Genomic DNA, 117,157 nt, shown 5'->3' with positions numbered 1-117,157 from the left:
ACAAATAAAGCTGCTATGAACATCTGTGGGTGAGTGTGTGAGGAGATGTAAATTTTATTTCTCTGGGATGAGTGCCCGCCATTGCTGGGCCATGTGCCAAGTGTAGGCTGACAGATTCCTCGTGGGCCCGCTCGCCGTGGGACACCTGGGCCACCGCTGACAGATTCCTCGTGGGCCCGCTCGCCGTGGGGCACCTGGGCCACCGCTGACAGATTCCTCGTGGGCCCGCTCGCCGTGGGACACCTGGGCCACCGCTGACAGATTCCTCGTGGGCCCGCTCGCCGTGGGGCACCTGTGCCACCTCGTGACTCTGCAGAGCCCCAGCACCAAGAAGTTCTCACCGGGTGTGCCCCCTCGACCTTGAGCTTCCCAGCCTCCAGAACTGAAAACAAACACTTTCTTTTTCTTTATAAGTTACCCAGGCTTAGTCATTCATTTTGAGCTACAGAAAACAGACAATGACAGTCATAACATAAAATATTTTAATGCTGGCCAGATGCAGTGGCTCACACCTGTAATCTCAGCACTTCGGGAGCCTGAGGCCAGCGGATTACAAGGTCAGGAGTTCAAGACCAGCCTGGCCAACATAGTGAAACCCCGTCTCTACTAAAAATACAAAAAATTAGCTGGGCATGGTGGCGGGTGCCCACACTCCCAGCTACTCGGGAGGCTGAGGCAGGAGAATTGCTTGAACCCAGGAGGCAGAGGTTGCAGTGAGACGAGATCATGCCATTGCACTCCAGCTTGGACAACAGTGCAAGACTCTGTCTCAAAAAAAAAAAAAAAGTAATGCTAAAATCTTTGAAACTTAAAAAAAGGTTTTAGATGTGAGGTCTCACTATGCTGTCCAAGCCGAAGTGCAGTGTCTATTCACAGATGCTATCACAGCACGCTGCAGCCTTGAACTCCCTGACTCAGGAGATCTTTTCATCTCAGTCTCCTGAGCAGCCGGTATGACAGGTGCCTGCTGGCACACTTGGCAAACTTGTTTATTTATTTGAGACAGAGTCTCGCTCTGTTGCCCAGGCTGGAGTGCAGTCATGTGATCTTGGCTCACTGCAACTTCTGCCTCCTGGGTTCAAGCATTTTTTTGCCTCAGCCTCCCCAGTAGCTGGGATTACAGGTGCCTGCCACCATGTCCGGCTAATTTTTGTATTTTTTTGTAGAGACAAGATTTCACCACGTTGGCCAGGCTGGTCTCGAACTCCTGGCCTCCAATGATCCATCCATCTCAGCCTCCCAAAGTGCAGGGATTACAGGGCTAACATTATTTTAAAAGAATTTTGGGCTGGGTGTGGTGGCTCATGCCTGTAATCCCAGCACTTTGGGAGGCCAAGGCAGGCGGATCACAAGGTCAGGAGTTCAAGATCACCCTGGTCAATATGCTGAAACCCTGCCTCTACTAAAAATACAAAAATTGCCAGGCGCGGTGGCTCAAGCCTGTAATCCCAGCACTTTGGGAGGCCGAGACGGGCGGATCATGAGGTCAGGAGATCGAGAGCATCCTGGCTAACACGGTGAAACCCCGTCTCTACTAAAAAAATACAAAAAACTAGCCGGGCGAGGTGGCAAGCACCTGTAGTCCCAGCTACTCGGGAGGCTGAGGCAGGAGAATGGTGTGAACCCGGGAGGCGGAGCTTGCAGTGAGCTGAGATCTGGCCACGGCACTCCAGCCTGGGCAACAGAGTGAGACTCCGTCTCAAAAAAAAAAAAAAAAAAAAAAAAAAAATTAGCCGGGTGTGGTGGCGGGTGCCTGTAGTCGCAGCTACTCGGGAGGCTGAGGCAGGAGAATCGCTGGAACCAGGAAAAGGAGGTTGCAGTGTGCCAAGATCATGCCACTGAACTCCAGCTTGGGCGTGGTAGCTCACAACTGTAATCCCAACACTTTGGGAGGCTGAGGTGGAAGGATCGCTTGAGCCCAGGAATTTGAGATCAGACTGGGCAACATAGCAAGGCTCTTGTCTCTACAGAAAAATTTGTTTAATTGCCAGGTATTCTGACATGCCTGTGGTCCCAGCTACTGAGGAGGCTGAGGTGGGAGGATCGCCTGAGCCCATGAGATTGAGGCTGAGGTGAGCCACGATCACACCACTGCACTCTAGTCTGGGTGACACAGCAAGACCCTGTCTCTTGAAACATTTTTTTTTAAAGTAATAAATAAAAATAAAAATAACTTTTGCATCTTTGTTCCTGTCAGATATTGCTCTGTAGTTTTGTTTTGTCTGGTTTTGATATGAGTTATGTTTGTTTCATAGAATGCACTGGAAAGTACCCCTCATGTTCAGTTTCTGGGAAGAGTTTGGGTAGAATTGGTGTTACTGCTTCCTGAAACGTTTAGCAGGATTCACTCATGAACACATCTGTTAGGGGAGTTTTCTCTCTGAGAAGATCCTTAATTACCAATTCAATTTTATCAACAGATAGAGAGAAATCAAAGTTATCTATTTATTCTTGAGTGAGCTCTTGTAATTTATGTATTTTAAGGAATTTGCCCATTTTGTCTAAGTTGTTGATTTTATTGCCATAAAGTTGTTCATAACAGCCTCTTAATATATTTTCAATATTTACAGAAGCCTTTTTTCTTCATTTTATTTGTGAGACAGGGTCTCACTGTGTCACCTCGGCTGGAGTGCAGTGGCACGATCACAGCTCACTGCAGCTTCCGCCTCCCGGGCTCAGGTGATCTTCCCACCTCAGCCTCCCAAGTAGCTGGAACCACAGACATGCACCACCACTCCTGGCTAATTGTTGGTATTTTTTGTGGAGATGGAGTTTTGCCATGTTGCCCAGGCTGGTTTTAAACTTCTGAGCTTAAGTGACCTGTGCACCCTGGCCTCCCAAAGTGCTGGGAGCATAGGCATGAGCCACCACGCGTCCAATATATTTAGAATCTTTAGTGCTGTCACTGCCTATTCCTGGTTCTGGTCATTTGTTTTTCTCTTTTTTCCTGCTCTCAGTCTGGCCAGAGGTTGATAGATCTTATTGATTCTCTCAAAGAACCAGCCTTCGGCTTCTTTTTTTTCTTTTTTTTTCTTTGAGATGGAGTCTCGTTCTGTTGCCCAGGCTGGAGTGCAGTGGTGCGATATCCGCTCACTGCAACCTCTGCCTCCCAGGTTCAAGCGATTCTCCTGCCTCAGCCTCCCGAATAGTTGGGATTACAGAGACCCACCACCACGCCTGGCCAATTTTTGTATTTTTAGTAGAGACAGGGTTTCACCATGTTGGCCAGGCTGGTCTCGAACTCCTGACATCAAGTGATCCACCCGCCTCGGCCTCCCAAAGTGCTGGGATTACAGGAGTGAGCCACCGCGCCCGGCCCTGCTCCATGTATTTTTAAGCTTTCTAATTAGATGCATTTAATTAGGAAAATGTTCTGCCCCCTATTTCACTGTGAAATGACCAGTATCTCAGGCAAAATTCTTGGCTCTGAAATCTACTTCAGTATTTTTTTTTCTTTTTTTTTCAGACCTGCCTCCTTGAAATTGACTTTAGTATTTATATGCCTATTCCAGCTGCCTTTCGACAGTGCTAGGGAGGTATGCATTTTCCATCCTTTCACTATTTGTCTCTTTAAAATGAGTTTCTTACGGGCACTTCAAGGTCTGGCTGTTTGTTTGTTTTTTTTTTTTTTTTTGAGACGGAGTCTTGCTCTGTCACCCAGGCTGGAGTGCAGTGGTGTGATCTCGGCTCACTGCAAGCTCTGCCTCCTGGGTTCACACCATTCTCCTGCCTCAGCCTCCCAAGTAGCTGGGACTACAGGCACCCACCACCATGCCTGGCTAATTTTTTATATTTTTCAGTAGAGACAGGGTTTCACCATGTTAACCAGGATGGTCTCGACCTCCTGACCTCGTGATCCGCCCGCCTCAGCCTCTCAGACTGCTGAGATCACAGGCGTGAGCCGCCGCGCCCGGCCTCCAAGGTCTGACTTTTATCCATTCTGGTCTCTGCTTTCTCATTGACGTGTTTAAACCTTTTACATCTTATGTGATTTTTAAATTGGATTTAAATCTGCTATCTTGCTATTTATTCTCTATTTGTCCCATGTGCTCTTTGTTCTATTTTTCTTTTTCCTGTCTCTTGCATTTTAAAATTTTGTATCATGTATTTATTTACTTTAGAGGTGAAGTCTCTGTTGTTCCGGCTGGTGCGCAGTGGCACAGTCATATCTCACTTTCTGCCCCTTTGAGAGTCTGATTCCATTTTCTCTCCTTTATTGGCTTATTAGCCATCACTCTTTGTTGTTGTATTGCAGTGGTTGTGCTGAGGCTCATAATAAATAGCTTTAACTCGTCCAGTCTCTTCATTCTTTTGTGGAGACCGCGACTTCTATCCAGTCTCACCTTTCTTTTGTCTGAAGGACTTCCTGAACATGTCCTGTAGTGCAAGTCTGCTAGTGATGGATTATTTTGGCTTTTGTAAGTTCAAAAAAGTCTTTATTTTGCCTTTGTTTTTGAAAAATATCTTTGCTGGGTACAGAATTACAGTTATCCCTCAGTAGCCCTGGGGGATGGGTTCCAGTACCCCCCATGGATACCAAAATCCATGAATGTTCAAGCCCCTTATGTAAAATGTCATCGTGTTTCCATATAACCTATGCACATTCTTCCATACACTTTAAATCATCTGTAGGGGTGAGCATGATGACTCACACCTGTAATCTCCGTAATTTTGGTAGGCTGAGGTGGGAGGATCACTTGAGGCCAGGAGTTCAAGACCAGTCTGGGCAACATAGTAAGATCCCATGTCTACAAAAAATAAAATAAAATAAAAATTAGCAGGGTATGGCTGTGTGTGCCTGTGCTCCCAGCTACTCAGGAGAGTCATGCAGAAGGATTGGTTGAGCTCAGGAGGTCGAGGCTGCAGTGAGCTGTAACTGCACTACTGCGCTCCAGTCTGGGAGACAGAGTGAGACCCTGTTTCTAAAATATATACATACCGAGATTACTTATAATACCTGATGCAACATAGGTGCTAAATAAATACTCGTTATACCATATTGTTTCAGGAACAATGACAGGGAGGAGAAGTCTGCGCTTTTCAGTACAGAAGGAATTTTCTGTTCTGAGGATTTCGACCCTTGGTTGGATTCACAGACACAGAGCTTGTGAATGTAGATGCCTGACAGCGTCAGTGAACTTTCCCTTTCCCTCAGCACTTCAAAGCTGTGATTCCACCGTGTTCCGACTCACATTATTCCTGAAAAAATGTCTGCAATCATTCTTTTTTTTTTTTAGAAGGAGTCTTACTCTGTTGCAAGGCTGGAGTGCAGTGGTGTGATCTTGGCTCATGGCAACCTCCACCTCCCAGGTTCAAGCGATTCTCGTGCCTCAGCCTCCCGAGTTAGCTGGGATTACAGGCATGTGCCACCATGCCCAGCTAATTTTTTTTTAATTTTTAGTAGAGACGTGGTTTCACCATGTTTGTCAGGATGGTCTCCATCTCCTGACCTCATGATCCACTGGCCTCAGCCTCCCAAAGTGCTGGGATTACAGGCGTGAGTCACTGCGCCCGGCCTGCAATCATTCTCATCTTTGTTCCTTTGTACACAATGTCTCGTGTGTGTGTGTGTGTGTGTGTGTGTGTAGCTGCTTTTAAGGTTTTTCACTGATTTAAAGCAATTTGAGGCCAGACACAGTGGCTTATGCCTGTAATCCCAGCATTTGGGAGACCAAGGTGGGCAGATCACCTGAAGTCAGGAGTTCGAGACCAGTCTGACCAACATGGCAAAATCCTGTCTCTACTAAAAATACAAAAAATTGTCCAGGCATGGTGGCACATGCCTGTAATCCCAGCTGCGTGGGAGGCTGAGGCAGGAGAATCACCTGAACCCAGGAGGCAGAGGTTGTGCTGAGTTGAGATCATGCCATTGCACTCCAGCCTGGGAGACAGAGCAAGACTCCATCTCAAAAAATAAATAAATAAATAAATGCTTTCCGTCTTGGTGTAGTTCCTTCGTGTTTCTTGTGTTTGAGATATGTTAAACTTCTTGGGTCTGTAGGTTTGTAGTTTTAAAAAACTTTTCAATCATTAGGTTTTTTTTGTTTTTTTTTTGGTTTTTTTTGAGACAGAGTCTTGCTCTGTCTCCTAGGCTGGAGTGCAGCGGTGCAATCTCTACTCACTGAAACCTCCACCTCCCGGGTTCCAGCAATTCTTCTGCCTCAGCCTCCTGAGTAGCTGGGATTACAGGCACATGCCACCACAACCGGCTAATTTTTTATATTTTTAGTAGAGATGGGGTTTCACCATGTTGGCCAAGCTGATCTCGAACTCCTGACCTCAAGGGATCTGCCCGCTTCGGCCTCCCAAAGTGCTGGGATTACAGGTGTGAACCACCTCACCTGGCAATCATTACTTCTTAAAATGTCTTTCTCCACATCCTTCCACTGCCAGGGGACTTCAAATCACACTGCTTGAAACAGCCCCATAGCTCACTGATGCTCTGCTCACTCTCTTAGCCTTCCCTCTCTCTGTTTTACTTTAGACGACTTCTGTTGCCATGTCCCTGAGAGTTTTAAGTCCATGCTTTCCTCCTTGATATTGTTTTCTGAAACCTGATGTTTTGCCCAAAACTGATATATTATTTTCACGTATACATGTGTGAGTTTAGCTTTGCATGGTTGAACTTTCATAGCCCATCGCTGAATCATTGTAATATATTGACCTGTGTCTAAACTGTGATGAAATGAGCGAAAGATTAAAACCTGGCTTAGAAGACGATGTGCAAGTCACAGGCCTTTAAGTGTCCTAATGTCTAGACAGAGAACAGACAACTAACTACTGTGTGAGATGGGAATGTGGGTGAGAGGTTAAGTACAGGACTTATTTCAAGATTGCAAAAATAAATCTCTTAAAGACCACATATTGCATGGTTCCATTAAGAGGGAAGGCCCAGCCTAGGCAAACTCCTGGACACAGGAAGGAGATTAGTGGCTGCAGGTGGGGGAGGGGCAGTGTGTTGACTGCTACACAGGACCCGTGGTGACAGGGGCAGTGGAGGTGAGCCCAGCGCTGGGAATGCACCACTACCATCGCGCTGTGCTTTTTTCTTTTTTGAGATGGAGTCTCGCTCTGTCGCCCAGGTTGGAGTGCAGTGGCGCGATCTTGAGTCACTGCAACCTCCGCCTCCTGGGTTCAAGTGATTCTGCTGCCTCAGCCTCCTGAGTAGCTGGGATTACAGGCGCACACCACGACGCCCAGCTAATTTTTGTATTTTTAGTAGAGACAGGGTTTCACCATGTTGGCCAGGCTGGTCTCGATCTCCTGACCTCCTGATCCACCCGCCTCAGCCTCCCAAAGTACTGGGATTACAGGTATGAGCCACGGCGCCCGGCCATGCGCTGCGCATTTTACGCGGATAAAGCGGATGGCCTGGGCACTGTGGGTCCAGGTAGCTGTTTTGACAACGTCTTCATTCCTGCGGCTGTAATGGGGCGCACGTGCACACACGGATGTGGCTTCTCCCCAGGGTGTCACCGCGTAGGTTTCACGCTGACTCCAGCGCAGCTGCCCTCGCCGGGCCTCAGCGGGGCGTGGCCGGGCAGCAGGGGCGTGGCTGGGAACTGGGGGCGTGGCTGGGCCGTGGGGGCGGGCCCTTCGTGCAAGCAGCCGCAGACGTGAGGCGGGGGCGGGGCCGGGCGTGCGGGCGGTTGGGCGAGGGCGGGGCCGGCGGCGGCGGGTAACGGAGGGGGCGGGGCTAGCGCAGGGGTGGGGTTGCCGTTGCGGGGCGGGGCGGCGCAGGCGCAGTGCGAGGCACTCAGCGGTTTTCCCTCCCCCAACGGCGCGCCAGCTGTGGCCGGCGCAGCGTAGTGCTCGGGCCGGGGGTCGCCTCCCGCCTCCCGCCTCCCGCCTCCCGCCGCCCGCGTCGCCCTCGCCGCCGTTGGGCCGCGCCGCGCCGCCATGTCGGGCCCCGGGCCGCGGGAGCCGCCGCCGGAGGCCGGCGCGGCAGGCGGCGAGGCGGGCGTCGAGGGCGCGGGCGGCGGGGACGCGGCGCTGGGCGAGCAGGGACTGAGCTTCACGACCACCGACCTGAGCCTGGTGGAGATGACGGAGGTGGAGTACACGCAGCTGCAGCACATCCTCTACTCGCACATGGAGGCGGCGGCTGACGGCGAGCTCGAGACGCGCCTCAACTCGGCGCTGCTGGCGGCGGCGGGCCCGGGCGCGGGCGCGGGCGCGGGCGCGGGCGGCTTCGCGGCGGGCGGTCTTGGGGGCGCGGCGCCCGTGTACCCCGTGCTGTGCCCGTCCGCGCTGGCGGCCGACGCGCCCTGCCTGGGCCACATCGACTTCCAGGAGCTGCGCATGATGCTGCTGAGCGAGGCGGGCGCGGCGGAGAAGACGCCGGGCGGCGGGGATGGGGCGAGGGCCCGGGCCGAAGGCGCCGCCAAGGAGGGCGCGGGCGCGGCTGCGGCTGGACCCGAGGGCGCGCCCGAGGCCCGGGCCAAGCCGGCCGTGCGCGTCCGCCTGGAGGACCGCTTCAACAGCATCCCCGCCGAGCCGCCGCCCGCGCCGCGCGGCCCCGAGCCCCCCGAGCCGGGCGTGGCGCTCAACAAGTGCGTGCCCGGCGGCCGGGGGCTGGCAGGGCCCGGGTGGAGGCCAGGGCCGGGGCGGAGGCAAAGGGGGCCCTCGCTGTGCACTCCCCCAGCCTGCCCTCCCGGCGGCACAGGGCGCGGACCCCACCGGGTGTGGGGCCTCCCCGAAAGGCTGTGTGCGCTGTGCGGGCCCCGGGGAGCAGGTACTTCCTGGAACTAAACACCCCCCCCCCCAGTGGCCCCGCCTGGAGAGTGGGACCGAGCGCGCAGAATTCCTGGGAACCATGTGCTCCGGGTGGCACTCTTAGATGTCAGGGAAGCCTGGGAAGGCCCTACCGGGTTTGCAGGCTTTGAGCTCTAAAATGAGGCTCCAGCCTGCAGCCGCCCCCTTGGTGACCCTCAGGAATGGCTGTGGAAGGGGCTGAGTCCGCAGTTTTTTGCTCATCCCAACCTGTAGTTGCCCATCATGGTCAGACTGGAGGATGGCAGAAGTAAGATTGGTGTCAGGATGTGACGAGAGCAGGGAGGTGGCGCAGATTTGGGACTTCCCCAACAGCGCGAGTTGATAACTGTTGTGTAGAGATTTCCAGGATGAGAGTTGAGTTGCTGTCTGGAAAAAGTGGCCAGAGCCGTGAGAGTGGAATGGTGGATGCTTGTCTGCCACGTATTCCTGACACTTCTGGGCTTTCTTTTGTCTTGGCAGTTTGGTAACTCTCATTCGACATCCATCTGAATTAATGAATGTTCCTCTTCATCAACAACAAAACAAATGTACAACATTAGTGAAAAATAAAACTGCTGCTACAACTACTGCTTTGCAGTTTACATACCCACTGTTTACTACAAATGCTTGCTCTACTAGTGGAAATTCTAATCTTTCACAGACACAGGTAGGGAACATGATTTGTGAAGCTTTGCTCTTTTGGATTAAATGGGTAAATTTTAACTTATTTTGGTTAGGTCCCAAGTACTTTTTTTCCCCTTGAGTGAGCTTAATAACCTTTTAAGCGGGGCGCCGAGGCTCACACCTGTAATCCCAGCACTTTGGGAGGCTGAGGTGAGTGGGTCATTTGAGGTCAGGAGTTCAAGAACAGCCTGGCCAGCATGGTGAAACCCTGTGCGAAAATTAACTGGGGGGTAGTGGCAGACACCTGTAATCCCAGCTACTCAGGAGGCTGAGGCAGGAGAATCGCTTGAGCCTGGGAGGTGGAGGTTGTGGTGAGCTGACATCCCGACACTGCACTCCAGTCTGGGCGACAGAGTGAGACCCTGTCTCAAAAAAAAAAACAAAAAAACACCTGTGCAAATTGAGTATTTATGTGGTATGGGAATGTTTTAAAATCTTCAGTGCAACTAAAGTTCTCCAAATTATGTATTAGTAGCTTTGATGTTTGTTAAGTGCATTTTATTTGTGCAGTAAAGAGGACATTAAGTCACATATTGATAAAATTCCTGTTGCTTCATTTTTTTCCAGAGTTCTAGTAACTCATGTTCTGTCCTTGAAGCTGCCAAGCACCAGGATATTGGATTGCCTAGAGCATTTTCTTTCTGTTATCAGCAAGAAATTGAATCCACTAAACAGACATTAGGTAGTAGAAACAAAGCTTTGCCTGAGCAAGTTTGGATTAAAGTGGGAGGTAAGCGATGAAGCAGCAGGTAGTGGGACCTTTCTTGTGACCGAGCCCTGTGGCTGATGGTATTTTGGCCTTGGGCGGGGGGTAGGGGAGACAGATGGTTTGTACACATGGGAAACAGTCTTGGAGGTGTCCGTGTATCTCCGGATCCGTCCACCTGCTTCCCCGTGTTATCACTTTAAACATTATTCTGATTCACAAATATAATTAACCTTGATGTGGGAACATTGAGTTTGAGGGCTTTTTCATAACATTAAAGTGATAGACTTACATAAATTTTCCGTTATCTTCAAGTTACTGAAAGTACTTTATAGTTTTTTATTTTCCTTATTTTGTACTCCATGAGTGAGGCAGGCATCTAACATCTGCTGAAAGCCTTTGGATAGGTGGATGCTGATAGGAGGACCCTGGGCTGCCAGCAAGAGGCCGTAAGGTGATTCAGAAAGTTTGGAAATAAAGTCACTGCTGAAGGCACTGCTGTGCTCACCTGCCTAGCCCCTTCCTCCCTGGGAAACACCTGCATAGCCCCTTCCTCCCTGGGAAACTGATTTGTCAAGTGACCCGATGAAAAGAACACTCCTTACACTCAGCTTTCCAAGAGTTGGTGAAGACAGGACGGGGATGGAGAGCTACTGCCTTCTCCTGTGTCAGTCACTCCTTTTCCTCCTTGCAAAATTTTATGCCAAAGTGTATGTTCACGTTTGTAAGAGACAAAGATAAGTATTAAAGTAGCCTCTGTGCTGACTACTCAGGTTAAGGAATAAAATGTCACCAAAACAACTGAATGAAAGCTTCATCATCCTTCTGTAATGTGTGCTCTGTGTGGCGTACGCGTGCACAGGAGCACGCCTGCCAGTCACGTGCCTGCGGTTCTTTGATGGATACAGTTCCACATATGCACACGTGGCACAGCCTGTTAGGCAGCAGAAGAGCTCGGACGCTACTTACATAATGCTTTGGGGAGGAGAGCCACTTCTGAGGCGAGAGCATACACTTAATGCTGCTTCAGTTTTGTTCTGAGCATTGCAGTAAAAATACTGTCATATTAAAATAATTGGGTTTTTTTATTGTTCTTAGAATAATTGTATATAAAGAAAATATTTTTGGGAGGAAATACGTCCAAGTGGTTTTTTTTTTTTTTCGCATTCTGACCTTGAGAAAAAGTAAACAACTTCTTGTTTTCTGTATTCATAGGTAACACCTGTTGATTAAAGAGAGGGACTTTGGGCCGGGCATGGTGGCTCAAGCCTGTAATCCCAGTACTTCGGGAGGCCGAGGTGGGTGGATTACAAGATCAGGAGCTCGAGACCATCCTGCCTAACATGGTGAAACCCCGTCCCTGCTAAAAATACAAAAAAATTAGCCGGGCATGGTGGCGCATGCCTGTAGTCCCAGTTACTCAGGAAGCTGAGGCAGGAGAATGGTGTGAACCTGGAAGGCGGAGCTTGCAGTGAGCGGAGACCATGCCACTGCACTCCAGCCTGGGCAACAGAGTGAGACTCCATCTCAAAATAAAAAAAAAAAAGAGGGACTTTGGATGAGGTCATATTGGTTGCATAGCACTTGGAGGACGTATTTAATTTGATGATTGATTCTTGTTCAGTTTCATTGTTTTTTTTTTGTTTTTTTTTTTTTGAGATGGAGTCTCGCTCTGTTGCCCAGGCTGGAGTGCAGTGGCATGATCTCGGCTCACTGCAAGCTCCGCCTCCCGGGTTCATGCCATTCTCCTGCCTCAGCCTCCTGAGTATCTGGGACTAAAGGCGCCGCCACCATGCCCGGCTAATTTTTTTTTTTTTGTATTTTAGTAGAGATGGGGTTTCACCATGTTAGCCACGATGGTCTCGATCTCCTGACCTCGTGATCCGCCCGTCTCAGCCTCCCAAAGTGCTGGGATTACAGACATGAGCCACCGCACCCGGCTGTTCAGTTTCGTTATATAAAATAGGCTTGGACTTCTCTTCCCTGCTGACACTGAGTAACTGCATTAGTACATCTCTTTATGGTTCGGTTCTCTGTGCTGCTTACCCAATAATGTTTATATCTTGGATTGAAAAGGCCAAAACTGTTCAGCATTAATTGAGATAAGAATAAAAAATTAAAAACCACTTTTTTCTTCTTTTGCAAAGAAGAAGCGCTATGCAAACAAGCACTGAAGAGGAATCGGAGTAGAATGCGTCAGTTGGACACAAATGTAGAGCGAAGAGCCCTTGGAGAGATTCAGAATGTGGGCGAAGGTGCCACTGCCACACAGGGCGCTTGGCAGTCCTCGGAGTCCTCACAGTCAAACCTGGGGGAGCAGGCCCAGAGTGGGCCCCAGGGAGGAAGGTCTCAGCGTAGGGAGAGGCATAACCGAATGGAAAGAGATAGAAGGTAATACGTGTGACTGCTTGTCAAGCTGGCTCATAAATGATTCCCTTAGTCATACTACATGGTTATCACAGATAAAATGATCCTTAGCCATTTCTGCGTTCAGAGGGAAGAAAGGAGGTAGGAGCATCGTTAACTTTCCCAGATGGATCAGGGATCCCCCAGACTGCGCCCAGGCTCACTGGCTCATTAGGAGGACTCCCGGGACTCAGCATGTAGTCACTCAGGCTGTGACTTACTATGGAGAAAGGATGCCAGGTGAGGTCAGCAAAGGTGCATGGGAAGAAGGCAGGAGATGAGGTGCAAGCTTCTAAGAGCGTGCCCTGTGGAGTCAGGCAGGATGCCCCTCATGCCCCAGTCATGTGGTCTGAAAACGTGGGTGAGGTGTTACCAACCAGGAAAGCTTGCTAGAGACCAGGGGCGCGTCACGTAGGCACGCCCTCCCTGCATGCAGCCGCAGTCCAGTCTCCCAGAAGGAAAACAGGTGATCAGTGTCAACCATATTGTTTGCACATTGTAGGTCCTGGGAGCCACTCTTAACTCTACAAATCTAGGTTCGCAGACTCCACTAAGGGCTAGCGCTGACTGCAGGCCTTTCTGAGGAGAGTGATCAGGCTGTTATGGTAACTGCTGCTTAACCAGCCAACTGAATTCTGCACGATTTCCTGGTTCTTTTAAGATTGCTGGGAAGAAGGAGGTTAAAATTGTTATTTAAGTGGTTTTGTCTGTAGATTTTATTTGTGGTATCCTTTGTAGAATTAAGAGGTGGTTAGTTTTTTTCTATTATAATTGGGTTTTCTTTTTTTTTTTTTTTTTTTTTTTTTGGTGAGATGGAAATTTACTCTTGTTGCCCAGGCTGGAGTGCAATGGCACGATCTTGGCTCACTGCAACCTCCACCTCCCAGGTTCAAGTGATTCTCCTGCCTCAGCCTCCCTAGTAGCTGGGGTTACAGGCATGCGTCACCACGCCCGGCTAATTTTGTATTTTTAGTAGAGACGGAGTTTCTCCATGTTGGTCAGGTTGGTCTCAAACTCCTGACCTCAGATGGTCTGCGTGCCTCGGCCTCCCAAAGTGCTGGGATTACAGGAGTGAGCCCCCACGCCCAGCATGGCAATTTCTTTTAAAGGGATCTATTCAAACTAGCTAGGGCAGGGTGCAGTGGCTTATGGCTGTAATCTCAGTACTTTGGGAGACCGTGGTGGGAGGATTGCTTGAGCCCAGGGTTTGAAACCAGCCTGGGCAACATAGCAAGTCCCTGTCTCTAAAGAAAAACCAGCAATACTAGTGGTGGTGCACACCTGTCGTCCCAGCTACTTGGGAGGCTGAGGTGTGGGAGGATCGCTTGAGCCCAGGAGTCAACGCTATAGTCAGCTGTGATCCTGCCACTGCACTCCAGCCTGGGCCACAAAGTGAGACCCATGTCCCAAAGAAAGAAAATAAAAAAGCTAGCTATATATCTTTTTATGATACTTACATACACATAGACTAACTGAGGGCCTTCCTCAGCCTACTGTGAATTATGAAGGGCATTTTGCTTGCTCTGACATTTATTTAATAGACATTCATTGAGTAGCTGCTATGTAGAAAGCCTTACACCGTATGTTGACAGTTTGGAAATTTGACTCTAGCTCTACTCCATAGACTTGTGGTTAGAGTTGAATGAGCTGATGCGTAAAGAGTGTTTGGCTCAATGCCTAGAAGTCCAAAAGCACCTAGTAAATGCCAGCTGCTGTTTTACCAGCAGAGTCTCTAATTAAAATTCTAAATACACGGTGTGAAGACGAGTAACAAAGGCCATATTGAATAAGTTGCTGAGTATCTGCTTGTTTAGGACTTTGCATGGTACTGAATGTAATATGTAAAAGTTTAAAAAATAGTCTAATAACAAGACTCCAATTGTTTATCTCTACAAAGACTGAGTTTCAGAATATTAACAGAGTGTTGGGCCGTGATCCTTTCAGAATCAGGGCCCCTTGGAGAATCTGAAAGCTGTGCGTGAGTTCCTGGTAGGGTTTTTAGCCCGTAAAGGGCAAGTAATATCAGTCTTGAATGAAAGAGGAATCTGCCCAATTTGGACCCCTCAGTGGTCCAGACGGAAGAAGGTGTCAGACAAAAAATGTTGCTTCCAATTTCAGGGGCTTTGGAACCATCCCTAATCCAGAGACTTGAACCTGGCCCATGAGAAGTAAATAAGGAAAGCTCCAGGGAGCGTGTGGGTCATGGGGCTGCCGAGGGCACCCAAGGATGCTCTGGCCTCCCAAAGGCAGTAGCTGCCTCTGTAGACAAGGCCATGGCAAAGCTGTGGGACTTCCTGTGGTGATGGGCATTTCCGTGGCACTCAGTGGCCAGGCTTCATGGGCTCTGATTCCCTCAAGTACTACAGCGAGATGCTTCCTTTTACGTGTTTGTTTTGCTCCGGCCTCTCTTGGTGATGACTTTGGGTTTTGACTGTAGGCGCAGAATCCGCATTTGCTGTGATGAGTTGAATCTCTTAGTACCGTTCTGCAATGCCGAGACTGACAAGGCCACAACTCTGCAGTGGACCACAGCATTCCTGAAATATATCCAGGAAAGACACGGAGATTCTCTTAAAAAGGTTAGTGGTAGGCCAGGTAGATTTCCAGAATTTTATAAATTTTTCTTATCAATGTCCCTCTTTTTTCCTAAGGATAACTCAGACTATCCTTAGCTTCCTGGAATCTAACATCAGATACTAAGTCCATTATGAACAAAGCTCTGCTCATTAATGATATAACTTGTCATTTACTGAAGTGTTAGTCACAGCCTACGTGTGTTACACCGCAGTGTATAAATGACTGTGAAGAGTCAATTGTCAGATAGCAGATTGGGCCCCTGCTCTGTACGATATACTGTACTGGGGCTAACGGGTGTGTAGGACGTGATTTTTGCCCTCGGGAAAACTTGTGAAAGGGATAAAAGCAAGAATAGAAAAACAAAAACCGGCCAGGCACAGTGGTTCACGTCTGTAATCCCAGCACTTTGGGAGGCCGAAGTGGGAGGATCTCTTGAACCCAGGAGTTTGAGACCAGCCTGGGCAACATGGCAAGACCCCATCTCTACTAAAAATACAAAAATTAGCCTGATGTGGTAGCATACGCCTGTAGTCCCTGCTACTCGGTGGGGGGCTGAGGAGGGAGGATCGATTGAGCCAGGGAGGTGGAGGCTGCAGTGAGCTGAGATCATACCACTGCACTCCAGCCTGGGCAACAGGGCAAGACCCTGCCCCACCCCCACCCACCCTAAAAAAGAAAGAGAAACAAAAATGCAGGTACGTGACAAATAGTCTGATATGAACTTCAAATATGCCCAGCAGGTTAATAAGAAATATACTTCTGTGGACCGGGTGACTAAACCTCTGTGGACTGGGTGAATGTACTTCTGTGGACAGGGTGACTATACTTCTGCTGACTGGGTGACTATGCTTCTGTGGGCTGGGTGAATATACTTCTGTGGACCGGGTGAGTGTCTCTGTGGACTGGGTGAGTGTAGTTCTCTGGACCAGTTGACTATACTTCTGTGGACAGGGTGATTATACTTCTGTGGACTGGGTGACTGTGCTTCTGTGGACTGGGTGGCTATATTTCTGTGGACTGAGTGACTGTACTTCTGTGGACTGGGTGACTATATTTCTGTGGACTGAGTACTGTACTTCTGTGGACTGGGTGGCTATATTTCTGTGGACTGAGTGACTGTACTTCTGTGGACTGGGTGACTATATTTCTGTAGACTGAGTGACTGTACTTCTGTGGACTGGGTGACTATATTTCTGTGGACTGAGTGACTGTGCTTCTGTGGACTGGGTGACTATATTTCTGTGGACTGAGTGACTGTGCTTCTGTGGACTGGGTGGCTATATTTCTGTGGACTGAGTGACTGTGCTTCTGTGGACTGGGTGACTATATTTCTGTGGACTGAGTGACTGTACTTCTGTGGACTGGGTGACTATATTTCTGTGGACTGGGTGGCTATATTTCTGTGGACTGGGTGACTATATTTCTGTGGACTGAGTGACTGTGCTTCTGTGGACTGGGTGACTATATTTCTGTGGACTGGGTGGCTATATTTCTGTGGACTGGGTGACTATATTTCTGTGGACTGAGTGACTGTGCTTCTGTGGACTGGGTGACTATATTTCTGTGGACTGAGTGACTGTGCTTCTGTGGACTGGGTGGCTATATTTCTGTGGACTGAGTGACTGTACTTCTGTGGACTGGGTGACTATATTTCTGTGGACTGAGTGACTGTACTTCTGTGGACTGGGTGACTATATTTCTGTGGACTGAGTGACTGTGCTTCTGTGGACTGGGTGACTATATTTCTGTGGACTGAGTGACTGTACTTCTGTGGACTGGGTGACTATATTTCTGTAGACTGAGTGACTATACTTCTGTGGACTGGGTGACTAGGGAGGAACCGGCGTGTTAGCGCCAGCATATCCAGTCTCTCAGGACAGCCACCCTGCCGTGATCCTGTCTGCATGGTCATGGCAGTGGCCTGCAGGAAGCCATTGTGGTTGGCTGGAACTGGACGTGTGGTTTGAATGTGGGAGTTCGGTCAGCCCCTCAGTGGCCCAAAAGGAAGACGGTGTCAGTCACAGGGCTGGTTCTGGGCCCTGCCTTGGGGGGACCCGAGTTCCAGGGTTCTGGGCCCTGCCTTGGGGGGACCCGAGTTCCAGGGTTCTGGGCCCTGCCTTGGGGGGACCCGAGTTCCAGGTCCCGGCCTCAGCGTTGCAGTGGCCAGGGTGAGTGGCTGTTTGGCCCTCCAGGAGTGAGCAGATCTTAGTGAAATAGATCCACAGGGTCCTGACTTTGTACCTGGTCCAGGCTGTGGGGGAACTGCTGCTGTTGACCCAGGCAGGAGTCTGACTAGAGAACGAGCTAAGGTTGCTGCAACAAACAAGGACCCCTTTCAAGAAGGGCTCCCAGGCCTGGCGCAGTGACTCATGCTGTGATCCCAGCACTCTGGGAGGCTGAGGCAGGTGGATCATTTGAGGCCAGGAGTTCGAGACCAGCTTGGCCAACGTGATGAGACCCCATCTCTACTAAAAATACAAAAATTAGCTGGGCGTGGTGGCACGTGCCTGCAGTCCCAGCTACTCAGGAGGCTGAGGCAGGAGAATTGAACCCGGGAGGTGGAGGTTGCCGTGAGCCAAGATAGCGCCACTGCACTCCAGCCTGGGTGACAGAGCGAACTCCATCTCAAAAGAAGGGCTTCTGTGTCTTGTCGTGGTGGGGCTGGAGAGAGGCCCCCGCAGCTGGGCGGTGGTGAGTGAAGGCTCTTCCCTTCAGCACCAGGCAGAAGTTTGTCTTGTCTCTGTCCCTTTTCTATGTCCACATGACATTTACATCTTGTGAGTTGTATAATTTAGGTTCTTTATTTTCATTATGCATTTAATTGCATTCTATAGCGATACTATGTTAAATGTGTTCTAATTGGATCATTTTTGGTTATTTACAATGCAGTTACTCTTGAAGATTATTGTTAGAGGTAGACTGTTGATTTGTTTTGATAAAATAAAGCTTTTGTGTTTTAAAAATGCTTTAATGTTTTGGTTTTGTGTATCAGCAAATCATTATTGATCTAATTTACTCAAATAAGACAAAGGTATTTATAATTTTTGAAATTAAAAAATGTTAATTGTATGTACAGTCAGATTAAGTAGACCAGATATTTATGGATATATTTTACATACATTCTGTTTGCTGAATCTTTCTGAAATGTAATTACATTGAACCTGATTATTTCTGGGTCACATTATTAGACCCACCAAGAAATAGGCTGAGGTCAAGTCAATTCACAATTTTTTCGGGGAATTAGAACCTAAAAAGCCAAAACACATGGGTTCTTAATTATTTCCTTAGTGACTTCCCCCTTTTACTTGCGTGCGTATTTTTGTCCTTAAAGACATAACACATGAGAGTTTTAAGTGATTTATCTATATTATTTGGTATACATTTCACTCAGCAGGTCTTTTGCAGTGTGACCAGGCACTGCTGACGATGCTGGGGTACCCCGGGCAAGATAGAGGCATGTCTGGCATGGAGGGAGGCGGGGGACAAGTAAACGTGAAGACAGTGGGAGCAGGGCCTTGCGGATGGAGGATGCTGCTGTGAGCCAGCCTGACTGGGGGGCTGCTTTGGATTGGGTGGTTGAGGGAGGCGCCCAACCAAGGCCCAATGATGACAGGGAGCTGGCAGCCGGGACCTGGGAGCTGCAGGGTCTGAGGAGTGCCTGTCTGCTAGCCAGCGTTGCTGGGCAGGGCCCTGGGGCAGGCTGGGGCCTGGTGGACCGCAAGTCCTGAGGGTTGGGGGCCTTGGCAGTCTTTTGGCAGCGAGTGACATGACCTGACCCACGTCACCCCGCTGCTGGGGGCACCGGATGCTGGGAACTAGGAGTTGGACTGGGGTGAGAGTGGAAACCAGGAGTCTGCAGCAGCTGGGAGATGTGGCTGGCCTGGCAGTGGCTGCCAGGGGGCGGCGCTGGGCAGGAGGAAAGGCATGAGGCTTCTTGTGTTTGTGGCGGTACCAGTTGGGGGGTGTGATGGGAAAAAGGCGTCAGGATTTGGCTTCAGTGACTGGGTGGACGGGGCTGTTTACTGGGAGGGAAGACTCGGAGAAGCAGGATCTTGGCATCAGGTGGGGACATTGGGAGGCAGGGGATAGACAAGTATGGGGTGAGGGCAGGGCGGCGTCAACCATCAATGATTCACTTCCTGTTAGCTTTCTAGTGAACATAGGAAGTACAGTGATCATCTGTACACCTATCCTTCAATCTCTGCAATGAACATTTACCGTATTTACTTTGTACACACGCACAATTTCAAAGACAATTATAGACACGAACCTTCATCTCTAAATATTTGTACATAAATCTTTGAAAGACAGGCCTTCCATGGCACCCCAACACCACTATCATGCCTCATCAAGATGATGGCAAGTCATTTTCATATCCTCTCATGCACAGACTGTGTTCAGATCTGTCCAAAATATTCTTTTATTGCTACCATACCTGCCCAATTTTTTTCATTTTAATGTTTATTTTATTTTTTCGAGACAGTCTTGCTGTCTCCCAGACTGGAGTGCAGTAGCATGATTATGGCTCACTGCAGCCTCTGCCTCCTAGATTCAAGCAATCCTCCTGCCTCAGCCTCCTAAGTAGCTAGGACTACAGGTGTGTGCCATCATGCCCAGCTAATTGTATTTTTGTAGGGATGGGGTTTTGACATGTTTCACAGGCTGGTCTCATACTTCGGGGCCCAAGTGATCCTCCTGCCTCAGCCTCCCAAAGTGCTGGGATTACAAGCATGAGCCACCATGCCTGACCAATTTTTTAAATTTTTGTAACAATAGGGTCTTGCTATGTTGCCCAGGCTGGCCTCCCAAAGTGCTGGGATTATAGGCATGAGCCACCACACCCAGCCAAAATGTTCTAAAAATGACTTTCTTAGCTGTTTTTTTCCCACAGTCCAGCCACCCACCCATGGATTATACACTGCATTTGATGACGGTTTTCAAGCTCTTTGAGCTGTAAGAATCCCACCCACAGTTATTAACTATGGCATTGAGGTTTTGAAGAGATCAGGCCAGTTATCTAGAGAGTGCCCCACATTCTGGGTTTAGATGGCTCTATTTACTTTTGGTAGTTTTAAATTTTGGTGTAATTTCAAACTTACAGAAAAATCGCAAGAACGGTACAAAGAGCTCTTTGTAGGCCTGTCCAGGTTTGCTCCATTCTCCCTGCCAGTCCCAGTTTCTCTCCAGTATCTTTGGGATCCATTTGATAGTAAGTTGCAGACACCATGCTTCTTTATACTTAAGTACGTCCATGTTTTTTTGTTTTTTTTTGTTTTTTTTTTTTTTTTGAGACAGAGTCTTGCTCTGTTGCCCAGGCTGGAGTGTAGTGGTGCGATCTCAGCTCACTGCAACCTCTCCCTCCCAGGTTCAAGCAATTCTGCCTCAGCCTCTCGAGTAGCTAGGACTATAGGCGTGCGCCACCACCCCCGGCTAATTTTTGTATTTTTAGTAGAGATGAGGTTTCACCATGTTGGCCAGGCTGGTCTCAAACTCCTGACCTCAAGTGATCCCACCCACCTTAGCCTCCCAAAGTGCTGGGATTGCAGTTGAGTCACCATGCCCAGCTAATTTTTGTATTTAGTAGAGACGGGTTTTCATCATGTTGGCCAGGCTGGTCTCGAACTCCTGACCTCAGGTGATCTACCTGTCTCAGCCTCCCAAAGTGCTGGGATTACAGGCATGAACCACCACACTTGGCCAGTGTTTACTTTTTTTGTTTGAGATGGAGTCTCGCTCTTGTCACCCACTCTGGAGTGCAATGGCGTGATGTCGGCTCACTGCAACCTCCGCCTCCTGGGTTCAAGTGATTCTCCTGCCTCAGCCTCCCGAGTAGCTGGGATTACAAACGTGCGCTACCACACCCAGTTAATTTTTGTATTTTTAGTAGAGACAGGGTTTTGCCATGTTGGCAGGCTGATCTCGAACTCCTGACCTCGGGTGATCCACCTATCTCAGCCTCCCAAAGTGCTGGGATTACAGGCGTGAGCCACCACACCTGGCCGAGTTTTTAATTTTTTTTGTTTGAGATGGAGTCTCGCTCTTGCCACCCAGTCTGGAGTGCAATGGTGTGATCCTGGCTCACTGCAACCTCTGCTTCTTGGGTTCAAGCGATCCTCCTGCCTCAGCCTCCCGAGTAACTGGGATTACAAACGCGCGCCACCATGCCTTGCTAATTTTTGTATTTTTATTAGAGACAGGGTTTCGCCATGTTGACCAGGCTGGTCTCGAACTCCTGACTTCAGGTGATCCGCCCGCCTTGGCCTCCCAAAGTGCTGGGATTACAGGCTTAAGCCACCACGCCCAGCCCCCGTGTTTACTTTTTAATATCCATAACGATGAAAATGAGGACATTTAACCTTGGTGCAAGACTTACTCACATTTTGCCTGCTGTCGCGATAGTGCCCACTACAGCTTTTTCCGCAGTCGGGATGGCATCTGGGACGCTGGTTGTGTGTAGTTGTGAGACGCCCCTGCACACTGGGGGCCCTGAAGGCGCCGACCACACCTGGGGTCTCCCTTGTGGTGTCTGTCCCTCCCTTCTTCACACCAGCAGGTGGCTGAATCCCACTTCGTGTCTCCCTGCCGTCTGCATCAGGCCCTGGTGTCGCTGTCCCTCACATGCTGTCTGGCGTCAGGCCCTGCTGCAGACTCAGACTGGCCTGTCCCTTCTGTCCTCCTTTCCTGTGGACACACTGTGACTTCTCTCATGATCCTCCTGTGAGAACTCCCTGGACCTCGTGTCCTGTACTGGCAACCGCCCATTTCTCTGCTCTCCTTGGCTGCCCGGCGCTTGTCTGTACCTCTTGAGCTACTGCATCCTCGCTTGGATCCATTCCCAGCAGCCTGTGACCGTAGCCTCCCGTGCTGTTTAGTCACGCTACCATGCCCAGCTAATTTTTGTATTTTTAGTATAGACAGGGTTTTGCCATATTGACCAGGCTGGTCTCGAACTCCTGACCTCAGGTGATCCGCCCGCCTTGGCCTCCCACCGTGCTGGGATCGCCAGCGTGAGCCACCACGCCCGGCCCACATTCAGATTTTCATTCTGTTTTTGAACATGCCACTGGAGGGCCTCTCAGCTGCAGAGCAAGCCTTTGTCGCTTGTTCGTGGCAGAATGAGCCGAACGCTGTGTTGTGACCTGTTTTAAAAATAAAGCATGTTGAAAAAGAATAGCCATTGTCTTTGACCTAATGAGTTTATGCCTCCTTACCTCTGGCCACCTGAGCTCCTTGGTCCACTGTAACCCTCTGGCCCGGGCTGTGCTGGAGTCTTTCTGGGGCTCAGTCATTCACTTTTTTGGTTTTTCGTGTGGGGTCAGTGGTAGTGCTTTCTCCGTCATAATTTGCTTTTATCTTTATTATCCAAAAACCTTATTTCTCTTATTTCCTTCTTTAAGTTTAATTTTATTCTGGCATCTTGGGTTGAAAGTTTATTTCGTCTATCTTGTTTTCTAATCAATGCATTATAGTAAATTTGTCCTGGTGTGCTTTTGAAACATTTCACAGGTTAGGACGCAATGCTTTCATTGTTTCTCAGTTCTAAGTAGCTTGTAATTTTTCTTTTCTTTTTTCTTTTTTTTTTTTTTTTTTTTTGAGACAGAGTTTTGCTCTTGTTGCCCAGGATGCCGTGCAATGGCGCGATCTTGGCTCACTGCAGCCTCTGCCTCCCGGATTCAAGCAATTCTCCTGCTTCAGCCTCCCGAGTAGCTGGGATTATAGGCGTATGCCACCACGCCCAGCTAATTTTGTATTTTTATTAGAGACGGGGTTTCTCTATGTTGGTGAGGCTGTTCTCAAACTCCTGACCTCAGGTGATCCACCCGCCTCGGCCTCCCAAAGGCCCGGCAGCTTTCTTCCTGTTAATAACTTCCTGGTATATTTTCCTGACATGTAGTTAGAACTATTTCTTTTTTCCTACCAAGAATTTTTTTTTTTTTTTTTTTTTTGTTGAGACAGAGTCTCGCTCTGCCGCCCAGGCTGGAGTGCAGTGGCCGGATCTCAGCTCACTGCAAGCTCCGCCTCCCGGGTTCACGCCGTTCTCCTGCCTCAGCCTCCCGAGTAGCTGGGACTATAGGCGCCCGCCACCTCGCCCGGCTAGTTTTTTGTATTTTTTTAAAGTAGAGACGGGGTTTCACCATGTCAGCCAGGATGGTCTCGATCTCCTGACCTCGTGATCCGCCCGTCTCGGCCTCCCAAAGTGCTGGGATTACAGGCTTGAGCCACCGCGCCCGGCCCCAAGAATTTTTTTTTATTGTTGGTATTATTCTTTTTCTTATTTTTTTTTCTCTTTCTCTCTCTTTTTTTTTTTTTTAGCGAGGGGCTCTCATTCTGTCACCCAGGCTGGAGTGCGGTGCAACCACGGCTTATTGCAGCCTTGTCCTCTCGGGCTCAGGTGATCCTCCTGCCTCAACCTCCCGAGTAGCTAGGACTATAGGCACCCATCACCACCACGCCTGTCTTATTGTTATTCTTCTCATATTCACAAATCTAATATGAGTATCTACTTTGTTATGTTACCATCTCAATATGTTTTGATGCTATAAAAATTCCTTTAAAACTTGACTATTTCACATATGTTCTGTTGCAAATAGATGCTGACTGAGAGTGCAATGACATCAGTACCATGTCTTTGGCCTGGGCTCGGTTGAGGGGGACTAAAGGGATCTGTTCCTCTCTTTCACAGCTGCCCCAACTCCCAGGAGACGGGTTGTGGGCGGGCCCTGTAAGGGTCCAGATGGAACCACAGCTTAACCCTGCCTGTGCCCGACTGTCCACAGTGAAGGCAGACGCTGGGGCTAGCCTCATCACTGTGTGAAAATAGCTGAGAAGATCTCGCCAGTGCCTGGTTATGTCTGAGAATGATTATTTTCTTCTTCCTTTCTTTTTTTTTGAAACTATCTTCTTTTAAATTTAGATGGATAATTAAGAATGATTCCAATTTAAGGTTCTAAGCACAAAATCCAGATACGTCATGTTACGGACTTGCTTCCTGCAGATGAAATCAGCAGAGTTGATGGAAAGAATCCACGACACTCCTACAGAACAGCGGATCACAAATGGTTGTCTCCATGAAGCCAGAAGCTTTGCGTTTGAAATTTCTATCTGGGCTCATTTCCAGCTGTTCAGGATTCGGATTCCTGAAGGCTTCTTCAGGCCGGGCGCGGTGGCTCATGCCTGTAATCCCAGCACTTTGGGAGGCCGAGGCGGGCGGATCACAAGGTCAGGAGATCGAGACCACGGTGAAACCCCATCTCTACTAAAAATACAAAAAATTAGCCGGGCGCGGTGGCGGGCGCCTGTAGTCCCAGCTACTCAGGAGGCTGAGGCAGGAGAATGGCGTAAACCCAGGAGGCGGAGCTTGCAGTGAGCCGAGATCGCGCCACTGCACTGCAGCCTGGGCGACAGAGCGAGACTCCGTCTCAAAAAAACAAAAAAAAAAAACTGAAGGCTTCTTCAGCACTTAATTCTTTGTTGACTGAAGGGGCTGGGACCGTTTCTCCACACGCAGACTGATCTTTGTCATAAGTCACTTTTGTAAGGAGAGAGCAGGTAGGACACATTGCCACGCCTTCCCCATTCTCCAGATCTTCTTTGGTGATGGCGAAGTTATCTCCACATGGGCAGGGACAGAAATACGTCTCCGAGTCCTCGTCATATTGGAAGTCCTCGATTTCCACCTCGTCGCGAAACACTGCCACGGTCAGCGGGGGTCGCTGAAGGGATGACGCCCTGGCAGTCTGAGACCATCTCCGAGGGTCCAACTTTGGTGGAGCCGGCCTGGGCTCTGACTTTCATTTAATTATCCTAAAAGGTGCATTCTATCTTACCAAATATAGGCAATTTTTTTTTTTTTTTTTTTTTTTTTTTTTTGAGATGGAGTCTTGTTCTGTGGCCCAGGTTAGAGTGCAGTGGCGCGATCTCGGCTCACTGCCAGCTCCACCTCCCGGGTTCACGCCATTCTCCTGCCTCAGCCTCCCGAGTAGCTGGGACTACAGGCACCGCCACCTCGCCCAGCTAGTTTTTTGTATTTTTAGTAGAGACGGGGTTTCACCGTGTTAGCCGGGATGGTCTCGATCTCTTGACCTCGTGATCCACCTGCCTCGGCCTCCCAAAGTGCTGGGATTACAGGTGTGAGCCACCGCACCCTGCCAATGTTTTTCGTATGTAGGCTTTAGGTATCAGAATGTAGGAAATTATCAAAATGTGGGGTCATCTTAAATTGCATCCTAAAACCTTTTAAAATTTGGGAAGAAGCCAGGTGTGGTAGCTTACACCTGTAATCCCAGCACTTTGGGAGGCCGAGGTGGGTGGATCACCTGAGGTCAGGAGTTAGAGACGAGCCTGGCCAACATGTTAGAACCCCGTCTCTACTAAAAATACAAAAATTAGCCGGGCATGGTGGCAAATGCCTGTAATCCCAGCTACTCAGGAGGCTGAGGTGGGAGAATCACTTGAACCCAGGAGGCAAAGGTTGCAGTGAGCTGAGATTGTGCCATTGCACCCCAGTCTGGGTGACAAGAGCGAGACTCCATCTCAAAAAAAAAAAAAAAATTGGGAAGAAATGGGTATATTTATATGCAGGTGTAGATTCTGAGTGTACGCAGTAGTTGGAAATGGCAGCTTGCTTGGTTGGGAAGTTGCTTAAAAGTGGATAGGTGGAATGTTACAGCCACTCCAGATGATTTGGAAGTTAAATCCTTGGCAGCATGGCTCTTACGTCCTCTGGACTTGAATTCAGTACAAACTTACCATAACTCAGCAGCAAAGAGACTACACAGGCTGGGCACCGTGGCTCCTGCCTGTAATCCCAGCACTTTGGGAGGCTGAGGTGGGTGGATCACCTGAGGTCAGGAGTTCGAGACCAGACTGGCCAACATGGTGAAACCCTGTCTCTACTAAAAATACAAAAATTAGCCGGGCGTGGTGGCGGGTGCCTGTAATCCCAGCTACTCAGGAGGCTGAGGCAGGAGAATTACTTGAACCAGGGGAGGCGGAGGTTGTGGTGAGCCGAGATCATGGCATTGCACTCTAACCTGGGTATATCTCAAAAAAAAAAGAAGAAACAAAGAAATATTTTAAAAGCCGGACGTGGTAACACGCACCTGTAGTCCCAGCTACTCAGGAGGCTGAGCCTGCAGTGAGCCTTGGTTGTGCCACTGCATTCCAGCCTGAGAGACAGAGCAAGACCCTGTCCAAAATAAAGACAACTCAAAAATGGGCAAAGCACTTGAATAGACATTTCTCCAGAGAAGATACACAGATGGCCAATAAGCCCGTGAAAGATGCGCCAAGCTGTTAGTTGTTAGGGAAATACAAATCAAGACCCAATGAAATACTACTTCACACATATTAGTATGGCTATTAAAAAAAAAAAAACAAAACAGAAAATAACAAGTGTTGGCAAGGATGTGGGGAAATCGGAATCCCCATGCGTTGCCGATGGGGGTGTGAATGGTGCCACCGCTGTGGAAAACGGTATGACAGCTCCTCAGAAGGTAAACATAGAATCACCAGAGAAGCATAAACCCCAAAAAGGTGAAACAGGGACCCAAATGGATGCTTTTCTATGAATATTCATAGCAGCACCTTTCACAATGGCCAAAAGGCAGAAACAACTCAAGTGGGCTCCAACAGATGAATGAATAAACAGATGTTTACCCACAACAGAACCTTATTCAGCCATGACAAGGAATGACATTCTGACCCAGCCTCCCGCGTGGATGGCCCTTGAGGACATTATGCTGAGTGAAATAAGCCAGTCACAAGAGGGCAAACCCTGCAGAATTCCATCAACGAGGCACCTGGAGCCGTCAGATTCATAGAGACAGAAAGCGGAATGGTACGTGCCAGGGGCTGGGGGCCGGAGCGGGTGTGGAGTCAGTGTTCAGTGGGTATGGAGTTGCTGTTTGCGGTGATGAAACGGTGGTGGTGGCGGCTGCACAGCACTGTGAATGGACTTCACACTGCTCCACTGTTCACTTACATGTGCTTAAAAGGCAAATTTTGTTCTGTTTTAATACCGCAATAAACAATATATAAACCTGGATTTAATCGTGTAGAATGCTATGTTTTAAAACAACGGAAATTTTCAAATGTGCACAAAAATGGGGAGAATGATGAACTCCCAGGTCCCTCTAACTCAGTTTGAGGCATCAGCTTGTTTCACCTATACCCTCGCCCTCCCAACCCCACTGAATTATTTTAAAACAATTCCAAACATCATTTCATTCATAAATATATCTTTAGAAAGAAAAGGCCTGTTTAAAAACAACCGCACTATCAGTCTGCTTCCCGAATGCCTTCATTCCTTAATACCCACCTCTGAGTCTCCTTCCCGAGTCTGAGCAGACTCTCCCGTGAGCCAACAAGTGTCTCTACAGTCAGCTCGTTTGAATCAGGGTCCAGACATCGCATTTGGTTGACAGTTTTTAAATATATCTTATCCCGTAATAGTTCCCCCTTCCTGTCTTCCTCACTGTTCATTTGTTGAAAGGGAATGATTTGCCCTGTAGATGTTTCCACATTCTGCACTTGGCGTACCTGTGGTGGTGGGCGCCTGTCATCGGGCCGTCACCTGTGCCTCTCTCTGTGTCTCAGTCTCTCCTTTGGGAGGTTGGGACTGACCCTGCCATCATCACTGGGGCCTTTTGTAAAAGACAGGTGGTGTGACAGGAGCAAGCCCACCCCACCCCCACCCTGCTGGCAGGGTCTCCCCAAGGACAGAGCCATCTCAGCAAGCAGCACCTCCACCGTGCTGGCCTCAGAACCCTCCATGTGTGGCAGTGCAGAGGGCAAGGGAGTCGCCCTGGGATGGGGGTAGATGCCCCTGATTTGTTAATGGTTGAAACTTTTTAAAAATTTAAAAATTTGTTTTTTTGAGACGCAGTTTCACTCTTGTTGCCCAGGCTGGAGGGCAATGGCGCGATCTCGGTTCACCGCAGCCTCCGCCTCCCGGGTTCAAGCGATTCTCCTGCCTCAGCCTCCCGAGTAGCTGGGATTACAGGCATGTGCCTCCACACCCGGCTAATTTTGTATTTTTAGTAGAGACGGGGTTTCTCCATGCTGGTCAGACTGGCCGCAAACTCCCAACCTCAGGTGATCTGCCTGCCTCAGCCTCCCAAAGTGCTGGGATTACAGGCATGAGCCACCGCGTCCGGCCTAATGGTTGAAACTTTTTAAAAATTTATTTTTTTGAGACAGAGTTTCACTCTTGTTGCCCAGGCTGGAGTGTAATGGCATGATCTCGGCTCACTGCAACCTCCAACTCCCAGGCTCAAGAGGTTCTCCTACCTCCACCTCCCAAGTAGCTGGGATGACAGGTGCTTGCCACCACGCCCAGCTAATTTTTATATTTTTAGTAGAGACAGGGTTTCACCATGTTGGTCAGTCTGGTCTTGAACCAACTCCTGACCTCAGGTGATCCACCCACCTCAGCCTCCCAAAGTGCTGGGATTACAGGCATGAGCCACTGCACCCAGCCTGAAACGTTTAATATATACACTGTACCTTCTCTCAAATGCTGGGTTTACAGATTTATAGCTAGGGCCTGTTAATGGTTGGAACATTCATGTCATGTATATTTTACCACAATAATACAATGTGGCCAGACATTCTGAGTATTGGAAAAACTAAATAAAAGTATACGTACAGTATAACTGCTATTTGAAAAAAAATGCTCAAATCTGTTTATTACATAAACCCCATTGTGAGGTATGACCCAAGTTCGTGAATGACACCTTAAAACAGCGTATTTTAAAGTCATTTACATAGCTTTTAATTTCAACCTTTTGCACTTTGGAAGATAGCAGTTTTCATGTCTATTAATTCAGTACATTAACCATCACTTCTTAACTTTAGGAATTTGAGAGTGTATTTTGCGGTAAAACTGGCCGAAGGCTAAAGCTGACCAGACCAGACTCCTTGGTGGCCTGTCCTGCACAGCAGAGTCTACAGAGTAGCCCCTCGATGGAGATCAAGTGATTGGACTGAACAGGAATCCTTTGGGAGTGAACAGCCATTCCTTCGTGATCTATGCACATTTTCCGCAATCCTGGGACTGTGCTCAGATCGTCTGACTCGAAAAGGGCATGACTCAAGCTGACGGGACTCCAGTAGGGACTTTGAGAGCACGTTTTGTAAAAATATTTATCTAGAACCAAATACTTATCCATGAATGTCCTCTTAGACCATTTGGGGATGAAGCCATCTGAATAATTAGGAAGCATTTTTTCAATGCCCTGATTCCATCATGTTTTCTTAACATGATAAAAAATTAACATCTTTTACTTTCTTTAATCTTAAAAAGTACACTGCTTTTTACTTATTGTATTTACATTTTAAATACGCCCCTTTAGCAATTGGAACAGGTTAAATTGTTAACTCAAAACAGTTTGGAAATTTTATTTCATTTGTTATGTCACACCCCCTTGTAATGATTCCGAGTCACGTGGTGGTGTACTGCAACATGCAGGACCATTTTAAACCTTTGTGCTAAACATTTTCCAGATACTTGCTTTAAAGCTACTTTTGTCCGCAAATGAAATACTGTCACAGTAGATGCTTAAATGCCCACATTTTCATATCGAGAGTCATTACTTTATGTGTAATAAACTGTGGTGTTTGGAATTGAGTTTTTAAATGAGTGGCTTTATTTATCACAACAGGTAATAGCAATAGACGTTAGTGCAATACAAAGTCACCCTCAATAAATACTGTTAATTGGAGATGCAAGTTTGTACACAAAACATCAGACTACACCTTTGTATGGGAGAAAATTTACTGTACATTAAATTCTTTATTTTTTGTTACTCTGTAGCCAGTCATTAATCTGAAGATTTAATACATCATTTTATTGGGATGAGATCACAGTCTCTACACAAATGCTATGTAAACAAGTTACTGAATATTTTTCATCTCATGGAATTGTACACAACGTTTTATACAAACACCCTACCTTCTCTCAAATGCTGGGCTTACATGTTTATCAGCTAGGGCCTTTTGAGGTATGCGGTCAGGCGACAGCCCGATGAGGGTGCTCGCTGGCAGGGCCTGTGCGTCCAGTCGGCGGCCGAGGGGCAGCTGGGGCGCTCACTCTCCTGGACGTCGCCAGCCTGCCACACCCCTGCTCCTTCATGACCGCCCCACTGTGCTTCAGGCGTTTTTGTCACTTGCTTATTTCCTTATGTTGAATTTTATGAGCTTCTAGAGCCTGATTTTTCCCCGACCCCTCCTAACACGGCTCCTTGGCAGGCTGAGGTGTTGCAGATCCCCGGTGTCCCCTGGGCGCCAATGGCACCTGGAAGCCCAGGATCTCCGGGAGGCCCAGGCTCGCCGGGAGCACCGTCCTGGCCATCCTTGCTGGTGCCGGGCACGCCTTGGGGTCCTTGGGACAGAGCAGAAGGGTGAGTTCAGCTGCAGCCGGGACTGGAAGCAGGGGTACTTGACGTCCAGCTGCGAGCAAGCCCTGCTCTTTCATCAGCCGTGGGGGGTCGGGGAGGCCGAGGGAACAGGGCACACAAAGGCTCTCCGGGGGGCTGGCTGTTGGGAGTGCCCCGAGAAGGCCAGGCGTGGCTAGCCCCAGGCAAGGGTGCAGAGCCGTCCCGAGGACACCCGCACTCTGACTTACTCGGGTTTGGTGGGGGCTGTGTGAGTGAGGAGTGGATTTGTAGTGGGCAGGGGGCCCGGGGTGGCTTTGGTGAGTGATGACAGTGGAACCATGGGGGAAGGCCTGGGTGTGAGGGAAGAGGGAGTCAACTGCCTAAGTCGGGGTGTCAGAGCCATTCACTGAGATGAGGTGACAAAGTCCAGAATGCTGTGGTCATGGCACAGCTGGGAGGCTGCTGTCCACCAGCAAGCGCAACACAGATGCTGTTCAAAGCTACACAGGTGGAGAGATGTGGCTGGGGGCCCGGGACACCTGCGCATTGGGACACCAGGTAGAGGCAGAGCTAGGTCAGCAAAGGAGAAAGCCCAGGAGCGTGGGGCACCCAGAGAGCAGTGTGAGTGCATGGAGGGGAGGACAGGGCTCCAGGGCAACCAGGGAAAGGTGGGAGCGGGAGCCTTCTCACCTGGGCACACACATCCTTGGAGCCTAAGGCCTCCTGGTTTTGAGAAGGCACCAGGCTAAGGCAGGGGCAGGAAGGGGATGGCCTTTGCCAGGGATCCTGGCGCGCCTCCCTCCGTGACAAAGCATTTATTTTTGACATTAGAAATGGAAACATTCAATGGCTGCACAGGTCAATTAAGAGAAAATTCTGTCAGAATTTAACTGAAATAGATACTGAATAGCTTAAACAGAATCTAACCAAATCGACTTAGCTAAAATAGATCCAGGAGGATCTGCTTACTGATTACACTTTTTTTTTTTTTTTGAGACAGTCTCGCTCTGTCGCCAGGCTGGAGGGCAGTGGCGCGATCTCGGCTCACTGCAACCTGCAACCTCCGCCTCCTGGGTTCAAGTGATTCTCCTGTCTCAGCCTTCCAAGTATCTGGGATTACAGGCGCCCGTCACCATGCCCAGCTCATTTTTGTATTTTTAATAGAGATGGGGTTCCACTATGTTGGCCAGGCTGGTCTCAAACTTCTGACCTCAGGTTATCCGCCTGCCTCAGCCTCCGAAAGTGCTGGGATTACAGGTGTGAGCCACCGCGCCAGCCCCGATTAAACTTTTATGTATTACAGTGGTTACTGAGACAATTCCTAATCTTGCCTCTGAGATTGCTTTGCCAAGAGAAGAGGAAAAGAGACCCATTCGTAACCCAAGCACACCCCACATAAAGCTACAAGATGGCGGAAGAAATGCCACCCAGTGAGGCCGTGCTGGCCGTGCACTCGTACCTTGGGGCCCCTGGTCTCCGTCAGGCCCGTCCAGCCCTGCTCCTGCCACGCCTTTGTCTCCTCTGTCACCCTGGCTTCCTGTCACGAGGTGTGGACACGGACACATGGTTAGAGTATCTGTTGCAGCCACAGCACAGCGGTGTCTGATCGACTTTTGTAATAAACAGGGTTCCCGCTTTTTACCGAAGTACAGACGTCACACACACAGGGCTTGACGGGGTCCGACAAGAGGGGCCCACCTGTACACAGTCTTGCGCCGCAGGACGGCTGCAGGTCAACGACCCGCCGTATAGGTGATGGTGGTCCCATAAGATTATCATACCCAATTTTCACCATACCTCTCCCGTGTTTGGATGTGTTTAACACAGATACCCACCACTGTGTTAGAACCGCCCACAGGACCCAGCACAGTAACAGGCTGTGCAGGTCTCCAGCCATAAGCCCCAGCTCTGGCACACGGCCCAGGGGTGAGGGAGGCCGGGCTTGCGCAAGTGAACTCAGATGTTCCCACAGCGAAACCGCCCAGTGGCACAGCCGTCAGAACATATGCCTGCTGCTGAGCCCTGCATGGCTGAACGACCTCGCGGACCTCCGGCAGCCAATTTGAATGGGATTTTAGTTTTGTTCAAAATATTTATGCCTATTAAGCAGTTATTAATGTTTTATAATCCTATTTTAAATGATTTTCAACCCACGGGTCATCTAAGGGCATTTTCACGTCCCTCTAATTGCGTCATTCAAATCTTACATCTGTGTTTTGCTGGGTGAGGAGAGGGGTGTGTTACCATCTATTTTTTTTTTTTTTTGAGGCAGGATCTCTCTCTGTTGCCCAGGCTGGAGTGCAGTGTTGTGATCATAGCTCACTGCAGCCTCAACCTCCTGGACTCAAGGGATCCTCCTACCTCAGCCTCCTGAGTAGCTGGGATTACAGGCATGCCACCATGCCCGGCTAATTTTATAGAGATTGGGTCTCACTGTATTGCCTCAGCTGGTCTTGAACTTCTGGCCTCAAGACATCCTCTCGCCTTGGCCTCCCAAAGTGCTGGGATTCCAGGCCGAGCCACCACGCCCAGCCGTGTCAACCCTGGCTTTGTGCGCCCTGAAGCCACGAGGCTGGATGCATACAGGTCGCTCTAGGATTTGCTCCCGGTAAAGTGAGCCTTTGTCAGCGCAGGGATCCCGTAAGGCAGGCAGCATCACACAGCCGGTCTGTTTCGTCTGATGGTCATTGCAGCGGCACCAACTCTGTTTTGCTTGGTGTTTGTGTGTGTGTTTCAATCCTGCAATCCTGCTACCTTCTGAAATTGATGAGCACAGGTGCGATTGGCGGTGCCAACGTTGAGGCAGTCACTGCCCATCTGCACATCACGCACGGCCACGGGCGGGAGCGGTGCCCATGGCCTGGGAACTCGGGTGGGCCTCCCCAGCGGGGCAGCGGGCTTCAGTGGCCCCTGGTGCCCAGTGTGTCTGGCGTGACTGGCCCGACGCCGCAGGCTGACCTACTGTGCCCTGGGGCAGAAGGCGGTCCTGCTGGTGCTCCTTTTCCAGGGAGGGGGCTCGAGGCACAGCAGTAACAGAGGCTTCTGAGCGAGGACCTGCAGTGGGTCCAAGCGTGCATTTATATTCACATTCAGTTCCCATGGTCAGCTCTGGGCATCGTGCCAGCTTCACTGACCATGGCCCGAGGCACCAAGCACCTCTCCAGGGAGCGGCTCCTGCCGCAGACGTGCCCATCTTCACAGGGCACAAAAGTGCAGCCGTCCCAGAGGCCGGCCAGGACGGTCAGGACGGTCAGGACAGTCAGGCACACGGGTCAGTGTGGTCTCTGCTCACTAATTCCACCACACCACTCTCTGAGAATCGGTAATGGTCATTAATGTGCCTTTTGAATTTTCTTTTTTCTTTTGAGACGAAGTCTTGCTCTGTTGCCCAGGCTGGAGTGTAGTGGTGTGATCTCGGCTCACTGCAACCTCCACCTCCTGGGTTCAAGCGATTCTCCTGCCTCAGCCTCCTGAGTAGCTGGGATTACAGGCACGCGCCACCACGTCCAGCTAATTTTTGTATTTTTAGTAGAGATGCGGTTTCACCATATTGGTCAGGCTGGTCTCTAACTCCTGGCCTCAGGTGATCCACCCACCTCGGCCTCCCAAAGTGCTGGGATTACAGGCGTGAGCCACTGCACCTGGCCTGAATTTTATTTTCAAAGTCTTGAAGGAGTTCAGGTCCCTATCTGGAGAAAATCTTATGTGGTCTCTTTTTGAAGATTGCAGTCCCTCATGTGGCATAAGACTAGCCTAGATGGCCTGAGAAAGTCATAACTTAAAGAAGTTTCCAGGAAAACAGGAAGTTATTTGATAATTTGGACATATGGACAACAAAATGAATTTGACACTCAAGTGCTGAAAATCTTCAATCTCAGTATCTTTAAAATAAGTGAAATAATATCACTAACTATGGAACACGACCACCTTGCTAAATAGTTCAATTTCGTCTCAGAGATGAAGACAAACTCGCAGAGTTAAGTTTCCTTTAGAAACGTTTTTCTTAAGCTATTTTTGGGAAGCAGGACGTTATCTGGTCCGGAAGGTGGGATCCACTGGAATCGTGAGCTTTAAATCCTTTACTTGGGCTGAAGGGCAGCTGACCGGATGTTGCAGATGGAAGGCGTCTTGACATTTTAAAATTCTGGTAAGGGTTCGTGTCCAACAGTTAACACAATTGTGTGTCTTCCATGCCTCCAGACCTCCCCAGTTTACACCTGGGTACCTCAAAGCCTTTCTGGCAAGTCAATACTGCCAGCCATGCACACTGCACAGCCGCGTGGAGGATCAGCGAATGTCAGTGATTTTCGTCTTGTTTCTAAATTAAAGCTTTCTGTGTTCTTCATAGCCCTTAATATGGAGACAACTTTGAATTTCGTATGTTTGCCTTTTGCAACAGAAATTTTCACATGCTGCCAGTTTTCATGAAGGTGCATCTTGTCAATATAAATGCAACTCTTATTTATTCATTCCTCACATTTTATTTTTTTGAGACAGAGTTTCGCTCTTTTTGCCCATGCCAGAATGCAATGGCATGATCTAAGCTCACTGCAACCTCCGCCTTCCAGGTTCAAGTGATTCTCCTGCCTCAGCCTCCCGAGTAGCTGGGATTACAGGTGCATGCCACCACATCCGGCTAATTTTGTATTTTTAGTAGAGACGGGGTTTTACCACGTTGGCCAGGCTGGTCTTGAACTCCTGACTTCCAGTAATCCACCTGCCTTGGCCTCCCAAAGTGCTGGGATTACAGGCGTGAGCCACTGCACCTGGCCATTCCTCACTTTTTTTTTTCTTTTATGGAGATGGAGTCTCGCTCTGTTGCCCAAGCTGGAGTGCAATGGTACAAACTCAGCTCACTGCAACCCCTGCCTCCAGGGTTCAAGAGATTCTCCTACCTCAGCCTCCTGAGTAGCTGGGATTACAGGCGTGTGCCACCATGCCCGGCTAATTTTTGTATTTTTAGTAGAGATGGGGTTTCACCATGTTGGTCAGGCTGGTCTGGTCTGGAACTCCTGACCTTGTGATCTGCCCACCTTGGCCTCTGAAAGTGCTGGGATTCCAGGCGGGAGCCACTGCCCGGCCTTCGCCACAGTTTTAATCAACCTCTCCCTGCCAAATATTGTTCTAATGGTATTTGAGAAAAACATCACATTTTAAAAATGTTCCAGTTCCCACAGGATTACTAAGGCGTTAACTGCGCTAGGCCCCAAAATATGAGGGGCCCCTGCCTTCCAGGCATTACCACTGAAGGCGCTTGGCAGGCACCAGAAGCAGCGCCTACTAACAAGTTAGTCTCAGGGATTTTTACAGCAGGGTGACCATGTCGTGGGGTCGACCACTCACCTCTGGGCCCGGGGTCTCCCAGCTCCCCAGTGGGACCGCGGTATCCGGGGGGTCCTCGAGCGCCAGGGTGACCAATGGAGCCTGGGGGTCCTGGGGGTCCAGGGGGGCCAGCTGGACCGGGCCGGCCAATGGACCCCGGTGCCAAAGGCTTCCTCAGGTGCGTGGCTAACTGTGCAATTTGTTCTTTGGGAAAACAAGGGTGCAGGCGTTTACTTGAGAGAGGATCATCAAAAGTATCATTATGTGAAGCATGAAATATCTGCACAGAGCTGCCTTCCAGAAGGACGTTTTCCTTCCGATTGATGGAAAATGGTTTCACTGCTTCGGGGTGATGAAGGCCGGAGCTAGAAAGGACCCCCAACCCCTTGGAGCCTGAGAAGCCTGAGAATGGGAAGGTGAAGGAAGTGCCCTCGGGGGCGTTTGGGGACCTGCCCTGCCAGCCACAGGGGCACACTCCGCTATTCTTGTACCCATCGCATTCAGTAGACTTTAGGGCGTCTGCTGCGTGCCGGGCATCTGGTTGAATCCGGGGCTGGAGAGTGGGCCATCCTCTGGTGCAGAGGACGGGCAGACGCCAAGGCGGACGTGGACCCCCAAGGGCTAAGAGGCAGGGTGAGTGCTAGCGGCTCAGTCTGGCTGGAAAGTGGTGGCGCGAAGGCTGTGTGTAGCCCCAGGCACGGGAACCCCAGGTGGGGACAGGCCCTGCTGCAGCCGTGCGTGTATCTGACTTACCGCTGATCAGCCCCCCACACAGCTCCCTGATGCGCTGCTCGCTGGCCTCCTTCCCCTGGAATTCACCCCACACATTCGTCAGCATGGGGGTGGCAGCCTCTGTAAGGCATTCCCACCATCACCCCGCAAAGTAACTTCCTTCAGGAAAAAACACGATCTCAATCCTGTGAAAGCTGGAAAAGCGACGTACCGGAACGCCCGGCTTCCCCGTGATGCCAGGAACACCCTGGACGCCCTGGAGGCCCAGAGGACCGGGGGGCCCGGGGACACCCTGAACGCCGCTGGTGCCATTGGGACCCTGGATGCCTTTAGGGCCCAGCTCCCCTCGACTGCCAGACTGCAGAGAAACAGAGGAAGGCGGGTCAGGGGCGAGCCCAGGAGCCCAGAGCCACCCTGACATGCTCTTTTCCTGGCCGGCACTGAGCCATCTTGCCCAGCCTTGACCAGAGCAAGCTTTTTTACAATCTCGGATCTGGGCAGTGCCCTGCAGGGCCGCCTGGTTGCCCAGCAGTGGGCAGGAAGCCAGCAGGCACCCACGGATTGTGTCGTCGGAACAGTGGGCGGGCACTCACCTCTCCCTTGGGTCCGACCGGGCCGCTGGCACCCTGAGGAGAGAAGAGTTGTGTGTTTTAACTAAGTGTGTATTGTTGGGTGGGTGGGAAGTAGCCAGTCGAGGATAAAATAAATCAAGTCATCCACACACCTGCTATTAGACTACATCCAAATATTGACAGTGGTTCCTTCCTTCTGTTCTTCTATATACATTTTTTATATTGCTGTGATTGTGTTGATTGATTGAAGCTTTTTAAAAATTTACTTTCCCGGGAAGAGTGACTTTGGTAGCTGTGCGGTGCTGTCTCCTACACACGCTTACTTCATTTCCATTCCTTTTTCTTACTAACATGCGTAATGCTAGGCTGAACCTCTCTGCCCTAAAACCCTGGGACCCCCTCCAGCCGGGTCCTCAGAAATGACTGGCCGCAGGTGCGTCAACACACAGTCGGCTGGGCTAAGTGTCTCCTCCAAAACACATGCTGGAATTGAAGGGCCACTGCGATGCTGTTAAGAGGTGGGGCTTGGCCGGGCGCGGTGGCTCAAGCCTGTAATCCCAGCACTTTGGTAGGCCGAGATGGGCGGATCACAAGGTCAGGAGATCGAGACCATCCTGACTAACATGGTGAAACCCCGTCTCTACTAAAAAATACAAAAAAACTAGCCCGGCGAGGTGGCGGGCGCCTGTAGTCCCAGCTACTCAGGAGGCTGAGGCAGGAGAATGGCGTCAACCCGGAAGGCGGAGCTTGCAGTGAGCTAAGATCTGGCCACTGCACTCCAGCCTGGGTGACAGAGCGAGACTCCATTTCAAAAAAAATAAAAAGAGGTGGGGCCTTTAAGAGGTGATTAGGTTTAAGGGCTCTGCTCTCCGGAGTAGACTAACGCCATTGTCTCCACAGTGGGCTCCTCATGAAAAGGATGGGTTGGGCCCCTTCCCCCGCTCTGGCACCTCCTCTCGGCCCTTCTGCCTTCTACCATGGAATCACGCAGTGGGGAGGCCCTCGATGGATGTGCCCCTTGGTCTGGGGCTTCCCAGCCTCCAGAACTAGGAGCCACATGAATCTCTTTTCCTTGTAAATTACCCAAGCTGTGGTGTTCTGTTACAGCAGCAGAAAACGGACTGACACAGCCTAACCACACATCTGAGGGACCAACCGGGCCCGGGCACCATGCCCCACTGAGGCCAGGAGGGTAGGGGTCACCTCGTACAGCTCGACTGTGTGAGTAGCTGAGAGCAAAGCCTTAGGTTTCCCGAAACGCCTGCCAGGGGCTCTGCCCCTCACCCCACAAGCAACAGTAGCCAGGTAGGGCAGCTTCTGGGATTTCCAGGGTCCATTTGTCAGGGTTGTCTACGAATTCACGAAATGGGCCAGGCGCAGTGGCTCATGCCTGTAATCCCAGTACTTTGGGAGGCCAAGGCAGACGGATCACAAGGTCAGGAGTTTGAGACCAGCCTGACCACCACCATGGTGAAACCCCGTCTCTACTAAATACAAAAATTAGCTGGGTGTGGTGGTGGGCACCTGTAGTCCCAGCTACTCGGGAGGCTGAGGCAGGAGAATCGCTTGAACACAGGAGGCGGAGGTTGCAGTGAGCTGAGATCCCACCACTGCACTCCAGCCTGGGGACAGAGTAAGACTCCGTCTCAAAAAAAAATTAAAAAAAGAATTCACGACATGAAACACATACAACTAAGGTATTTTGGCCAGAGGCACAAAAAGTTTACACGGGGCTGTGGGGGTCTGCCAGAGACTGGGGTCCCTGAGGCTAGGCTGCTTCTATTTCACCCAATCACAAAGGAAAGACTTAATTACAGATTAAAAACCCTGGCCTCGGGAAAGCCAGAAAGGCCCTCCTTCCCTCGGACTCATGACTGCTCCATTTGTTACCTCCAGAAGGAGAAATCTGTCTATCAAGGGACTCAAACAAGAACCTAATTTTATGCTTCACCTGAGTTTCAGGTCTGTGGAAGTGGAGTTTTCTTCAGTTAAAAACCAGCTGTGGGCTGGCACGGCAGCTCGCGCCTGTAATACCAGCACTTTGGGAGGCCAAGGCGGGTAGATCACCTGAGGTCAGGAGTTTGAGACTAGCCTGGCCGACATGGTGAAACCCCATCTCTACTAAAAGTACAAAAATTAGGCCAGGCAGGGTGGCTCGCACCTGTATTCTCAGCACTTTGGAAGGCGGAGGTGGGCGGATTGCCTGAGGTCGGGAATTCGAGACCAGTCTGGCCAGCATGGTGAAACCCTGTCTCTACTAAAAATACAAAAACTAGCCGGGCGTGGTGGCAGGTACCTGTAATCCCAGCTATTCAGGAAGCTGAGGCAGGAGAATCCCTTGAAGTAGGGAGGTTGCAGTGAGCTGAGATCGCGTCACTGCATTCCAGCCTGGGCAAAAGAGCGAGACTCCGTCTCAAAAACAAACAGGCCGGGCGCGGTGGCTCAAGCCTGTAATCCCAGCACTTTGGGAGGCCGAGACGGGCGGATCATGAGGTCAGGAGATCGAGACCATCCTGGCTAACACGGTGAAAACCCATCTCTACTAAAAAAAAATACAAAAAACTAGCCGGGCGCGATGGCGGGCGCCTGTAGTCTCAGCTACTCGGGAGGCTGAGGCAGGAGAATGATGTGAACCTGGGAGGCGGAGCTTGCAGTGAGCCGAGATCACACCACTGCACTCCAGCCTGGGCGGCAGAGCAAGACTCCGTCTCAAAACAAACAAACAAACAAACAAAAACCCCCAGAAAACATAAACAATTAGTCGGCTGTGGGAGGGCCTGTAATCCTGGCTACTCGGGAGGCTGGGGCAGGAAAATCGCTTGAACCAAAGAGGCAGAGGCTGCAGTAAGCCACGATCGCACCACTGTGCTCCAGCCTGGGCAACAGAGCAAAACTTCGTCTCAAAAAAAAAACCCCCAAAAAAACAAAAACAAGAAAACAAAACAAAAACGCCGCTGTGACTGCTTCAGGCAGGTGCCACTCCACGGGGCAGAGTGTGGGAGCCCCACAGGTCTGACCTGGTCAGGTCAGGCTTCAGAGCCGCCTCGCTTTCCTGCCAGGCCCTGCCCACTTGCTAAGGGACGGCCAGTGGCCAGGGCCTCTGCCCGACCCTGCTCCATCCCCACGCTGCCCAGCAGAGCTGCAGCTCTTCCACCGAGAGCTGCAGATTTTGACCCTGTCCCCAGGACTGCTCCCCGGCCACAGTGACGACCTCGCTCCCAGCTATTGGTGACAGTGAGGTTACCTAATTACTCACCAGTTCTCCTTTATCCCCAGGAAGACCGTCGGAACCTGCAATGCCCTGAAAACAATACACCCCAAAGTTAAAAGAGCTGTTCATGCATCAGTAGAGACTTCATGCCTTAAACTCCCTGCTCTCAAGCCTCCGTGGGTGTAATGTTCATCCTGAGGTCCAGGCCAAAAGCCCAGGCCCCAGGGTCTCACTGCCTTTTAATCAGCTCCAAAGGCAGCCCAGGACCCTGCCTTGGGAGACCTGCAGGCAGAGGCGGGGCCAAAAAAGGGAAGACATTTGTTTGCATAATGAGGCTTTTCTGCCAAGCAGAACCGAGCGTGGGGGTTCGATTGCCGCAGGCCCTCCAGCTGTATGGAAAGGCCGTGTGCTCAGAAGTGAGAGCAGGCACTGCAGGGGAGCCACAAAAACCACGGCCCCACTCACCCAGAGCAGGCAGTGCAGGAGGGCAGGGCAGCCACGACCACGGCCCCAGCCACCCCGACACTTTTCCAGAGAGAGAAGTGCTTGGAAGAGCAGAAATGCATTTCGAATCTGCCTGCAAAACACACACGCAGAGCCTCGCCCCTTCCCTCTGTTCGTTCTCCAAAAGGACAGCAGGAAACACCTCCGTCCTTTTGAGGGTCCCTGTTGGTGCCTCCTGTACCAGAAGTAGCTTCTGTTGCACCCAGGGCCATGCAGGGACACTCTGGCCAGCCGTCTGCACCCAGGAAGGCAGCGGGGGACGCTGGGGCATGCCTGGGGGCTGGGTGCCCAGTGCTGTTGCCGCTGTCCTAAGCAGGAGTGGCAGGAGCCAGAAAGGGCGACCGACGGAGACAGCAAGAGGGGAAAGGAGGCTCAGCGTCCCGAAAACACAGCCAGGGCCAGAGCCAGGGCAGGCAGGGTCTGGGAGAAGCCGTGCAGCTTTGCCATCATTCCTTTTGCCCCGGCCTGCGCCCAGCTCACCTGGTCTCCCTTAGGGCCTGCGGTGCCTCCCGGACCCTGGGAGTGGAGAAAAGGCTCTGGATTAGAGGAATGACAAGAATCCCTAAAGTAAGCCTGCCCTGGGCCCAGGAATGGTAAACACCTCCCCACATCCCCATCTGTGCTGTACAAAGGGCTTCTGTGAACACAGCCTCCCAGACACAGGCCCATAGACCAAGCTCAGGTTCACAGCCTCTGGGCCCGACGGCTCTGTCCAGTCTCCCTTGTGGGTAGTGCAGTCCCGGTAGGTTTGGCATTGTTTGTAACACCCGTGAATTCGTGCGGGTATTTTTGCACAATCGCAGGATAATTCCATCACAGTGGAGTCAAAGATGCAAAAGCTCATCTAATCACCTTCCCCCGGGATTGTGAAATTAGGACATGTCCGGGAGTTGCTATGAACCCCTTTAAAAAACGTCCACGTGCTCACATGGCCGTGTAAGTGAGAACTTGCCCAAGGGGCAGAAAAGCAGGAGGCTTTCCTGTGAGTTTAAAGCAAAAGGGAAATTCAGCCACCAGGCCCCACCCACACCTGGGACAGGCGCAGTACCCGCAGGGCAAGTGCCAGCCCTGACATCTCTCGGAGGCCCTGAGGCTGCTGGCACGGCCCCCACCTGTAGAATGTCCTGCCTGGAGGCTAAAAAACAGCCCGCTATTCCCCATGGGGCAGTGGTGTCTACAGCCCTGGCCATCACCCTGGAATGACCATCACCCTGGAGGCACGGGCATCTGCAGCTGTGTCCTGGAGGCTTCTCGGGATTCACGTCTAAAAAGGGGTCTGTCTGCCGGGCAGAGGCGGCCACAGCAGGCACACGAGGTCCCCAGGGACCTGGCGGAGCGTGGCTGGGGCCTAGACCAGACCCATAGGCTCCTCCCAGTGAGCTGGGGCCCTGGGCAGGCCATGTCCCCCTTCTGCCCGGACCCCAAGGAGCCGACGCCGCAGCTGCTGCAAGCCCAGCAGGAAAAAGTCTTGACGAGGTAGAAACTGTGACTGTTGTGGTCACTTGGACTTGGTGTTCAAACCCATTTTATAGCAGCGCGATCCTCTGTCAATGGTGCCTCCGCAGACACCGCAGGCAGGTGCCGGCCTGGCTCTTGGAGCCTCAGCCTCCACACCAGTCCTGAGGAATGAGCACTGCCTGTGTGCGGGTCGCCCGCCAGGTCCCCTGCCAGGCCTCTACACAGGGCAGGAGGCAGAGCCCAGGCTCCTGCAGCCACCCACCCACAAAGAACACCACATGGAAGGTCAGAGGGGCCGAAGGCGCCACAGTTGGGGCCCTGATGCCACTGCCTCCACCATGCAGGGAGACACTGCCCATGGTCAGAATTGCCACTGGGAGCTATGAGGGCCTCTCCCTGTCTGTGTCCCGGGGCACTGTGGTAGGGGGTGGGGGACTGTGGTAGGGGGTTGGGGACTGTGGTAGGGGGTTGGGGACTGTGGTAGGGGGTGGGGGACTGTGGTAGGGGGTGGGGGACTGTGGCAGGGGTGGGGGACTGTGGTAGGGGGTTGGGGACTGTGGTAGGGGGTGGGGGACTGTGGCAGGGGTGGGGGACTGTGGTAGGGGGTTGGGGACTGTGGTAGGGGGTGGAGACTGTGGTAGGGGGTGGGGGACTGTGGTAGGGGGTGGGGGACTGTGGTAGGGGGTGGGGGACTGTGGTAGGGGGTGGAGACTGTGGTAGGTGGTGGAGACTGTGGTAGGGGGTGGGGGACTGTGGTAGGGGTGGGGGACTGTGGTAGGGTGTGGGGGACTGTGGTAGGGGTGGGGGACTGTGGTAGGGGGTGGAGACTGTGGTAGGGTGTGGGGGACTGTGGTAGGGGGTGGGGGACTGTGGTAGGGGGTGGGGGACTGTGGTAGGAGGTGGAGACTGTGGTAGGTGGTGGAGACTGTGGTAGGTGGTGGAGACTGTGGTAGGGGGTGGAGACTGTGGTAGGGTGTGGGGGACTGTGATAGGTGTGGGGGACTGTGGTAGGGGGTAGGGGACTGTGGTAGGGTGTGGGGGACTGTGGTAGGATGTGGGGGACTGTGGTAGGGGGTGGAGACTGTGGTAGGGGGTGGAGACTGTGGTAGGGGGTAGGGGACTGTGGTAGGGGTGGGGGACTGTGGTAGGGGGTTGGGGACTGTGGTAGGGGGTGGGGGATTGTGGTAGGGGGTGGAGACTGTGGTAGGGGGTGGGGGACTATGGTAGGGGGTGGAGACTGTGGTAGGGGGTGGGAGACTATGGTAGGGGATGGAGACTGTGGTAGGGGTGGGGGACTATGGTAGGGGTGGGGGACTATGGTAGGGGGTGGAGACTGTGGTAGGTGGTGGGGACTGTGGTAGGTGGTGGGGACTGTGGTAGGGGGTGGGGACTGTGGTAGGGGGTGGAGACTGTGGTAGGGGGTGGGGGACTGTGGTAGGGGGTGGAGACTGTGGTAGGGGTGGAGACTGTGGTAGGGGGTGGAGACTGTGGTAGGGGTGGAGACTGTGGTAGGGGTGGGGGACTATGGTAGGGGGTGGAGACTGTGATAGGGGTGGAGACTGTGGTAGGGGGTGGAGACTGTGGTAGGGGGTGGGGGACTCTGCTAGGGGGTGGGGGACTGTGGCAGGGGTGGAGACTGTGGCAGGGGGTAGGAGACTGTGATAGGGGTGGAGACTGTGGTAGGGGGTGGAGACTGTGGTAGGGGGTCGGGGACTGTGGTAGGGGGTGGAGACTGTGGTAGGGGGTGGGGGACTGTGGTAGGGGGTCGGGGACTGTGGCAGGGGTGGAGACTGTGGCAGGGGTTGGGGACTGTGGCAGGGGTTGGGGACTGTGGTAGGGGGTGGAGACTGTGGTAGGGGGTTGGGGACTGTGGTAGGGGTGGAGACTGTGGTAGGGGGTGGGGGACTGTGGTAGGGGGTGGAGACTGTGGTAGGGAGTAGGAGACTGTGATGGGGTGGAGACTGTGGTAGGGGGTGGAGACTGTGGTAGGGGTGGAGACTGTGGTAGGGGGTGGGGGACTGTGGTAGGGGGTGGAGACTGTGGTAGGGGGTAGGAGACTGTGATGGGGTGGAGACTGTGGTAGGGGGTGGAGACTGTGGTAGGGGGTAGGAGACTGTGATGGGGTGGAGACTGTGGTAGGGGGTTGGGGACTGTGGTAGGGGTGGAGACTGTGGTAGGGGGTGGGGGACTGTGGTAGGGGGTGGAGACTGTGGTAGGGGGTAGGAGACTGTGATGGGGTGGAGACTGTGGTAGGGGGTGGAGACTGTGGTAGGGGGTCGGGGACTGTGGTAGGGGTGGAGACTGTGGTAGGGGGTGTGAGACTGTGGTAGGGGGTGTGAGACTGTGGTAGGGGGTGGGGGACTGTGGCAGGGGTGGGGACTGTGGTAGGGGGTGGAGACTGGTAGGGGGTTGGGGAATGTGGTAGGGGGTGGAGACTGTGGTAGGGGGTGGAGACTGTGGTAGGGGTGGAGACTGTGGTAGGGGGTGTGAGACTGTGGTAGGGGGTGTGAGACTGTGGTAGGGGGTGGGGGACTGTGGCAGGGGTGGGGACTGTGGTAGGGGGTGGAGACTGGTAGGGGGTTGGGGAATGTGGTAGGGGGTGGAGACTGTGGTAGGGGGTGGAGACTGTGGTAGGGGTGGAGACTGTGGTAGGGGGTGTGAGACTGTGGTAGGGGGTGTGAGACTGTGGTAGGGGGTGGGGGACTGTGGCAGGGGTGGGGACTGTGGTAGGGGGTGGAGACTGGTAGGGGGTTGGGGAATGTGGTAGGGGGTGGAGACTGTGGTAGGGGGTGGGAGACTGTGGTGAGGGTGGAGACTGTGGTGAGGGTGGAGACTGTGGTAGGGGGTGGGGACTGTGGTAGGGGTGGGGGACTATGGTAGGGGGTGGAGACTGTGATAGGGGTGGAGACTGTGGTAGGGGGTGGAGACTGTGGTAGGGGGTGGGGGACTCTGCTAGGGGGTGGGGGACTGTGGCAGGGGTGGAGACTGTGGCAGGGGGTAGGAGACTGTGATAGGGGTGGAGACTGTGGTAGGGGGTGGAGACTGTGGTAGGGGGTCGGGGACTGTGGTAGGGGGTGGAGACTGTGGTAGGGGGTGGGGGACTGTGGTAGGGGGTCGGGGACTGTGGCAGGGGTGGAGACTGTGGCAGGGGTTGGGGACTGTGGCAGGGGTTGGGGACTGTGGTAGGGGGTGGAGACTGTGGTAGGGGGTTGGGGACTGTGGTAGGGGTGGAGACTGTGGTAGGGGGTGGGGGACTGTGGTAGGGGGTGGAGACTGTGGTAGGGGGTAGGAGACTGTGATGGGGTGGAGACTGTGGTAGGGGGTGGAGACTGTGGTAGGGGTGGAGACTGTGGTAGGGGGTGGGGGACTGTGGTAGGGGGTGGAGACTGTGGTAGGGGGTAGGAGACTGTGATGGGGTGGAGACTGTGGTAGGGGGTGGAGACTGTGGTAGGGGGTAGGAGACTGTGATGGGGTGGAGACTGTGGTAGGGGGTTGGGGACTGTGGTAGGGGTGGAGACTGTGGTAGGGGGTGGGGGACTGTGGTAGGGGGTGGAGACTGTGGTAGGGGGTAGGAGACTGTGATGGGGTGGAGACTGTGGTAGGGGGTGGAGACTGTGGTAGGGGGTCGGGGACTGTGGTAGGGGTGGAGACTGTGGTAGGGGGTGTGAGACTGTGGTAGGGGGTGTGAGACTGTGGTAGGGGGTGGGGGACTGTGGCAGGGGTGGGGACTGTGGTAGGGGGTGGAGACTGGTAGGGGGTTGGGGAATGTGGTAGGGGGTGGAGACTGTGGTAGGGGGTGGAGACTGTGGTAGGGGTGGAGACTGTGGTAGGGGGTGTGAGACTGTGGTAGGGGGTGTGAGACTGTGGTAGGGGGTGGGGGACTGTGGCAGGGGTGGGGACTGTGGTAGGGGGTGGAGACTGGTAGGGGGTTGGGGAATGTGGTAGGGGGTGGAGACTGTGGTAGGGGGTGGAGACTGTGGTAGGGGTGGAGACTGTGGTAGGGGGTGTGAGACTGTGGTAGGGGGTGTGAGACTGTGGTAGGGGGTGGGGGACTGTGGCAGGGGTGGGGACTGTGGTAGGGGGTGGAGACTGGTAGGGGGTTGGGGAATGTGGTAGGGGGTGGAGACTGTGGTAGGGGGTGGGAGACTGTGGTGAGGGTGGAGACTGTGGTGAGGGTGGAGACTGTGGTAGGGGGTGGGGACTGTGGTAGGGGTGGAGACTGTGGTAGGGGGTGGAGACTGTGGTAGGGGGTCGGGGACTGTGGTAGGGGTGGAGACTGTGGTAGGGGGTGGGGACTGTGGTAGGGGGTGGGGGACTGTGATAGGGGTGGAGATTGTGGTAGGGGGTGGAGACTGTGGTAGGGGGTGGGAGACTGTGGCAGGGGTGGGGACTGTGGTAGGGGGTGGAGACTGTGGTAGGGGGTGGGAGACTGTGGCAGGGGTGGGGACTGTGGTAGGGGGTGGAGACTGTGGTAGGGGGTCGGGGACTGTGGTAGGGGGTGGAGACTGTGGTAGGGGGTGGGAGACTGTGGCAGGGGTGGGGACTGTGGTAGGGGGTGGAGACTGTGGTAGGGGGTCGGGGACTGTGGTAGGGGGTGGAGACTGTGGTAGGGGGTGGGAGACTGTGGTGAGGGTGGAGACTGTGGTAAGGGTGGAGACTGTAGTGAGGGTGGAGACTGTGGTAGGGGGTGGGGACTGTGGTAGGGGTGGAGACTGTGGTAGGGGGTGGGGACTGTGGTAGGGGGTCAGGGACTGTGGTAGGGGGTGGGAGACTGTGGTAGGGGGTGGGGACTGTGGTAGGGGGTGGAGACTGTGGTGAGGGTGGAGACTGTGGTAGGTGGTGGGGACTGTAGTAAGGGTTGGGGACTGTGGCAGGGGGTTGGGGACTGTGGTAGGGGGTGGAGACTGTGGCGAGGGTGGAGACTGTGGCGGGGGTGGGGGACTGTGGCAGGGGTGGAGACTGTGGTAGGGGGTGGGGGACTGTGGTAGGGGGTGGGGGACTGTGATAGGGGTGGAGACTGTGGTAGGGGGTGGAGACTGTGGTAGGGGGTGGGAGACTGTGGCAGGGGTGGGGACTGTGGTAGGGCGTGGAGACTGTGGTAGGGGGTCGGGGACAGTGGTAGGGGGTGGAGACTGTGGTAGGGGGTGGGAGACTGTGGTGAGGGTGGAGACTGTGGTATGGGGTGGAGACTGTGTTAGGGGTGGAGACTGTGGTGAGGGTGGAGACTGTGGTAGGGGGTGGGGACTGTGGTAGGGGTTGGGGACTGTGGCAGGGGGTTGGGGACTGTGGTAGGGGGTGGAGACTGTGGTGAGGGTAGAGACTGTGGCGGGGGTGAGGGACTGTGGCAGGGGTGGAGACTGTGGTAGGGGGTGGGGGACTGTGGTAGGGGTGGAGACTGTGGTAGGGGGTGGAGACTGTGGTGGGGGTGGAGACTGTGGTAGGGGGTGGAGACTGTGGTGGGGGTGGAGACTGTGGTAGGGGATTGGGGACTGTGGTAGGGGGTAGAGACTGTGGTAGGGGGTGGAGACTGTGGCAGGGGTGGAGACTGTGGTGGGGGTGGGGACTGTGGTAGGGGTTGGGGACTGTGGTAGGGGGTTGGGGACTGTGGTAGGGGGTTGGGGACTGTGGTAGGGGGTGGGGACTGTGGTAGGGGTTTGGGGACTGTGGTAGGGGGTGGGGACTGTGGTAGGGGTGGGGACTGTGGTAGGGAGGTGGAGACTGTGGTAGGGGGTGGAGACTGTGGCAGGGGGTGGGGACTGTGGTAGGGTTTGGGGACTGTGGTAGGGGGTGGAGACTGTGGTAGGGGGTGGAGACTGTGGCAGGGGGTGGGGACTGTGGTAGGGGGTGGAGACTGGTGGGGGTGGAGACTGTGGTAGGGGGTGGAGACTGTGGTGGGGGTGGAGACTGTGGTAGGGGATTGGGGACTGTGGTAGGGGATTGGGGACTGTTGTAGGGGGTGGGGACTGTGGTAGTGGGTGGAGACTGTGGTAGGGGGTGGGGACTGTGGTAGTGGGTGGAGACTGTGGTAGGGGGTGGAGACTGTGGTAGGGGTGGGGACTGTGGTAGGGGTGGAGACTGTGGTAGGGGTGGAGACTGTGGTAGGGGGTGGGGGACCGTGGTAGGGGGTGGGGGACTGTGGTAGGGGTGGAGACTGTGGTAGGGGGTGGAGACTGTGGCGGGGGTGGAGACTGTGGTAGGGTTTGGGGACTGTGGTAGGGGGTGGAGACTGTGGTAGGGGTTGGGGACTCTGGTAGGGGGTGGAGACTGTGGTATGGGGTGGAGACTGTGTTAGGGGTGGAGACTGTGGTGAGGGTGGAGACTGTGGTAGGGGGTGGGGACTGTGGTAGGGGTTGGGGACTGTGGCAGGGGGTTGGGGACTGTGGTAGGGGGTGGAGACTGTGGCGAGGGTGGAGACTGTGGCGAGGGTGGAGACTGTGGCGGGGGTGAGGGACTGTGGCAGGGGTGGAGACTGTGGTAGGGGGTGGGGGACTGTGGTAGGGGGTGGGGGACTGTGGTAGGGGTGGAGACTGTGGTAGGGGGTGGAGACTGTGGTGGGGGTGGAGACTGTGGTAGGGGGTGGAGACTGTGGTGGGGGTGGAGACTGTGGTAGGGGGTGGAGACTGTGGTGGGGGTGGAGACTGTGGTAGGGGATTGGGGACTGTGGTAGGGGGTAGAGACTGTGGTAGGGGGTGGAGACTGTGGCAGGGGTGGAGACTGTGGTGGGGGTGGGGACTGTGGTAGGGGTTGGGGACTGTGGTAGGGGTTGGGGACTGTGGTAGGGGGTTGGGGACTGTGGTAGGGGGTGGGGACTGTGGTAGGGGTTGGGGACTGTGGTAGGGGGTTGGGGACTGTGGTAGGGGGTTGGGGACTGTGGTAGGGGTTTGGGGACTGTGGTAGGGGGTGGGGACTGTGGTAGGGGTGGGGACTGTGGTAGGGAGGTGGAGACTGTGGTAGGGGGTGGAGACTGTGGCAGGGGGTGGGGACTGTGGTAGGGGGTGGAGACTGTGGTGGGGGTGGAGACTGTGGTAGGGGGTGGAGACTGTGGTGGGGGTGGAGACTGTGGTAGGGGATTGGGGACTGTGGTAGGGGATTGGGGACTGTTGTAGGGGGTGGGGACTGTGGTAGTGGGTGGAGACTGTGGTAGGGGGTGGGGACTGTGGTAGTGGGTGGAGACTGTGGTAGGGGGTGGAGACTGTGGTAGGGGGTTGGGGACTGTGGTAGGGGGTGGAGACTGTGGTAGGGGTGGGGACTGTGGTAGGGGTGGAGACTGTGGTAGGGGTGGAGACTGTGGTAGGGGGTGGAGACTGTCGTAGGGGGTTGGGGACGGTGGTAGGGGGTGGGGGTGGGGGCGCAGGGGTGCTTCCTGCTGAGAGGGCCACTTACCCGGTCGCCCACATCACCTCGGAAGCCCTGGGGGCCTGGAAGGCCGGGTTCTCCCATGCTGCCCTTCTGGCCCTGGGGAAAGAGGTCCTGGCTCATCAGTGCCCATACCCTGTCGGGTCTCACCCGTCTGGGTATGCCGCCCCCTGTGCCAGGCCCTTGCCCCAACCTCACCCACCTGGAAGCCTCGGATGCCAGGGGCTCCGGGAGGGCCTTGTGGGCCGAGGGCCCCCTGGAAGACAAATATGAGGTGTGAGCGGATGTCTCAGGTTTCGAGGAGCCCCCAAGAGGTCCCAGGGAGCCTGGCTCGGCCTTCCCCCAGAGCTGGGTGGACACTGGAGCCAGTTCTAAGCCACCTGGCTGAATTGCTGGGGACAGAGGCAGGGCTACCTCCCAGGGCAGTTTAGGGGGTCTCAGAACGCAGGCATGCCCTGGACCCAATTTGTCAGGTCAGACTCGGGGCCAGACACCCATGCCCATGGCTCCCCTGACCAGGGTCCTGTGGCTCGTGCTGTCATCTCAGTCTACAGGGGCACAAGGCTAGGCTCAGCATAGAGGGCTTGAAAACAGGGCAGCTCCGGCCTGGCCTGGACCATCTCCCAGTGGGCGAGGGACAAGAAGGCAGGGCCCCACACCTCCCAGCATCCTCGGCTTTTGTGAGCCTGGCTCATCAAGGCAACCAAATGCCACCCCGGCCTGCTCAGAAACTGGGCCCACGTGCCAATGGCTCAGTGCTAACCCCTGACCCAAGACCACATCCCTGCACTCACCGCTGAGCCCCGGTGGCCAGCCTCACCACGCTCCCCAGGCATGCCAGCATCTCCCTACAGGGAAGGGAAGGAGGGTGTGAGGGCAGGGCCTGCACACATGCGAGATGGGGTGGGGTCTGGGGCGCCGCAGATACTCACAGGGACGCCTGGCTCTCCTGAGGGGCCAGCCTCACCCAGCTCCCCAGCTCTGCCCTGCAGAGAAAGGAAAGCTATGAGTGCCTGCCTACACCTGCATCTGGGCCGGGTCACTGGCCTCCCGGCCCCTCGCCTCCCGGCCTCTCGCCTCCCATCCCCTCGCCTCCTTTTGCAGAGAGAAAGCGGCTGCAGCCACATACCCTTTCTCCCTTCTCGCCTTTGGACCCTGCTCGTCCGGGGAGGCCCTGCCAGGAGAGAGCTTGAGGTCAGGGCTGCCGGTCACGGCAATGTGTACACAGGCAGGGTGCAGGGGCCAGAGTGAGTGCACCCAAAGGGCAGGGCTGACTTCTCCCAGCCTTGTCGACCTTACGTGCGGCTTTGAGAGCTTCCCTGGCCTTGGATGCAGGAGCCCCTACTCCGGGCCCCTGGGGGTGATGACCGCACGGCATCCAGGGATGGCCATACACGTGTTCACACATGTCCCACGTACATATGAATAAGCACACATATGCACACACACAGGCAACCCACCGGGCACAGCACCCACTGGGAGCCAGGGGTTGTGCCAGGCCCTGATGGACACAGGCCCCAGAACCCCTCACAGGGAGCCAGCCCTACAGCGACCAACCCACCCAGCCCGACAGGGGCCCCTGGGCAGGCAGAAGCTGTGGCGCCCCAGGCTGGCCCCACCCACCAGGCACTCACCGGCAGCCCGTTGGGGCCCTTCTCTCCCGGAGCACCGCTGCGACCAGCCTCTCCCTGTGAGGACAGAGATTGGGGTGGGGAAGGGGAGGCTGAGGCCTCAGAAGGCTGAACTCCCCTCCAGCCCCTCCCTCTCATCACACCCTGAGCCCCATGCCAACCTTCTGGCCATCGAGTCCTGGCACACCATTCTGGCCGTCCTTGCCCGGCATGCCCTGGGGACAAGGGATGCGTAAGGCCCGTTGGGCAGGCGGCCCCCGCTCCCTTCCTCTACAGTCCCGCCCTGGGGGCAGCCTCCTTCCCCATCAACCTAAAACTGTGTCTGCCCCCAAACTCTGGCAGTTGTCTGGTTTCATGATCGAGGTGGCCTGTGGCAACCAGTGCTGCCTCGGTGACCACACAGGCGAGGGGTGCGGTGGGTGGCAGAGGTGGTGCTGAAGCCGCGTGGACGCCCGAGGCCTTGTCCACGAGGCACATCATGGTGCCCTAAGGGAAGTTCGGTTCTGGCCCATTTTACGGGGGGAAAACTGAGGCTTGGGAGCCAGGACTCAGGCCAGGCCTGCCTCGTCCACCCTGGACTGGTTTTGGAATCAGGACACAGCCAAGTGCTGGGTGTCCCAAGAGAGGGCACCACTCCAGGGGCAGAGGCAACACGAGGGGCTGGACGGGAGCTCCAGTCTGGGCTGAGGGTGGGCACACAGCAGGAAGGAAGGTGCCTGCACGGGTGCCTGGGACCCCAGGAGTGGCCACCTCTGCCCAGCGGTGCTGCCCACCCACCCTTACTTCCCGTGTCCTCCATGCAGGCAAACCCAGCCTGAGGCCCCTACTCCTGCACACTCGTGAGGCTCTGGGCAAAAGAGAAATGTGCAGGGCAGTGGGGCTGTTCAACCGTTAACCCGGATTTCAAGATGGCCACAGCAGAGGGCACTGAGCTCCAGCTCTTCTGAATGTGGCCTCTGCCTGTACGTGGCCAGCACCCAGGGGAGGAGCATTCTCGGGGGAGTAGCCACGTGCACTCACCGGCTCCCCACTTGGCCCGGCCACTCCGGGGATTCCCTTGGGACCAGGTCTGCCCTAGAGGACACACAAGTGACAGAGGCAGTGGCAGTCTCTTCCCAGATGGCCTCACGCATTCCCCGGCCAGCTGCTCGGGGACACCAACGAGCTGTGGAGGGCAGTGGCAGGGGCCGCCCCCGACCACCACCCTGGGGCCTGTGGGTGCTCGGAGAAAACTGTGTTTGGATCCATGGGTGCTGCAGCACGGCACGGTGGCTCCCTGCTGCTCCGGCTTCGAGGGCTCGGTCGAGGGAGGTGTGGAGGCTGACCAGTCTGGGGACGGTCACTTCAGTTCCACTCCTGGAACGCTTGACTGTCTCTGGACTTTCCTTATGTTCACTTGCTCAACCCGAGAGCCGTTTCTCTGGGGCAGGATCCAAGCCCTGGAACCCGGTCCCTCTACCCGGCCCGCTGGCCGCTCTGCAGGGGCCACAGAGCTCCCATGTGGCTCTGGGAGAACAGCTGGGGCCAGGGAGAGAGCTGGGGCCCTCCAGGGCCAGGCTCACCCCCACGCACCCCCAGGCCCACCCAGGGTGGCCCCTCACAGTCTCACTCCCAAGTGTGTCCCCCTCCCCAGCACGAGTCAGGAGGGAAATTGGGTTCTTCCACATAAGGACCCAGGGAACCAAGTTCCCTCTCACTTACAAGGTCACCCTTGGGGCCACGGAACCCTTCTGGGCCCCTGTCGCCTCGGTCACCCTGGAAATAATAAGGTGGGACAGGGACAGAGTTAACACCACGGAGATGGTCAGAGAGTGGCAGGGGACAGCCCTCCAGGAGTGGTCAGAGATGGTCGGAGGTGCCACAGGGACAATGGTGACCTCTCGTTCCACGTCCAGAACCAGAAAGGAGGCGAATGTCCCACGAAGAATGGATTCCATTGGTAAGCACCCCCTACTCATGCCACAAGCCCTCCCAGGGTGTCCAGGGAACAGCTCAGCCACAGAAGGGGGGCCCCAGTGGGGCTGGGGGCATCTGAGAGGAGCAGAGGGAAAGGGGAGAGAGGCCACGAGGCACGGGACCCACCGTCCACTGACACACGTACCGCTTTCCCAGGTGCTCCTGGGATCCCAGGTGGCCCTCGGAACCCGATGGGACCCTGCAGAGAGAGGGGATCTGGGGTCCTATTGTCTGAGGCCTGGCTGGCATCCCCCCAGTGCTCCCTCAGGGGAGGCCCAGACACAAGCAGCCCTTCCTCTAGGGCTCCCCAGCAAGTTCCCCCAAGATGCCACCTGGTCGTCTCCAAATCCCTCCTGCCCCTTGCTCTGGCCTAAGCCACAACAGCCCTCACAGCAGCCTGGGACCGCGTGTGGGTGTCCGTGATCGCTGACTGTCAGCCCAGGCACACGCAAGAACAGGGGCCCAGAGCACACGCGAGAACTGGGGCCCAGAGCAAGGCGTGCACCACAGCGGCGACGGCCAGAGCCGGAGTGACGGCTGCTTCACAGCGTCACTCACGGGGCCCATCTGAAGTCTGGAGATGTGGACAACCAGGCCCCCAGCCACCTGGCCGGCCCCCACTAGGGGCTGCAGGACTTACCCTGTCCCCAGGGGGTCCGAGTGGCCCTGGCAGTCCTTGTAACCCCCGCGGACCCTGCGGGAGAGAGGCACAGATGCAGAGACTAGGGCTTCACCTCTACCCCGGGGAGCACGCAGGGCCTCGGCCCTCAGGGTACCCCTGGGAGCCCTGGTGTCTTCCATGAGCCCTCAGCCTCAGCTCAGGTCCCCCAGAGGTAGGGGGCACCAGCCTTGAGATCAGCAGCCTTGGCAGAGGTGAGACCCCCAGCCAGGTCGCGCTCCTGTGCCTGGGTATTGGCCAAACACTCCCCAGCCCGAGACGGCCCCCTCGGGGGTAGACACGTGCAGGGCTGAGTTCTCATCCCACCATCCTTACCCCTTCCTAGCCTCACCTGCAGCCCCACGCTGCCCGGGAGGCCGGCGGGCCCAGGGGGGCCAGGGTCGCCCTGAAACAGAGGGGACAGGGTGGTCAGCGGCCCAGTCTGGCTCTCCTTGCACCGTTCAGTGCCTCCAGTCACCCTACTCAAGTCCAAGCAGCTGCGGGCGTTGCCCCCTTCACAGCTGGGCCTTGGAGGCTCTGCGAAGGGGTCACTTGCACACAGCTCCAGAGCAGTCCTGCGAGTCTCGGTGGCCTCGCCCTGTGGGGGCTGGGTCCGTGGTCACTGTTCCCATAAGACCCTTCAGCCCTGTCCAGGCCCCTCCTCATGGCCAAGCAGGGACCCCTCTGATGTGCACCTGGGTGTCCTCATCTGATCACTCCAGCCATGCTAAAGGCCATCCCAGACCCGGTCCCCCGGCCTGCAGGTGACGATGGACACCCTCCATGGACAGCAGCCACAGGTGAGGGGAGGCTACAGGCCAAAGCCAGTCATCCTCACAGACGCCCCTTGCCCAGCCACAGACACAAACCAGGGAGAGCTTCCACAGCCAGGCCAGGCAGGCGGGATCTGTCCAGGGACCCTGCCCAAATCGCGCAGCTCTGGCCAGCCAGGCCCCCAGAAGAAGGGCACAGCAGGTGCCAGCTCAGCCACACCCATGAGACAGCCCCTCCCTCCCGCCCGAGCCCAGCCCCCAGCCCCTCCCCAGCTGCTGTGCAGCAGCTTTACCTTCTCGCCGTCCTTGCCGACTTCCCCCTGCTCGCCTTTGTAGCCAGTGGGTCCCTGAAAGCAACCATGGGGTCACTGTCCCCTCCGACCCCCCAACACCCTCTCCCTGGCAACACTGAAGTGAGGCCTGCAGGGTCAGTCAGCCCAGGGCCCGCCACACGGCAGTACAGGACTGCGGGCCTGGGCCCTCACGGGGAAACCGAGGCCTGAGAGGCGCTGGGACCCACCTGAGGGCGCTCTGCGGTCAGAAGCGGGCCAGGGCTGGGGGGGTGGGGGCTTGAGGCTAGCTCTCCCCCACAGTCTCTCTGACGCCCATTACCAGTCCCAGCCTGGCCGCATCAGCTTGTCACTGGGGTGTTGAAGGCGGGACAGGGAGGCTGGACTGGCTTTCTTCCTGGGGCAACCCTGGAACCAGGGCCCGGCTTTCCGGACCTGCCACCCCCACAGCCCCACGGGAGCCCGGCCACCTCCTGCCCAGCATAGGGCAGTGCTTGGGTCCCAGTGACTCACCTTGAACCCCGGCATTCCAGGGGGCCCTGGGGGACCTGGGGGGCAGATACTTGGGCACTGTTGGAAAACAGAGCGGTCAGACCCCTCCCAGCCAAACAGAGCAGGACCCTCTGACGCAGAGGTCAGCACCCACGGGACCCCAGGAGGCCACTCCGCACTGGTGACGGGACCCCAGGAGGCCACTCCGCACGGGTGACGGGACCCCAGGAGGCCACTCCGCACGGGTGACGGGACCCCAGGAGGCCACTCCGCACGGGTGACGGGACCCCAGGAGGCCACTCCGCACGGGTGACGGGACCCCAGGAGGCCACTCCGCCCCGGTGACGGGACCCCAGGAGGCCACTCCGCACAGGTGACGGGACCCCAGGAGGCCACTCCGCACAGGTGACGGGACCCCAGGAGGCCACTCCGCACAGGTGACGGGACCCCAGGAGGCCACTCCGCCCCAGTGATGGGACCAGGACAGGACACAGACAGGGTCTCCTTCAGCACTGGCCAAGCACAGCGGAGGCTGCATAGAGCAGCCGGCTCGGATTTCTCAGCCCCACGGCAGACACTGGGTTTCAAAGCAGCCATTCAGCACAGCACGGGCAGCTGGCTCTGCAGGGGGCCTTGCAGCAGCCTTAGGTCGGGGGCCGTCCTCAGCACAGGAACGTGCTTAGCACGGGGCTTTTAGGAGGGACACCGTGAGCCCAGGCAACAGGCCTGATGCTCAGGAAACCCAGGGCTGCTTCTAGATTATCCCACAGCTGCAATGGGCAGGCTGGGCTAAGGGTTCAGACCCGTATCTTCAGCCCCCGCCCCACTCATCCCATGGTCAGGGGCCTAATCACACACCACATTCTGGAAGGTTCCCTAAAGCCTCCCTTCTGAGACACAGGCTGGCCAGGCATCCGGGCCCCGGGGTGGGGTGAGGAGAGAGGCTGGCAGACAGCCACCGGTGGCCAGGTCGGAGTGGGCCGAGCTTTTCCCTTCAAAACTATCAAACGTCTCTATGGAAACGAGTCACTGACTGCCACCGCAGACGGCCAAACAGAGGAGAGATGGATCCGTGGCCTCCCAAGCCCATTTTCTTTCCTCTTCATTTTTTTTTTTTTTTTTTTTGAGACAGGGGTTAGCTTGGTTGCTCAGGCTGGAGTGCAGTGGCTTGATCACAGCACACTGCAACCTCTGCCTCCTGGCTCAAGTGATCCTCCCACCACAGCCACCTAAATAGCTAGGACAACAGGCATGCCACCACGTCTGGCTACTTTAAAAATTTTTTGTAGACACAAAGATCTCACTATGTTGCACAGGCTGGTCTCAAACTCCTGAGCTGAAGTAATCCTCCTGTCTTAGCCTCCCAAAGTGCTGGGATTACAGGCGTAAGCCACTGTGCCTAGCCTGAGCCTGTTTTCTTTTCGGGTGATTGACATGGCTCAAAGATCAAGATAAAAGTGGGCCCCAGACTCCAGTCCCGAATGCAGCGAGGGACTATTCTGTCGCCATCTGTGGCCAAAGGTGCCCTCTGCGGATGACGCAGGGGAGCTCGATGGCTCCGTGACATGATTGTGATTCATTACATTTGCACAGCTCCACGCCCTGGTGGCTTCGTGAGGGACGGTGCAGGTCTAGGTGGTGGCGAGGAGGGCAGGAAGCGGGAGGGGGAGGTCCCAGCCAGGCTGTCTGCCAGGTTGTGTCTGAGCTGTCTGCACTGAGCTCCCGTCCCCAGGGAGTGCTCGGGCCCTGCCTTCTTGCCAGGATGGACGAGTCCCTCTCCAGGCCAGACCCCGCCCCCCAAGGTAGGCACCTCCCAGCACCCTTCACATATGGCTGCAAGTACCTACCTGAAGGTCAGTGGCACCTTCAGGGAGGACTCCTGGGTGTCCCTAAGACACAAAGAGACAGCTGACATTCTCCTGCCCTCCCCGTCCACCTGCACCCACCCAACCCACCCACCCACTCTCTGACAGACCACGACCTTCCCCATCCACCAGGGGACTTGGAGACCGTTCATCCCGTCCCCCAAGTGGCCAGTGCTGGGTGCTGCTGGCCCACCCACAGGGCATGTGACAATGACAGAATCCACCTGTCCTTGGGGCAGGGTGGCCTTGGGGACCTGAGCCCTGATCATCCCCAAGTTGGCTGGCCTAGCCACAGCCACTGCCCCCACCACTGACTGTTCCTAGGAGTGGCCAAGTTAGGGTTAGGAGATCTCGGAGGGCATGGAGCCTGGGGAGGGGGAAGGGGGAGGGGGAAGGGGGAGGGGGAAGGGGGAGGGCCCAACCCGGTGCCCTAGTCCATGCCCAGCACTTCTTAGAGCCTCTGCCCAGTACTTACAGGGGGTCCGGGAGGTCCCGGGGGGCCAGGGAGGCCGGGGAGTCCAGACGGTCCCTGGGAGGGGGTATGTCTTAGAGTGGTATGACTTAGAGTGGGATCAGCCCCCACCTAAGTGAGGTGCCCGGCTTCTCCCAGGGAGGTGGACACGCCCAGCTCCCGCCAGCCCCCACTCCCACGGCCTCTGCTGGTGTCTGCATCCTGGGGTCGGGTCTGGATCATTGGCCAGGGCTTCTACCAATACCTACCAAGGTAGCGGTGGGGGAGAAAGGGAAAGGGGAGAGGGGAAGAGGGTCCCTGGCTGTTGAGTCTGGGGGTGGAGGCCACAGGTGAGCACACTCTAAGAGGGTCTGGGACAGCCACTCACCGGGGGGCCGCGGAGGCCGATCCCACCTGGGGGGCCGCTCACTCCTGCCTCTCCCTGGAGGGAGGTAAAGAGAGGTGAGGAGGTCTGCACCCGGGCGCCCCGAGGATCCCCACCCAGGGTCGGTGTGCCGCCTCCGAAGGGAGGGGGGCTCCAGGTATGGGGTGGTCAGATCACTGCCCCTGAGAAGCCCCACACCCAGGCATGGTTTGGGACATCCCAGCCTGGCAGGCTCTGGGTACTTGCACACTTGCTCAGGGCCCCAAGGGTTGTCAGTACTCACGGGGGGTCCAGGGAGGCCTTTGCCCTGCAAAGCCAAACATGGGGTCAGAGCCTGCTGGGCACAAGATGGGCTGCGCCTCACCCCTCCCTAAGATGGTTCAGGTGGGTCCCGGGGAAAGGGCGGTTCCAAGCATGGGCATCTGGTCCCAGCCCAGAGAGGGCTCCAAGACCCTGTCCAGGCACCAGCCTCTGGAGAGGCTGCAGAGGGGTGGCAGAGGAGAGGGCCAGGGATGGCCCCTGCGATTCCTGGATGCCATTTAGACCAGACTCTCCAGTTCCCCAAACTCCATGGAGAGGAGAGGACCACACTCCATACTCACCCCCAGCCCGGGCGGCCCCGGGGGTCCCAGACTTCCCTGTGGGAGGAAAGCAGGCGTCTAGGTTGGGCTGGGCCTCTATTTGCAAACCCAATCCCCTCCCGCTGAAGTGTGACCCACAACTCCAGCTCCCAGGGCAACAGGGTCCAAGTAACCACTCCACAGAGGGGCAGGGCCTCTAAGCCCTCGACCTGGAGGGTCTTTGCCGTCCTGGGGAGCTGCCGGAGACAGATGGCACCAGAGTCCCAGTGCCTGCTACAGAAAGGCGAAGGCACGACCTGGGGCAGGTCTGAGATGCACAGAAGTGACCCCAGGTGCCTGTCTCCACCAGGAAGCCCTCCCAATAACCCACCCACGGAGCCTGCTGAATCCTCAGCCCCCGCCCACGTCAGCAAGTCCCCAGAGCCTTGGGCAGCCAGGTCCCGTCTGCTCTCCAAACTCTGGGCCCTGTCTGGGCCCTGCTGCTTGAAATGTCTCATTCCCTGGACGGCTCACACGGGCCCTGCTCTGAGGCTGGAGGGCCCTCCTGAAAGCCTGGAGACGAGCCCACCCCACACCCCCGGGCACCACGGACTCGGCCGCCAGCAGCTACTGTTTCCCTCCTGTTTTCAGCTCAGAATCCGCCTCATGCCTGACAAGCTCCCAAGGGGCCCACGGGCAGGGCTGTGTCCTTGTGTCCCCAGCCCAGCCTTCCTGCCCTCTGTGATGCTTTGAGTCTGGGGTCAGTGGCACCCGGTTGGCTGACTGCCACGTCTTATGAGGGCCGAAGAGAGAATGCTGGTTTCGGTTTTGTACTCAGAAGCCACGAGGGGAGAAAGGCACCCTTGGGCGGTGGCGCCACTCAGTTAGGGTAAAGGATTCAGTGTCCAGCAGGCAGGCACAGGGGACTCTGCAGGCTGCGTGCCCGGGGTCCCTGGTGGTGGTCCGCCTGGTGGTGGTCCGCCCAGGGCCCTGGGGGCTGCAGGGACATTCTGAGGAGGCACCTGGGGTGGGTTCCCCCAAACCATCCCTCTTCTCCCTGCCATGGTCTGGATACCAGGACAACTCTGACCATATATGGGGGTGGGGCAGGCAGGCAGGCACAGGGGACTGGCCACGTGGCACCCTGCCCTTCTGCCCCTCCACCCCAGGCACGGGCAGGGCAGCTGTCCTTGGAACTACCAGCTCCTTGGCCTTGTGGACACAGAACAGCCAAAGGTGGCCGGGGGACTTCACTTCTGAACTGAAGCCACTGGGTTTGGCGCAGGCACTTACCCGTTCCCCAGGGGCACCCTTGGGTCCAGGGGGTCCATCTCGCCCAGTCAGACCCTGGGGAAAGAGGCAGAGGGTGAGTTTGAGGGGCCACATGGGAAGCACATGCCACTCCCAGGCAAAAATGGAAGCATGGACCCTTCCCTTGGTGAGTCCAGAGAGGCACAGAAGACCCTTAGGTTGGCAGCCTCCTCTCTTGGCCCTGTCCATTGTCTACCTGCTGTGCCCAGAGGGTCTGGGAGGAGGGGGGCAGCCAGCAGGAAGCCAGCAACGGAGGCGCCTGCCGTAGTCAGGCCTCGGGGACCAACCCAGTAGGACTGGACAGCTCGCTTCTCAGGCCTGGCTTCCCGAATAAAGCTCCAGTGGCCCTGGGGCCAGGCCTGGAGCCCATGACGACTGAGCGAGGCCAGCCTGGGGCTCACAGGGGCCCGGGCAGCAGTGGGCAGAGGGGCCTGACAATGGGCACTCGTTCCTGGACAAGAGAAGGCTGGCGGGACTTCCGACTCCACTGGGCTGGCTCTGTCCTCTGCCAGATGCTAGTGGCGTCTGGGACGAAGGCCAAAGGACCCCTGTTGGGGACTTCTGGAGACTTCTCTCAGGACTGGGCTTCCCGCCTGAGCAGGCCCAGCTGGACAACAGCAATTAAGGCTGGACTCCTCCAGAGCCTTGGAGCGGGGAGCGGGGCATGGCGGGAGGGGCAGGCACACTCACGTCCACACCCGGCAGTCCCGGCAGCCCGGCCTCTCCTGATTTCCCCGGCTTTCCTGGGGCCCCCTTTGGTCCCTGTGCAGGAGGAAAGGGCAGAGATGTGAGGGCGGGGTCTGGCTCCCAGCCCAGGCCTTCAGCAAGGAAGCAAAATGCTTTCCAATTCCCCCCCACCTGGGTCCTCCCTGCCGTCTGGTAGACCCAGCTCAGCTGGGGCACGCGTGTCCTGCTTGCCCACACCTTGCTGGCCCAGGAAGGCTGCCTGCCTCATCCCTCAGTGGCATCTGTAAGATCTTCATCTGGTTACCTCAGCCTCCCTGGCTAAGGGCCAGCAGGCATCTCTGTTGGACCCCCAGTGGGCCAGACAGGACTCTGAGCCCCAGGACCCTCAATCCCTGGGGCTGGAGAAGGTGGGAGGGCTCCGTGCGACCTTGGGCCTGGGGCACCTGAAGGGCTGTACCAGCCCCGGCCCTGGCCTGCCTGGCACTGGTCCAAAGAAAGCTCAAAGTCAGGCCCTGCCCAGAACATGCAGAGGCTGAGCCCACACACTCCCCTCCCGCCCCCCTGGCTCCGGGCCTGCTCTGGGCCCTCTGAGGCCTCCCCTTAGGAAACCCGGGCTCCAGCAGGATGCGACAGGACATCAATGACCCCTCTGTTCCGAGTCCCCTCTTTCTCTCCAGACTAGAAAAAGGTTGTCTCCCCAGCCAGGGACACTCACCGGGGGCCCAGGCAGACCTGGAGGTCCAGTTTCGCCCTGTGAGGAAAGATACCCACATGTAACCCTGAAAATCAGAGGTCCCCCAAGAACCCCGCCTCAGGGAAAAGAGCAGCACTGGCCTCCAATTCAGCCCTGGAGGCCCAGCTCAAGCAGACAAAAGGCGTCCCTGAGCCTCCGATCCATACCTAGGGGGCACCCTCCCATGTGTGGGGCAGCAATAGGCAAAGGGGTGACCTGGAGAGAGGGGCTCAGCGCTTGCAGCCACAGGGCATTTGGGAACCACTTTGCAGGCGTGGGGACGCAACTCCCAGGAGTGATGGGAATGCATCAGTAATCCCCTCCCTCCATGGCCTGGGAATGCATCACTAATCCCCCTCCCTCCATGGCCTGGGGCTTTAGGAAGAAGGCCTGGGGGCTGGGAGGCCTCTCTGTTCCATCTGCTGCGAAGGGCAGCTTCCCCACAGTCTCCAGGAAGATCCCCCAGCTCCCCACCCTGTTGACGACCACCGGGTCTTTAACTGAGATGTCAAGACCAGGCTTCAGGTGGGAGTCCTGGGGTCCAGGTATCTGGCCCAGGAGGAGCCTAGGGAGGCCAGGGCCGTGGGCCATGGGGGTTCAGGTCCATATGCCTGTCCTGAGCACAGCCCTGTGGCCGGGGAAGGAGGCTGTGGCCATTGAGGCCGAGCTGGGCGGGGCGCAGAGGGTGGGTCACGGGGGGCTCTTGGTGCAGCCCTCCACAGCCCTCCATGGGGAACCACACAGCGAGCACAGGCCCTGAGGGGACCCCCGCCCCGGTGGTGGTCACATGGGGAGGTTCACCCTAGACGGTCCCTCCGAGAGACACACAGCTGTAGAATTTCAGCTGCCCCTCCTGCTGCTTGGTGCACACCAGGCCTGAGATACCCCTGAGGGACATCATCTCTGGGACCGAGTCGGCCCCTGAGCCCCCTCCATGGCTGGCTCCAGAGCCCAGCAACCTCCAATAAGACCCCCGGCTCCCATCCACCCGAGGGACGTGCCCCTCCCCACTTCAGCCCCAGGGGCCAGAACCCAGAACACAGGGGCCCAGGCCCCTCAGGGGACCCAGAGCCACACAGCTCAGTGCCAGCATTCTGGGTCGGGGGCCACCACGTGACACCCTCCACCCCTACCCACCAGCAATCCCCGCAGGGCCAGCTCCATCCCGTGAAGGCTATGGCTGCCCCCTGATGTCACCCTGGCTCTGGGAGGTGGGGCCTGGTTTTCTATCAGGCTGGGGAGCTCAGGGAGGTGGGGGCCAGAGTCAGAACCCCAGAGCGCTCGGGGCCCTCCCCACCCCCAAACTCACGTCAATGCCGTCCTGGCCGGGCTTCCCCGGCGGCCCTGGGGGGCCTGGAGGGCCTGGGAGTCCCACTTTCTGAAACGGAGAAAACTCATTAAGGAGCGCAGGTGCCGCGGTGGGCCTGACCCGGCGTTCCCTCCTCCCGGGTCCCGAGCGGCTCCGGGGCCTGCTCTCCTCCGTGAGCCCCAAAGCCTCAGGCGGAGCCAGGCGCCCCCGGGCAGTGTGTCCCCCGCCTCCCTCGGGCCGCGGGAACAAAGGCCTCCTTGTGCTCCCAGCAGAGGCGGCGGCGCCGGCCGACCAGGGCCAGCGAGGACCCATCGAGGACGCGGTCGGTCGAGGCTCATCCCGAGGCTCTGGCGACTCCGCGCCCCGAAGGCAACACGGGCTGGGGGCGTCGAGGCTGCGCCGGGCACCCCGGAGTGGCGGGTTCGGGGCTGGGGCCGTCCCTGGGCCGCGCGGCTCCACGTCCAGCGTCAGAGCCCGGAGCTCGCGCTCACCTGCGCCCCGGCGGCCGCCAGGAGCTCCCGGAGCAGGAGCAGGAGCAGCAGCGGGGCGAGCGCGGGCGGCCGGGCCATGGCTGCGCGGAGTCTGAACTGCGGCGGCGTCGGGGCTGGCAGCGGGCGGGCGGGCGGGGCGCGAGGTGGGCGGCCCCTTCCCCTTCCCCTTCCCCGCCCCCGCCTGCACAAGCCCCCCATTCAGCCGGGCCCACCTGGCGGGGGGGCTTCTACCCGCCCCACGCCGCAGCCCAGCCCGCCAGGGTGAAAAAAAAAAAAAAAAGGCGCCGGGCGGCGGCGCGTTCTCTCCGGCCGCGAGTTAAAATTATCCTGGGACTGGCGCGTTGCACACACGCAGCTTTGAGCAAGAGAGAAAGACGCTCTTTTCTCCCCTTGCTCTTCAACCCAAGTGTGGGGGAGGAAGCCTGCGGCGCTGAAGGGCTCCCTTCAGGAAGGGGCAGGGGGGACCCGCGAGTTTCCGAAGCCACAGACCCCTCTCCAGGCGCTGGAGCGGACCCAGGCGGCCCAAGGCCCAGGAAGACCCGGGGGAGGGTGAATCCTCGGTACCAGGGCCGGGTCAGTGCCCACTGCAGCCCTGGTTCCTGCTCTGGGGTCGCTGTCCAGGGCTGCCTGCTGGGCTGGGAGCACCCCCACCGCGGCCCGTCACCCGTGGACCTGGACAGGCCGGGTGGTCAGGCCACGTCAGCTGCCACTGGCTAAGACAAGACTCCAACCCCAGACTCCCCGGAGCGAGCGCAGAACGATGACCCTGGCTCAGGGGAAGGATGCCTCCCCCAAATCCCCGGCCTGAAGGAACTGTGTCCTGAGCAGGAACCTGAAGGCGGTGCTGGCCATGTCCATCTCCCACAAGCTCGGGGGTCGCCAAGCCTGGCCAAGGTCTGTCTCAGGCTGCCAGGGCAGTCGCTGCCCTAGGGGACTCAAACGCTCCAGTTGCCTGTAGGGTCAATGAAGGCGCAGAATGGCAGTCCCTCCCCCAGGAGTCTTGAGAATTCCCCGAGAAAGGCTGCCCTGGGGGTTGTAGGAGGCTGCAGGAGCTTCCGCTGGGCAGGTGGGGACTCATGACTGTTGCCATGCTGTGAGTTAGCAAGGGCAGGAGGGGATGAGAGGGGAGTGAGTGCAAAACAGCTCAGCAGGAGTGCGGCACTCCCGACGGACGCAGACAGCCTGGGTGACAGAGGGAGGCCTCATCTCTACCAAAAATTAAAACATCGGCTGGGCATGGTGGTGCTCACCTGTAGGCCCAGCTACACAGGAGGCTGAGGCAAGAGGATCGCTTGAGCCCGTAAGGTCGGGGCTGCAGTGAGCCAAGATGGCGCCACTGCACTCCTGCCTGGGCAAGACAGTGAGACCCTGTCTCAAAATCATAAAGTGTAGCTCTAATCTCTCCCGAGGTGAAGTGAGTGGAGGGAGAGTCTCCCTTCACTGCTGGGGGAGAGCGGTGACTGGGGGGGTGTGAATTCCATCAGGCGAGGGGGGAGGAGCTGGAAGGGCTCACCCTCCTGAGGTGTCCAAGTCGTCCTGGCACAGAGCTTCCTAACAGAGGACTTTTGACAAGGGGGAGGGGTGGGTGGAGCAGGTCAGCCCAGACAGCAGGGGGGCTCAGGGGCTCCTAGCAGCAGCCCCACCCCAAGCCCAGGGTCTAGGGGACAGGACGAGTCCTCCCTACCAGTTCTACCTGGCAACATGACCCTGTGGCCAGCCCCTCCTCAGTGACCCCCCTGGTCCCTGGCCCCACACCCCACTCCCCACGATGCCCAGCATGCGGTCAGCAAGAATTGCTATCTGATCCAAATGAGACAAAACAGCTGGCCTTCACCTCAGGCCAGAGGAGCCGCCTCACACCTGGGACACCTACTTGATGTCCCCCGAACCACCTTCAAGTCCCTCAAAAAACCACCCCCAGCTCCAGGCAGATCCTAGGCAGAGGGTGGACGCTGCCAGAGCTCAGCCTCCCCCGGCTCACCTTTGAGTGGCGCAGCTGCTGCCCGCCCGTTGTGGGTCATCACTCTCCCTGAAGCCCGGGTTGGCTGGCCAGGACTGCCTGCTGTCCCCAGGCGCCCACCACCAGGCACCGGCCCCCAGGGCTGCTCCAACAGGGGCTCCTCACTTCAGGTGCTGATTTCCACCGACTCCAGCCCCACAACGGCCTGAACCAGGGACGCTGAATCTGCTGGGTGCTGCCCCAGTGACTGCATTTCTAGCCCTATGTCCCCCTCTGCCTCGGTTTCCCTCCATGGCAGGAATCCCCTCACTGAGCCACACGTGAGTTGAGGCACCAGGGGTCCCACAGCTTCCCCACCCAGCTCTGGGGGATTATTGAACCTGGGGTATCTCCTCCCAGTGACTGCTGGCTTGTGTATCCGGTGCCACCAGATGGGACCTGGGCATTTTCCCTGAAGTGGTACCAGGGTCTACAGCTTTAATCCTCCCACCCAGGGGTGCCCTGGGTCTGCCTCGTCCTTCACTGAGCAAAGACAAGTGTCCGGCCCCTCCTCTGAGGCCCCACAAAAGCTCCTTACCCCGCTGATGTAGAAATGTAGGTGAACCGGGAAGGGTGGGGGTCCTGGCCCAGGGTGACAAGACCAGACTGCAGGGAGGGGCTGCCCAGGGGGCACACCTGGCTTCACCAGACCTGAGGGAACCAAGGAGCCCGACAGAGAGTACTGCCAAGCCTGCCCGAGGCACAGCATCGCATCCTAGATCACAGCAGGCAGAAAGGCCTCGTCTATACCCCCACCATGCACAAGCACTGCCCCCAGCCAACCCCAGGGGAATCCCCAGACTCATCTTCAACAGGTGGCAAAGCCTGCCGAGGGACCTCGGTCCGACCTTCAAAGGCTCTGAGAGGCTGCAGCCTGCCCACCTGTGCACACCTGGGGACTGTGGCCAAGTGGGTGTGTGGGGAGGGCTGTGCCACCACTCTGCCCCCACGGGCACCTGGTGGAGCAATGCGAGGCAGTAGCCGGGCCAGGCCACCGGAGCCTGGAGGGACAGCAGCTGTGACACCAGCCCTACCAGCCACCCAACAGGACCCCAGTCCATACCAAAGACTCAAAGTCAAACGAGTTTATTCAGAAAAGGCCTTGCTTGGCACCAGACTAAGAAAAGCAGCCCTGCCCCCCACCCTCTCCACCCGAGAAAGGTCAATTTACAAAGACAGGGGTGCGGGGGAGAGCTGGGTGGGGAAGACGCAGCCAGGCCAGGAGGCTTCTGCAGGCCTTGGCCTTCCCTGAGGGCCTCGCACTTTCCGGTGGCCGCTACAGTGGCCACCACGGGAGGCCAGCACTGCAGGTCATGGGTCACGGAGCAGAGCCTGAGGGGAGCCCGCAGCAGCTCCGGAGGCCCCGGCCCCTGCAGCAGGGCCAGGAGAGCCAACACGCCATTGGGGAATCCTTTCCTTAAGGCTTCCCAGATTTGGCAGAAGGCTTCCCCTCTGTGTCCTGCACCTCCGCTGCCTCCCTTGCCTTGGCTGGCTCGTCCCCTGCAGGTCCTGCTGGGCTGGGGCCTGGGGTCTCCGACGGGCTCTCAGCTGGCTCGTCCCCTGCAGGTCCTGCCGGGCTGGGACCTGGGGTCTCCGACGGGCTCTCAGCTGGCTCGTCCCCTGCAGGTCCTGCTGGGCTGGGGCCTGGGGTCTCCGACGGGCTCCCAGGGGTACCTTCTTTGGGCCCCGTTCGACCTTCTGTGTCCTCCTCAACCCCGTTCTCACTGTGTCCAGCCTTGGGGTACCCCGATGGGGCAGGGCACCCGGCAAGGGCCAAGGTCTGGGCGCCATCACTGGCTACCACAGCACTGTCCCCAGAACCCTCATCCACCTTCCTCCGCTTCCTCACCTTGTCAGCCACCCTGGCTCCCAGGGATTGGGGGCAGGGCTGCACGGCCTCCCCGGGGTCCTGGCCCCCCACTTCCTGGGTCCCCGTCCTGAGGCTGCCCTGGCTGAGGGCACACCCCTCCAAGTTCAGAGCAATCTTCTCCACCTCCGAGGCACTCTGAGGGCCTGGCTCTGTTGGGGGCTGCTCCCGCCGGCTCAGCTCCAGCTTCCTCTTCTTGCTCTCCTTGGGGCTTAGGGGCTCTGGCCCATCTTCCCCGTAGCCCCCTGCCTCATCCCCCTGGCTCCTCTCCAGGGGTCCCGCATCCTGGGGCTCCACACTCTGTGGCTGGGGCCCCTCGTCCACCCTGCCCCTACCCTTGCTGTGCTCTGGCCCACAGGTCCGACCCTGGGTGCTGGCCTTGTGGTCGGGGTCCCCGGGGCTTCCTTCTTCCTCCGCCTTCCTGGAGCCCTCGAGCGGACGGGGCCGAGAGCTGGGCTTGAACCTCCGCAGCTTGTCTGGGGGCCCCCAGACAAACTTGCAGCGGGGCCGGAAGTGCTCCCAGGCGAAGTGCACCAGCTGGCGGCGCTGGTTCCGGCAGCGCACGGCGAACATGAAGTAGTCCAGGGCACTCTGCCGCACGCCCGGCAGCTCCTGCCGCACCAGCGTCTCCTCCAGGAAGAAGCGGACCAGCGGCGCCTGGAAGTGCTCAAGGCCCAGCTCACCCAGCGACTTGAGGATGCGCGTGATGCGGAGGTTGTTGTGGCTGCGCCTGTGGGAGATCCAGGTCAGCAGAGGTCAATGGCCGGGGCCCCTCCTGCTGGGCTGCACCCTGTCCTGGCCTGCACTCCCACCCAGCTCCACGGGAGTCTCCCCATCCTGGCCCACGATCCAGTCTTTCTTTCCATTTGCCTCCCTGGGCCCAGGGGAGGACTCACGCTGTCCCCGTGAAAATGGCCTGTGGGCCCTAGACACATGGGGGTTGGGGGGGGATACTGACACATCACCTAGAGGGTGGCTGTACCCCGAGTCCCCCTGGTGGGGAGGAGCTGGCTGGACAAGAACCACAAGGGGCCCCTCCAGGGTACAGGGGCCTTGATCACCCTGTGAGAGCTGGCTGTACCACTGCAGATTCTCCCTCACCCCTGCTTGCTTCTCTATGCGGACTGCCACCTCCCAGGTGCAGGAACAGCATTCTTTGCCTTCTCACCAACCCTACTAGGGAGGGACCGCCTGGCTCTACAGGCAGCAAGGAGGGGCTCAGGGCCTTGGTCCATTGCCCAAGCGGCCCTGGAGTTCTGTGTCTGCAGCAGTGCTCTGTGACCTGCCCGGAACCTGACGTGACCCTGTTCTGTGCTGGGGCTGGGGGTGGGCAGGAGTAGCTGGGCCTCACCAGTTCAGGTTCTGGAAGCGCTTCTGGTAGTTCTGTGCTCGGCCCACTGTGCCTGTGCCTCGGTCCTCCAGCCGGATCCCGTAGAAGCCCAGCATGAGTTCGTAGGCCCGGACAAGCCTCTCCTGGATCTCCTGGGAGCTTTTAAACACCTGGAAAAGACCCCCTTGGAGAGCTCAGGCCCATCCCTGAAGCCCCGGTTCTCTCGGGGAGTGTGGGGGTGGCCTTGGGTCCCGACTCACTCAGAGGCCTGGACTAGACAGACACACATACATACATACATACATACATTTAGAGACAGAGTCTTGCTCTGTTGCCCAGGCTGGAGTGCAGTGGTGCAATCTCAGTCACTGCAACCTCTGCCTCCCAGGTAGCTGGGATTACAGGTGCCCGCCACTACGCCTGGCTATTTTTTTTTTGTATTTTTAGTAGAGACGGGGTTTTGTCACGTTGGTCAGGCTGGTCTCAAACTCCTGACCTCAGGTGATCCACCCGCCTCAGCCTCCCACAGTGTGGGGATTACAAATGTGAGCCACGGCACCTGGCCTGAACTTAGACTTTTAGGGTAAAGTGACAAGAGACACATTCATGTCTTCATCTCTCCTCTGAGCTGCTCCGAGCTCTTGCCAGGGCCCGAGGCTGCTGCCCTCCCCCGAGAGGAAGTCGCTGGCCATGGGAAAGCGCCAGGAGGGGCCCCTTGGCTCTCTAAGTCCCTGCATCCTTCAGGGGCAGCTTCCAGACTTGGGTGACCCCACTCCAGCCTAAACCAGTGGTGAGAAAGGCAGATCCCGCCATTCCAGGTCTCTCAGGGGCTCTGCCCCAGACTCCCGCATGGGGACAAACAGCCTCGGAGATTAGGTTTCTCTAGATGCCTGGTGGGGCGAGGACCACTGGGGAGGGAAGGTCATCGTACTGGACCTCTGCCTTTCAAGGGGCCCCTGAGGGGGCACTCAATGCCTGCTGTCAGATGTGACCCTGTCTCTGAAGAGGCGTGGCTTGCCCAGGCCTCCCCATCTCCCCCTCCAGCCACAGCCAAGGCCTGGCTCACCTCGACCTCCCTGAGCGTGAGGGGCTTGGCATGCCAGTTCACTCCCGGTTCTCGCAGAGGAAACAGCCTGCAGGAGAAGAGATGCCCAGGCAAGGGGTTAGGAGAGCTGCTTCCAGCCCTCAGGCACGTACTTGCTGTGTAGCCCGGGGCAGCTCCCATCCTCTCTGGGCTCCCCCAGGCTCAACTCTAGGAGGGAGTGGCTAGGCAGAGGAGCAAGGGTGGGAGAGCTCGGGTGGGAGAGCTCAGGTGAGCGGGCGAGGGCCCAGGACAGGAGGTGTGCGGCCACGAGCCACAGCCTGCATGCTCAGCAGGACTGGGGAGGTGACTCAGACAGCAAGGGGCCCTGCGGCCATCCACCCCGGGCAGACCAGGGCCTTCCTTTCTACTCCTCACGGAAGTCTTCCCTCTCGTGCTGTCACTCGTGACACATCGCACACCAGCAGAGGCTCCCTGTGAACGCCCAGAGAGCTGTCCCCAAAGTAGGGCTTGCTGTGTTTGGGAGGCTACAGTGTGGATCCCCGAGACGCCTGCCACGCGGCTCACCCCAGCACTATGCCAGGATCCTGCCCCAGCTGAGTGGGACACAGGGGCCACCTCTTGAGGCTCACAGAGGCCTCCTGGCACCAAGGCTGCCCCTCTGGCAGGCAGGACCCGCCCCTCTCCTGTTTCAGGGAGCTTGTGTGCAGCCCTTCCTGTCCCCCTGGTCACCAAGAGCCCACAGACTGGGGACGGACCTGAGCCTTCCCTCAGTGGCTCTTGCATGTCCAGTAATGTCCATTCGTGTCATATGGACACCAGCTTCCAGGAAGGACAGGGAGTGCTCAGTCACACCAGGAAGCAGCATGGGGAAGGCTCCTGCCTGGGAGGACCCCTCCCCCGAAGCCTCCCCCACCGCCCATCCTCCCATTCTCCCCAACTCACCACTGGATGTAGGAGTGATTGTCCTCAAGGAGGTCATAGTTGTCCCTCCAGTTCTGAAGAATGTCCTCAATGAAACAGCCTGGGAGCCCCATGGGGACAAGTCAGCTGTGGCAGCTACCCTGCCCGCGCTCAGGAGGACAGGGTGTGTGGGGGGGACAAAGGGAGGCAGTGCTGCCAGCAGCTTCCCTAAGCTACTCCTCGTCCCTGTCTCCTGAGGCTCTTCAGGGTGCCAGGCTCAGCGGGGCTGCCCATCCCTCCTCCAACGCACAGCCCTTGCCCTGCTGCCATCTGTGAACTGGACCCTTGCTGCTGGCTGGCGGCAAACCCAAGTGAGAGCCCGGAAGGTCCCTCTGGGGGAACCAGTGGTCCTTGACCAGGAACTATCTGTATAGGAGGGGGCCTCAGTGCCTCCCGCAAAAGGTGGCCTGTCAGCCACAGAAATCTGTCCTCAAACAAAGCCCCCAGCTGAAGCCAGCCCCGTGATGTGGCAGGCACAGTCTCCCGAGATGGGGGCCTGACAGTATTTTGTGCAGCCACCCAGTCTCTGTTTCATGTTGCAGCCATGACAAATGCATAAACAGGTGTGGAATGTGCCCATGAAACTTTATTGACACTGACATTTTAATTTCCTATAATATTAAAGTCATAGAATACTGTTCTATTTTTTTTGAGAGGAAGTCTCGCTCTGTTGCCCAGGCTGGAGCACAGTGGCGTGATCTCGGCTCACTGCAACCTCCGCCTCCCAGGTTCAAGCGATTCTCCTGCTTCAGCCTCCTGAGTAGCTGGGACTACAGGCGTGCACTACCACACCCGGCTAATTTTTTTTGTATTTTTAGTAGAGACGGGGTTTCGCCATATTGGCCAGGCTGGTCTCGAACTCCTGACTGTGTGATCCACCCGCCTCGGCCTCCCCAAGTGCTGGGACTACAAGCATGAGCCACAAGGCCCGGCTTCTATAATTTTTTTCCAACTATTTAAAAATATAAAAACCATCCTTAGCTCCTTGGTTTATGTGTGGCTTTCATGAGGTCGTGGAGGAGCTCAGTGGTTTTGATAGAGACCGTGTGGCCTGAAAAGATGCCGATATTCAGTCTCTGGCTCTTTGCAGACTTAGCCCACCCTGACCCAAACACCTCTCTGCAGAGATCCCAGGCTGGGGGACCTGGAGTCCCTCTGGCCGCCTCCAGGGGGCACTGTGGCGCTATTTGAAAGCCGTGGTCCCGGTAATCCCGGGGGGACATCCCAAACCAGGCCCCAGTGGACCACCCCCGCCAGGCAAGGACGGAAGTGCCGGCTGCCAGCGGTTGTGGGGCACCTACCGTTGGGCAGGAAGCGGATCTCATTTCTGTAGAAACTCAGGTTTGGCGTGTCCCCATTGCAGTCTCGTTCCACCAGATCCTGAAGAGCCAGAGAAAGGGGACAGCAGGGACCCATCAGACACAAGCTGCCCTGGGGCCCTCCTTGCCTTTCGGGGAGGCCCAAGACCCCAGGAGTCTGCATGGCTCCTCACTGTGCAGGTGGGGGCCATTCAGAGGACAGCAGCTGTCTCCAAGCGGCAGGGACCCCCCCTTCCCCATCTCGCCAGCCAGGCCAGGCCTGGCAGGTCTGGCAGGTCCCCTCCTCAGCACCCTGAAGGCAGCACAGGAGTTTCTGTGATTCAGGGGTGTGGAGGTAATTGCTGAGGACAACCACCACCCGCAGGAGACAGGACTGGCATGGGGTGGGGTGCCGTGTGGGTGACATCATGGCTGGCACTATGGCCACATTTGCAAGGCTACAGTGTGCTCAGAAAGGTAGGGGGACGCCCGTGGTCTCCCACGAGAGGGGATGGGCAGGGCTCTGAATCTACTGTGCCTTCCAGGCTGTGCCCCAGGCAGGGTCCTGCCCAGAACTGTGGCCGTGGCGCAGCAAGCCAGGCCGGCCTTCCAGAAGAAGCCGGGACATTCTGAGAAGAGCAGCTGGGGGGAGGGCTCTGTGTCCTGGGGCAGGGGCAGGCACGTACCGGGTAGTTGTGCCGGTACCTACACATGTCCCTCGTGGCTCGCCAGTTTCGGGACCCTGTCATCCTGGACTGGGAAGAGAAAAGATGGGATTAGGACCCCCACGGGAGACCCCCAAGTGAGCCCCCACCGTGGTGAGGGCTGCAGGGCCCGGGCCTGTCTTTAAAGGATGGGGGTTTCACGGCTCCTCCCTTTCATTCTCCCGCCCTGGTTCTTTTTCGGGGGTTCCCAGTGGGGCATATTTGGGGCTCAGTAAAGTACCCGAACACCCTGCACAGAACCAGAGAGGGCTACAGTAGCCAAGTAGGGGTCTGCTCCTTCTATAGGCCCCCTTGGGACTCCTGGTTTCCACCTTAGGATGGCCCCTGGCTGACGTGCACCTCCCCAGGGGTGTGGCCCTGACCCTCTCCTCCTCCTAGGCCTGCTGGCCACCCCCCACTCTGGGTTTAGCCTCTGTTCTGTGCCCCTGGAGACTCCCCCTGCTTTGTGCTCTGAAGTCACCAGGCTGGGTTCTTGGGGGCAGTGGCCTCACCACCTATAGCCCCAGGAGGGGACCAGGTGCTTCTGGCAGGGTCTAATGAATGAATGCCCCTTCCCTGCCCAACCCCACACCTCACTGGCCATGGTGAGGTCAGGCCCTGAGTCTCCAGCCTCCAGCCCTGTCTGGAGATGGCTTCTCAGCAAGACGTCAGGTCCTCTTGATGCCCCAAGCCCTTCAGCCCCCATCTCTGCAGGCCAAGCATCATGAGGCTAAGCAAAGGGCTGGAAGTACCTAGTGATGAGGATGCTGGGACACAGCCCTGACCTTGTGATGAGGGTAGGGGGGCTGGGGCTGAGCCCTACTTGGTGGGTAGGGCAGGAATGGGTGTGCTTGTCCAGGGCAACAACTGGGACCCAGGATCCCCGGGGAGTGCTAGAAGGGGGTCTGGGAGGCCCAGTCAGCCACTGTATACCCTGGCTCCCCGCTGAGCTCCGGCTGGGGCCTGGCATTGCCTCTTTGCCTGATTTCCTTCTTTTTCTTTCCCCCGGAGATGGGAGCTTCATGCAATCTCCACTCACTGCAACCTCCACCTGTCAGGTTTCGGTGATTCTCCTGCTTAAACCTCTCGAGTAGCCGGGATTACAGGTGCCCATCACCACGCCTGGTTAATTTTGTGTTTTTAGTAGAGACAGAGTTTCACCATGTTGGCCAGGCTAATCTTGGACTCCTAACTTCTGGTGATCTGATCACCTAGGCCTCCGAAAGTGCTGGGATTACAGGCCTGAGCCACCACCACCAGCCTCTCAGCCTGACTTCTCAACAGGGCCTGCTCCTGTGGTTCTCTCGACCGGCCCAGCCATCAGTTTCTACTTCTTCCTGGGGCCAGCGGGAGCCTCCCTGGGTCAGTTCTGGAGGCTGGGTCCTGCCTGCACGTGGCCACAGTCAGCCCACAGGTGCACACATGGCACTGCCCAGGAGAAAGTGAAACAGCCCCGCCAGGGTCCAGCACAGGCAGCTCAGGAGGCCTGAGGGGTCCGAAAGAGAAGGGGAGGGGCTTGGGGACAGAAGCCACAGCAGGAGGCAGAAGGGAAGAGGTCAAAGGTCACAGGCGCCTGGCAGGATGGTCAGGGCCTCTGAGCACCGCTTCAGGAGAGTGGCCTGAGGAACTCCAGTGAGGGGAGCCCGTCAGAGCTCACCCAGGGGTCACGCCGTCCTGGGGGACAGTGCCAGACCCCGTCCCCCTGCCCAGCCTGCCTGGCAGCTGCCCTCCCGGCGACAGGGCCCAGCCCCTCCGTGCTCTCTCACTGCCCACTCCACCATGGCCAGGCGCAAACGCAAACAGTGCTGGGTGCCAAGGGGAGAAACCATGCGGAGCCTATGGCTCGGAGTTCCAGATACTTCCCGGGCCCCACAACCCGGGCAGCTCAGCTGGAAGGACGCTCCCAAATAAATCCCAGCTCCCCGACCGGGACCGGACTGTGACAATGCGGCGTTCCCAGCGCGGCTCAGGGAGCCGCTAGCAACAAAAGTAACCCTGGCGTTGACAGGCGCCCGGCGGTAACAAAAGTAACAGGCAAAGGCCCCACCAGCCAGCCCCGGGCTCCCGCAGGTGCAGAAGCGAAGCCTCCCAGGCCAGACCCGGCCCCGGCCCGGGCTCCAGACCCAGCCCCAGGCCACGGGGCCTGCGCAGGGGCCGCCAGGAGGCCAAGAGGCAGGAGGGGTCCCATCGGGGCCCCCTGAGGCAGGAGGGGTCCCATCGGGGGCGGCCACGGCGGCCGGAGACGGGACGCGCCCGAGGCACCCCTGGGGGAAACGGCTCCCACGCACGATGGGGCCCGGGAGGCTCTATCACCCACGCGCGGCCCCCGCACTTCTCCGCCGGGCCCTGGGGCCGGGGTCGGCCGGTCTGGGGTGGGGTCCCCGGGGCTGCGGAAGCTCCAGGAGACACCAGGTGTCTCCGCCCGGGAGAGGGGGGTCTCCGGTCCACGCAGCCAGGCGGGGGGCGCCGGGGACCCCAGGCCTTGTCAGAGCCGCGGGCCGCACCTGGAGCGCGCTGGGCCGCGCCGCCCGCGGCTCCTCCGGTTCCTCGTCCTCGTCCTCGTCCCCCGCGTCCGCGTCCCTCGCGCCGGCGGCCTCGCCGTCCTCGCAGTCCTCGTCCTCCGCGTCCTCCGCATCCTCCTCGTCCTCCTCCCAGGTGGAGTCGCAGTCGGGGTCGTCCATGCTCGGCGGCGGCGGGGCTCGCGCTAGAGGCGGAAGCGAAACCTAAAGCGGAGGAAGCGCGGGGGGCGGGGCGGGGCGGGGGAGGGGAGGGAGCGGCCCAGGCCCCGCCCGCGTCCGCGCGCAACGCCCCTCCCTCCCCGGGACGCCCGCCCCGGCGCCCCTCCCTCCCCCGAGAATCCCCCAACGTCCGCCCGGGAGGATGCCCCTCGTAGAACGCCCACCCCCACCCCACGATGCCCACCCGGGAGGATTCGCCCCACCCCGTCTCGCAAGGATGCCCGCCCTAGGAGATCCTCCCTCCCGAAAATGTCCCCAAAGGCTGCCCGCCCCCCAGAGGACCGTCTCCCGGAAGATAAGCCGGGTACCTCGGAAGGATGTCTTCCGGATGATGTTCTCCCAGCAGGATTCTCTCCCCGGAGGATGCCTGCCCCGCAGATAATCCCCCCTTCCAAGAATATTTCTGTCCCCCAAGAGAAATCCCCCCAGAGGATGTCCCCATCAGAAGAATGGCCCCTGGAGGATAACCCCTGGAGGGGCCACAGGTCCACAGGGGCCTCTCTCCCTAAGCTGGGTTTGTGGGGGTCCCTGTCCTTTTGCTGCGGGCCGGGGGCCTTACTCAGCTCCTGGAAGCTGCTGGCGGACCCCTGTCCCTCCACAGGCAGTGCGAAGCATGTCTGTTTTCTTTTCGAAGCCACCAAGGGAGTCTTTCTCTCTAGGGTGCCAAGTCTTATATAACCAAGATGACATGGGCAAGCTGTCATCTTCTCTCGCCATCTTCTCTCAGTTGTAAGAAGGCACTCAGGGGAGAGGAGCACACGAAGCCTGGGCCACCAGGAGGGTCACCCTGGGGACGGTTCAACACAGCTGATGCCAGTTCAGTGCCTCCTCAGGGCCGTCTCTCTAAGTACTAGCAGATCTGGGGCAGCGCACAGTCACTTTCAGCTGCCGTTTCCCAGCACCACGGGTCCCTTGCTCATCCACCTTTGACATCTGCTGGTGATACATGACAAAGTTGGTGACCTCTTGGAATACAAATCAGGAGTGACCACCCAGATAAACTTCTTCTGTAACTACTATACCACTTCATTTCAAAAAATTTAGGTAAAACTAAATCTGGATTTTGGACTTGGCCATGAGGATAGCTTCCGGCAGAGTTGTCCCTGGAATGATGGTGGTGGACAGGTGGAGCGGGCCCCAGCCCAGCCCCCAGGGGACACTGCCATCTCCTAGCCCTGCAGGCCCACTGGCAGGCCTCAGGCTGCCTGGACCTGGGAACTGGTGACATTCCTTGTACTATGTGCCAGGGATAGCCGTGAACGGAAGTGTTCCAATCCTGGTCACAAGTACAGGTTAAGGACTCTCTGGGCGCTGGGCCCTAATCTTTGCTGACCTGTTGACCGTTGTTAGCAGGTGCTAACTGGTGTTAGTGGTTGGAACCTGTGGACATACATCTCCCTTTCTTAAAACGACAGTAGTGATTCCCCGAAGTTTTGGGGCTCTGGACATTTCTGCAAATCAACTTACTGCAATAGCCAGGGCAGGTTTCCCAGGGAGACTGAGTGAGCTGCCTGACCTTCTTGTTAGATGCTTTACAGCTGGGATCTGCTTACAGCATCAGAATAGATGGTGGGGTGGGGGTGGGGAGGCTCTGATGGGGACGTTGATGGGTGCTGGGTGGTTGTATAGGGTTTGGATGATCTGAGACTTGGGTGGGCAGGCCGCTCCCTCCACTGCCCCCAGAAAACAGAAAGACAAGCATACTGGGTGCTGACAACATTGTTCCAAGGGGGCAGCATTCCTGCTGCTGCCTACTGTTGGCAGGATATAGAACCACTTCCCTAAAAAGAGTATTAAGGGACATTGCCCAACTTGTGTTTTACAAATATCACCACACTGAATTGCTTCTTTACAAATATCACACCAAATTTCTTCTTTAGTTGCTTTTGTGTCGTGTATGTGTGTGTGTGTGTGTGTGTGTGTGCGCGTGCAGAGCTCATTTCGGGGGCATGCTGATCCAAGAAGTGCAGGAGCTGCTGCAGGGGACTGTGCAACAGCATTGCTTCTTCAGAGTGTCATCTGCAGTTCAGTGACGTCCTGTATGGCTCGGCATTCCAGAAGGGTTTGCTGTTGAGGCTGGGGAAAGGGGCTCTCTTTCTCTGTCACTTTCTCTCTCTCTCTCTCTCTCCCTCTCTCTCTCTCCCCCCCCCCGCTCCCTCCCTCCCTCCCTGTCACACACACACATACACACACACACACACACACACACACACACACACAGCTCCCAGGCACTCACGAAGGGCAATGGTTTCTGTACATGCAGTAGGTGATGTGCCTGGAGCAGGCGTTGCTCACAGCTAAGGAGCCCAGCAGAATTTTGTGTGGCTCGGGGCTTGGATTTCAGCCTTCATATCTTCTCCAGGTAAGACCAGTGGCAGCCACGTGATTTGGCCCAAGCATGCCCTGTCCTCAATCAACCAGCCAAGCAGGGAGCCTCGCTGCCAGTGCCCTGCCGCTCAGTATTTATTCGCTGCTATTTGGGGAGCAGTAGAGCCCAACTGCCTTTCCCAGTCACCCCTGGGTCGCCCTGGGTGGGGCAGGCAGGGGAGTTCAGATCACTCCCACTCTCAGCCTTCACTGAGTCCCCACCCCAGCTGCCAGCCATAGAGAAAAATGTCTCTGAGGCAGCAGGTGCTCTCAGGCCCTGGGTGTCCCAGGCACAGCCGCTGCTGAGGCTTCCAGGCTCAACATCAGCGGCGGCTTCTGACCCATTCAGATCTTGTCCTGAGCGCGCACTGTGCCATGTCTCGCCTCTACAGCAGCAGGCACCTGAGCGTCGGTGCACGGGTCAGCCTCATGCCAGCTCCGTTTTCCTTTTCAGATTTGTGTTCAGTCTGCACCTTCTACATGACATGGTGGAGTATGCATTACATAAAGCCCCCAGGTTAGAGACAGGACCCCTAGGGCCAGGAGGGGGTAAGTACAGCGCTGACCAGGACTGGAGGCCACATCACCCTTGCCCCAACACTCGTGAATTTGACGTGGTCATCCCACCTGCCAGCAGAGCGTGAACGGGGCCTCCCCACAAGGAAGCCTGGAAGTCCCTGTGAGTCCATAAGGGCTGCATGGCTCCTGACTTCAACCAGTCAGCCTCTCGTCCAGAAGGGGAGGCCCGGGGCGGGGGGCATGCTGCTTGCCTGCCCAGTGGGCTTACTCTGTGGGCTCTCGCTTTCTCCTGAAAGTGCAGCAAAATGTTACAGTAATCGAGATAAGGCAGATTTATTAACCAGTCTTTCCCAGCACAATCTCAGGTCACCCAAGATGCAGTTTCAGATGGAGGTTTACAACGGTGAGCCTGGGTGGAGAGTACGACTCCTTCTGGCCATCCCGTGACACCCTGTGTTAGCGTTTGTCCCCCTTTCCCCTGCTGCTTCTGGAGTACCTAGGAGCCACGCTGCTGTCCCAGATCGAGACTCCAGGACAGGACCTGGCACAAAGCCCTGAGTCTGACCTCACAGGAGAGATCGGACAGGCAAGGGGGCACACTTGGGCAGCAAAGGGAGACCCCACCCTTCCCTGGCTGCAGGGCTGAGTATTTGGGGTGTGAGTGGAGGAATGCCAGGCAGGTTCAGTCCTTCGGTCTAGGCGTGTGGGGCCCTCCAGGTGCCTGCTCTTTGTGGCAGGCTGTTACAGCAGGGCTGTGGATTTGTCCCGGCTCTACAGAAAAGGGACCCACAGGGTCCCCCAGGCAGCTGCCCTACCCTGGGAGTGCAGCTTGGGCAGGCCACAGACCAGCAGCTTCCCTGGGCTCTTCTGCCCCAGAAGCAACAGCGGGTTTGGTGCAGACCAGCACCAGGTGCCACACGGGGCGATCACACCACGGGATTCCTGGCTTTGCCTCTTTAGTGGGTGCCTTGTGATCTGCGTCATGGTGAGGAGGATTCCAGGGACAGACGGCCAGGGACGTTCCCATGTGGAGGAGACTCCACTGGCAGAGAAGCAGCGTCAAGCTGGACATTGGGGTGCGCTGGCTGGCCAGGACAGCGCTTGTCCCCCTGTCCACACATGGAACATTGGACTTCCCTCTGCGGCCCAGCCAGCGGTCTCATCTTGCAGCCGCAGCTTTCAGCAGGAAGGAGCTCGCTGGTGCCTGCCTGACCTACCAGGGCCCACACCGTTTTGCCCTCCTAACATTTTGTATTTTAAGTGCTTATCACAGTCCACAAAATAACCACTCAGAATCTGTTACTATTTTGTTTATACATTGTATCAAGTGAATGTTAACAAGTCATCTAAGTGTATGCTTTAGTTATAAATCTTGGAAAAATAAAAACTTCCTTTTGGAGGAAAAGTTAACTCACTTTGGTATGAAAATCACACAACTCCAGGTTGGATTTTTTTGTGCTTTAATGTTCGCAGTCACACAAAAGTGGTATCTCCATCAGCACTGGGGCGGCCACCTCCTCCTCATCAGCCCGACAGCTGCACGGTCCCGCCTCTCACCCATTTGGTCTGTTTGCAAGTTACTAGATCATACAAAAATAACCGCTACAAATTCTCTGTATCTGGCATATAAAAACTGAGCAAAAAGTATCTCTTAAAGCAAAACATCTCAGAAAAAATACAACACAGGTTTAACTTCTGCAGTACTTTGTTCATATAAAACACTAGTAAAATAGGCTTCTTAAAAATTAAATAGTGAAATACCAACCAAATTATATACATTGTTACAGTACAAGTGAATGAGGCAAAATATCCAGTTCTTAGTTTCCCAGGTGGAGGGGGGGCTGTCAGTGCGTGGCACGGAGGGGTGACAGGAAGGCCATGTTCTGATGTCACAGTCAGTGCAGAAACAGGCTTGCAGCGGGACAAACAGATGGAAAGAACTGAGTCACGCAGGGAAGACCAGTGGCTCCTTTGAGGAAGAGTGAGGTCATGTTTTTATTGCTTGCTAATCCGAGGTTTTCCCCTGGCCTGATGCCCCTATAGGTAGCCTGGATCCCAAACGCTGCAGCCCATGTAGAGCTAATCCATGTCACCAAGCAGCCCTGGGGAAGCCACAGCTGCTCCAGAGAAGACAGAACGAGGCTTCAGAGCCCTCAACATCTGAGCTGGATTGATCCTGGTCTTTCAGGTCCATCAGGGTCCCACATGGTCCAGCTGACACACGTTTCCCCGCTGACGGCCACGTTCACCTGAGAGCCTGAGGGTGGGCAGTGTGGGCTCCCGGCACTGGGGTGATACCACTGTGGCCTGGGGGGTGGCACTCAGACCCAGCCGACCCCGTCAGTGACCACAGCTCTTCACCCGCTTCTCTGCTGCCGCCAGGACTGAGGGGTCTATGTGCGGCGCCGCTTGGCAGCGCTGGGACTGGAGGGGTTGCTGTTCGCGGTCAGGACTTTGTCGGTGACCCGGCTGCGCTTCCGCTTGTCTGCGCCTTCTTTGCACCCCAAGTCTGAGGAGTTCTTCTCTTTGTCTTTGCTGGATTTTTCTGTTGCTTTCCCCAAACTCCCTGAAGATGAAAAAACTGAGAAACGAAAAATCACTTGGCTGAAAACAGAATATCCAGAATCTTATTTTTGTCTTCCTGTTCAGTTAAAAAAATCTGCATATTGACACGTGACCCTCTGAACCCAAAGATTCCTCCTGAGCTGGGAGCCCTTTGCATGTGGGCCTGCAGAGGGGCCTGGTCCTCCTGAGGACCTCCCTGCTGTGGGCACTGCAGGGACCACCGCTCAGACCCCAGCCTACAACACGGAGCCGGAACTCAGCTCCTGGGGAGGGGGCACTGCAGGATCCATCCTGTGCCTAGATGTCCTGCCCGGGGCCTCTGCACCGCAGGCTCTACGCCCACCTGACTGTGCCCTGCCTGAGGGTGGCTTCAGGGTGCTGAGCCCCAAAGGGCATTAGGGCAGGGTGAGCTCCACACTCACCATCGTCAGCCCCATTGTGGGGGTCCACGTCTTCCTTCATCTCCTCTTTCATCTCCTCTTCTATCATCACTTTTCCTGTGGAGGAGACAGCTGACGCTCACCGAAAACCCACGGTGGTGGCCGACGCTGGGGGATGGTCAGGCCAGGGACTGCTCCGACGCTTGCTGCCCACACGGGCCTCAGCTTCCGTCCAGCCACTGCTCTCAAACAAAGTCCTCTCCAATCCCGGAGGTTCCAAGACCACCCAAGCACAGGTGGGGCGGGGTCTGCGCTGGACCCTCACACCTCCCTGGAGGCCCGGGGTCCTCACCCTCACCTCCCCGCCCTTGGCCAGGGTCTGGCCTTTTCTGATTCCCAAGCCCAACCTCTCCCGAGTCTCACCTTCTCGGACCTCCTGAATGATCTCTTCTGGAAGGACGAAGTTCCTCTCTGGATTCGGGAATGGAAGAATCTCAGACTCATGCTGATGTCAAATAGAGAGTTTTAAGAAACAAGGGTGAAGATGCGGTTTCAAGAAGCCACTACAGCCATGTAAGAGCCACTTGGTGAGCAGCCAGCGAGCACATGTCACTGTGTTGGAGGCTGCGGTGGGCGGGGCATGGGCAAAGGGCATTTCTTCTTTTTGTGAACAGTGCCTGCTACAGCTGGGCTTTTCAGACAGACCCAGGGAGGGCAGAACCAGTGGAGGCACGTGCAGGGGTCAGGAAGACCCACCGGGGCCGGCATCACTAAGGTGGGCCCTGAGGACCGGGTAGCCCTGGTGACATACACCTGTGGGCCCTGCCTGCCCACCACGGCCTACGGTCTCACCAAGAGACTGCACACCTGTGGGTCCTGCCTGCCCACCACGACCTATGGTCTCACCAAGAGACTGCGTTCCCCAAGGCGGTGTGCAGAGGGCACGGTGACAGCCCTGGGGAAAGGCCGCAGGCACCTCAAGTTCTCATCCACATGGCAGGAACCCATGGACACTGAGGGTGTCAGTTGGGAGCGCCACAGGCACAGAACCAGGCAAGGAAGAAGAGCAGATGGAGCAGGGCCACCCGAGTGCTTGCCAGGCACTGCCCTCCTGAGGTCACACAGACCAGAGGGAGAGACTGGGAGCCAGGGAAAAGTGGAGCTGGCGGGAAGGGCCCTGGACTGGGAGGCGATTCAGGAGACAGGGGCTTCTACTCGGCAGTTTGGGTGCTGTATGGAACAGGCAGTCAGGCCACATTTGTGCTCCTCAAAATCTCCTGGGCCAGCTGGTCAGCCTCTCGGGGGTACTCCAGGGGCTCTGTATTTCATAAGGTCTGAAAGACTCAGATCTCAGTCACACAGAAGTGTCATGGTCCAGAGAAAGTGCCAGCCTGTGGTCTTGCCCAGTCCTTACTGATGTCATAGGCCACTGCAGGAATAAGGAACAGGGCCACAGTCCTAGGGCTGAAAGGCCTGGCGGTCCCACATGGCTTCCTGAGTGTCATGTGGGCTGCTGTGCTCATCTGAGCCAGCACCCATGCCCCAGGGGACATTATGGGCCTTGGAGCTGTTTGTCTTCCCCAGAGACAGGCATAGATTTACACCGATCTCTCCAAATCCCGGTGTGGGAGGTGTCTGGGGACCTAGCGCCCTCTCCCACAACCAAGAGGCTGCTGGGAGTTTGGTGACAGGGGGCCTCTGACCCTGAGGGGTGGTGACCAGGGTTCAATGGCTGATGGATACGCTCTAGGGAGGAGCGGGTCCAGGGAGGACCTTGTGAGCTTAGTAGCCAGCTGTGTCTGGGCCACTAGGTACTGGTCACCCAGTGCAAATGCCGCACTGGCTCAGAACGTCCTCAACACACGAGGCGGCAGCAACAGGGGCTTAAGCTTCCAGGGCATTTCTAGGGCTGAGCATCCTTCCTCTCCTCAGACAGCCAGGCCCCTGCACGGCTGGCATCTCTGTCCCCTTTCTACAGCTATGACAAGGAGACCCACATCACTCCACCAATGTCAACGGCAAGCATTCCTTGCCTCAGTGGTGCCCCTATGTCTTCCTGGAAGGGCTGGTGTGGCCCTGAGTCCAGCGTGGCTGGCACAGACTCTCCTTCCACCAGCACAGGTCCCCACTCCTCCTGGTCACCTGACCCCTGACCCCCACCCCATTCTCCAAGCACACCACCTTCTTTCAACTCCTGGACCCACCACCTCCTGCTGCCACAGAGCCTGCAACACCCACCTGTCTCTCGTGGCCAGCCTGCTTACCTAGCTAACGCGCTCGCCCGTCACACACTGCCAGCTCCAAGCTCTGTGAGGACTGGGACTCTATTTGCCTGACTCCCACAGAAGCCACCAAATTCACCTTGGTGTGACTCAGATAGGGTCACCCTCTGCCTAAAGCACTTCTGGGGCATCCCGGGAGGCTGACAAGGGCCTAAGGGCCTGGGGCCTCTGCATCCTTCCCTCCCTCCCCAGGGTCTCAGCTGGAGGCTCTGGCCCAGCACCCAGTCTAAAGCAGGCCCCCTGAAAAGCTGGCCAGCTGCTAGCATTGTGTTTGTGCTTTCCATGACAGGCTCTGGAGCCCTGGGATGCCCTCCTTAAGGATGGGTCTCACTGCAGGGGGCTCTGCCCAGCAGACCCCAGCAGGCATGGAGGGGCCTCTGCTCTGCCCAGCTCAGGCTGACCCTCAGCGGTGTGTGGGTTCGTGCCCCCATCGGGCAGCACAGGGAGGGTGGTTGGGCTCACCAGTGCCTGCATGTCGTACATGGTGCTCAGGTGGTCCCAGATGACCTTGGATGGGACCTGCCGCCCGATGTTCTGGCTGAACTTGTCCCGGATACAAATCATGTGGAAGTGTCGGTTCACACCTGGGGGAAGGAGGGGCGGCGGGACAACCGGTCAGAGGGGAGGAGAAGGAGAAAGGGGATGGGGGGGATAGGGTGCCCTGGGGACTGGAGGGGCAAGGGTGGCCGCGGTGGGATGGGGCGGGCCAGGGTGCGGAGAGGCTGTCGGGGGGCAGGGCTGGGTGGTGTGTGTGGGAGGGGGTGGGGCGTCCCGGGGCAGAGGTGGGGGTGGGGCGCTGCGGGCTGGGGCCTCGCGGTGTCACGGGGGTAGGGGCCGGGGGCGGGGTCCGGGGCGGGGTCCGAAGGGCGCGTGGGAGGGGGCGGGGGTCCCGGGACGGGTGTGGCGGGGGTGTCACGGCCCGGGCTCGGCGGGGCGCGTGGGGGCGCGGGTGCCGCGAGCGCAGGCCCCGCCCCGCCCCGCCGGTTGCCCGCCCCGCCCCCACGCGCGTCCGCGGCCTGGGCGCTCACCGACGGGCTTGTGGCCCAGCATGGCGTGGAAGAGGCACACCTCCACCTCGGGGCTCCACACCACTGTCTCCTCCGCCGGGCTGGTGGCCGCCTCCCCTGGGCCCTTGTCGCCTGCGGCGCCCCCGCCGCCCACCTCGGCCTCTCCCATGGCCGCGGCCCGGCCGAGCAAGGAGCCCCCGGCGGGAGCAGGCGCGGCCACGAGCTCCGCGCAGGCGCACTCGGGGGCGGGCGCGCGCTTCGCCAGGCACGAGCTCCGGCTCACGCGCCGGCGTCGGCGCAGGCGCAGCCGAGGCCTCGGGTCCCTTCCCGCCGGGGACTCCGCCCTGCTCCGCCCCGTGCGGGGGTGCTTAAAACGTGTTCCTCTTTAAAGCACAGTAAGTGTTCTAACACTTCACCCAAACAACAACAGAAAACTTTTTTGCTTCAAAGAAAACCATCAGCAAAGTGAAAAGACGACCCACAGATTGGGAGAAAGTATTTGCAAATCCTGTATCTGATAAGGAACTTCCTTGCAGAAGGTATAAATATAACTCTATAATAAAAAGACAGTCTAACTATAAAACGGCAAAGGATTTGGATACACATTTTTCCAAAGAAGATGTACAGATGGGCCGGGCGCGGTGGCTCACGCCTGTAATCCCAGCACTTTGGGAGGCCGAGGCGGGAGGATCATCTGAGGTCAGGAATTCGAGACCAGCCTGGCCAACATGGCATAATCCCGTCTCTACTAAAAATACAACAAAATTAGCCGGCCGTGGTGGCGGGCGCCTGTAATCCCAGTTACTTCGAGAGGCTGAGGCAGGAGAATCGCTTGAACCCGAGAGGCGGAGGTTGCAGTGAGCGGAGATCGCGCCATTGCAATCCAGCTTGGGCAACAAGAGAGAAACTCCGACTCGGGAAAAAGAAAAAAAAAGATGTATAGATGGCCAATGAGCACCATCGGTCACGCGAAACGCGAACCAGCCCGCGTGGGGACCCCCTTCCCCGCCGAGACCGCCGCAACCACGCGGCCGGGGTGGCGAGTACTGCGAGGATCCGGACTCGGGACCCTCGTGCGGTCGTGCTGTGGGGCCAGATGGAGTCGCTGCTGCGAAAGACAGAACGGCCGTTCCTTCAACGATGGAACCGTCTCCCTAGGAGGCAGCAGCTCCGTGGCGGGCGCCCGCAACGGTGGAACAAGACACAGGTTCAGGCTGGGATCCGCAGCCGCAAGGCTAGCGCCGCCCCCAACCGGGGCTGAACCGGCTAGGGGCGCACGGAGCGCGGGCACCCGCACGGCGCAGCCGCGTTCAGCCTAAAAGCCGCGAGCGCGGACTGCGGCAGCGTGGGTGCGGGCTGAGACGAAAGTCAGAGAATTCAGACACCAAAATACGCAGCATGGGAATCCATTCACAGGAAGAGCCAGAACTGGCAACTCCATAGAAATAGAAAGTAGACGCACAGTTGCCGGGGACGGGGGAGGGGGAGGGAAACGCGAGTCACTGCGGATGGGGATCGGCTTCTTTTTTGTTTCTGAGGCAGAGTCTCGCTCTGTTGCCCAGGCTGGGGTGCAATGGCGCGATCTTGGCTCACTGCAACCTCTGCCTCTCGGGTTCAAGCAATTCTCCCGACAGACTCCCGAGAAGCTGGGACCACAGGCCCTCACTACGGCCGGCTAATTTTTGTATTTTTAGTAGAGACGCGGTTTCACCATGTTGGCCAGGCTGGTCTCGAACTCTTGACCTCAGGTGATTCCCCCCCTCCTCGGCCTCCCAAAGTGCTGGGATTACAGGCTTGAGCCACCGCGCCGGGCTACGGCCCAGCTTCTTTTTAAGGAGGTGAAATGCTCTGGAATTAGATAATGGCCACGGTTGCTCGCAACAGAACCCCACCGAATCGTGCGCTTTAAGCGGGTGAACTCTATGATCTCAATAAAGGTGCTAAGGAAAAAACAAAACCAGCAATCCCACAATTACTGCAGGCATAGGGCTCACTGCCCGGGTCTGGGCGCGGGATCGAGGGCCTCACACCAGCCTCCGGAGTCCAGCGCCTCCTGGGAGCAGGGGCAAGGAGGGGGTCCGGCCCTGCCGGCCTTGACCGCCTGCCTCCGACTCCCGGCCGCCCAGCCCGAGCTCTGGGGAAGCGTTAACCGCGGATCTCTGCGGAAGCCCCACCGCGGGGCGGGGCCGGGGCCGGGAGGTGCAGAGAGGGCGTGACCAGGGCGGGGCCTAGGCAGGGGCCGGGCGGGGAAGCGCTGGGGAGGGCGGCTCGGGGGCGGATCAGGGGCGGGGCCGCCAGTCAAAACCCATTCGAGCTTAAGGCGGCATCCAATCAAGGCTGCCGCGGCCGCCGGCTCCGCCCGCCCCGCCTCCGCCCTGCCCTCACGGGCTTCTCTCCGCCCCATTCCCTCTCGGCCACGCCCACCACGGGCCATGGCCAGGGACCGGCTGCTCAGATATTTTCGCCTCTGAGGGTGTAGGCTCCGGGTCTGGCTTCCGGGTCCCTTTCCTGGTGCTGGCGCCTTCCAGCTGTGTGACCGGGCGAGGCCCTGAGCCTCTTGAGGGTTTAGTGTCCTCCTCCGTACCATGGGCCAACAACAACCCCTTCCCTGAGGATCTCCGTGAGGTTTGGTTGCTCTGCAGGGTGCCCTGGGCCTGTGCCAGCGCGCTCTGGCATCCTGGTGACCAACCAGAGCTGGCACTGGTGAGCTCAGCCTCTTAGCCCATGCAGACTGTGGACAGCCTCACCTGCTGGGACCGCTGAGTGGTCGAAGAGCTGGCTTGGCTGTCTGGGACCTGGGCCCCAGCGTCCCCATCTGTGCAGGGTGCCGCTGGTGATACAGGTCCCTGCCATGACCTGGTGGAGATATGGCCCAGTAAGACTTCGTGAGGGGTCTAGGCCACTGCTGTCACGTGGTACGTCCTCTACCCTGGCCCCTAGGTGGGCCTGGCCTCAGCCTTGCTCTAAAGAGGAATGAAACCCAGCCCACAGCCACTTAGCACAGAAACGCTCAGGAGACGGGACCCTCACCATTACTCATCTCCTTACTGTTCCCTGGATACCCTGGGGTCCTTGCGCCTCCCCATCCCGTCCCAGCCAGGTACTCTCCTCCTTCAGTCTGGAGCACCTTCTCCCTCAGGGATCCCCTGTACCTGTGCCTATTGAGAAAAGATGGCATAAAAGGGCTAGACAGGAGCCCGGACCAGGAGACCCGAGGGTGCTGAGCCCCAGATTGGGCTGGGTCCACATGGAGACACGCTTGGCTCATCCCAGCTGGGGCTGTCTGCCTACTCTAGTGGGAACCTGGGCAGGGGTACTGTCTCCAGGGCTCTATGCTGGGCATTCGTCATGAAATACCCGCTTTCCCCACACGCCCCCTCCTTTCTGAGGCAGGTGCCACTGTCACGCCTGCTTTCAGGGGAGGAGTCAGAGATGAGTAGAGTGGGGAACTGCCTGGGTTGACAGCAGAGCCAGGAATCAACCCTCAGAAGCCTGGCTCCAGCCAACCCCTGACCACCTCCCTTCCTGGCCTGCTCTAGTCCCTGTGGACCCTCACCTGGGCTCCCCTTGCAAATCACCTTGTAGCCCCCTAGGGTGCAAATGCCTGCCCCCACCCCTTTGCCTGTCTCTCTCCTGCGCACACCCAGCTGTGAGGGCCCCATTTGGTCTCTATGGCCACACACCTGTGTTTCTCACTCGGCAAGTTCTTTGTGGGACACACTTTGCACACCTGTCATTCTGAATCATGGATGATGATTTGTTCAACGTGTGCCTCCACTGCCAGGCTATCAGCTGGCTCCAGGGGGCCAGGGCTGGGTCTGGTGTGGTACTACTGTCCCCCACCTCCCAGGCAAGGCCAACACATAGCAGGTGGACAGTGGCCATTTGTGGATGGCAACCTACTGACCCATTCCCTCACTCATGGGGATGGAATGAATGATCCTCACTCTATGATCCCTGTTGCTCAAATTTCCTTCAAAAGATGGATGTGGCTCCCCAAATATCTTGATCCTAGGAACAAAAGACTTGGATGCCAGGTGGGAAATGCTCAGGCCCTGGAAAGGCTTTCCCATGGTTAGCGAACATACAAGCCTTCCAGGTTATAGATCAGTCTTGTATAAGTCTAGCTAGTGTGAATCATTCCCCAGATTGGCTCTGGGTTCTGACTAAGTGGAGTTTCTTGCCTGGTGAGCTGATGTCATCTCTGGAAAGGGGTGACCACTGCTAACCAGAGGGTGCCCATCTCCCAACCCCATGGGGACACCTGGTTCTTGGTCATGAGAGTTGGGTGTAATGGAAAGGAGGTTTAGAAGACTTTACTCAAACATACCCTTGCGTGTCCACATGCCTGTGGTCACAGTTTCCTCCCCTCTGGCTGAGTCTCTGGGACAGAAGTGGAATTCCACTGCAGCGAGGCTGACATGGCTGGTGGAACTGCTCCCTCTGCCACTCATACCTGAGATCCCAGACATCGTAGAAAGAGCACAGCCTTTGGAGCTGGGTGGCCGCTGTGGGTTTTGTTCCCCCAGGTCCTCCTGCTCCACCATAGGCCATCCTCCTGGGCTTCATCCAGATAGCTGGACACCGAGCACAGCTCTGTTGTCCCCTTCCCTGGGCTGAGTGGCCTTGCCCGGGAGGTGCTGGGGACTGCATGGCAGCCAGACGCTGAGCACAGCTGTGTCGTCCCCTTTCCCGGGCTGAGTGGCCTCAGAGGTGCTGGCGACTGCATGGCTGCCAGACGAAGCGGGGGGTTTCTGACCCAACACCACCGAGCCTGCCTCTTCCTGTCCTGGATGCTGTGTCTTCCACAGAGGCGCTTTTCCAGCACAGCCAGGTGGGAGAAGTCGTCACCTAATTAACAGCTCTCATGTCCCCACCGTTCGCTTTCTTCCTATTCGGGGGAAATTAATGCTATTAAGGTTCTGATCTAATTATTTCCCTTCTGACCAAAGTAGCCTGTGGTTGCAGATAAATTAGAAGTTGGGCTTTGGGGGAACCTCCGACTGAAGGCAACCTGGTGAAGGTGTCCCCAGGCCCAGCTGCCAAACTTGCAGCCAACACATCACACCTCTAGGGGGCGTTTTCCACCCACTGTTCGGACCCAGATCTTGGCTCCTGTCTGAACCCTGCTGGAGGGAACCAAGGGAAGGCGTTTCCGTTCGCGGGGAACCTGCCCACCACGAGGGGCCCACTCTCAGCGTTTAGAAAAGAAGCATGATTCTTCACATGGGGCATCTGAAGACTCACCATGCTGACCGAAAGGGGGGCTGGTCGTGGCTCTGGGGCAGCGCCCATGATGCCCCCAGCACTAGACGTGGACAATTATTGTTCCTACGATGTCCCCTGCAGGGCCAGGCCACGGCCCGAGAGGGAGGGAGCTGCAGCGTGCTGGCCTGGCTGCCACACTCTCGACTGCCTGAGGGGGTTTTGGCTCCTTTCAGGGGTTGCCAGATTTAACATAAAAATATAGGATGCCCAGGTAAATTTGAATTTCATAAACATTGAATAATTTTGTAGTATAAGTATGTCCCAAATATTATGTATATATGTGTGCGTGTGTATATATATACACACATATATATGTTTGACCAAAGCTTTCTAAACATCCCTTCCACCATACCCAGCTCTCGTGACCAAGAACCATGTGTCCCCATGAGGCTGGGAGATGGGCACCTTCTGGTTAGCAGTGGTCACCACCTTCCTAATAAAATAATATGATATAATATAGCACAATGTAATATAATCCATGTATGTATTTGGGGCATACTTATACTATAAAATAATTCACATTTTAATTTCAAATTTGAATTATCTGAAATGCAAATATAACTGGGCATCCTATATTTTATCTGATGATTTTGCTCCTTTGCCTGAATTATCTCCTGGTCAGCTGCTTGATTTGCCTTGAAACGTGGTGCCTACCCAGGTCCACAGCGTCACGTCTGCCTGGTGTGAGCTGCATGAGTGAGGGGCAGGGTGGGTGGTGCTGTCCCTGCTGGGTGCTCCTTAGGATCTGTAGAGGGAGGGAGGGAGAGAGGCAGGCCATGATAGCCCAGGGGAGACCCGGACCCTGGCTCTCCAGGTACGGCTTTTGTGGGCGCGGAGGATTCCTAGGTAAGGGTGCTGTGTTTCTGCTGTAAGAAGCCATGCTGTCCTGGAACCCCCGTCCACATGCGCACCTCTTATCCTCTGGCCTGTGGGATAGGACAGGAGGAGGAGGAGGAGAGCTTACCTTCTGATAGACCCAGGGTGCTCAGAATGCGGGCCCTGCAACGGCAGACTCAGCCTCACCCGGAGACTTGTCAGAAATAGGTATTCTTCCCACATGTGCACATGTGTGTATACATATGCGTACATACCTGTACACACAGGTACAACACATGCACACACATATGTGCACACATGCACACACACATACATGGACACAGACATGTACACCCAGGTGCACACACATGCATATGTATGACACATATACACACGCACACACTCGTGCACACATGCACATGGTCAGCACACCCAACACACAGCTCTGCTGCATCAGATGCTTTGGGGCAGGGCCCAGCACTTCTCCAGGGGTGTTGGGTGCAAGCACCATAGTGGGAAAGGCCACGCAATTGCCATTCAAGCTGTTTTTTTTTCTTTCTTTTTTTTTTTGATACAGAGTCTCACTTTGTCACCCAGGCTGGAGTTCAGTGGTGTGATTTCGGCTCACTGCAAGCTCCGCTTCCCGGGTTCACACCATTCTCCTGCCTCTGCCTCCCGAGTAGCTGGGACTATAGGTGCCCGCCACCGCGCCCGGCTAATTTTTTTGTATTTTTAGTAGAGACGGGGTTTCACTGTGTTAGCCAGGATGGTCTCCATCTCCTGACCTCGTGATCTGCCCGCCCCTGCCTCCCGAAGTGCTGGGATTACAGGCGTGAGCCACCGCGCCCGGCCCAAGCTGTTTTAAAGTTGGCTTACATTGGCTGGGGAGTGCCGGGCTGAGCTGCTTCTCACTGTCTTTTTCCAATCTGCTGGGGGAGATAAGCCTCACGTTTCCTGCCTGCCATGGGATGTGCGGCCCTTTGAGTCCTCAGTCACCGCCCCATTGTCACCAAGAGCCAAGCTCAGCCAGGGACAGTAATCCCAGCACTCTGGAAGCCCGAGGTGGGAACACTGCTTGAGTCCAGCAGTTTGAGGCCAGCCTGGACAACATAGGGAGCCCTCCATCTCTACCAAAAAATAATAAAAAAAATTACCTGAGTGTGGTGGTACACACTTGTAGTCCCAGTTACTCAGGAAGCTGAGAAGGGAGGATGGCTCTACCCTGGGAAGTCGAGGCTGCAGCAAGCTGTGATTGTGCCTCTGCACTCCAGCTTAGGCAACATGAGTGAGACCTTGTCTAAACAAACAAACAAAAAAACAAACAAAAAACCAGCCTGAGCTGGAAGGACCTTTGTCCAGCTGGCAAATGGTGACTTCGAGAGCCAAGGGGCCACACCTTCGTCCTGACCTGCTCAGCCAGAGCCCATACAACAAGGGCCAAGCTGTTGGGATGTGGGAGCGTGTTCTTGGTCACTCTCTGCCTGTGCTGTGCCAGCTCTTCATGGCACGACATCACTTATGCATCAGAGAAACCTCCCAGTAGAACCATTGCTATCGCCATTGCAGATGGGGAAACTGAGGCTCAGGAGTACTGGGTAGTGGGTTTCCTACCCCAGGGCCCGTCACCTGCCCTCACCTTCCCTGAATGGTGGGTTTGAGGGGCAGCCCTCCTTTCTCCTGCCTGGGAATAGCCAGCCCTGCCCATCTTGCTCCCCTTCCCATGGCCCCCTGGGAGTTTTCTGCAGGGTTGGCAGGAATCATCTTCTTCAGAAGAGGTGTCAGATAGCTGAGGGTGGTGGGGAGTTGGGGTGCAGGCTTGAGGGGGCACCCCAGGGACCCTGCCCACAGCAAGAGACCAGCTCTCAGGGGCGATGACGTCCGGCAGCGAGGACAGGGCTTCTCAGGTTCTTGGCCGGGCTGGGCCCTTGACCCCAGAGGCTGGAGTCTCACTGATGTTGGCCATGAAGCTTCCTCCCCAGGCTGATGGGGAGCCTGGCGCCAGCAACGCCTCTGCCCGTGGAGCCAGCCTCTGCTTGCATGTTTCCAGATAAGGCTCTGACACGGCCATCTGTGGCGAGTGTCATGCATCATTTCACACTGCTGTTCTCGTCTCCTTGGATCCCTCAAAACCCTGGGACAATCACGACTTTAAAAACACTCAGGATGGAGACATGACACTTGCAAAATGCCACGGAGGCTGGCCTGGGTTCCCAGAGGTTTCAACTCTCCAGTCGGGTTCCTGTGGGTTCACAAGGGGCAGAATTTATTTTTTAAAAAGATGGAAACTTTCCCCATTCATTCAGCTTCTACAGGCCAGCTCTGCTTTTTTTGTGCAACAAAGGGAAATTATTCTTTGGGTCAACATAGAAAACAGCCAATGTCCTCTTTGTAAAAAGAGCAATTCTTTTCACAGGCAAGAAAAGTCCTTCTGAAGTAAGTCCCTCTGCCCCAGCACGTCCCTTAAGCCGGGCTCTGTAGCACCTGGGCTTTGGATGCGTTTGCTGTCGACTGTTAGGAGAGAGATGCTGGGGTTTCGAGGGCCAACTCGGTGGGTGTCATCTGCAGCTCCATGAGGACAACACGGAAGGGAACAGAGAGACTGAGCCAGGCTCCCGAGTACTGAGCTGGACTGAGACAAAGGGTGTTGCTTCCCCTTCTGGTGCCGTTTCAGAATCTGGAGGTCAGGAGGGAAGGCCCAAGAGCTTCTGGAGAGGAACTGAGTGCCCACAGGACTCAGAGCCAGAGTCACAGCTGCTTGGATCAGTGACACTGGATGCTCGAAGACAAAGTTCACAAGGAACCAAGAACCTCGATTGCAGCCCACGTCTTCCCGTGTGAGGACAACGTATCTGCCAGGACCTGGGGCGCTCAGTGCACCTGAAGCACCCGAGGCACAGCAGCTGGGAAGAAGGAGGCCAGGGGGACGCAAGGACGTGGAGAAAAGGTGAAAGTCTAGAGTGAAAACAAACAGGGTACAGAGAGCTTGTGCTCCGTGGAGTCTGGTTTACTCGGAAGGGTTTAGAATGGAATTGTATTTCCTGCCCTAGTACATAAACATAGCACTTGGCTTCTCAAAAGATGATATTTAAATCGTCATAATACTTAAGTGCTGTTTATCAGGATGGCCTGGTGTATTAGTCTGTTCTCACACTGCTAATAAAGATATAACTGAGACTGGGTAATTTATAAAGGAAAGAGGTTTAATTGACTCACAGTTCCACAGGGCTGGGGAGGCCTCAGGAAACTTACAACCATGGTGGAAGGGGAAGCAAACCTGTCATTCTTCATGTGGCGGCGGGAAGGAGAAGTGCCGAGCAAAAGGGGGACAACCCCTTAGAAAACCATCAGATCTTGTGAGAACTCACTCACTGTCGCGAGAACAGCAACCTGGGGTAACTGCTGCCATGATTCAATTACCTCCACCTGGGTCCCTCCCATGACACGTGAGGATTATGGGAGCTACAATTCAAGATGAGATTTGGGTGGGGACACAGCCAAACCATATCACCCAGTTAGAATCATCCTATAGACGAAAAAGGAGGTCAAATGTATGGTTGAACAGAAAGCGAATGTCCAAGATCTTGAAGGGGACATAAGGAAAAGATGAGGGTGGGAATGTGGGTGGGAGGGGGAACCCAGGCTTTCCCTCCATGGGAGTAGTCAGAAGTCACCAGCCAAGAGGCACAGCTCCAGTGCATTGCCTACAGGTATAAAGTATCCACCAGCCGTCTGAAAATAATGCAGTAACTAAGAAAAACAGTGGCAAGCGGAAGGAGCGTCAATGCTCCAAATGGATCATCTTCCAGAGCACGTCTACACCGAGATCAAGAATAAAAAGGTGGGAGCAGATTTAAGGCTTTTGGGCAGCTCTGTGGCCTGCTGTGTCGAGTGCCCTGGTGAGCAAATCTCTCAGGTCTGGGTGGTCAAGCTGGCTGTGGCAGTGGCCAAGGCAAGACAGATGGGCATTGCTGGTCCCTCCTGGACACACTGCAGCCCTGGGACACAGGCAGGTGCTGGTGAGAGTCAAGCAGCCTCTTGTCCTTGCTGCGTCTGACCCATCCAGCCTGTGAGCCCTACCTTCCTCTTGGGGCTAAGCAGCTGGAGACTAGGCCTCCCTCTCAGGACCTCAGACAGTCCAAGCTAGAGGCGTGGGCAGCTGGCCAGGCCGGGAGCACTCCTCGGCCATCTGGGCTTCCAGCAGACTGGGGGGCTTGTGCATTTGCCCACGCCACAGCCACATGGGCTCCTCTCCTGTTTGTTGGGGGCTGGAGCAAAGCGTCAGGCTTTGTGCCCTGCAAACCCAGAAATGCCGGTGGGCACTGGGGCCTGCCTGCTGGCAGAGGCCGAGCTGACTCCAGGAGCCCTGGGGGTGGCTCCTGAGCTCCGTGTGGAGGTGCACAGGCTTGACAGCCACATGAGGACCCAGATGCCGCGGTGCTTGCTGGGAAACTCGGGGAAAGGCTCTACGTGGCCTTTGTCTGACTTGTCAGGGGTAATTAGGGAAAATGTCTTTGGGTGGGTTTTGTTTCCTTGAAGTTTCTGGTAATTGAGCCCCTGGGAAGTGAGGCTGGTTTTTGCTTGGTTATCTCAGGGCCTCAGCAAAGCCTGGAGGGGCTTGGCGGCCGGTGGAAAGAGGCCCTTTAAGCCGCTTCCTCTGGGAGCCATAGCTGGGCTCTCCTGGTGGGGCTGTCGTGGGCTGAGCGTGGCAGGCAGAAGCTTCTGCCCAGAGTCTCTGGGTCTGTGATGGTTGACAAGCCCCACGGGGTCCCTTTCTCTTCCCCTGGAATCAGTGGGGTTGTGTGTGGGTCCCCGCCCAGGCCCAGGGGTGCAAGGGTCCTCACAGGGCACAGGAGTCCTCAGGGGGCACAGGGGCCCTCACAGGGCACAGAAGTCCTCCTCGGGGGGCACGGGGGTCCTTACGGGGTGCAGTCGTCCTTAGGGGGCTCAGGGGTCCTCAGGGGGTGCAGAGGCCCTCACAGCACTTGCTGCTCTTCCAGGTCTGGGCAAGAGGCCCCCCCGGGTTCCCTTAATTCTCAGGTCTTTGGAGTGAGTGCCTTAGGCCTCCGAGCCCCGGACCTCCTCGGTGTCAGGCGCTCACACTGGGGGAGCTGCTCTCTCTCTGCTCGACTTCTACAGAGAAAGAAAATCACAAGCATTTCCCACACTTCCCCCAAGCCTTGACATATCACAGTTCACTCATGGAGTTGTCAACAGACACAGGCACACACAGACCAGACTGTGGGCTTGGGAGGCGGAAACAAATCCCTCCTTCAGGAGAGCCAGCAGCAGGTCAGGGGCACCCCGGGGCCCACCCGCCCAGTACAGGGCAGGTAGCAGCTCCCTCCTGCCCCTCGCCTGCTCCAGCTGTGGGCACTGGGGGCTGCCCTGGCCCACCCCGCCCTTCATCCCCTCACCTCTGCCTCACCCCATGCTCCATCCCTGTCATGTCTCACCCATCCCACTTACTCTCACCCACCTCCATCCACCCATCAATTCCCCAACCTCTGCCTCACCCCACCCTCCATCTCCCCACCCAGTCCCACCCAGACCCATCCCACCTTCCATCCCCCACTCCACCCCATGCTACCCCACCCTCCATCCCCCACCTCTGTCCCACCCACACCATTCCCTTCACCCTTGTGCCCCCACTCTCCAGCCCCATCCCTCCTCCACCCAGGTTATCCTTCCTGCAGTACTTGGTGTGTTTCGGTCTTTGGTAAATTTAAAAGACAATGTGGAATTTTCCCTTCGTAACTGTTGAATCTGGACTCTGTGCACACAGGTGAATGCGATACTAGTCTCTCAACTTTTCTGTCTGACGTTTTTCATAATACAAAGTTGAAGAATATAAACAGCTGTCTCTGTGCTGATGGAAACGATTATTACAGAAACTGAGCCAGTCATCCTGCACCAGCAAACACACTCCGGGTAAGAGTCCCTGCTGAAAAGTGTCCCCCACCAAGGCCGCCTCCGTTAGGAGAGCTGACTCCCCACCCGGGAAGCTTGGGTTTCCGCCATTCCCTAATCAAAAACCAAACAAGTGGAAGCCGCCCTTCCCACGCTTGCCGCTCTCCCCTCGCAGTGTGGCCCGTCCCAGAGGCCAGGCTGTGTTGGCCCCCGGAGATCTGACCTGGTTAGCAAAGTTCTGCCGGGTGCAGGTGCCATGCCCAGAGCCGTCCTCACACTGAGAGCCTGAGGGAGGGGAGTCCTCGCTGGGAGGGGAGCTGGAGGAAGGCGGCCCCACCCGAGGGGTCACTTCCAGACACGCTGCCTTCTGCACGGGGCTTCCTTGGCTTTTGGGGAGGTGATGCCCCAGGAGCAGCTGCTGCTGATGCCAATGGGTGTTGGTGGGGAGCACCCAGCTCCTCACCCCTGGGTGGGAGGTTTATACACCCCTGTCAAGGGCCCTGGAGGGGCTGAGCCCCAGCGGCCTCAAGTGTCGCCTCTCTTTTCTTCCTCCACCTACTTGTGGAGTGTGGCCTGGGGAACACTGAGCCCACCGCTTCTCTCTGAACAGGCACCTCTGTGGGATCGGGGGCTCCAATAGTGGCCAGGTCAGGCACTTAGCAGACTGTGTGCAGGGGTCATTGAAACCCCACAGCGGGAGTGAGGAATCTGACTTAGCAGCGAGGAGGACACAGTGGCCAGGATGTTGGGCCAGGCCAGTTCCTCTTGATTTTATTTATTTATTTATTTATTTATTTATTTATTTATTTATTTATTTATTTTGAGACAGAGTCTCACGCTATCGCCCAGGCTGGAGTGCAGTGGCGTGATGATCTTGGCTCACTGCAACCTCTACCTCCTGGGTTCAGGTGATTCTCCTGCCTCAGCCTCCCGAGTAGCTGGGATTACAGAAACCTGCCACCACACTGAGCTAATTTTTGTATTTTTAATAGAGACAGGGTTTCACCATATTGGCCAGACTGGTCTTAAACTCCTGAACTCAAGTGATCTGCCCACCTCAGTCTCCCAAAGTGCTGGGATTACAAACGTGAGCCACTGCGCCCAACCTCTTTTGTGATTTTTGACACAACTTTCTAGTTTTAGGAATTGGGATCCTGACACATCCACCAAAGAGCCTTTGAGTACTTAGAAATCACTTGGAACAGGTTCCTACAAAGCAAACCCTTCTGGGCTTGAGGAGGAAATGGACCCAGAACATTCAGCCCATCTGAGCACAAAATTTCTGGTGGGGCCCGAGAGGCTGAGGCCTTCCTGTCCCCACTCAGACCCAGGAGACAGCCTGTGCAGATGGAACCGGGGCATGGCCTGCAAGCTTCTGGAATCAGGCAGCTCCTGGGGGGCCGGATGGTCCTGGGCTGGCCGAGCCAGCCTCTGTTGTCCTGTGGCTGGTGGGGCTGTGTGTACGTATAGCCTCTGCACAGGGGCACACTGTGGGTGCTTTGATGGACAGTGTCTCAAAAACCCAACTCAGGGCTTGACGGATGTGTCCTCCACTACATGTGCATATGAGCAAAGAGAGTTAATGCAAAGCTTTCTTCATAGCAGAAGGTTGAAAACAGTGTGCTTTACATCAGCAGAGCAGGCAAGGGGGATGCTGTGTGCTTCCCACTGCTGGTGGGACAAATTAGAACACACGTGGCAGCGTAAACCAACGTCCATTTTTCATCTCATGCTCTGGAGGTCAGAGGTTCTCGTGGGTTTTTCTGGTTTCTCTGTTCAAGGTCTCATGAGGCTGAAATGGAGGTTTCGCCAGCAGGGTTCTTGCTGGGAGGCTCCAGGAATAACTGCCTTCCTGCTCTGACAAGCTGTTGTCAGAATCCAGGCCCTGCTGCTGCAGGACTCGGGTCCCTTATCCTTGCTGGCTGTTGGCCAAAGTCTTCTCCCAGCTTCTGGAGGCTGCTCCGTTCTCTGGCTCACGGCTCTGTCCTCCATCTTCAGAGTAAAATCAGGTCAAGTCCTTACCTTGAATCTCTCTGCCTCCACCTCCTGCCTTATGGTTCGGCCTCCAGGGAGAAGCTGGCCAATGTGCTCTCCTTTAAGGGTTCATATGCTGGGTTCACTGGGGAATCCAGGACTGTCCCCACCTTAATCTTAACCACAGCTGCCAAGTCTCCTTCCCCCGCTATCGAGGGAACCCCAACCCCTGATATTCAATGTGGTTTCTTTTCTATTTCCCAAAGCATCAGCAGGTCTGAGAAATAAAGGGAAAGAGTACAAGAGAAAGAAATTTTAAAGCTGGGTGTCCGGGGGAGACATCACATGTCGGCAGGTTCCGTGATGCCCCCTGAGCTGTAAAACCAGCAAGTTTTTATTAGCGATTTTCAAAAGGGGAGGGAGTGTACGGATAGGTTGTGGGTCTGAGATCACATGCTTCACAAGGTAATAAAATATCACAAAGCAAGTGGAGGCAGGGCAAGATCACAGGACCACAAGATGGGGTGAAATTAAGATTGCTAATGAAGTTTTGGGCACCCATTGTCATTGATAACATCTTATCAGGAGACAGGGTTTGAGAGCAGACAACCGGTCTGACCAAAATTTATTAGGCGGGAATTTTCTTGTCCTAATAAGCCTGGGAGCGCTACAGGAGACTGGCCTTATTTCATCCCTTTGTCTTTGACCGTAAAAGACAGGTGCCCCAAAAGCAGCCATTTCAGAGACCTACCCTCAGGGGCGCATTCTCTTTCTCAGGGATGTTCCTTGCTGAGAAAAAGAATTCAGTGATATTTCTCCTATTTGCTTTTGAAAGAAGAGAAATATGGCTCTGTTCCACCCGGCTCACCGGCAGTCAGAGTTTAAGGTTATCTCCCTTGTTCCCTGAGCATTGCTGTCATCCTGTTCTTTTTTCAAGGTGCCCAGATTTCACATTGTTCAAGCACATATGCTCTACACCCAATTTGTGCAGTTAATGCAATCATCACAGGGTCCTGAGGCGACACACATCCTCCTCAGCTTACAAAGATGATGGGATTAAGAGATTAAAGACAGGCATAGGAAATCACAAGGGTATTGATTGGGGAAGTGATAAGTGTCCATGAAACCTTCACAATTTATGTGCAGAGACTGCAGTAAAGACAGGCATAAGAAATTATAAAAGTATTAATTTGGGGAACTAATAAATGTTCATGAAATCTTCACAATTATGTTCTTCAGCCATGGCTTCAGCCAGTCCCTCCGTTCGGGGTCCCTGACTTCCCATAACACCCTGCCACACGTCACGGTAGCACATGAAGGGATTGGAATGTGGGCATTCTGCTTTCCACGGACACTGAGCTGCCTCTCCCAGCGGGAGGTGGTGCTGGGTCTCATGTGGAAAGAGCTCTGGGCTGCAGTGAGATGAAGAGACCTCCACACTGGTGCTGGGCAGGGAGAAGGTGTTACTGGTGAAGGGTCTGGACTGCAAGTTGTCCAGGTTCTTGGCATTTAAACAAAGAATTGGACAAAACGCACAGCAAAGCAAGGAAAGAATGAAGCAATGAAAGGAGGGATTTATTGAAAATGAAAGTATGCCCTACAATGTGGGAGCAGGAGTGTGCAAGGGCCCTGGATACAGAATCTTCTTGGGTTCAAATACCCTGTAGAGGTTTCCCATTGGTACTTGGTGCTCACCTCATGTAAATGAAGGGGTGACCTGCAACCAGTCTGATTGGCTGCAGAGAGCAACCAATCAGAGGCTGAAGTGAAGTTACAAAGTTACACCCCTGGCCAGGCACTGTGACTCATGCCTGTAATCCCAGCACTTCGGGAAGCTGAGGCAGGCAGATCACCTGAGGTCAGGAGTTCAAGACCAGCATGGCCAACATGGCGAAACCCTGCTTTAGTCTCTACTGAAAATACAAAAATTAGCTGGGTGTGGTTGTGTGCACCTGTACTCCCAGCTACTTAGGAGGATGAGGAATGAGAATTGCTTGAACCCAGGAGGCAGAGGTTGCAGTGAGCTGAGACTGTCCCACTGCACTTCAGCCTGGGCAATACAGCAAGACTCCATCTCAAACAAAACAAAACAAAACAAAAACAAACCACAAAAAAACAAAACACAAAATAAAGTTACACTCCTATGCAAACATCTGATTGGTTGCAAAAACCAATTTTCATTCAATTTTACATCCGCTGAGTTTGCAAAGGGTGTAGCCTGTGCTCCTTTTGTTACTTAGGCCTGGAATGTTAGGGTTTTCCTTTCAATTTAGTTCTAGTAAGTCAGCGTGAAACAGCCTTAGGTTCCCTGACCAGACCCTATTCTCCTGCCTCAAAGGGACAAATTGTCCGTAGGTGGGACAGGAGGGACCCCATTCCCCCCATCCCTCTAGGAGCACATAAACGCCACCCAGGGCTGCCTCGAGGAGGAGGCCTGGGGCTGGGAGGACGTGGACTTTGCTTTTGCCTCCTGTGTGTGGCTCCACGTGCACGTGTTACCTACTGGAAATTGTACTTTTTTTTTTTTTTTTTGAGACAGTATCCCACTCTGTCACCCAGGCTGGAGTGCAGTGGCACGATCTTGACTCACTGCAACCTCCGCCTCCCAGGTTTAAGCAATTCCCTGACTCAGCCTTCCGAGTAGCTGGGATTACAGACACCTGCCACCACGCCCGGCTATTTTTTTTGTATTTTAGTAGAGACACGGTTTCACCATCTGGGCCAGGCTGGTCTTGAACTCCTGACCTCGTGATCCACCTGCCTCGGCCTCCCAAAGTGCTGGGATTACAGGCGTGAGCCACCACGCCCAGCCTTATACTCTTATTTATAAATTGTATACTTTTGAAAAACACAAAAAATGAAAAGACAAGACTCAGACATGTCCTGGTCACCACACACATGGAGGCTGTAGACTGGGAAGCTATTTTGGGCTTCCTGGCAAATGATCAGTGAAGGCCTTTTAAAGCCACCCTCGGCCCCTCCCTTGCGCTCAGCCCGGAGCCTGCAGGCAGCCGGCAGCGTCCGTTAGAATTCTCCTCAGACTGGGCATGAGGCTGGCTTTCCCGAGGGATGGGAAGGCAGCGGCAGGTATGCTCTGCAGGCTGCACCTCCCTGGGCAGAGGCGGGCAGGGTGTCCGTGGCTGTGCCCAGAGTGGGGGCTGGGCCGTGCTGTTCTTCTCACAAGCTTGATGTCTTGGGGTGCGGCACGTTGCACTCCCTCGGTGGCACCTGGGTTCTTCTCTGAGCAGACACCTCACCTGCCTGTGAGAGTCAACAGCAAAGCCGCAGCCAGGAATAAGCGTGGCGGCAGGGCGGAGACAGCATCCTGTGCAGGGGACTCCAGAGGGTTCCTCCCTTGCCCCTTCCTAGTCACATGGAGTTGGAGCATCTCATGGGGTGTGGGAGAAATACAATTAAAAACAAAATCTCCTGCTACCCCCCAGACCTCTCCACCAAGGCAGAAAAGAAAGAAAACCGTCTGGCCATTGATTGAGCATTAAACCAGGATGCCAGGTGCACGACGTGCAAGCTGCTGAGAGTTTGCAAAGACAGAGAGAAATCAGCCTGCACACAGCCGGGCGGATGCAGTCCGCTACATGCATCTCTCCTTGAAAGACAAACAGGAGCTCGTCTTCCAGCGGGACGGCTTGACGGCACCATTTGTCACACAGACTCCATCTCACATCCACCTGGAGACTGGGGCGACCATCTGTGCCAGCAATTAGCGGCTTTATCCAAAGGAGTAACAAACTCCTCGTGTTTCTGCGACAGGAGGTGGTTCTGAAGCATCGTGGCTGCCAAAAGTCAGGCTCCTAGCCTTGGGCAGGGAGCAGGGAGGCAGGTGCTGCCTCCCTTGATGTCCACGTTTCAAAGGTGGTGTATCCGGCCCCTGAGAAAGACATCCCTGGCTTGTCCCCAGGCAGGGGGCTTGTTCAGCTTTTAAAAAGATTTACCCACATTTGGCCGGGCGCGGTGGCTCACGTCTGTAATCCCAACACTTTGGGAGGCTGAGGTGGGCGGATCGTGAGGTCGGGAGTTTGAGACCATCCTGGCCAACACGGCGAAACCCCGTCTCTACTAAAATACAAAAAATTAGCCGGGCGTGGTGGCGGGCGCCTGTAGTCCCAGCTACTCTGGAGGCTGAGGCAGGAGAATCGCTTGAACCCGGGAGGCGGAGTTTGCAGTGAGCCAAGATCGTGCCACTGTACTCCAGCCTGGCGACAGAGCAAGACTCTGTCTCAAAAAAAAAAAAAAAAAAAAAAAGATTTACCCACATTCAAAGAATCCACAACGAAGAGCTTTCTGAAGTAAAAGCTGAAAGAAAAGGGGTCTGTTTTCCTTTTTGCAGGATAGAAGATTAATTTAAAAATTTTTTTCATTTGTGTTTGACCCTTGCAGGGACCACTGTCGAAGTGTCCGTCTGTCTGTCTGGCCTTGCAGCAGCAGGGATGAGCTCGAGTCCGCACATGGGGTGCGGGAGGGTGGGTGCTCCCAGTGCAGAGTGGTCCTGGCTCCCAGTCTCTGCCCTGCCCCTTCTCACCGCGGGGTGATCCAGTCCAAAGTACAGACACCCTTGAGCCTCAGTTTCCCCCTTCATGAAATGACTGCGTGGCCAGTTCCTTCCTCAAGTGGTATTACAGGGACGAGACTGCAGGGGATTGGTGAGCACAGTGGACTTTAGCCACCATTGGCACCGTGGCCTGTGGGTGGGGCCCCGGGGCTAACAGCTCCTGCTTTCTGAAGGGGAGGTGGGGGGGTGTGGGGGCTGCAGGGGGTGGGTGTCACTCAGAGGGGAGCACGGCAGAGAGGGGGCCTATGGCAAGTTTCTGGATCAGAGGGGCATCGACACAGAGCTAGAACCCTGAGGGTGAGCTGGGAAAGGGCAGGGGAGGGCTCAGGGCTTCGGCTCTCTCCTGTCGCAGCTGCCCTGGCCAGGTAGCCCAGTGGGACGAAGCCTCCTGGTGGCAGATGCTGCCTCTCATGACTGTTGATGTGCCAAGAAGGTATGGCCAGGGGCTATCCTGGCTGGGGCTGGGATGGGGGACGGGAGCCAGGATCCCAGGGTGGAAAAGGGTGGATCTTAAAGTCCATGACACACCCCCCAACCCAAGGTGGATTCTCCTTCCTGCCGCACCAGTCAGGGCCTGGGGAATGAACTGGCCGCTAAGGGTCACGGGCCCCCTCCTCAGCTCCTCTCCTCATCTGTAAATGGAGGCAGGGAGGAGGCATTGCCTGGGGCCACCGGAGGCCAGCAAGGCCGGGCCGCAGAGCCACTGCCCAAATGCAGGCTCCCAGGCCTTCTCCCAGACACTGTGGTGTGGGCGTCTGAGACCCTGAGAGGCAGCCTCATGCACTGGGGTGGGGAGCCAGAGCGAGGGCACCCAAGGCCTCCCACACCAGCCTCCTCGATGTGCTGCTCCCACTGGGCTTGGTGCACACAGTAGGTGCCTATTAAATGTGTGTTGAGTGAAACAGACAATTGCAAACTGGTGGAGTGGGGGCTGTGGGACTAGGCACAGGAGCCCAGGGGCTGTAATCAGGGCCAGGCTGTGTGGAGCAAGGGCCCTGGAGGAGGGGTCATCAACCTTAGGTCACCTCCTGCAGGCCACGGTGCACAACGTGAGACAAGAGGCAGGACCGCGCCAGCCAACAGGGGACAATCCTATCAGAGAGGCCGGGGACCACACCATCAGATAGATAGGCCCGGGACCACACCAACCACGCCATCAGATAGGCCAGGGACAAAGCCATCAGACAAGCCGGGGACCACACCATCAGACAAGCCAGGGACCATGCCATCAGACAGGCTGGGGACAAAGCCATCAGATAGGCTGGGGACCGCGCCATCAGACAAGCCGGGGACCACGCCATCAGACAGGCCAGGGACCACACCATCAGATACATAGGTCGGGGACCACACCTTCAGATAGGCTGGGGACCACACCATCAGACAGGCTAGGGACCACACCATCAGATAGACAGGCTGGGGACCATGCCATCAGATAGACAGGCTGGGGACCATGCCATCACATAGATAGACTGGGGACCACACCATCAAATAGCTCAGGGACCATGCTATCAGACAGGCTGGGGACCACGCCATCAGATAGACAGGCTGGGGACCATGCCATCAGATAGATAGACTGGGGACCACACTATCAAATAGCTCGGGGACCATGCTATCAGACAGGCTGGGGACCACGCCATCAGACACGCTGGGGACAAAGCCATCAGACAGGCTGGGGATCACACCATCAGACAGGCTGGGGACAAAGCCATCAGATAGACAGGCTGGGGACCACACCATCAGACAGGCTGGGGACAAAGCCATCAGATAGGCCGAGGCCCATGCCATGGGGCCTGAGGTGGTGTCTGCTGTTACCTGGTCAGGGAGTACAGCGTTGCCCATCAGTGCCACCTCCCTGAGGCCCTGGCAAGCGTCATTCTCTAATGCAGACAGATGGCTGGGGCGCCAGCAGGAGCCAGACTGCCGCGGAGCAGGAACTGGGCGACTAAGGGTGATTTGGGCCGTAGAGAAGTGATTGATGTGGACAATGGAGCCAGCAATGCGGGCCCCGCGCCACCCTGGCTCCCTGTGCGAACCCAGGGCTCTGCTGGCCTGGCAGGGCTGACTCCATGGACAGGGGTGGCTCATATAGGGCTGACTGGAAGTCATCATGTCACCCCCTGTAATCATGCCCCCAGGAGCTTAGAATAGGACCCTGATCCCTCCTTTCTGTCCTAACCCCTCCTTTCCTTCCCATCTCCTCCTTCCTGCCTCATCTCTTCCTTCCTGTCCCATTTCCTCCTTCCCATTCCATCTCCTTCCTGTTCCCATCTCCTCTTCCTGTGCCACCCCCTCCTTCCTGTCCCGCCCCCTCCGTCCTGTCCCGGGCCCTCTTTCCTGTCCTGCCCCCTCCTTTCTGTACCTATTGACCTCATCTGGGCTGCAGCTGGTCACTGCTCCAAGGGGTAGGGGGAACAGTGTAAAGTCCTGGCCCGCTCTCACCTTCAAGGGCATCCCTGAAGGACCATATCCACTGTGGACCTCCTTGGGATCAGCCGAGGTTTGTAGAGGTGACATCATAGCCCAGCGCATCCCTCCGCCCTGCCCTCCTCTCTGGGCAGCTGACTTGGAGTTTGTGATCTGAGCTCTCCAGGCCCCTGAGCGGCTGGTGCCTTGGCCCTGCAGTTCTGCGGCCGAGACCCCTCCTCTGGGATCTCGTCTTGCCCTGCTGCTGGCACCAGGGCTGCATGAAGCAAGGGCGAATGGCCCTTCTGCCCTCTGCCTTCTGGCCCCAGGACACCCTCTTGTCTCCAGGGCTTCTGTGCTCCTGTTCCCCGTGGCTGCCCAGGGACAGGTGTGTGGGATGGAGGAGGGTGGGAGAGGCTGAATCCGCCCCAGTGGGCCCCCAGGTGCAGACCCTGAGGCAAGGGAGAACAAGAAAGTGAAGTAGAGAACACAGCCAGAAACCAAGAATGAATCCCAGCCCGGGCCACTGTGAGCAAAGAGAGCTGAGCCCCAGGGAGCCCTGGGACAGTGTGGGAGCGGAGGCCTGGGGCCCCTCTGGGCAAAGCGGAGGGGGGTTTATGTCCCAAGCCCTGCCAGTCGTGGATGGAGACACACACTTCAGTGTGGGCTCCAGAGACAGAGGGAGCCCCAGGTCAAGAGCTGCGGGTGCTGGGCCAGGTGGGCGTTGGCCAGCGTTGCCCCCACTCATGGCGGGTCCACCTTAATTTGACGGGTGTGACACTCTCCTCACACACGTGCACGTTCAAGAGGTAGTAACTATCTGTTTCTGTAACTGGGTGCATTTCGGTCTGGAGCCATCGAGCCGGGGGCGGCCATGAATCCCAGGCAACTCGGGGGGCCCACTCCAGGGTTGCCTTTTGGGGGCCTTGGGGTGGCGAATGCAGTCCCACGTGCTGTTAAGGACCTTGAGATGGGAGATTATCCCGGATGGTCGGGGTGGGCAGTGTAATCATAGCCCCTGTAAGAGAGGTTGGGAGGGTCAGAGTCAGAGGAGGAGAGGGCACGACGGAAGGGAGAGAGAGGCTGGGAGATGCTGTGCTGCCAAGGAGGGCAGGAGCTCTGGAAACCACAAAAGACAAAGGAAACGAACTCCTCTGAGGCAGAGACCCAGGGCCGCCCCGCACCGTCGTGCAGACCGTGCACTGCCCTGCTCCTGGGGCTCATTCACACAGGTGACTCTGGCTGTGGGATCCCTGGGGCTGGGCTATCTGCTGCCCTGGGGGATGCTGCACCCTGCTTTCTGTCCCGTCTACTCCAGCTTTTCACACTCTCTGGTGCCCTTGTCCTTGGGCATCTCAGGAACTGGAAGGAATTGGGTCTTGAGACACAGCTGAACCTGTGAGTGCTGACCTGAGCAAAGGAGACGCCGGAATGAGATGTCTCCACACACAGAGAGCTGCAGCCGACGCCGGCCGGCGACTTGGGACTTGAATGCTTAACGGGAGGCTCCCCTTCCCTTGCGAGGGTAGGACGGGGTTGGGGGCACATGTCCCAGGGGCTGGCTGCACTTGCTCCTCAGCCCCAGCAGGTGCATCTCCCCCCATGAGGCCCTGGTTGCCGTCATTCTTCTAGAAGGCTGCACTGAAGGGACCCTCTGATCCTCATGCCAGCTGCTCCACTCTTAAGACAGAGACAGGAGCTCCTGGGCTCATGCACCTCCCTCTGCAGGTGTCCAGGAGAATGGGCACTCGGGGGTCACAGTGTGGGCTTGTGGCCCATGGGGTGGGACTCGAGCCTGCTCTGCCTTGGGTTCTGAGCCCAGAAGCAGCACCTCCCTCATGCGGGTCCTCACGAGGACCAAGTGGAAGACTGGCAGGGGGCGGGGCCTCAGAACTCCACCCACATTTGCACACTCAGCCTTCCCACGCCCAGCCACAGCTTCCGTCCCTCATCATTGTCCTGTCGTGGTGGTGAAAACCATCTCTCTGTCAAAGGAGTTTATTTTCTCCACTCGTTTTCCTCAGGTTGTAGTTTGGGGCGGAGGTTTGAAAATTGCCTGTCCTTGGTAGTTGGTGGGAGTGCTGGGGCACCTTGTCTTGGGGTCTTCTCTTCACACAGACCCCTGTTGTGGCTTCCATGGTCCCCTCAGTCCCTGCCTGGAAGGAGCACTCAGGGCCCTCCACCTGCCCCAGTGGAGGGAGCACAGAGCCCAAGCAACCCCCTGGAGCTGTCCCCAGCGTGGCCTCACGGTCTCGTGGTTTCTTCTCCAGGTAGAGAGCAGTGAGGAAGGGAACTCAGCCTCCATGCCTCCTGCCAGCCCAGCTTCGCCCCGAATCACCTCCCTCATGAAAGGACGTCAGCCTCTGCCTGGACACCACGGAGACAGGGCCCTCCTCGTGCTTCAGAAGCATCGACATGTCGGAAAATCATCTTAACGCCAAGTCTGGAGAAAATGGCTTTGAGGTTGTGCACGCAAAGGAAGGAGGGAGAGCCCCAGGTGTTGCCGAGGGCGGTGCGGCTGACAGAGCCAGCAGGGCGGTGGCGTGTGAGCCATGCTCTGGATATGTAAGGATCCGAGGCTGCTGGCAATGTCTGGGCTCTACGCTCGCCCGTCTGTCTGCCACAATCATCTCTGGGTGGGATTAGCGGAGACTTCACTCCGTATGATCCACTCTTTCATATTTAAATCTTCACGAGAGAATGAATCACTTTTACAATAAAAGAGAAAGGTTGTCCATGTTGTCAATATGCACACAGCAAGTTGGAAGGCCGGGGAGGGCAGCGGGTGGGGACGCTGACCCAGGTGCCACCCTGCAGCCTGGAACAGCCCCGGGCCCGCTCCACTGCCCCCTCGGGGTTCCCTGTGGAAGAGGCCACAGAGTGGAGGGGCTGGTGGGTAGAGGGTATGGAGCTGTAGGTATGCAGTGCGGCTGCACCTGGCAGAGGTACTTCATTATCAAGCAAAGGCCGAGACAAGGTACTTGGAGCTCCTTCATTCGCAGCTGGTAACCCCCTGCAGGCATAAGGCTGGGCTGGACTGGGGTCTCCGGGAACCCATGACAGCCTCGGGCAACCTGGAGCCCACCGCCGCCCCTCCCCAGGTGCTGCCCCTCGAAGCTTCGCCCCACGATTTAGTATTTTAGAGCTGGCACATCTCATTTGGACGAGAACAGCCATCACAGAAACAAATGCTCAGAGCGGACCGGTGTTTTTTCCCGGCCACCCTGGGATGAGCATGGCTCACGTTGCATACCAGGAAGCCCAGGAGCGGGGAATTGAACCAGTTCCATCCAGTCCCTGGCAAGGGACCACCCTGTGTCCGAAGGCCACGTCCATTTTTCAGATTGCAGGAAATGGCTCAGCCTGAAGTTCAAGTTTTCCTCTGCGCTCCTGTTGATTAATGTGGCAGAGAGAGCATGCTGTGGAATACGCTGGCAGAAATGTCAGGCGAGCTAAAGCGTTTCATTGCAAACACTCAGGCTGGCGGGGAGGTGCCGTGGCACAATTCTGCAGAGGGTATTTGGCAATAACAACAAAATCACAAAGGCACAAACACTGTGACCCAGAAACACCAATTTCGCGGTAGGAGCTGATGCCGCAGGGGTTTGCCCGGAGCACTAGGAAAGATGTGCTCGCTGTGCTCGCTGGGACAAGCAAGAGATTGGAAACAGCTCGGTGTCATCATTCAGGGTGTCGTCTGTATCTCCTGATCGCTTAAGGGGTTCGAGGCTGGGCCCCAGGGGAGGGGCTCCTGATCCGGCAAGGGCCCTGCCCCCTCCCCAGCACAGAGTTGGTGAAGGAAGTGGACATTCATTCGTTCAAGATGTTCTGAGTATTTCAGCACCACCAGGCCCTGTGAAATCAAGGTCTCCACAGATGACAGTGGCAGTTTGAGTTCTGGCTGAACTGTCCTCTACAGCAGTCACTGGGGGTTGCGTTTTTCTCACACTGACTGGTCATGTGGCACACGGAAGCCGTCCACGTGCCGTGGGGAAGTGCTTTGTCTCCTGCCTGGGCGCCCACCCGAGCCAGTGAGTACAGCCCTGCCTAGTGACAAGGTGAGTGTCCTGTTCCCAAGTCATGAAGATGCTCTTCACTGGGGCGGGTCTGCCGAGTTGGGAAGGGCACTTACGGTTTAAACCGAGAGATGCTCCCTGCATTTGAAATAGAGAACATAGAGTTCTTTTTTTCTTTTCTTTTCTTTTTTTTTTTTTTTTTTTGAGACGGAGTCTTGCTCTGTCTCCCAGGCTGGAGTGCAGTGATGCGGGTGATGGGGCAGACAGTCAGGGCGGTCAGGTGGGACCAGGTGGGCATTTCCCGAGGATGACCCTGGAGGTCAGCTGCCCGGTGTGGGCAGCCATGACCTTGGCAGCCTGTGACCTTGGTGGCTGTGACCTTGGGTGACGACATTTTCTTTTTCTTTCTTTTTTTTTTTTTTGACACAGAGTCTTGCTCAGTCGCCCTGGCTGGAGTGCAGTGGTGCGATCTCGGCTCACTGCAAGCTCCACCCCCTGGGTTCACACCATTCTCCTGACTCAGCCTCCCGAGTAGCTGGGACTACAGACACCCGCCACCACGCCCAGCTAATTTTTTTTTTTTTTTTTTGTATTTTTTGTAGAAACAGGATTTCATCATGCTAGCCACGATGGTCTCAATCTCCTGACCTTGTGATCCACCTGCCTCGGCCTCCCAAAGTGCTGGAATTACAGACGTGAGCCACCACGCCCAACCTGGTGAGGACATTTTCTTCTGCCAGTGCAATGCCCAGAGAGGCAGGCCGCTGAGGGCTGGGGCAGTGACCCCCGGGGACATCGCATTGGGAGTCCCTGGGTGTCACAGTGCAGTGTGTACTCCACCGTGACTCCTGGATGGCCACCCATGGGCAGTGGAGCTGGGGCAGGGACGGCATTCCAGGTCTGCAAAGTAGGGAAAGTGACGGCCCAAAGGAGCCGCACACCGAGCAGCGAGGGTCTGGGCCAGCCGCACATGGGACAGAGGCTGCAGAGCACGTGCTGGGACGGCACACACCAGGTGCTCGGCCTGCTGTCCCTAGAAAGTGTGGGTCAGAAAGAACGGACGCGCCTGCGTGCTCCTTGCTGGAAGTGGCGAGCAGCTCTTCCCAGGCTGGATCTCTGGACACTCCCTGTGGTGCTCTTGCCTGGTGGTCCACCGCTGCACACGGTACATGGCAGGCTCCGTCCCCTCGGTGGCCACTCTGTCTCCTCATAAGGCACGTCAGAGAAACAAAGCCCTGGACAGCTGTGGCTGGGCTGGGCATTCCCCTCAGTCCCTCTAAGGGTGGGAAGTTTCCAAAACAATCTGTTATCCACACCAAGCTCCTTGACCAGAGTCCAGTAATGGGATGCTGGCGGTGTCCAGGTGCCCCGAGACAGGCAGGAGAGGAACCGTACTGGGTTCATCCAAGGCCAGCTTAGGTCCTGGGAGCCCAGGACTACCAGAGAGGAGAAAGGCAGGGCAGGGACACAGCACTGAGACGGAAGAGAGCACGCCCAGAGCAGAGACCCCCGAGAGGGCAGAGACCCCAGGAGGGCAGAGACTCTTGAGAGGTCAGAGACCTCTGAGGCCAGTGACCTCCAAGAGAGCAGAGACCTGTGAGAGGCCAGAGACCCCTGAGAGCAGGGACCCCTGAGAGGGCGGAGACCTCCTAGAGGGCAGATACCCGCTTCCTTGTTTTTCCTTGTTTGCCAACGTCAATGTCATTCTTGCCCTCCCTTCCCCGTCTGAGTGGGTGACCGTGGTGGCCTTAGTTACCCTCACGTGGCTTTAGGACCCTAAGAGCATAACTAAGCCCCCAAAGGCTCTGGTCTTCCAACAACACGATTCTTAGAGAGCAAAGCTCCTGCGGCTGCTGTGGGTAGGCAGGTGTGACTCGCTGTCCCTGGGAGGCGGGGCCCTGCTGGCACCTCTGCCGGTGAGAATCAGGGGTGCTCTTTCTCTGCGCGGCTGCATGGGGTGAGAGCCTCTGTCCCAGGGCAGATGTGGGGACAGGCCGTGGTGGAGTGTGTGGGCCTGCTGGAGCTGGGGCGCCCGGAACTGTGGTTTGTGCAGGCCCCAGGAGCCTCTGTCCTCGTGTGATCTTCGTGCACTGATGACTTTGAGTCACATCTGGATTTGGGGAAGGACGCTGGTTTTAGTTCCAGCTCTGGCAGTCACATCTGTGGGATCATGGGCAGGTCATGTTCCCTTTCCCAGCCTCAGTTTCCCCATCTGTGCAACATGCATCCTCCTGTTGTGAGGATGTGTAGGTGCAGGAGATGTCCACCTCACCCGGCCCTGTCTGCAGGCATGAGGCTCTGTGAGGCGGGGCCCTCCCTGGGGGCTGTGTGGGGATGAGGCCCTCACCTGGGGGCTGTGTGGGGATGAGGCCCTCACCTGGGGGCTGTGTGGGGATGAGGCCCTCACCTGGGGGCTGTGTGGGGATGAGGCCCTCCCTGGGGGCTGTGTGGGGATGAGGCCCTCCCTGGGGGCTGTGTGGGGATGCAGATGAGGCCCTCACCTGAGGCCTCTGTGGGGCTATGCTGTCAGCTGGGTGAGGGGAGCCCTGGGCCATGGTAACAACAGGGCCAGGAACTTGTCCCTTTGCCCAGAACATTCCTCTCATCTGCCCCCTCCAGGCCTCGGCTTCCACACCTTTCCCTCCAGGGGACCTCCTTTTCCTTTCCTAGTTCCCCTGCCCCCCTCCATATTCACCTGTGCACATGCCGGTGAGCAGGTGTCCAGGCTGGAGTGCTGGTGTCTGGGTCCCGGTCCTCACAGTCCCCACACCATGGCTGTCTCCTGATGTTTTTGGCTGACTCTCCCTGGAAGCAGAATGTGAGGCCAGGGTTGACGTGGAAGCCATTCATTTCTTTGGGAGGTGACTCAGGAAGACAGGGAGTAGGGAAGGGGCACGCCGGGAAGGGCCGATGACTTAGTACCCCTGCTGAGCACCCTCCAGTGACTCCCCTGGAGCGGGAAGGAGGCTGAGTATTTATCCAGCTCCTGCCTGTGGGGATAACAAATGAGGGATGCGACTGCCTGACACCCGGCCTGCCCCGACCCAGGCAGAGAGCCCTGGGCAGAGCCCCCTATTGCTACCAGTGTCCTGTCCTGGCTATCATTCTCACTGCTGTACTTGCAGCGTAGTGGCCCAGCCACAGGACCCCCCACCCCCAGGGTTCTGCCCCATCCTGACAGGGCTGGCCTAGAGCCTGGCATGGGGGCCCGAGATGAGACCTCAGTGCCGCGTGGTGCCTGGGGTGGGGACCGACAAGAGTGGGTGGGAGGCAGGTGCTTTCTGAAGTGTGCCTGGCCTGACCTTTGTCCAGCGAGCTCTAGACACAGCTGCTAACCCTCAGGGCCCCTACGCCTGCCCCTTTGCCTAACTGCAGACTGGCCCTCAGTGGCCATGGGTCTTGAACCAGGTCAGGTGGTGGGGGTTGAGCTGAGAGGGCCTTGCTGCAGGCCCTGGGTAATTGGCTGGGGTCTGGCCCTGGCTGGGGGTGTCCCCAATGGCTCTGCTAGTCACCTGGTTAGTTGGCCTGGCAGAATGAGAAGTGGCAGGTCTCACAGACCCAAGGAACGAGCCGTTCCTAGTGAGATGGGAGGCCCTATGCAGGCTGAGTGTGCCCGAGTGTGAGCACTTGTGTGTGTGCACTCATGTTCACATGCCATACCTGTGTGTGCGTGCAAGCATGTGTATATGCACTTGCGAGTGTGTGGGTGTTGAGTGTAAATGTGTGCATGTGGGTGCATGTATGTGTACAAGTGTGCCGTGTGTACACACGAGTGTGCCTGTGTGTATGCATGTGCTGGCACCTGTGCATGGTGTGTGTGCCCATGGGTGCATGTATGTGCACAAGTGTACCTGTGTGTATATACGAGTGTGCCTGTGTGTATGCATGCACTGGCACATGTGCATGGTGTGTGTGCATGGGTGTGTGTGTGCATGGGTGTGTGTGTGCATGGGTGTGTGTGTGCATGCTGTGTGCATGTGCGTGGGGTGCATGTGTGTACGTGCATGTGTGCTGGGGAGGGCCTGCTCACCACGTGCTGCAGGCACCGTGCGGGTGCCAGCCCCTCCTTGTCTGCCTTGCTCTCGCTGCCCTGCCTTGGCTCCCAGCCTTCCCCTACCCGGTTCTCTCTCTGCTTGGCGTCATTCCTTTCATAAATTCAGCCTGGCCATGGTTTCCATGGTGCTCTGATAAAACTAGAATTCCAGTCATAATTGCAGGGAGTGAGGGAGCTGGGAGAGAGGGAGGAGGCGGTAGGAACCTTTTCTGTACAGAAAGCTCAGGTCTCAGTGGCTGTGGCTGGTTTTTCTTCCTTCAGAGGTATTTAGAGTGTATAGAATTCTCTCCCAAGAGCTCCCCTGTTGCCTCACGATGGTGACGGGCCAGCACTGTCCTCCTGGGTGGGTCTTATAGCTGATGGGCTTCTGTCTCTGTGCTGAAACAGCGTGGAGCTCAGCAGACCTGCTGGGTGGGGAGGGCTTGACCTGGGCTCTGGCTTCATGGGACTGGTGATCGAGGGTGCCTGGGGTGGCTGCCCGGCCAGTGTCCCCAGATCTCCTGCTCCATGATGGTGGAATTCCACGATTGTATTTCCATTCCTGTGATGTTCTCATCAATGTCAGTGTTCCTCGGGCTGGGGTGCAGTGATCTCCTATGCCTTGCAGTGAACAGGGGTTGTGAGAATTCCCTGCAGGGGCTGGGGCAGCAGAGCCCTACATCCTCCGTTCTGTGCCAGCCAGGGGGGTGATGAGTCAGCCAGGTCCCAAGGAGCACAGAGCGGATGAATGAATGAATGAATGGATGGATGGGTAGGTATAGGGAGGTGGCTCTCCCACCCCAGGGCACATCTGACTCTCCTGGAGAAGTTGTTAACATGCAGATTTCCAGGCCACCCCAGCTTCTGATTGCCTGGGGCTCAGCTGGGGCCTGGGAAGCTGGTCTGGAACAGGCTTCCTGGTGGTTCTGACGTGAGTCCACCCATCTGCCTGCCCAGGAGACACAAGGCTCAGGGACAGCGGGAGCACTGCAGGCCTGTGGTTGGGAAAGGGGCTTTCCTCTTTGTCCCCCAGAGGACAGCGTTTTGGCTGTCAACAAGGCCCTGCCTCTGCCCTAGAGGCTTGGGGCTGGGCGGGGGGGGCTTGAGGAACCCTGTGCGTGAGATGGAGGCAGAGGCAGGGAGGTGGGAAGGGGGATGAGGCAGGGACACGCCCAGCACTGAAGGCACTTCTGTGGGGCTGTCAGCTCTCGGGGGGGGTCCTCCTGTGGGGGTGTCCTCCTGTGGGCGGGGGGGTCCTCCTATGGGGGTGTCCTTCTGTGGGGATGGTAGGGACATCCTCATTAGCTCACAAGCAGATGGTGGGTGAGTTTTTCCTTCCTTCCTTCCTTCCTTCCTTCCTTCCTTCCTTCCTTCCTTCCTTCCTTCCTTCCTTCCTTCCTTCCTTCCTTCCTTCCTTCGTTAATGAGACCATGGTCTTCAAGCTCAGGGAGGCTGTGGGCTCCTGGCAGATTACCAGAGCCTTGGCTTCCTCAGCCAGTCAACTGGGAACAGTGACCTAAGGATACTCAGCCCCAGGGCGGCCGGAGGCTCCCTGCACATAGCTGGGTTCAGCCGGGGCTCCTGGGCAATGCCTGGCAGAATCTGCCTTTAAAGTCCTATCTCTCAATCCTCTTCCTCCTCCTCCAGAGATGCAGTGAGAGAGACAGCCCCCAGCTCCAGGGAGGAAGCTGCGAGAGGGAGGGGCAGGGAGAAGAGAGGAGAGGGAGGAGGGGCTCGGAGGGAGGCTCAGAGGCGAGGGAGGTTCAGACCAGGGAGAGGCTTGGAGGGGAGAGAGGCTCTAGAGTGGAGAGGACAGCAGGGACCTGGTTGCAGGCAGTGCTATACCCTGGGCCACCTCCAGAGTGACAGGAGGGGTGGCACCAGGCTCTGCGGTTGGTGGAGGGGGCTCAGACTAGACCAGGGCAGAGAAGGAGCCAGGCAGCCAGGCACGAGGCTCATGAATGACACCAGTTCCTTAACCTTAAACATTGCGGAGTGTCAAACCCTGGGGACGAATCGGGCCACCGTCCTCCTCTGAAGGCTTGGGGATGTGGACAGGTTCAGGCAGGGAGCCTGTGGAGGGCAGCAGTCGAGGGTCCAGGTGCCACTCTGGGCCAGGAGGGACACTGGCCTGGCCACCAAGGCCCGAAGCCAAGGAAGGCAGCCTCTGCCTCCCTCCCAGCTCCCCTGGTGGGGCCAACCTTGGTCCTGCGGGCAGGGCCCTGAGTGCTAACTTCCACCTTATCCCACGTCCCAGCTCACAGTGGCAGAGCTGGAGTTCAGCCCGCGACCCTGTGCGTCGGCACCTGTGCCCTCACGGCTGTGCTGTGCTGCCTGGGGAAGAGGGAAGAGCTGGCATCCCCTCTTCACCCAACGCTCGCCACAGCCTCTGGGTGCACAACGCAGGCCCCCCAAGGGCTCCACATGGTGAGTGCCCTCTCCCTGTGCCCACCTTGTGACCACACACAGCCGAGGGGAAGGGGGACCCCAAGGCGGCAGGCTGTCTTTGCCCCCATCTGGCCTCCTCCTGGCTCTGGGCTTTCCTCTGTTGGGGATTTAAGGCTTCCTGGAGAGACCAGCTGTTGGATGACAGGGTCTTCCCAGAGACCCTGCAGCCTCTTCTGATTCAGGGGCCCAGGAGTCCTCTCTCCAGCCACCCCCACCTCCGAGCCGGGCCGGTGCTGCGTGGAGAGGAAGGTGGGGGACCAAGCTGGGCAGGTGCTGCGTGGAGAGGAAGGTGGGGGACCTTGCCCCTAGGCTGGGTGGGGTTGTTCTGTGTTTTTGCTGTCCTTTGGGTGAAGGTGGGGGGATCTTTGTTACCAGGAGATGCTGTGGCCACTAACACTTTAGCACAGACAGGGACAGGCTGAGCCTGGTGGGGATCTGGGGCAGCGCCCCTTGGGAGGGCAGGTGAAGGTGTGTGCTGGGTGCTGGGAGGGAGGGGCCTGGCAGCATGTGCCAAGACCCCATGAGATGATCAGGGTTATAGTTTATCTCCCCACCCTCACCCAGACCCCTCCCAGCCCTGCTGCCAGCCGACTGCCCCCAAAGGAAGGAGTCCTGAGCCCCCAGGCACAGGAAAACAACACTTAGAGAATCTCTAAGTGCCGCAGGGAGGGGCAGGCAGGGCCAGGGCTGCTGAAGATGGCCAAGAGGACCCCCTCAGAAAGGGGTGCTCCCTGCCACCAGGAGCCAGGAACCCTGGCAGTCTCCTGACCATGGGGGCCCCAAGGCTCCTCCCCTCTGCCTCCCGCCAGGGCCCTACTCAGCCCCTCCATGGGCGCTCAAATCCCTCAAGCTCCCGACCCACCTTCTCCCTCCCCTGCTGCTCCCCTAGCACCTGTCCTTCTCCTCTCCAGCCACTCTGAGCCCCTCATGTCCCTGGGGAGACCCCTCACTCCTGCCCTCTCCCTTGCTCAGGCTCTGCCTCCCACCGGCCCACCTTCCTCCTCCTCCAGGCAGCCTTCCTGGACTGTTCAAGCCCAAGCAAATGCTGCTTCTGCTGAGCTCCACAGGGTGAGCCCAGCACGCCTAATCCTGAGGTCCGGGGGGCTTGTGAGAAAGACTCCAGGGCCCCTCCCTGCAGACTCTGCTGTCACCAGCCTCTTGGGGCTCAGGCTCAGGCAAGCAGGAGAAAAGCTGTTGGTGCCCTAAAAGGGAGCACAGCAGAGAGCCAGAGCCGCCCATCCAGGGATGTAGAATGACCAGGGCCTTGGCGGGGGAGAATCGGAAACGGTGGGTCTGGGAGGTGCCTGGGAACCCTCATTTTTAGAGCAGAAGTCCTGGGGTGAGGGTCCAGCTGCATCTTCTGTCTCCTCAGTGGCCTGCACGGGGTTGGGCCCAGGCAGGGGCTCGGTA

The 117,157-nt window shown here is 56.6% G+C and overlaps 4 protein-coding genes and 1 pseudogene across 23 annotated transcripts; 1 reads left to right on the top strand and 4 right to left on the bottom strand.

Moving 5' to 3' along the window:
* Positions 1-7,761: 7,761 nt before the first annotated feature.
* TCFL5 (transcription factor like 5) lies at positions 7,762-29,756 on the top strand. 13 transcript variants are annotated; one of them, XM_074005650.1, is made up of 6 exons: positions 7,762-8,552; positions 9,235-9,421; positions 10,006-10,168; positions 12,295-12,535; positions 14,988-15,129; positions 28,985-29,756. In XM_074005650.1, the coding sequence occupies exons 1-6, from the start codon at positions 7,900-7,902 to the stop codon at positions 29,105-29,107; spliced, it is 1,509 nt and encodes a 502-aa protein (XP_073861751.1). In that variant the 5' UTR covers positions 7,762-7,899; the 3' UTR covers positions 29,108-29,756. The 13 variants fall into 13 exon arrangements, with proteins under 13 accessions (XP_073861751.1, XP_045219214.2, XP_065379459.1 ...); XM_045363279.2 differs by having other exon boundaries at positions 12,292-12,535; XM_065523387.2 differs by lacking the exon at positions 28,985-29,756 and adding an exon at positions 28,033-28,376 and having other exon boundaries at positions 12,292-12,535.
* LOC102131616 (putative DPH3 homolog B) lies at positions 24,547-27,690 on the bottom strand (annotated as a pseudogene).
* On the bottom strand, positions 29,753-63,344 carry COL9A3 (collagen type IX alpha 3 chain). Of its 3 annotated transcripts, XM_045363276.3 has the most exons (32): positions 63,252-63,344; positions 62,761-62,829; positions 61,434-61,469; positions 60,722-60,793; positions 60,014-60,067; positions 58,763-58,798; positions 58,444-58,467; positions 58,164-58,217; positions 57,800-57,853; positions 57,307-57,348; positions 55,481-55,537; positions 54,971-55,024; positions 54,257-54,310; positions 53,887-53,940; positions 53,392-53,445; positions 52,992-53,045; positions 52,311-52,364; positions 51,452-51,505; positions 51,294-51,347; positions 50,789-50,833; positions 50,592-50,645; positions 50,454-50,507; positions 49,862-49,915; positions 49,687-49,758; positions 41,326-41,361; positions 40,387-40,431; positions 37,152-37,184; positions 36,770-36,916; positions 36,580-36,634; positions 35,848-36,030; positions 31,964-32,041; positions 29,753-30,509 (listed from the first exon to the last, which is right to left on the bottom strand). In XM_045363276.3, the coding sequence occupies exons 1-32, from the start codon at positions 63,327-63,329 to the stop codon at positions 30,319-30,321; spliced, it is 2,055 nt and encodes a 684-aa protein (XP_045219211.2). In that variant the 5' UTR covers positions 63,330-63,344; the 3' UTR covers positions 29,753-30,318. The 3 variants fall into 3 exon arrangements, with proteins under 3 accessions (XP_045219211.2, XP_065379458.1, XP_005569749.3); XM_065523386.2 differs by lacking the exon at positions 60,722-60,793; XM_005569692.5 differs by lacking the exon at positions 63,252-63,344 and having other exon boundaries at positions 62,761-63,136.
* Positions 63,345-66,320: 2,976 nt separating this feature from the next.
* Positions 66,321-76,047, bottom strand: OGFR (opioid growth factor receptor). Of its 4 annotated transcripts, XM_074005647.1 has the most exons (9): positions 75,752-75,917; positions 75,501-75,595; positions 74,959-75,158; positions 72,437-72,500; positions 71,754-71,832; positions 70,435-70,513; positions 69,514-69,580; positions 68,469-68,617; positions 66,321-67,847 (listed from the first exon to the last, which is right to left on the bottom strand). In XM_074005647.1, exons 1-9 carry the CDS (start codon positions 75,894-75,896, stop codon positions 66,668-66,670), a joined length of 2,058 nt encoding a protein of 685 aa, XP_073861748.1. In that variant the 5' UTR covers positions 75,897-75,917; the 3' UTR covers positions 66,321-66,667. The 4 variants fall into 4 exon arrangements, with proteins under 4 accessions (XP_073861748.1, XP_073861747.1, XP_015285544.3 ...); XM_074005646.1 differs by having other exon boundaries at positions 75,501-76,047; XM_015430058.3 differs by lacking the exons at positions 75,501-75,595; positions 75,752-75,917 and having other exon boundaries at positions 72,437-72,505; positions 74,959-75,179.
* A 3,474-nt stretch (positions 76,048-79,521) lies between these two features.
* On the bottom strand, positions 79,522-84,553 carry MRGBP (MRG domain binding protein). 3 transcript variants are annotated; one of them, XR_012419610.1, is made up of 5 exons: positions 84,334-84,553; positions 83,768-83,889; positions 81,447-81,528; positions 81,066-81,262; positions 79,522-80,659 (listed from the first exon to the last, which is right to left on the bottom strand). XR_012419610.1 is itself a non-coding variant. In XM_005569542.4 (5 exons), exons 1-5 carry the CDS (start codon positions 84,479-84,481, stop codon positions 80,472-80,474), a joined length of 615 nt encoding a protein of 204 aa, XP_005569599.1. In that variant the 5' UTR covers positions 84,482-84,553; the 3' UTR covers positions 79,522-80,471. The 3 variants fall into 3 exon arrangements, 1 of the variants encoding a protein (XP_005569599.1); XM_005569542.4 differs by having other exon boundaries at positions 81,066-81,140; XR_012419609.1 differs by having other exon boundaries at positions 81,066-81,528.
* Between the last annotated feature and the right edge of the window lie 32,604 nt (positions 84,554-117,157).

The sequence above is a fragment of the Macaca fascicularis genome, chromosome 10 (assembly GCF_037993035.2).
Source record: "Macaca fascicularis isolate 582-1 chromosome 10, T2T-MFA8v1.1".
Classification (NCBI taxonomy): Eukaryota; Metazoa; Chordata; class Mammalia; order Primates; family Cercopithecidae; genus Macaca; species Macaca fascicularis.
This window is presented reverse-complemented; position numbering and strand designations above follow the sequence as displayed.

Bases quoted from the DNA above. Each gene is read 5' to 3' on its own strand.
- TCFL5 (XM_074005648.1), top strand. From the start codon at position 7,900: ATGTCGGGCCCCGGGCCGCGGGAGCCGCCGCCGGAGGCCGGCGCGGCA. The intron at 9,422-10,005 runs GTAGGGAACATG...ATTTTTTTCCAG, and splicing joins CTAATCTTTCACAGACACAG to AGTTCTAGTAACTCATGTTC. The intron at 10,169-12,291 runs GTAAGCGATGAA...TCTTTTGCAAAG, and splicing joins AGTTTGGATTAAAGTGGGAG to AAGAAGCGCTATGCAAACAA.
- COL9A3 (XM_005569692.5), bottom strand. From the start codon at position 63,072: ATGGGTCCTCGCTGGCCCTGGTCGGCCGGCGCCGCCGCCTCTGCTGGG. The intron at 57,854-58,163 runs GTGAGTGGCTGT...ACCCCCTCCCAG, and splicing joins TCGGCCTCCGCGGCCCCCCG to GGACCGTCTGGACTCCCCGG. The intron at 49,916-50,453 runs GTGAGTGCAGGG...TTTGTCTTCCAG, and splicing joins CTGGCCACCGGGGCTCAGCG to GGGGCCCTCGGCCCACAAGG.
- OGFR (XM_074005646.1), bottom strand. From the start codon at position 75,896: ATGACAGCTTGCCCATGTCATCTTGGTTATATAAGACTTGGCACCCTA. The intron at 75,159-75,500 runs GTACCCGGCTTA...TTCCGCCTCTAG, and splicing joins CCGGAAGACATCCTTCCGAG to CGCGAGCCCCGCCGCCGCCG. The intron at 71,833-72,436 runs GTACGTGCCTGC...CTGGCTCTTCAG, and splicing joins GGTACCGGCACAACTACCCG to GATCTGGTGGAACGAGACTG.
- MRGBP (XM_005569542.4), bottom strand. From the start codon at position 84,481: ATGGGAGAGGCCGAGGTGGGCGGCGGGGGCGCCGCAGGCGACAAGGGC. The intron at 83,890-84,333 runs GTGAGCGCCCAG...TCCTTCCCCCAG, and splicing joins GCTGGGCCACAAGCCCGTCG to GTGTGAACCGACACTTCCAC. The intron at 80,660-81,065 runs GTGAGTGTGGAG...TTCGTTTCTCAG, and splicing joins CCACAATGGGGCTGACGATG to TTTTTTCATCTTCAGGGAGT.